Here is a 144,179-nt window from a genome sequence, read left to right on the forward strand (position 1 = left end):
TGATAAAAGTCTCGAATTGGCTTTGACTCGGTTAGGAAAGTTAGGTGCACCATCCTGGAAAGGTGTTGTAACCGGTGTCGCTCCACCCATTAAGTGAACAATAGTGGTAATCCTATGGCTTACGAGTTGAAGCGGGGATGTAGGCAGTATTGGTCGAACCCCGATAACATATCTAGTGTTCGTTTTAATTTTCGCAATTTACTTTCTGCACCTATATGATTTTGTTTATTGTTTGAATATTTGATTGAGTTTGTGATTACATAGAAGGACCCTAGGTTTGTGTAATACTGCTTGTGGAATCTGGTTTAACTTAGGAGGAATTTTAAATACCCAATTCACCCCCCTCTGGAGAATACACCAATTCCAACACATAACAATCTCCTTAGATTCTGAACACCCTAAATGGCCTATAAAAGCCTAGTTTACTCAACTTACCCTAGTTTTGGGATGGTGCCCCGGAGCTCCAATTCGAAAATCCACTTAAGTTATATTGAAGAGAATCCTCCCACGAACTCCGTGGTAACTTATAATTGTTGATTCAGGCTTAAATTGAGCCAAAATTAGACGAAAAAGGGTGGAGGAACCAAACTTGTGCGAAATAGGAGAGAGAGAGAGAGAGAGAGAGAGAGAGAGAGAGAGAGAGAGAGAATTCTGCGCAGAAAAATGAGCCGAATTCAATTTATAGGCTCAAATTCGTTGATGAGACACGCAATTCATTGATGAATCATAGAAGACGCTTCGTTGATGAAGAATAGTAGGTTCGTCAACAAATGCTAAATTCTCTGAATTTTTCCCAAACTCTCAGTTTTTTTTCGTCGACGAGAACAGATGGTTCGTCGACGACCCACTGAAGGATGTTCATCAACGAGGAATGTCCATTCGTTGATAAAGCCCTATTTTTCCTCCTTTTAAAATTCCTTTTCCTTTATTATTTATTACATTTAATTTCTTAGGTCTCTACACAGAAAGTTCATATCCTCAAAGAAGAAGCGACATGACTTCCTAGTGAAGTGGAAAGGCCATGGTGATGAAGAAATCAACTGGATTTATGCGGAAGATATTAAACCATTGGTGGGCAAACTTGAAGTGTGCTTACCGCCAAAGTCTACGAGGACGTCGACCGCATAAGTGGGGGAGTGTCACGAGCTAAGCTTGTTCAGGGCATTATGCTTGCCTATGACCGCTTGTCTCATGTGCTTGAGATGAATTTCCATCATGTAAATACTAGTGTAGGGTTATTTTCTACTAGTAGTTTCTTTGTATCCCAAATAACGTAGTAGGACTCCTTGGTCACTTTGATGTTTCCTAGTGTCAAGATGATATTTACATAAAAACCTCTTTAAGGGAGGGTGAGTGTTCATCAGTCTTGTAAAACTCATTAGCTATTGTTAAAGTGTTTGGCCTGCTTACCTCCCTCGCTAAACACACAATGTCAACGGAGGTTTTGTGAATGAATTGCATAGATTCGATATTTATTGCTTGCTTGCCACTGCTTTCATGATTACTTACTGTTTTCACTACCATTTGATTGAATATTTTGTGGATGAATGTTGGTAAATGATAGAGTGACTAGTTAAGTAAAAGTGCTTTAGTTAGCACCGCACAACCCTTTCACAGAGGTGTGAAAATAGTCGGTCCATGACAATGAGTCATGTCAATAATTTACATTAAATTGATTAGTGATTGACTTATATTATTAATTTTTTTAAAAAAATGTTAATCTACGTCAGTCAACCTTATTTGTTCTTCACTTTTTTAGTTGACAACTTTTTTTTTCCCTCTATCCATATATCAAACATGCGAACACATATTTTATTATCTTATGGGGCCTGGTCGTCAGATGATGTTATTTTCGGTTGACAAACTTTTTTTTCTCTGTCCACATGTCAAACATATGGACACACCTCTTATTGTCTTATGGGGCCCGATTGTCGGTCGGTGTTAGTGTCAGACCCACTATTTCGTTGGAGAATTGAAGATGCGGATGCATTATCTCTATGATTTTCTGGGGTTCACTCTCTTCCGCATCTTCAAGGTGCGAATAACCTTATTTTGGAATATTATTATTATTATTGTTATTATTATTATTATTATTATTTATAAGCCCTATTTTTGTTTTTTGTTTTTTTTTCATGACCCTTCTTTTGTGTAAAAAACCTTTAACATGTTTAATCTCGACTTTTTTTTCACATTAACAAATTATGAGCCCAATTTTTTTCATTAACCTAAATGTAATCTTATTCACATTCATTGACTCAAAACATAGTGATAGTAATCAAATCTCAACTAAAATTTTGAATTGCTCACATTAACATTTAAGAAAAAGAGTAATATCATGGACAAATCAATGAATCAATGATGATGGCAACAATTACTATGGTTTACATTCTTTGTGCATATAATGCATTGTAAATAGACAAAATTAGCCAAAAATTCCCCATTCCTCAACACATGGCAATGAAACCCAACTAAGAATTCACCATTGTTTCTCAATCAAATGGTATATAACAGTCTTAAAACTCTCATTTGGTGATTCCATTCAACCTCAATGTCCTCATTTTCATACTACTAGGAGCATACCCCTATGAAAAGAGAGGCACCATCCCATAACCTTGGTTTCTAAAACCCTACTTTCAGTAGCATGCCACTGAAGTACTCAACCCTTCCCACCCTCGCACATCCACAACTGAACCAAATCCATGCTCAACTCATCAAAACCCCTGATAAACCCCACATCCTGAACTCACTTCTGTCAATTCTCACGCACTCCTCCCCACACGATGCCATCCTCCTCTACCGCCATATGCTCCACCACCCCACCTCCCACAATCACTACACCTTCACTCACGCCCTCAAGGCGTGTTCCCTCGCCAAAGCCCTCCATAGGGGCCTAGCAATCCACGCCCGCGCCATTAAATCCGGCCATTACGCCGACATTTTCATCCAAAACTCATTGCTTCATTTCTACGTGGTTCAAGATGACTCCTTTTCTGCTCGCCGGATTTTCGACTCGATCCCGTCCCCGGACGTCGTCTCGTGGACGTCGATTGTCTCGGGGCTTTCTAAGTGCGGGTTCGAGGAGGAAGCCATTGGTAAGTTTTCGTCCATGGATGTGGAGCCCAATTGTACTACCATTGTTAGTGTTGTATCGGCTTGCTCCAATTTGGGGGCTCTTAAAATGGGAAAAGGTGTTCATGGGTATAGTTTGAAGAACTTGAGCGAAGATGATAACATAGTTTTGGACAATGCATTATTGGATTTCTACGCGAAACATGGGTCTTTGGCTAGTGCACGGTACCTGTTTGAGAATATGCGCAAGAGAGACGTGGTCTCTTGGACTACAATGATAGGTGGGTTAGCGCAAAGAGGGTGTTGTGAGGAGGCGGTCCAGGTTTTTCAGGAGATGGTGAGAGGCCATGAAACAGAGCCTAACGAGGCCACTCTAGTTAATGTATTAACGGCATGCTCTACTCTCGGCACACTGAGTTTGGGACAATCAGTTCATTTTTATATATGCAGACGGAATGATCTCACCGTGGATGGGAACTTGGGGAATGCCTTGATCAACATGTATGCGAAGTGCAGCCACATGGGCATGGCCATTGAGGTTTTTAATGCGCTCCCATGCAAGGACATGGTATCGTGGAGCACCATCGTAAGTGGAATGGCCATGAACGGGCATGCACTGCATGCTCTACAACTCTTCTCGCAAATGCTGGTTCATGGGGTTCCTCCTGACGATGTTACATTCATCAGTTTGTTATCTGCATGCAGCCATGGTGGGTTGGTTGATCAGGGCTTGATGTTCTTTGAAGCCATGAAGGGTGTTTATAAGATTACCCCCCAAATGCAGCACTATGCTTGTGTGGTTGATATGTATGGTCGGGCTGGGCTGTTGGAGGAAGCAGAGGCTTTCATTCGGGAAATGCCTGTGGAAGTCAATGGTCCAATTTGGGGAGCACTGCTTAGTGCTTGCAAAGTTCATGGGAATGAGGAGATGATTGAGCGGATTAGCCCATGCCTTAATGATGCTAGAGGAGTGAGTATTGGAACTTTTGCTTTGGTATCGAATGCCTTTGCAGGTTCTGATAGATGGGATGATGCTAATAAGGTTCGCGACAGAATGAGGAGTATGGGGTTGCAGAAGTTGGCAGGGTGCAGCTGGATTGAAGTTGATTCATTGATGCGGAGGCATACTGATCTGGGCATTAATAGTTTTGCATATGCAGCGAATTTAATAGAATGCACTTGACTCTTGTAATTTACAGAATCAAGGCCAAGAAGGCAGCATGTATATAGTCACAACAACTTGAAGATTCAATATTTGTTGGATTAGTAACTGAAAATAATATTTATTGTTGCATACTTCAATATGTTTCCCATTTCCTCTGGAGTGAATTATTGTACAAAGCATTTGAATATAATTTTTTTGCTTCTATTATCATCATTCATTTTTTCACACCCTCTTTAGCAGCTTAGCTACTCATTTGTTACCCTGAAGATGCATTTGGAAGAAGAATGTTAACTATGATCATACCCTGAAACAGCAAAACATCACTACCTCAGTAACTCTGAGTTATATGTGAAGTATGAACCCAATGTGTTACATGCCTTTTAAGCAAGAAAAATACCTAGAAATTTTTTTAATATATGTATGTAGAAGTTATATTTTGATTCAAAAATGTGCTCAAATAGCCAATATTGCCCCTATAATTTCTTTCTATGTTGTGGTGCTTTCTGATTAATTACTAACTTGTCACTAGGGGTGCTTAGTAACGATCCTTGTTTTCAATATCTCGTCAACCTAATCCCTCGGTTTCGTAATGACTGTACTATTAGTACAAACTTGTGTAAGGAAAATGCTTACAAACTTTTTATTTGCCTTTTCTTGTACAAGCGACACATCATGCCCCGTATCATTTACAATGTTCTGTTCCAGGTTATGCTCTTACACACAATGTAGCTTAATTAAAACTTGAGAAAGTTCTTCCAATTTGGCTGATGGGAGGTTCAAAAAATCCCACCTTGATTTGATTAGTTTTATATTTTAATTTTTAAATAGAAATATATTTAGATTTTCTTAGTCATTACAAAATTCTATTTGTCTAGTATGATCATTATACATTCTAAAATTTACATGATTATAATTCACTGCAAACTCTAGAAATTATTGAACTTGTTAGGTCATCAGATTTATCAAAATAAAATCACTCCAATGCAAAGATCATTAGAATTTGTAGATAAATTTCCTAATGAAGTCAGAGATAAAAATCAATTGCAAAGGTTTTTAGGATGTCTCAACTATGTTGCAGATTTCATTCTAAATATCAGGATTTTAGTCAAACCACTATTCAAAAGACTCAGGAAAAACCCTCCTGTATGGTCTGATGAGGGTACTCAAATTGTTATGAAGGTTAAAGCTTTAGTTAAAACCCTTCTCTGTCTTAGTCTCCCAAATCCCAAAGCTTTTATGATTGTTGAAACTGATGTATCTAATGTTGGATTCGAGGGTATTATTAAACAAAGAGGTGATTCAAAAGAAACTTTAGTAAGGTTTCATTCAGGAGCTTAGTTAGGATCTCAAGTCAATTATTCAACCATCAAAAAATAAATTTTATCAATAGTATTATGCATTCAAAAATTTCAAGATGATTTATTCAACAAAGAGTTTTTGCTAAGAATTGATTGTGCAAGTGCCAAAAACGTTATTGAAAAGGACGTTAAAAATTTGGTTTCAAAACAAATATTTGCAAGATGGCAAGCAATATTGTCTGTATTTGATTTTCAAATAGAATTTATCAAAGGGGTTTCAAATTCAATTCCAAACTTCCTTACAAGGGATTTTTTGACAGGGCAAAATGCCAAGAATCACAGCTAAAGACTTTTATTCAAAACGTCAATCTTCAAAAGACTCAAAAACCCAACCTTCGAAAGAAATTCCTATTCATAATAGGTTCAATCCCTTTTTAATTCCTCAAACTACTCAAGTTCCTTCTTTTAAAGATGTTATGGAGAATCAAGCTCAGTCCTATTTGGCCCAAACTCAAAAGGTATCCCTTACGAAAGGATATTTTTCAAAATGCTTCGAAGATCTTATTCCTATTGAACACAAATGGGATGATTCCACTCCCTTTGAAGTAATCAAGAACTATCTCTTCACTGGGTGCCATTTTGACACTCCCGGCCCATTGAAGAATAGGAAGTTTTACAAATTAATTATAGTAGAAACTAATTCGGTCGTAATTGATCATAATTATGATCTTTAGGATTCTACTAAAATTAACTTTTCAAAATTCAAAAATTTCAAAAATTTTCTCCCTCTGAGTGGGGATCTCATCCAGGAAATTCAAAACATTTTAAAGGGGTTTTTATTCCACAATCCTATGACTACAAAGATTACATTGACACTTGGTCAAATGTATTATTCTTACGCAATTATTCTCATTCTTGGTTGATGCATTTCGACCCAAAAATTTGCAAAACTTTCCCAACTTGGTTTCTCAAATGGTTTAAAAATTTTGGCCCTGAAAAAGAAATTTTCCCATAAACAATTAAAGATGATCATGATTTGTTTCAAAAGAATTCCATTTTCCCTCATGATCAATCTGACTCTTCTTTCAAGCTCTTACAATTTTATTCAAACTTTAGAATTACTTGGATTTTCTATTGGGACTACATTTTTGTTTCTCCAAAAGAAAGTACTTTGTGTTTTTCAAAAACTGTAAGAAGAATTTTCAAGGTTCGTTGGTGGGAAAAATTTACTTTATTTGAAGGACAAGTTCGTTCATGGCTCATCCAACAAATTAATCAATCTTCAGTTTCTCAAGGTTCTTTATTAAAATCAAGGGATAGATTAAAAGTCCTCGAAGACGATGGCACCACTTCAGTCTCCTCCTCAAGAAAATCAAAATCTTCAAAGTTAGGAAAAATGAAGGCTCAATTAATCAAAATGATCAAGCAGTTGGAAGAATTAGGGGACTCAGATTCTGCTAACAGTCAAGATTCAAATAGAATCGTTGATCTTGATCTCAATTCAGATTTTTATCAAATACTTCAAGATGATCCAAGAACTATCTCTTCAAAGGGAAAGGCAAAGAAAAAGAAATAATTCTTTGCCCTCAAGTCAAAAACTGCGGCTACTTCTTCAAAGGCTTCAACCACCCTTCAAGAACTGATAGGCCATCCCGTCTTTTATTCAAAAGCTTCAAACATTATTTACGATCCACCACTAGCCTCCTTCAAAATTTTTGTAGCTGGCAACCACTTGGCCCAACTTGTAATTTAATTATTGTACTACGAGTGATTGTGAGTTGAGTGTTTTTTCAGCTGTTCATCTTTTGACTAGCTTTGTAATTTTTACGTCGATATAACCTTTTCTTCATTTTGTCTTTTTGCGTCGGCTTGTCTGTCTGTAAGGATCCGTTTGTTGATTTTAGTGTTCGATAGGGCCCATTGTTTACCCGCACTAATTCCTCGGATTCCAAAATGTTTTAAGGTTGAGCCTTTTGTTGTATAAATAAGGGTTGTAAGCTTCATTGTAACTCACACCAATTCAGGGATTTCTCTTGGAGCAAACATCTCCCTCTTTTCTCCTTCTCTTCTATCTTAGGAATTCTGTCATATGTATTACAAGTAAGTTTTCAATAAAATTTAAAGCTTTGTGTTTAATTTTTTAACTATGCTCTATACTTGCAGTCTTTGACTGATCCTGTACATTAGAAATTTATGTTTATGTTTAAGAAATATTATATCGGATTCATGTTGTTTTAAACTTTCCTCTTCTAACAACGGTCTTGTGTGGAAAGGCTTGAGATACTTTTTCTTCCTAAGTCAATAAATTGTTTCGAAGATTGACCGAAACTTTTGTTTTTTGTTAATAGTGATTGAAAATTAATTTTAACATTTCCACTTTCGTCAAAAATGACTTTTGTAGCAACTGTCTTTTGAATATTTGGAATTGTTTTATGATAAGTTTCATTAAGATTATAAAATTCCCAATCTTATTTGAAAATAAAATACAGACAATATTGCTTGCCATCTTGCAAATATTTGTTTTGATACCAAAATTTTAACGTCAATTTTAATGATGTTTTTGGCAGTTGCACAATCAATTATTAGCAAAAACTTTTTGTTGAATAAATCATCTTAAAATTTTTGAATGCATAATGCTATTGGTAAAATTTATTTTTTGATGGTTGAATAATTGACTTGAGGTCCTGACCAAACTCCTGAATGAAAGTGGACACTGTTAATTCAATAATTAAATTTGTAATTAATAATAATAAATTAGTATTAAATGGAACATATTCTAGGAATATTATAATAAATTAATAATTTAATTGGTAATGGTGCTAGTAGATAACAATAAATTAATAATATAATTAATATCAAATGAAACATGTTCTATAACTAGATAATAATAAATTAATAATTTAATTGGTAATGGTCCTAATTGGTAATAATAAATTAATAATGTAATTAATATTAAATGGAACTAGAGATGTCTAGAGATTACACAATAGAATGAATAGACATTAGTAAATTAATAATTTAATTTGGAATAATGAGTAGCAATAAATTAATAATATGAAAACAGTAGATAGATAGTATAATATACAGAAAATAATATTTGTTATTGAATATAAAATAATGTAATATACAAAATATTAATATTATACTGTCATTCCATCATAGAGCATGGTCATTCAAAAATCAAATGGTCCTACTGATTCTACCATATCACCTAGATTGGGTCTCTTCCCTTTTTGGGCTTTAATGAGGAGGCCCAACACATGTTTTTATTGGCCCAAACTCCAAAGGCCCTAAAAGTTTACATTTCCAGTAGAAGATACATGTTTGGCCCAAGTCCTCCAAAACCAGGGCAGAATTAGCTTAGGCCCCCATACTTGGTCCTCTTTGAAGTTCAGCAGTCAGAACCTGATTCCTCTCACGTTCTTGGTGTTCGATCAGCACCTAGCATCTTTCTTCGGAGTTTGACAACCAGGCAGTCCTCCGCCTGGTGTTTGATCAGCAGCAGCCAACTGTAAGTTCGAAACACAGACCCTAGCTTCTCTCTTGGAGGTTCTACAACCAGAGGTTCTTGGTGTTTGATCAACAGCAGAGGTATGCTTCGAAACAGAGTGTTTTTGACCCTTTCTTCTTGAATCTAACAGAGATCAAAGCTTCTAATATGTTTTTGAATCTTGCTTCCTGAAGAGCTTTGAGAAAGATATTGATTTCTTCAAATTCTCATCCTTCTCTCGACTATCTTCTATTTTTTCTCTCTCTTTAAAACAAGAAAACCAGAGATCCAACTTTGACACTGTCACAGGCTCTCGCAGAGCTATTTGTGGCAAAGTCCAATTTTCTTTCTTAAGCATCCTGACACTATTAGGCTGTTAGCAATTAGTCGACTGATGAATTCTGTTCTTCTTCTTAGCACTTAGTACACTCATGAGCTCTTTTCTTTTCCTCCTACTCCTCCTTTTCTTGCTCTTCTTCTTCTTCTTTTTATTGTCTGAATTCTAAATTTTTATTCCCTGATGAGCGACGAGTCTAATGAAATCCCTCCCTTCCGGAAACTCCTTCAACCAAGTAATAAACATGGCCCTATAATATAATTCTCCTATCCTTTGCAATAGTCACGCAATGTACTTGAACTTCTTCTCAAAGTCTTCTGGTATCAACTCAATGAAGTGAGCTGCACAACGTGTCCCAAACAATTTTTTCCTTTCTCCATCAACATCTCACCGTCTAATTTGTAGTTTTGAATCTTTCTTTGTCATTGTTTTTACAACATTCTCTGCCAAAAACCTCTTTGGCCGTTCTGGATATTTCAAAAATTCCAATAGATGATAAAATGACAGTTCCCTTAGTGTTACTGTCCAAAAAATTACAAAGGGGCCTCCTTTTTTTATGAGACATAATAGTGCAACCACTTTTCTTCTGCTGTGACTTGCATTCTTCAATCAAATCCATAACCCTCATTACTTTGTTTTCGGGAAATTTCACCCTAAATTCATGATAAGAGGATGTTCAGTCCAAGACCATATTTCCCAACCATATCAAGCAACAACAACAACAACAAAAATAAGCAGCCTTAAGCCCGACCAGATGGGGTCTGCTTCATGAGTCCTCCGCCAATTCACCCATTCAAGGGCATTCCTCCACTAGCTTAATAGCTAATAAGTCTTTGCTCATCTCTTTCCAAGTTATTTTAGGTTTATCTCTATCCCTTTTAAATCCCAAAACAATAACTCACTCACTCCTCACAGGTGTGCTATTTGGTCTACACTTAAAGCCATTTTAACTTCATTGACTCTAATTTTACGAAAAAAATCTCCTATTTCTAGTCTTTTTTTTTCATTTGTCAATTCTCTTTCAATTTGGTTTTCATTAAACAACTTATTAAAGTAGCCCCACCACCTCTCTTTTATGCCTTCGTCATTAGTCAAGCTATTATAATTCTCAACCTTTATACATTTTATATTACCTAATATTTATAATATATATTTCTGAAAGATGTTTCAAATGATTTTCAATTTTTGTAGATTGATCAGCCATTGTTTGCAGTATTTGATTTGTATAATTATGTTGACTAATTATTTGATCGGCTTCTGTGTTTCCTTTCTTTACCTCTTTGTATGGTGATGCAATAATTTATGTTTCTTTATAATTAATTTTAAAAGAGTTTTCTGGAGGATGAGTCGATGAGACATAATTATTGTTAATTAATTTCCAATTTTTCTTGCAATTATGAATAACATTTACTGATTGTTTATTTTCGACAAATTTGAAAAATTGAATATTTCTTTCAATTTTTTGCATTTCTTTAAACCATTCGTTTTTTATCTTTTCTCTTTCTTCTTTATTGTAATTTTCAAAAAAATTATCTCTATTTTCTTTATTAAGTTTATGTTTGTAATCTTCTCTTAGAATTCCCATATTTGGTTCAAAAGTTTTACTTATAACCATAATATTCTTCCTTTGATGTTCTTTTTTTAGCAATTCTCTTTGATCTTCAGTCAAGATTTGGGATTCTATTGGGTAGGTTGATTCATATATTTTTTGACAATATCCTTGGAGTATCTCTGGACCAAAATCAATTCATTTTAATTTGAGATTTTTATTTGGTTCTGTAATGTATAAAGGCTTGAGATGTTTTTTCTTCCTAAGTCAATAGATTGTTTTGAAGATTGATTGAAACTTTTGCTTTTGTTAATAGTGATTGAAAATTAATTTTAACATTTCCACTTTCATCTTGAATGGCTTTTGTAGCAACTGTCTTTTGAATATTTGAAATTATTTCATGATTAGTTTCATTAAGATTATAAAATTCTCAATCTCCCCCAGCTTGAATCTCATGCCATAGAAGTTTATTGGGATGAGATACAAGTGATTGTCTATTATAATTTGCTTGAAACATGATTGTTTCACCTTTTTCACTAGTTTGAAGAGAGTTTGGAAGAATTGTTGAAGTTATAGCTTTGTAATAAACTCGATAAATCATTTCAAGATTTAAACTACTTGAATCCATATCATAACCTTTAGTTTGAAGTTGATTCAATGCAGAGGCATACTGATCTGGGCATTAATAGTTTTGCATATGCAGCGAATTTAATAGAATGCACTTGACTCTTGTAATTTACAGAATCAAGGCCAAGAAGGCAGCATGTATTTAGTCACAACAACTTGAAGATTCAATATTTGTTGGATTAGTAACTGAAAATAATATTTATTGTTGCATACTTCAATATGTTTCCCATTTCCTCTGGAGTGAATTATTGTATAAAGCATTTGAATATAACTTTTTTGCTTCTATTATCATCATTCATTTTTTCACACCCTCTTTAGCAGCTTAGCTACTCATTTGTTACCCTGAAAATGCACTTGGAAGACGAATGTTAACTATGATCATACCCTGAAACAGCAAAACATCACTACCTCAGTAACTCTGAGTTATATGTGAAGTATGAACCCAATGTGTTACATGCCTTTTAAGCAAGAAAAATACCTAGAATTTTTTTTAATATATGTATGTAAAAGGTATATTTTGATTCAAAAATGTGCTCAAATAGCCAATATTGCCCCTATAATTTCTTTCTATGTTGTGGTGCATTCTAATTAATTACTAACTTGTCACTAGGGGTGCTTAGTAACGATCCTTGTTATCAATATCTCGTCAACCTATTCCCTCGGTTTCGTAATGACTGTACTGTTAGTACAAACTTATTTAAGGAAAATGCTTACAAACTTTTTATTTGCCTTTTCTTGTACACACGACATTTCCAGGTTATGCTCTTACACACAATGTAGCTCAATTAAAACTTGAGAAAGTTTTTCCAATTTGGCTGATGGGAGGTTCAAAAAATCCCACCTTGATTTGATTAGTTTTATATTTTAAATTTTTAAATAGAAATATATTTAGATTTTCTTAGTCATTACAAAATTCTATTTGTCTAGTATGATCATTATACATTCTAAAATCTACATGATTATAATTCACTGCAAACTCTGGCAATTATTGAACTTGTTCGATGATTGAAATTATGACAATTTAATGCTTATTTGGTATCGTTGTTGTTTTTATTTTCTATTTCAGTTTCTTCACAGTGAAAAAATAGATTATAAAAATGTATTTGTTTCTATTATCAAGTTTCTGTTTCTTTTACTGGTTTTCAGCTATTTGTCAAAAAATCGAAAACCAAAATTTATGGTTCTTTGTTTTGACAACCAGTTCCAAAAAATTTTAATATCCAGAAATAGTTTTTTTGGATTAAATTCTTCAATTTGTATACATTTTTAAATTAAAATCAAAATTAAATGATCATATAAATTTAAATATAATTAAAAGAAAAGTATACATAAATTTTAAAAACTAATAATAAAGTTAATTACAAAATACTTTCACTATTTTTTAATTGTCATGTCCAATAAAATTCTTATTATAAAGTAAAATTTGAAAGTAGAATAATTAAGTAAAATAATTATAATAAAATTTATTTTATAGTAATTTTTTAATGTGTATTATTTGTAATTTTATTATTTTAATAATATTTTTATAATTTTTTAATTTAAAGATGAACATGAACATTTTTTAATTAAAATTTAAATTTATATTAGTTTTATAAATGTAAATAAAAAAGATTTTGGTTTTTAATTTTTATTTCTATTTTTGTTTGTTGATTTTTGTTTTTCTAATTTTTTTTGACAGAAATACCAAGCTGCCCGCTAGATAACTTTTACTGGCGACCGTTTTCGCCGCTGAAACTTGGGAACGTCGATAATAGATGCGCAGTACGATAGTCGGGGGCTGTCGCTACGGATTTGCAGCTACATTCTGCGAAGTGTCACAATGCTGAAACTATGGCCGACGTCCTCTCTCAGTCGCCTCAACTTGCTCTCTCTCCCAAATTCCACCACTCTAAGACCTTGCATTGTTCTCATCCCTCGCGGACCTCTCTTTCCCCCATTCTCAAACCCTAGGCGATTCACAAGACCTCTCTCCGCTCTTTCTGCAGACCCCCAAACCTATAATTCTCCGAAGACCTTCAATGCCGATCTTGAACCCTACCTGTCATGCTCCATGCCACATAAGTGCCTTAAAGTTGCAGTTCTTCTCAGCGGCGGTGTCGATAGCAGCGTCGCTCTTCGTCTCCTCCACGCTGCGGGCCATTCCTGCACCGCCTTCTACCTTAAGATATGGTTCCAAGTACGTTTTGATAGTACTGCTCTTGCTTTGAAAGCATTGTCTGTATTGATTTCGGCTTTTGAAATTTGGCAAAATTACTCCCACAATGCTAATTATGCAGTCCCTTAAAAGAAGTACTTATTTTGCCGTTGGGAATAAAAAAAAATGAGTGCGATTTGTGCTTGCAATAGTGAGAAAGCACTTTGAAATCGCAATTCTTGTAGTAATTGAATCCATTCCTTAGTTCTGTTTTAATGTTTGAACTTTGGCGTGTTCGGTTAGCGTTTTTCTTCTTCTTTGGTTCAGTTGCAGAGAAAATGAGGAAGAGAAGTAGAAAATAAAATTTGAAGCTAGTCTTTCTCAAATACGAGAAACTCACATCAACTGACTAAATTATGTTGTTAGGCTCAGTTCAAGAAGTAGTTTTTTTTTTTTTTTTTCAGATCCTATTATAAAGAACAAAGTTTCAAACTATTTTTCTTTCTTTCTTTCTTATGTGCTATTAATCTAGTAGATTTGTTATTGTCCTTGCATGGTTGCAAATCACTGAAAGTAACTGGAAATCTCTCTCTGTTTCTCTCTCTCTCTCTCTCTCTCTCCCACACACACACACACACACACACACACACACACACACACACACACTCACATGCACGCACTCACCCACACTTCTATTTGTTGTGTTATTTGTGTGTGCAAAATCCAATGGAAGGAAAATGAACTGATGTTATGCTTGTAAGTGTTAGTAGAAACAGTTGGAAGAATTATAAATATTATGTGAGATACGAAAGTCCAATTTCAAAATGTCCGGGGAAAAAGTGTGTTTTCATGTGGCTTTGAAGCACCCCTGTATTACTTGAGTGATTGTGGCTGATAGCTAGCTTATCACTTTTTCCTTTTAAAATGTATAATGTTCTAAGCTGATAAAAAATAAATAAATAATCTATAATCTTCTTGTGCATACAAATAAGTATTACTGAAATTTTAATTGCTTTTTCCAGTTTGGTGTTGTGGAGTTCAAGGAGTCATGAATCATCCATAAGTTCCTCATCGTCCAATGTATTCTGTGTGATTTGGATTTTTAGTGATCTAAATTAAGGACGTCGTTAGTACAGTTTACACAGCCCCTTCTAATGTAAATTGGTGTCTCTGTTTCTTTTTTTTTTTCATTTGGAATTGGAGAACCTATTGGCATGTTTTGATGCTTATTTTTGGGTAGGAAGACTTCGAAAACTTCTGGTCAGAGTGCCCGTGGGAAGAAGATTTGAAGTATGCCAAATCTGTGTGTGATCAGGTCACTCCTTTCGCCTGTATAATTATTTTATTGTGATTCAATCTGATAAACAGTTAGTCAATTTTGTATTTCTCTTATGGCAACCCACAGTTGATTATCCATTTTGTTTCGATAAAGGTTGATATAAATTGTTTACTCGCATTCTAATGGCTCAAACTTTTAGGTTTAGTAGTGATTCTATTTCAACTTGTATGCTTCATGGAAGAGTGTATGAGGTTGTGTGCCATATGTTAGAATTCCTAGGGTTTGATATGCATTGTTGGCTCAAAGTCTGGTTGTTAAGCTTTTAGGTCCAGTAGTCCCATGAAAGTTTCTTCTACTCTGTTTTTATTTGCATATTCATTTGTTCGCATGCATCACTTGTATAAGCATAACTCCCTTGAGAGATTTTCTTCATATCTGTGATCAACAAGGTACTTGTCTTGATTTTTCTTGGTGCTATGCAGATGAGAGACCTTCCAACTGAATTAGAATGGCATTTGTTTTCAGGTTGATGTACCATTAGAAGTTGTGCATTTGACAGATGAATATTGGAAGAATGTGGTATGCGTAGCCCCTCTTAGAGTAGCTTACTAGCTTCTTTGGATTTTATTCAATCACAAGTCATTTCTTAGGTTATGGTCAACTAAGAGTTCTATTACTTGTTAATTATTTTATTTTAGTTCAAGCAATTCACTGTTTCACTACTTGTATAAAATCATCTAAATATTATTCTTTTAGTATGTTTGTTTGTTTTTTTTTTTTTTTTAACTCCCCTAGTGATGCACTTAATGTTCTAATTTTTTTACACACAACTGGTCCGAAGCCCGGGTTAAGGAGGAGGGTTGCATTAGGTAGCTGACAGTCAGCGTAAAATTTGTCAGATCACTATGATATGAATCCTTACTGAATATTTGTTGGGACGTCCCTTACGAGTGACACGTTGCACTTAAACTACTTGAGTGTAGCGGAAAGTGGGCGAGGGTGGGCTAGGTCGTCGCCCCGAACAGATGCACCGTGTCGGCGCTTGGGTATGGTGTCAAATCTGCGAGGGTTCCTGCATCATTCTAGACATAGGCAGGTCAAGACGTTAGTTCAGGAAACTAGGATTAGATTAGCAATTTGGAATATAGGGATATTTATGGGTAAAAGCATGGAAATTGTGGATACAATGATTAGAAGAAGAATTAATATAATTGCCTTCAAGAAACTAAGTGGAATGGGGGAGAAAGCTAGAGAAATCGATAAATCAGGATTTAAACTTCGGTACACTGGAAAAGAAAAACATAAGAATGGAGTAGGCATTATTATAGACAAAAACTTAAAAGATAACGTTGTGGATGTAACTAGAGTAAGGGATAAAATTATAAAAATTAAGATGGTATTAGGACAAGAGATAATAAATATCATTCGTGCTTATGCTTCTCAAGTTGGCTTAGCAGAAAATCTTAAGAGACATTTTTGGGAAGATATGGATAGTATTATACAAGGCATACCAGGGACTGAGAAAATATTTATAGGAGGAGGTTTGAATGGACATGTTGGAAGAGATAATAAAAATTATGAGAGAATACATAAAGGATATGGATATGGAGACAAAAATGAGTCTAGGGAGATGATCTTAGACTTTGCTATGTCATATGATTTTAGTATAATGAATACTTGTTTTAAGAAGAGAGAAGAATACTTAATAACCTTTAAAAGTGAACAAAATAGAAGTCAAATAGATTTTTTTTTTAACTAGAAGGGTAGATTGTTTATCATGCAAGGATTGTAAAGTTATTCAAAGTGAAAGCCTAACCACACAACATAGAGTCTTAGTGTTAGATATGTGTATTAAAAAATGGAAGAAAAAGGATAAAATAAACCAATGTAGGAGAACGAGGTGGTGGAACCTAAAAGGAGAAAATATAATAAAATTTAAAGATAAAATGATCAAAGATGGGGATTGGATCATAGAGAATGGGATAGATACAAACACTCTTTGGAATAGATTAGTTAGCTCTATTAAAAAGATAGTAAAGGAGATTTTAGGTGAATCAAGGGGAAGATTCTCGAATAGCAAAGAGAGTTGGTGGTGGGATAAAGATGTACAAAAAATCATAACGACAAAAAGAATTTGGTATAAAACATGGCAAAAATGTAGAAACAAAAACAACTTTGAAAAATATAAGGAGACAAGAAAAGAGGCAAAAAGGGCCGTTAGTGAAGTTAAATATAGATCATTTAATAGTTTGTATAATAGATTAGGTATAAAAGAAAGGGAAAGAGATATATTTAAACTTGCTAAAGTTAGAGAAAGGAAGAGCAAGGACTTAGGAAATGTAAAATGTATAAAAAAGTGAGGATGATATTGTCTTGGTTAAGGATGAAGATATTAAAGAAAGATGATGAAGTTACTTTAGTAAGTTGTTTAACGAAAATCAAATAAAAGGCCTATACTTAGAATTGTCAAATGAGAAAAAGACTAAAAATATAAGATTTATTCGCAAAATTAGAATTAATAAAGTTAAGTTTGCACTAAAAAAGATGAAAAATGGGAAAGTTATGGAACCAGATGACATCCTAATTGAAGTTTGGAAATGCTTGGGTGATAACGGAATTATATGGTTAACTAATTTATTTAATACAATTGAAATGCCAGATGAATGGAGGAAAAACACTTTAATACCTATATACAAAAATAAAGGAGATATTCAAAATTGTAATAACTATCGTGGAATTAAACTTATAAGTCATACGATGAAACTATGGGAAAGGGTAGTTGAACAAAGATTAAGGTTAGAAACGAAGATCTTAGAAAATCAATTTGGTTTTATGCCTGAGAGATCTACCACAGAAGCTATTTATCTTTTAAGAAGATTAATGGAAAAGTTTAGGGAAAAGAAGAGGGACTTGCATATGATATTTATTGACTTTGAGAAAGCATATGATAGGATACCTAGGGAAGTTCTATGGTGGGTTTTAGAAAAAAATGGTGTATGTTGTAGGTATACCGATGTCATTAAGGATATGTATGATGGAGTAATGACTAGTGTAAGGACTATAGATGGAGAAACTAGAGAATTTCCAATTACCATAGGTGTACATCAAGGATCTGCTTTGAGTCATTATCTTTTTGCTTTAGTGATGGACCAATTGACTAAGAGTATTCAAAAGGAGGTTCCATGGTGTATGTTGTTTGTAGATGATATTGTATTAATTAACGAAACTAGGGACGAAGTAGAAGCTGAGTTAGAATTATGGAGAGAAGTTTTGGAATCTAGAGGCTTTAGGATAAGTAGAAATAAAACAGAATATATGAAATGTAATTTTAGTAATGATAGGAGGAATATTGGAGACAAAGTTAAACTTGATGATGAAGAAATAAATAGCACTTGTAGATTTCGATACCTTAGATCTATTATGCAAGCTGAAGGAGAAATTGAAGATGATGTAATGCATAGAGTTAAAACAGGTTGGGTAAAATGGAGATGTGCTTCAAGGGTGCTATGTGATCGTAGAATACCCTTAAAACTGAAAGGGAAGTTTTGTAGGACAGCTATAAGACCAGCTATGCTATATGGATCGGAATGTTGGGCGACGAAGAAACATAATATCCAAAAAGTAAAAGTTTCCGAGATAGTATACTTAGATGGATGAGTGATATAACATTAAAAGATAAATTAAGGAATGAACATATTCGTGGTAAGTTAGGTGTAGCTCCTATAGAAGATAAGATAAGGGAGGGACGACTCAGACGGTATGGACACTTGCAACGTAGGGCTTATAGTGCTCCTGTGAGGAAGAGTGACTTAATTACTGTAGGGGGCAGTATAAGGGGTAGAGGTAGACCTAAAATAACTTGGGAGGAGTTAGTGAGTAAGGATTTAATATCTTTGAATCTATCAAAAGAAATGGTCCATGATCGCATAAATTGATGGAAAATGATTCATATAGCCGACCCCACTTAGTGGGACTAAGGCTTGGTTTTGTTATTGTAGTATGTTTGCTTTTTGCTAGCGTTGTTCCTTGGTAGCCAAATGAAGTCACTAACCTACGGGTCCATTTCACAGGTTTCCTACATTATTGAGGAGTATCGATGTGGCCGTACTCCTAACCCAGATGTTCTCTGCAATACACGAATAAAGTTTGGTATGCTGTTCCACTAAATTTATGGAAGCTTTTTCTTTGGGCTATCATGCTATTGCTTTCATATTTCATTTTCTTTTTCTAAGGTATGCTATTTTAATTTACAGGAGCATTCATGGATGCTATCAGCACTATGGGATTTGACTATATTGCTTCTGGACATTATGCAAATGTTATTCACTCATTCACAACAGATGGGCCATCTGTTCTAGAACTGTCAAAGGACATGGTACCTGTTTGAGTTATGCATCTGCTGACTGCTGTTTTGTTCTCGTTGTTTTTGGCTTTATCCCTAGTTTTTCCATTCCCTGTTGTTCTTTACTTGTAAACTACAAGGTTCTTCATTTTCCCTATTCTTTTTCTGAAAGTGGGTTGGGTGCATAAGTATAGAGTTTCTGACTAAATTAACGCTTTTAAAAAAAAACTATATACCACTTTTGTTGGCTTTTGAAACCATTTTTGGTGAGCTTTTGACAACTCAGCATGAAGCTGGATGTCGAACATTGAAAATTTTCCCAATTGTGGACAAGATAGCCCAACCCCTTGATCATTATGAGAATTTTAACGCAAGACACTGAAAATATGTTGCATATTTTTTAAAATAAATAAAAAAACAAACAAAAAGCAACTAAAATGGGAGGTTGAACCTTTGATTTTATTCAAACCAAAATCAGAGGTTCTCCTTTCTTGCCCTCAATTTTTTACTACCTCTAGTATCTTATGAACAAATTTATTTAGCAGCCTTTCTTTTATTCTCTCCTTCTGTTGGCTACATTCGTTTTGTATATGTTGTTACTTGTTTTTCACTTGAAAGTTTGTATCATATGGGGCCTTGGCAATTTATAATCATAAGCTCCTTGTGCTCCATAAGAACTACTTTGCTCCATCCATACCAGTGTAATTATGTGGGTGGCACCCTTATGGAATCCTTCACCAGTGATTTTGTGCAATATAATTGTTAGATTATCACCTAGAAGTTGTGGGCCAGCAACATATATCAAGCTTTAAATTAATAGTCCCCTGCATGTGCAACCTGATGGCCATGGAGAGATAAACAAATGGTAAATTATACCCCTTCCAGGGAATAGGATAATTTTTAACCACCACAAAGCAAACACAGGCAACAGGACTAGAACCCTGGACCTTGTGGCAACCATAGCTCTGATGCCATGTCAAATTACCGCTTTGCGTAAAAGTTTAAGCTGTTAGGTTGTGGGCAACAATATACATCTAGCTTTGACAAATAACAATAATATAGGACCTCTTTCATAAATTATTGAAATGTTTATCCAATGTTGCTTCTTGGATGGTCTACCTTTCTAAAAAATCTTGGAGTTGTCAAAATGAGATTTTATTTCATGTTCTTAAAACTTGTATTTGGATTTTATTTTGATGTATTATGATGCCACATGCTGTTGGACCATCAAATAAACTTCTATTTTCATGTTCTTGAAACTGGAAGTAGTATATTATAGTTGTATTTGGTACTATGATGTTTGTGACTTGCTGGTGAGCACTTAAGTGAACCTCTTATTTGCTGATTGATTGTTCTTGATATGCGTAGCTTTGATCATTTTTACAGGTCAAAGATCAAACCTATTTCCTTTCGCATCTCTCCCAGGACCAGCTTAAACAACTTATTTTCCCTCTTGGATGCATCCCAAAGGTAGTTCTATTGCCTGGCAAACTTTACCCCCCAGAGTGTCCTTTTTTTTTTCCCTTTGAAGTGGGCATTATAACTTCTTTTGATGTTTAATTCTCTGATTGGTAGGAGGGAAAAAGGGAGGAAAGAAGGAGGGGCGAAGGAAAAGGGGGTGGAAGGTTCTTTTTCCTTTGTGTGGTGTGAGGGAAAACTGAGGAAGGGAAGTTCTCTCCTTCCCAAAATCAATCCCTCCAAAAGTGAGGAAAATGGATGGAAAGAAACTCATTCACCAAATTGAGTCCTCACCACTTTCCTTATTTTTCGTTTTAAAGGATGACACACTTACCTTCCTTCCCTTTTCCATCCCTTGTATTTTTTTCCTTTCCTTTCCTGCCCAACACAGCTTAAATTATAAAATTCATGAATTCAAGTATCTTGTTAAAGATGTTTAGGGGGAAGATTATGTTGTATATGATTAATTTAAGAAGCTCACTTTTTAACATTTTTGTATAATAATAAAAGAAGTTAGTATATATGGATTTATAGATCTTGTTACTCAATCATTTCTCCTGTGGTAATAGGTGCTAATTCATCATTGTACTTTTAACATTTAATAAATCGTCTTGTAATTGTAATTATTTTTCAGTGTTTGAAGCCAATTAAAAACTTCATATGTTGTTGTTTCTGTTGCAGTTTTTTTTCCCATAATCCCATTAATAAAGCTATTTGTAATGGATATGACCTCTTTTTGTTCTTCTTGTATAGAATTCTTTTTTTGAATAAAAATAAGAATTCTACAAATGAATTATTTTGTTTCTATAAAAAAAATTGTCTATATTCTTGTGTATTGTCTTTCCATCCTTAACTCTGTTTTCCTTCTGCTGCTAAATCATCAACAGGATGAAGTCCGCAAACTTGCTACAAAGTTTGAGCTGCCCAATAAAGACAGAAAGGATTCACAAGGAATATGCTTTCTAGGCAAGGTATATGTCTTTCCAACCGTTAATTTTGGTGCATGTTTCAAAACTTAGGATGATTTTTCCATATATTTTATTTCTAGTATTTGTATAGTCCAAAAATATATTATCTTTTTTTGAACATGGTTGTAGGAGCTGTGGATTTACGAAATCATCTATCATGGTAACTTGTTTGTACAGGAAACTATGTATTCTACGATTATTTCTAATTAATTGGTTTATGATTATGACTTTGTGCTCAGATTTTATGGTTCTGAATGGTCAACTGGGAAGTATGGAGAAAAAAGTTATTGATTTTCTTTATGACTTAGTTGCAAGTTTAACTGAACAAAAAAAAAAAAAAGGCATAAGGTGAAAAATTTTTTGGTAGCTTCAAAGGAATTTACGTTTTGGATTTTCAGTGGGATTGGTTGCCTTTGCAAGTTTCATCTTCTTGTTTGTATATTTTTTTCCCTTTCCTATTGCTTTCTTTTCGTCTGTTTTCTTCTGGGAGGATGCCTTATCCTCCTCCTTGTATTGCACTACTTCTATTTTCTTTTTTAATGCTGAAAAGGGTTTATATTCCCACCCCCCTTTTGGCTATTTATTTGGGTTCCCACAATTAGTTTTCTAGTATAAGGTTGCCAAGTGATTACATTCCTTGTTTAAACTGGCCTTCTGTTATAGATAAAGTTTAGTGAATTTGTTGCAAGACACATTGGGGAGATGGAAGGTGTCATGTTGGAAGCAGAGACAGGAGATTTCCTTGGAAAACACAGGGGATTTTGGTTCTACACAATTGGTCAACGCCAAGGTCTACGTCTCCCTGGAGGGCCCTGGTATGCTTCCTTGGTAATTAATATTTATTACTGGAAGCATTGCTTTCTTTATAATTCATAATATCATTTTTTGGTCATATCCAAGTGAAAAGTGGTCCTAGATATTTGTTACTTGTTTAATAATATTTTAGTTAAAAATATTTTTTTCCACAAGAACAATTGAAAATTGAAAGATATTGAAACAAAATAGGGAGTACTGGAATAATATTGAAGTACCATTACAAACAAGAATGTGAATGTTCCACAATGTAACACTCTGATATGTTGTCAAGTGGTAACTTATGATGTGAACGATAGCCTTCTGACAATACATTAAAATATCATCTTCCAATAATTATGCTGCTTTTCTACTGCTCTGGTTGAGATTTCTTCAGTAATTACCAAATTATAATGTAATCATCTTATGTAGGTATGTTGTTGAGAAGGATGTGAAGAACAATGTGGTGTTTGTGTCAAGAAACTATTTCTCATTAGACAAGAAAAGGCGCTTGTTCCGTGTTGGATCCTTGAAATGGCTTAGTGGGTTGCCTCTAAACCAGATAAATCAGCTCCAGTGCAAGGTAGCAGGTTTAATTTCTATTTTATCATCATTGATCTTTGCACAAAACTAGTTTTTGACAACAGTGCACTGTTACAGTGTCAAAGCAAACAATGATCCATCCTAGTACAATTGGACTGCAACCCACCCCCCCCCCTCCCCACGCGCGGGGGGTATTATTGTCAACATTTGACCTTGCACCATGAATATTCCATTCAACCACGAGCCTATATTGTGCAAAAATTTTGTTGGTTAGATGTTCTCTTTGATTTTGATACCATGCCTTAAGATAGAAAATGCCACAATGTCTTTACTCTTTACAGACTCTTAATAATATCTGATCGTGATAGGTTTTGGCCATTGCAGTCTCCTTAATTTGGTTCTTGTTCTAGATCTTGCACCACTTACACCTGTACCATGCCTACTCATGGTGGTGTTCCTTCAAAGTTCAGTGCTTTGAGCTCTTTGCTCATTTGTCCTTCCAAAACTTTTTAGGTTCGGCATGGTCCCAGTTTTTACAATTGCAATTTGACAATGGAACTCAGCAAAGATGGCTGTGAAGAAGTTGCAGTTGTCCAGTTATCTGAAGATGATCAGGGCCTGGCAGCTGGACAGTTTGCGGCCTTCTACCAGGGAAGAACCTGCATTGGCTCTGGTGTGATTCTGGAGTCTTGGGACGATCAGGGTTTCCCTGTTTGTGCAAAAGCTCTTGAACTTGCAAGAATGGAAGATAAATCAGGGCTTGGAAAACCAATTAAGATCAAGGTGAAATCAGAAAAGACATCCCTCAAGGAATCTGATTTGAAAGATGGCATTGAGATTGAAAGGAAATTGGCTCGTGTACAAATTCCTCTCACTAATGAAGGTAGACAGACATCTAAAGGGGAGCCAATCTCTATATTTAAGCTAACTTGGCTGCAGAAGATAAGAGAAAAGTGGTTAGAGATGTTCTAGTGTTTTCATGAATTCCATAGGGATGCATATTTTTCCCCCACTGTTTCCTCGTCTGTTTAGCAGCAATCTTTGATGTATTTCTCTTGTAATTTTAATAGGGTAAATTAACTGAATTTACGTATCTTAATAATATGGCATGGAATTTAGTTTTAAATGAGAGGTGCAGTCAATACCATAAGTATATTCATACATAATTACATAAACTTTTAATGAAATGATTTCATAGTTACATATTCATTTTTTAGCCAAATTAATTATGTTACATAAATAATTATGTAATTACGTGTGTATATATATATATATATATGAACCAAACTGTACACGGCGATATAATTGAACATAATTACATAAACTTTTAATGAAATGATTTCATAGTTACATATTCATTTTTTAGCCAAATTAATCATGTTACATAAATAATTATGTAATTATGTGTGTATATATATATATATGAACCAAACTGTGCACGGCTATATAATTGAGTAATGATGTTCGTAAATATTCTGATTATGATTGCAGTTACAAATAAGAGGTGCATTAATCATTGATCAATTATTATTACAACTTGACCATGAAGGAAAGTTAAATAGGTTGATAGGACAGAAGAGTATCCATTTTCATTCATTTAATTTCACGGTATGAATGAATCATTTACTTGTGACTTGTCTAATCATATGGTGTATCATAATTCATTTATTTATACTGGAGATCGATAGATTATAATTGTTGGCTCACTCACCTCTTTTTTATTTTTTTTCCCTTCTTGGTGATGATGTTTTTAGTATGGCATAGATTTGTGGATGCATTTGGAGGCAATGAATTCTCCAATTTAAGCATTGCTTGCAATTCCTTGGTGGTGTTTTAGATGAAAATAAATTATGTGTGTTGATGCAAAATCAAACATGTCGGGTGAAAGTAGCTGAGCTTTTTCCTTTTGTGCAGATTTTTAAGGCAAACATTGATGCAAATTCTAGCTACGACCTTAATCTATCTGCCGATGATAAAATGGGGTTTGGTTGTTTAAACATTTGTTGGCTAATTTCTCGCACCAAACGCCCTAAGTTGAGCGCATCACCCACAAAAGAATTGGTGTATATTGTGTTTTAAAATAAGTTTTATTGGTTTTACTTATTGGACTTCTATCTTTCAGTGGACATTTAAATGGTTAAAATTTGACAATTCTATATTTTTTGTTTTTAAAAGTTTTAAATTTTGTAACGCTTATAAAATTTTTTAAAATGTTAAGAGCTAGTTTTTTAGTAGTTGAAAAAGTTATTTGCCAAGCAAATTATGTGAACCTTCTTTCATGGTTGCCTCTAAAAAGATATAGAGCTTTCTAATGTTAAGTAAAATGACATTTTCTTATATTTAATTATAATGACACATATGTACTATTCATTAGTTAAATTTTAATGATGACATGATATTTTTGTCTTAATAATGAATTTGACCTCTTAAATGAAAAATAAAGAAAGCCCACCATCGAAAGGTGAGAAACATGATTGTTTAATATTCTAGACATGCAATCTTCTATTCAACTAAAAAACAAAACTTTGAGATTCAATCTATATTTTAACAATATTTAGATTTTTAGGCGTTTTATACTATTTTTTTTGTGGTGGGAGGAGGTTGCCATAGAATTGTAATGCAAACTTTTTTGTTCATTTTTTTTTTTTTATATGAGAAGACGGTTAAGTTACAACGCAATAAAACCAAGCTTTTAAGTCCTACTAGGTAGGGTGGGCTAAGAAGACTAGTTTAAGTTGTCTTAATATTATTTGAGTGGCAACAAAGAACACTTGTTTTTCCATTTATAAGTCACACCCTATTTCATATGTAGTATGCTTTGCATCCGCTGATTATCCATTTCTAATGTCTTTTTTTTTATCCAAATAAAGATGAACAAGAGCCCAATTTTCTCAAATAATATTAGCAGGCTCTAGTATAAACACTCATATGGAGTGGAAGCAATGTTAAAAAGATACATTATGACCATTAGAGGACCATATGATAAGAGATGATTGGTTAAAGTAAGTAGACTTGCACTACTTCAACCAATCATCTCTCGTCACATAATATCTTTTTATATTTTTGCATTAAAATGAGTGTAAGTCAAAATCTCTATACTGTGTATATGAGCTTGAGCATGTGACCGTGGATTAGACACACCAAAGAATCAAAATTAGAAATCTCATATTGTTGAGTTGGAAATTTTCGTAGAAAACGGTGAAGGGAAGGAAACTATTGGTGAAATATAAGAAATTAAGAAAAGAAAAATAAAGAGGCGATAAAGTTATTTATTTATTAATCACATGGATTCAGAGCTTCCATGTTTAGCAATTTTAGTGAAAGAGCAATTGTCTCGGGTGAAAAAGAAAAAAATAATTAAACTTTGCTAATTTGTAACTTAACTGTATAAAATTCAAGCCCCTGTGTTTTTGAATTGTCTTTAAAAAGAATTTCAACAGGATGGATAAAGATAAACCTCCTGAGGTTTCTGCAACTGGAGCTCGGTTTACTCACCATGTCAGTAGTTCAGAGTCTCAAGTGCGCATTTCCCGCTCTCGCTCTCGTCTCCCCCACCGTTTCGAGGGCTTCCCCACTCCCCTCCGCCTCTCTCCCTCCACCGCCACATCGCTCTACCCCCTCCTCTTCTATTTTCTTCTCACCTCTCAAGAATTCTTCGAACCTCAGATGGGGCCGCCGGCATGTTCCGGACCCAGCTCTCTGCTCTCCCGCCTCCGAATTCTCCGGCAATGCCGATGCCGGAGAAGAGCAAGAAGAATTAGAAGAAGGGCTTGTTGATTCTGATGGCATTGACTATGATGATGATGATGATGATGATGACCATGATGGCACTGGTGAAGATTATTCGATAGATGTTGAAGAGCTTGAAGAAGATGCAAAGGATGCTGTTCGACAGTATTCTTTGTCATTGTCTCGTCAATTGAGTGCCGGTGCGTTCCCTTTAGTCCACTGTAGATTGTTCTATATGAATCATTTGTTGAATCAAGACAACCTTTGCGGTTAAGGGTGTGCTTTTATTTCCGGGAAGGTGGGAACTTCTTTTATGTGTTCGTCATAGGAACCGTGAACTAATCAGAAATTTACTGGTCCCTCTCTTAAGTTGCTGCTTTGTTATGAAGTTTTCCTTGGCTTAGTAGTCCAAGCGGCCCAGCCTACTGCTTCTGCTGATTTGATTTGAGTCATTTGACTGTGTGTGTATATATTTATTATCTCATTATTACAGGAGAAGAGACAAGTGATCAAAAGGATGCTGGCAGAAAGAAAAAGAGGCATAGAAGCACATTTAACAATGTTAGTTCCTGCGCTGCCTTGGGTTATTGATTGTCTTTTTACCTCTTTGTTATTGTAAGCATCACCCTCCACACCTCCATTTTGATTGGCAATAGCAAGTAAAAAACAGAAGTTTGCATACGTTGGGGACAATTTTCTAGCAAAAAGAAATATATGGATGCAGGAGCATTAAAATATAGTGATATTTTATGTAACAGCTGATATCTGTAAATATTTTTTATTTAATTGATAAATGTTAGATTCTGCACTCCAGAAGGCCAGGGTAATTAAGAAAGTGGGATTTTATCTTCTCTCAATGCCCTTTAACTCAAAACATTATTACTTTCTGTTTTATGATTAAACAGCATAATCAAATAAGTGGAGGGTGCTTTAAGAATGATAGTGTTATGATGGTAGATGGGGATCGGAACTTTGCTGCATAAAACAAAAAGGAATACACAGGGAAGAGAGCACAAGCAATTTCGAAGAAAAATGATAAGCTTGCAAAAGGTTATGGTTGGGTGTGTATTTAGCTGTTTTGACTAAAATTGCAGTGGCAAGCGACTCTCTGATCCACTTAGAATCATTCAAGTCTTCTATTGCCAACTACTGTCACGAGCTCCTAATTGGTTTTTTGATCAGTAAAGTCAGATTTTATTAACAGGGCATCAAGGGGGTGCCACCCATGTACAAGCAAAGGAAAAAGAAAGAAACAAAAATTGTTGAATTTGAGTCAACTGTGCAATAGGCTATCCAAGAAATCAAGGATCGTATGTGTTTCCTGTATGTACAGCCCACTAAACCAACTTGTGAGAGTTGTTAGCCATCTATCCCTAGGATTGTGGGAGAAGTAGTTGGTCCTTCAAAAGCTCTATTATTTCTCCCTTGCTACACTAAACGAAAAATAGTGAGTGGGAGACAGGACAAGGCTTTTCTTTTGGATTTCCTTTTCCACATTTCAGCAGTGACCCTCTGCTGACCCGTAAGAGCAGTAGCTAGATTAAAAAAAAAACTGGTCCAGGGGCAGTGGTCCAGTGGAGCAGTAATGGTCCAGTTTCGGCATCTTCTTTACATGTATAGAAAGCATCTATTGACCGAAGTGAAACCCCTTTTCCAAAGGTTTTTTAATGTTTAGAGTGAGGATCTTCCCCAAAGTTGTCTCCTGAGCCAAAAAAAAAAACCTTTGGTCAGTGCAGAAATTTTCCAATAGCTTTCTAGGGAATTTAAGCCTGGCCTCAAAGGAGTTATCTGGCTAATTGTAAAAAGAACCAACTCTGAAGTAGCCATTTTTTTGTTGAGCTTCCGTACAGGCACATTCAATTGGCCCAATCAAGGAGATTACTGAATAAGCAGGTCCAATCAGCAAAAGAATCAAGCTCCCAATCATGGGCATTTCTCATGAATGAGATGTTCAAAACTGTTTAATTGACAGGGGTTGGCATACATACCCAAGCAAAGCATCTTTGCTGCAAGTAACAAGAATTTGGGAACTAAGAGGGGACGAACCACACGAGCTGTAATGTCAGAAGAAAATGTTGCCCCCTTTTCCAGCACGGAAGTGGAAGAGAGTGAAGAAATCATCCCTTCCTTTTCTGATCCACTTCCAAACTTATGTTCTGCTTTGGCTTTTACACCACCAAAATTGATTATGTTTATTACATTAACAGTTACGTGATTCATTATTTTCCTATTTAGTAAGGCATTCAGATACAAGTTTGTTGATTTTGAGTGTAGTGGCATGTTCGAGGCAAGGAGTTCTACAGTTTTGGAAGCTATGTTTTCTTATTTGAGTAAAGTGGAAGAACTTTTGGAAGCATGTCAAATTTCCTGATTTTACAAAACTAAAAGCATACTTTTATCAGTTTTTTAAAAATAAATTTTGAGGAATAATGAAACTGTCATATTCTTTTAGCATTTCATGTGTGTTAAGCAACCACTTTACTTATAATCTTACGCTGTTGGGTTGTGGGCAACAATGCAACCCTGCATGTGGTATTTGATTGCATGTGGAGAGATAAACTAAAGATAAATAACGATTTGAGGGAACATGATAATTTTGAACCACTGTACAATATGTGCGGGCAACAAGACTAGAACCCTGATAACAATGTACGTCAAGCCCTAACAATGTGCTTAATGTAAGATTATTGCAGGGGAGTGGAAATGTTCTAAAAGACATTCTGTCGGAGTTACTGATTTAATATTGAAAACCGATTTCCATCCTAATGCTGATTCGGATGACACAGTGCTTTGGTCCCTTGCTTCATTGGGAGTTTCAGTTCAGCCTCAGCTTGGATTTTCGAATTACATCATAATGTCCCTAGACATGAGATATCGAAATGGAACAGCTCTTTTTCTTTTAGTCCTTCCCATGTTTTATTCAAATTATATATCGAAAGCAGAAGCCATCTCTTCTTCACTTGTGATGTGACTTCACCAAAAAGGTATCTAGCAATGTTCTTAGTGCCCTAAAATTTAAAAGAAATTTCTCTGAATGGAGTGAGAATCTTGCTTGGCAGTCATCTCTTGGTAATTCCAGCAATCCAGTCATTATTAAGCTGGCATGGGTTGCCTTAGTTTATCACATCTGGAAGCTAAGAAATGCTATGATTTTTGACGATGCTTCTCCAAATATGGACTCTGTTTTGTCCTGTATTCTCCATGATATCAAAACTAGATGATATGGTTTAGAAAAGAGGCTTACAGTGGCGAATAGGTGCTTTCTCTGTATGGCTGACGCAGAATCAGTCAACCAAATTCTTCTCCACAGCCCCTGGACAAGGAACTTGTGGAAGGTGGCCCTTTCCTTGGCTGGGCAGCAATGGGTTATCGAAAATTCAGTTGGAGGGGAGATTTGGGCTTGGCAAGGCATTAGAGCTGCAAAGGAGAAGTGAAAGTCTTTGAAGCTCATCCCTCTTGGCATCATTTGGTGTGTTTGGAAAGAAAGAAATAAGAAAGCCTTCAAAGATTTAACTATTTCGCTTTAGACTTGCAAAGACCAATGGATTGCTGCTAGGGGTGAGCAAAAATCGGTGAAAACCGAATTACCTGAATTAACTGACCCAATTCGGTCAGTTTGGTTTTGTTAAAAAAAAGTTCAGTTCAGTTCGGTTTGGTTTTGATTTTAGGGGAAATTTGATTTTTGGTTCGGTTTGGTGTGATTTTGTTTACCGAATTATATATGTATGTAAAACTCTAACCGGGGCAGGTGGAATCGGCCATTGGGGGATTTCATTAGGGTTTCAACTTCCACTCTCCACTCCGGCCTCCTTGAGTTCCGTTGGACTTGGATCTGCCAATTTGGACGAGTCGCACCTCGCACTCTTGCACGCCACGTTGCCTCGCCCTCGCCGTGACCTCGCCCTCTCCCTCGCCGTGGCCTTCCAACTCTAGTACTCCACTCTCCACTCTCCAGCCTCCTCGAGCGGTGCTAGATCTACTGATAAGGACTACTCGCACCTCGGCAAGCTGCATTGCCTCGCCTTCACCGTTGTCAAAAATTCCAATATGGTTTGGTTAAATTCGGTTAATCGAATATTCGGTTCGGTTGGGTAATGGTTGGTTAACAAGATCAATTTGGTCGGTTCGGTTATGAAAAATTGTTAATTGAATTTTTTTTTGTTAATTCGGTTAATTGACCGAATTGGCCGAACAAACCTAATGCTCACCCCTAATTGCTGCTGTTTCCAGCTGGCTTAGTGGGAAAATTGTTAATGATCATGTAATGCTTGATGTTTGTGACACTCTTTAGAGTGGTTGATGTTTTGTACCACGGGTTGGCATCCCCCTGATGCCTTGCTAATATATTTTCTCCTTGCTGATAGAAAAAAATATATATAGCAATCTGAATGCCCTTGGAGGTTTACTTATTTTAATTATGAAAATGGGACCTTTCTTCTTTCCAATGAGCTTAGTGTTGAGTGCGCTTTTTGTGTGACTCTGAAATTCACATTGTAAATAGGAGCTGTTACCTTGTAGTGTTTTAGTTGTAGTGGGCCTTTCTACATGTTGTTTTGATTTTTGATTCTGTTGGCTGCTGTTTTTTTTACTTTGAGAGTACAACTTCCTTTCTTTACTGATCATCGAACTATGGAGAAACTGATTCTTTTCCTGCACCAATCTATTCTGTTAGCAATCCTTGCTGCTGTTTCTGCAATTGTAGACTTGTAGTTAGGTTGAACAACATCACCCATGATATATCAATTATCAACTGGACATAAAGGGCAGCCTGGTGCACAAAGCTCCGGTGTATGCTGTTGTGCCGGGCACCCTACTCGTGCCAAACACAAATACTACAACTATTGCTATTGAATATATAAGAAATTAAAGTAATGCAGAAATTAATAATAAAACAGTAAAAAGAACAAGACAAGAAATTAACGAGGTTCGGTACAGAATTACCTACGTCCTCGGGCGCCGATGATCAATCCACTACTTCTTGACAAAGTACAACTTTGAGGTGTGTTTTACAAATGAAGAGTTGAGCTCTTTATATAGCTTTAACCTCAAGTCCAAAAAAACACTTTTCTCCAATGTGGGACAAATAATATAAAAAATTCAAAACAACCTTTTATACTAATATGAAACTATTCTACCAATGTGGGACAAAAAACAAAAAATCTCCACCTTGACGATTAATTCAAAATTTTTTTCAATCACCAACATTTTCTGGAGTTCCACATTATTGGCGCTTCCAAAAATATTCAGACTTGCAGGATATTGATCAAGTCCAAACAATGTTTGAACTTTATTGTTGTCACAATCTTGGTCAACATATCTGCAGGATTTTCAGTTGTAGCAATCTTCTGAAGAAGTATTTTGCCTTCATCAATAATATCCCGCATAAAATGAAACCGAACGTCGATGTGCTTCGTTCGTGCATGGTAGACTTGGTTCTTTGCCAAATGAATAGCACTCTAGCTATCACAGAACACAACAATGTGCTTCTGAACAACTCCCAAATTTTCAAGTAAATCCTGCAACCAAATAGCTTCCGTAACAGCCTCTGAAGCTGCCATGTACTCTGCTTCTGTTGTAGACAAGTCAATGGTAGACTGTAAGGTAGACCTCTAACTCACTGGACCATTGGCAAATGTAAAAACATATCTAGTAAATGATCGACGTTTATCCATATCACCTGTAAAATCAGAATCCACATATCCAACAACACGTTGATCAATAGTATTATTTTTCTCAAATACTATACCAACATCAATCGTATTCATAATATATCTCAAAATCCATTTCACAGCTTGCCAATGTCCTTTACCCGGATCATGCATATACCTGCTCACCATACTAACAGCTTGTGAAATATCCGGTCTAGTACAAACCATTGCATACATCAGACTACCAACATCACTTGCATAAGGAACCTGTGACATATACTTACGTTCCTCATTTGATTTAGGAGATAAAGCCGTACTAAGTTTGAAATGAGGAGTAAGAGGAGTGCTTACTGGTTTTGACTGCTCAGACATGCCAAAACTCTGTACTACCTTCTTCAAATACTGCTTTTGAGACAAACTAACTCTTCCTTTCATTCCGTCTCTGCGAATCTCCATGCCAAGTATCTTCTTTGCTTCACCAAGATCTTTCATCTCAGACTCTTGATTTAACCGACTTTTCAACTTGTTGAATACTTCCCTATTCTTTGAAGCTATCAACATATCATCAACATACAAGAGTAAATATATAAAAGATCCATTTTATAGTCTGCGAAAATACACACAATGATCATGTTTATTTTTGATGTACTTCTGACCCATCATAAACTGATGAAATCGTTTGTACCACTGTCTTGGAGATTGTTTTAAATCATACAACGATTTATACAGTTTACATACCCAATTTTTTTTTCCAGCAACCTGAATTCCATTTGGCTGAGTCATATAGATTTCCTTTTCCAAATCACCTTGTAAAAATGCGGTTTTTACATCGAGTTGAACTAGTTCAAGATCAAATTGTGCTACCAAAGCCAACAAAATTCGAATGGAAGAATGTTTAACAACTAGAGAAAATACCTCATTATAATCAATGCCTTCCTTCTATGCGTAGCCCTTAGCTACCAATCTAGCTTTGAAGCGAACATTATTTGCATATGAAAATCCTTCTTTCTTTACATAAACTCATTTGCAACCAATTGCTTTCTTACCTTTGGCCAGTTGGGCTAGCTCCCAAGTTTGATTCTGATGAAGAGACTGCATTTCTTCATCCATTGCTCTTTTCCACTTGTCTAATCCAGAGTTCCTCATTGCTTCTTTGAAAGTGTAAGGAACATTATCATCCACAGCTGGAAGTGCATAGGCCACCATATCAGTATACCGAGCAGGTTTTCGAATTTCTCGTCTTGGCCTTTGAGAAACAATTGATTCATGTTGCTATGAAGATTCTCAAATTGAAATCTTCTCTTCTTGTGCACTATTCCCCACCGTAACTGGAAAGTTACCTAATGTAGTCTCATTTCTCACTGGGTTTCCCAAAATTGTCTTAACCTCCACCTGTTGTTGAGTACCACTGGTTTTCTCTTCAACTCGTGACTCCTTGCATATTGTTTTCTTCATCATCGCAAGTTCATCAAAAGTCACATCCCTGCTTAAAATCATTTTTTTCGTCTCTAGACACCAAAGACGATATCCTTTGACTCCTGCACTTATCCCCAAGAATATTGCTTTCTTGGCTTTTGGATCCAACTTAGATTCTTTAACATGATAATGAGCTATAATACCAAATACATCTAAAGAATCATAATCACTAGAAGGCTTTCCAGACCATACCTCATAGGGTGTTTTTCCTATTGCAGATGATGGTAGACGATTGATGAGATGACACACATATCTAACAGCTTCAGCTCAAAACCTTTTGTCTAACCCAGCATTAGACAACATACATCGAACTTTCTCCAGCAAAGTCCGATTCATGCGCCCTGCCAACCCATTCTACTGTGGTGTCTTTCGAACTGTGAAGTGTCGAGCAATACTTTCATCCTGACATACCTTCATAAACGGGTCACTCGTGTATTCACCACCATTATCTGATCTAAGTCGTTTAATCTTTTTGCCAGTTTGAGTTTCAACTAATTTTTTCCACTTAAGGAAAATATCACACACTTCATTTTTATGCTTCATAGAATACACTCAAACTCTTCTGAAAAAATCATCAACAAAAGTGACAAAATAATGCATACCACCCAACGAAGCCGTTTTTGTGGGCCTCCATACATCTGTATGGATGTAGTCTAAAATACCTTCAGTCTGATGGATTGCTGTGCCAAATTTCACTCTAGTTTGTTTTCCCAGAATGCAATCCTCACAAAATTCAAGTTTGCACACCTTTTTGTTGCAAAGATTTTTCTCTTGTATGTGCTAATCGCATATGCCATAACCTGGTTGTATCTGAACCTCCATCTTTCTCAGAAACAACAGCTTTTGAGCCAATAACTGTACTACCTTGTAAATAATACAAGTTATTTTTCCTTATTCCTTTCATCACCACCGGCGCACCTGATTTAATCTTTAAGGTTCTATCTTTCAAAGTGATAGTGAACCCTTTAGATTCTAAGGCACCCAATGAAATCAGATTCTTCTTTAGGCTTGGAACATACCTAACACCAGTCAAGGTCTTAATAGTTCCATCTTGACATTTCAACTGTATTGATCCTATTCCAGTTGTTTTACAAATATTATCATTTCCCATAAAAACAACCCCACTATCTAATTCTTCAAAATTAGAAAACCATTCCCTATTGGGACACATGTGATAGGAACAACCAGAATCCAAAATCCACTCACCAAAATAATGTGACGAAGATGTTCCAACAAGAGAAAAATCTGACTCACTTCCATCATCATTGGCTATATTGGCATTGGAATGTGCTTTGCCCTTATTCTTCTGCTGTAATTTAGGGCAATCTTTCTTCCAATGCCCTCTCTCACGACAAAAGGCGCATTCATCTTTAGCAGGTCTCCCACGAGATTTACTCCCCCCATGAGATTTACTCTTCTTTCTAGGCATACGACTCTGAGAACGTCCCCTTATTGTTAGTGCTTCTGCTGTTTTCTTATGACCTCTAATCCTTCTTTCTGCATTCAGTACTAATCAATGCAGTACAAACAACATCATAAGTAACTTTATCTTTTCCATACAATAAAGTGGTGGTCAAATGTTCGTACTCATCAGGGAGAGAATTCAGTAACAATATGACTTTATCCTCATCTTTCACCTTTTCATCCAAATTTAACAAATCGACCAAAATTTTATTGAAAGCTTTATGTGGTCATTAATCGAAGTACCTGGTTGATACTTTGAGCGAAACAATTTCTTTTTCAAATAGAGCCGATTTTCCAAACTCTTAGTCGTAAATGTATCTTCCAATGTCTTCCACAATTTCTTTGCAGGTGTCTCCCTCATAACACAATATTTTTGATTTTTGGCGAGACACAGACAAATTGTACCACATGCCTGACAATTGATCTTTTCCCAATCTCTATCACCCATATCTATTGGTTTATCATCCAGAGCAATATCTAGTTCTTGCTGATACAAGATGTCCATCACCTCACATTGCCACATACCAAAATTATTGGTACCATCAAATTTCTCCACCTCAAACCGAGCATTAGCTATCGTCTTCGATGATGATGTCGAAGCCGAAGGGGTTGGAGTTCATGTGGACAGAGTTTCTTATACTGTTGCACTAGTTTCTGCCATCTTCTATATATTCAATAGCAACCAACAAAGCAAAAGGCCTAGGATGAATAGTACGTACCAACTGTGTCTACTCTATTTTATCCTATGAAATTCCACTTTGACAGGGCGACCTCCAGGGAGCGATTGAGCCACAATGGTCTCTGAGCACTCGCTTAGATAAGGTCTTTCTTAGGCATCAAACGTGGAATCAATGATTCTAATAGAGGAACACCTCCGTATCAACACTATTCAACCTGGCTCTGATACCAATTGTTGTGCTAGACACCCTACTTGTGCCAAACACCAATACTACAACTATTGCTATTGAATATATAAGAAATTAAAGTAATGCAGAAACTAATAAAAAAACAGTAAAAAGAACAAGACAAGAAATTAACGAGGTTCGGTACAGAATTACCTACGTCCTCAGGTGCTGATGATCAATTCACTACTTCTTGACAAAGTACAACTTTGAGGTGTGTTTTATAAATGAAGAGTTGAGCTCTTAATATAGCTTCAACCTCAAGTCCAAAAAACACTTCTCTCTAATGTGGGACAAATAATATAAAAAATTTAAAACAACCTTTTATACTAATGTGGAACTATTCTACCAATGTGGGACAAAAAACAACATATGCGGGGTCTGGGGAAGGGGGGGACTACAATGGGTCTATAGTAGGGGCAAAAATGTTAGCAAGGATCATGGCTGTCTAACTTGTGCTCCAGTTGTCAAACTCTATTTGAATCGGTCATGTTAAGTTGTTTTGCACCAGTATCACCACAATGAAATTGTTGCCAGTTAGTATATGTTTCTTGGTTGTCTTTTGGTTCTTCAATGGTTCTGTAAAGGTAGATAGATCCAAATCTATTTTCTGTCTTTCATGTAGATAACATTACAATTCAAAGCTTTGGAAGGCAAAGGACATAGAAACTTGACATTGGAACTTTGAAAGAACGAAGTTCAAGAATATTGTATCTTATCTGATCTGTCTTCAGGATTTTCTACTCTGGAAACACGTGAATAAATTTAAAATAGTTCTGGATTCATGTCTATGTTCAACTTTTGTTTATTTCATTTTTCATTTTCCTGAAGTGTAGCATTTTTTATGTAAAAAAAATTTATCTTTCGCAGTGAAACAAACTTTCTTTCTTTATTATTATTATTTTTTATCATGCAACTAAAACTGTTAGTACTTATTACTTGATATTGAGTTCAGTACTCTTCAATTTTTCTAAGAAAATACCCCTTCTCGTTTGTGTAAGTTCAACGTTCAAATTTTATTTGCAGGTCCCTGATCATCTTCTTCCAAAGGTTGCTATCGTTGGAAGGCCAAATGTTGGTAAATCAGCATTATTTAATCGTCTTGTTGGGGTATTCAGCCATCAATTCTGGTGTTTTATTTTTCAAGACTATTTTTATGTCCTGACTTTCCAATAATCTGAGCAGAATTTGGAACTTCCAACTTTTTTCAGCATTTGTATTTTACATTGTCAACTTTGTTTGGTGATTTTTATAGGGTAACAAAGCAATTGTGGTGGATGAGCCAGGGGTTACTAGGGATCGCTTGTATAGTAGATCCTTCTGGGGTGACTATGAATTCATGGTGGTAGACACTGGAGGTGTTCTCACAATTTCAAAATCACAGGCTAATGTCCTGGAAGAATTGGCAATTACAACCACCATTGGCATGGAGGGGATTCCACGTGCCTCCAGGGAGGCAGCTGTTGCCAAGATGCCTTCAATGATTGAAAGACAAGCTACTGCAGCTGTGGAAGAATCATCAGTCATTATATTTCTTGTTGATGGTCAGGTGTGGTCCATTGCGTAAGTTGTTTGTGTTGGATAGATGCTCTTTCTTCTTGATTGGTTATTCATCACCAAATCATCAACTCCTTCACTTATTTGCTTCCGTTGCATCTTTACATTTTTTTAGAGCATCCAAAATAGCATAACAGGAAACACCGTAGGTGGTCAGGTGTGGTTCATTATTTAAGTTGTTTGTGTCGGATAGATGCTCTTTCTTCTTGATTGGTTATTCAGCACTAAATTATTAACTACTTCATTTATTCGCTTCCGTCGCATCTTTACATTTTTTTAGAGCAACCATAGATTTAAAGCATAACAGGAATCACCTTAGGAAAGTCAATATATTGTCTTACAAAAATTTAAGATAATTTTGCACACCTGCATTCAAGACCATCGCCAGCATTTCTTTAAGGCCATGTGATAATTCGTCATGGGAGTTATTTGTCCACCTTAGATGGTCTTCTGAAATGATATTTGAATATTTGAAGGCTTTTTGTAGAGATGATTGACTCACTAGATTTGTTATTGGGTGCCAACATTTGGCCATGTATGTTGTGTTGATGAATTTGGAGCCAGCCTCTTCTCTCTATCTTGTATCGCCTGAGTTGATCAGAGTTGAGTATGGGACTTGGGCACTCCTGGACAGGCCAAAAAACATGCATCTGCTCCCAACATGCATGCTCGAGTTTGAGCTGCATGGGAGCTAGCTTTACAATGCCCAAAGATACACTGATGAATGAAACTGTTTGTGGGAAGTGGGAACCAATTATGGCTTGATGTTGAGGGTTTTGGATAATTAAATTAAACACAATATACGATGAACATGCACTAACATCCATGGAGTTTTTGGTGAGTATGGAATTTGCTGCTGGTGCCATTGGGACAAACATGTTGATGCAGCATTAAGAGGAAACAAAATGTGGATGTTATGATCTTTTCAGTATCAAAAATTATTTCCAATGAGATGGCTGCAGAGGAACTGTGAATGGATCAGGCTTCTGGATGGGTGGTCGAATTCATCAAGGTTTGTTTGGCTTGAGGAATGTCTATTCCTAGGAATAGAATGGTTATAATAGAAGAATTTGATAGTTTACACAAAAAAAAAGTGTTATTACCATAAAGCAGGTGACAATCCAAAAACTTTTATGAATCCATAATAACGAATATGCAAATAATAGCTGTTCCCAAATTTCACCATGGGAATGTCTATTCATTTCATCATGGGAATGCCTATTCCTTTCCTATTCCATGTTAGACGGAAGAACATAAACTTTTACACAAGTGACTTCTTTGTAATTACATCCCTATACAATTTTCATTACATTCTTGTTTTGTTCCATCGTATTCCTGAGGAATAGGTATTCTGCAAACTAAATGTACCCTAAGTGCTTCAAGGTGAACTCTATTAAGGATTTGGATTAGGGACAATGACTGCCTATACTAGTGTGATTAACTGATGCTTTGGAATACACATGAAAATCCTGCTTATTTGCACCCTGGGACGTGAAAATTTCCTATGCATTACTAATAAAGTAGAACACAGGCAAGTTTGGACTAATGGCGGTTTAAATATGTGAAGCAGGTTGCATAAGCATGCAGGGTGATAGAACTTATACACTTTTAATGTATTTTATCTTACAGCTAATGGCCTGAATGAATTTTTTACAATAAAGTTTTAAGCAAACTGTACATTTTTCTTAGGAATCTGTTGGCTAATATATAAGAATTACTGAACAGGCAGGTTTGACAGCAGCTGATGAAGAAATAGCTGACTGGTTACGCAAGAACTACTCAAAAAAGCACATCATTCTTGCAGTGAATAAGTGTGAATCTCCACGTAAAGGTGTTATGCAGGCTTCCGAATTTTGGTCCTTGGGGTGAGCTATTGCCCTTTCTCACTTTCCTCCTTCAAATCTATTATCCATCTAAAATTTTATGTACATCAGTAACTTCTTTGAGTTACTGGATTATATATACAGATTCAATAAATGTTTGTCCACACAAATTATTAGAATATTTTTGTACGACTTGAATGCAACATTTTTAAATATGATGTTTACCTCATTTTTCTGCTGGGATAAATATTATGGTTATGCGAACCAAATGCAGATACGCATGATCATTCTTGTTATTATGTCATAATATTCTTCTAGTAGCACATACTGTATTATGGTTTATGAGTTTCTGTCAATGCTTGATCAACTTGGTACAAGCAAATGATACGGAATGGTGACTTCAACTTCTGTTATTGGTTTATAGGCAGAAAGAAACTGGTATACTGAGTGCAAAAATGTGCTTATTGAGTGATATGGTTAACATTTCTTCAATGGTATTAAAAGGTATTTTTTTAGTTGGTATAATTTTGATTAATGTGCCTCTCTGGAACCTACTGTTCTGATTATAGCATTTTGGTAAGCTTATTTGGGACATTTTAATGCAACTCTGGATAGAAAATCAGGATAAAATATTCCGCAGTATGTTGGAAAATCATTAGCTGGTAATCATAAATGGAACAAAGCACAAAAAGCCCCTGAATTTTTCAAATGTGCGGTTGAGCCCCTGTGTTGCCACTTTCTACTGTGTTTGATTGAGTCACTGAGCCCTCCAACTCTTATTTGCATGACAAATTGGACCAATAGAAAACCACTGATCCCACCACCACCAAGATCACCATCAAACTCACCACCTTGCACTGTTTCTGAGACCTCCTCCATTTTTGGATGGACATGGCTTCATCTCCATCAAATTTAGTTATTTTAGATTCTTATTATAAAGCACATGTATTATTTGTTGGGAGAAAGTGAATGCTATTGCTGGGGTTTTGTCCTTCTGTCCATGTCATTATTGATAGCTCAAAAAAAAAATTGACCTTCCTTGAAGTTTGACAAAAGGATGTGGACCTTCCTTTAGGTTTCAAAAATTCACGGAGCTCCCATGAGGTTTGGTAAAGGACACAGGCTTCGCTTGAGATTTCAAAAATCCCACTTACCTTCCTTGACATTTGATTTTTGGGATACCTATACCCCTCCTTGGCTTGCATATTTTCCAAATACTGGGAGAGTTTTGCGTCTTTTTGCCAAACCTTATGGAGGTTCTTGAGATTTTTGAAATCTTAAGGAGGTCCGTGTCTTTTTGCCAAATCTCAAGCAAGTTTTGTGGAATTTTTGAAACCTTAGGAGAGGTCCATATCTTTTTGCTAAACCTCAGTTAGTGTTTTTTGACCTTATTGATATGAGCTTCTGTTGGCCATAGAAGATTGATAGCTAAACTATTTTTGGATACATGTGGAATATAATAGAAAAATAGGGTTAATAAGAGTAGATTTATGCAAGCAAAACCAGCTTTTCTCTTGCGAAACCATCTTTTTTCTCTCACTTTGTATTTTTTTTTTTTTAAAGAAGGGTGACACCTCCATTTATTTATTGATAAACCCTCACTTTTGGCGGAGGAATACCATGGTTACAAGACAATCAATGGGAGAAACAAAAGACAAAACTATAAAGGCCTCCCAATAAAACAACACCAACAACTAGCCAAAACAGGATTACAAGTCCAAGCAAAACAAAACAAAAAGAAGGACCTAGAAAACAAATCTCATGCAACAAAACAAACAAAAGATAAACGACATAAAACATAAACCAAAACCAATAGGAAAATCAGCTAAACATACCTCATATAAGGCGTACCCATCTTCTCCAGTTTATACAACCCATTGATAACTCTAGGGAGTTGACTACTATTTGTAAACAAACTATTCCTCCCCATAGTACCTTGACGAGCCAAGGCATCTGCCACTTTGTTCCCTTCTCTATACCAATGCTTTATCGAAAAGTCTACTCCCTCCAGTAGACCAATCGGCTGCTCCCAAAAATCCTACAAATACCACAAGGAGCACATACTGGATCTTATCCAATTTACAACAATATTCGAATCACATTCAATATCAATACTAGTATGGCCCAAATGTTTGCAAATCTTTATTCCCTTCAACACAACTCTCAATTCAGCTTTATTATTTGAACAAGTACCAAAATATTTTGAAAAACCAAAGACAAAAGAACCTATATGGTCTCTAAAGATGCCACCACCACTCGCCGGCCCTGGGTTCTCCAAGCTGCTCCCGTCCAAATTTAGTTTCAACTTCCCTTGCCCCGGTTTTAGCCATCTTACACATTGCATAGTTTTAATTCTTTTATTCACAATTTGCACTTCCAGATTCTGCAATATCCGAAAATCAGCATCCTTTAATTGAGTCATTCCTGTCATGTTCCTGCTCAAAACCCCCGCCCAATACTTAATGGACAGCCACACATCTGTAGTACTCTCTAATTTCCCCTCCATTTGAGCCGCACATCTCCTTCTCCACAGCCTCCAAACTACTAAACAAGGAATCAAACCCATCAATGATCCCAATTGAGAAAATCTGGAAGCCCTATTAAACCACATTTGGACTATTTCTTTCCAACTTTGTTGTCTAAGGAAAGGAACGCCTACCTCCATCGAAACCTTCCTTCAAACCTCAGTAGTAAGGTCTCCCTTATTTGACACATGCTCCATATCTTCTGGTTGCCTCATCTCACAACAATTACACGCCGAAGCCAGCGAAACCCTCACCCTTTTCACCTTTTCATCAATACTTAAATACTCAAAAGCGGCCTTCCACATGCAGATAGTAATTTTCTTCGGTAACCATTTATTCCAAACCCACTTTGCCCAATTAAATTTTGGAGCTCTAACTCTGATAACATCCCATGCAGACTTTGTATTAAAGCAACCATCATTTTCCGGGAGTCATAGCAGTAGGTCCGAAGAGTTTCTAAGATTTCCCACCTTTTCCATCACTTCTTCCACTTTATTATACCCCAGAATTCTCTGCAAGTTTTCCATATCCCACGCATTATTGATAACCAAATCTTTTAATTTGATATGTGAATGTGCACCATCTGGACGCTCTGCAAACAAAGGTCCTGAATCTAAAAACTTATCATACCACATTTTTATATCTCCTTCTCTAACATTCCACTTAGATTTACTTAATAGATCAGGCATACCCTGCAGAACTTTCCTCCAAAAGGAAGAATCCGATCCATGAGGTCTGCAAAGAGCAATATGTCCTCCTTTCACATATTTAGCTTTAAAAAATCTATCCCATAAATAATTTTGAGTTAATAAATGCCAACCAAACTTCATGAACAAAGACCGTTGTACTTCTAAAATGTCCCTTACTCCTATGCCCCCCCTTTTTCCACAGGAACACACAATTTCTTCCAAGCCCTCCATTTCATTTTTTCTTTTCCATCCTTATATCCCCAGAAAAAAGAAGCAAACATACCTTGTATTTTTTTTATCACCAGTTTCGGGACATTTAGAACAACTAACAGATGCAATGACATACTCGAAAGCACATGTCTCAACAAAACTAGATGACTTCCTTAAGACAACAGTCTACTTTTCCAGCCTTCAACTCTCCTACTTATTTTTTGAATGAAAGGGTCAAAATGACAGCCTTTCAATTTACCATCCACTATCGGCACACCTAAATACGTAAAAGGAAATTTACCTTCACTAAAACCAGTTTCTTGAAGAATTTCTCCCTTCCTCTAAACACCCAACTTCTTTGAGAAAAAAATAGCTGATTTATCTTTATTCACCCTTTGGCCAGTCCAGTTTTCATACTCCTTAATCACCTCCTTTAGCTATCTAACATATTTTTTTTCAGCATTAGCAAATATAACAACATTATCCGCGTACATTAAATGCGATATAATAGGTGCACCACATGGATGTGCAAACGGTAAAATCCGCTTCTCGGATAGCTTTTTTTGAATTAACTTAGAAAGAACTTCTTCCATGATGATGAAAATTTACGGCGACAACGGATCCTCATGCCTCAAGCCCCTTTTTGACTTGAAGAAACCTCTATAAGTGCCATGCATCATGACAGAAAACCAAGAAGTAGAAATACAATTCTGAATCAACTTACGAAACAAATATGGAAAACCAAGAGCACAGAAAATCCGATCTACCACCTGCCACTCCACTCGATCATATGCTTTGCTCATATCAAGTTCTAGCATTATATTACCTACTCTCACCCGCCTATGTAATAATTTTGTCATCTCTTGAGCAAGCATTATATTTTCAAAAATACTCATCCCTTTTACAAAAGCACCTTGTTATAAAGATATTAAATCACCCATCACCAACGAAAGCATACTAACAAAGATTTTGAAGAAAATTTTATAGATTACATTACAAAGGCTTATCGGCCGAAATTTATCAAAAGACTGAGGATCCTTTACTTTAGGAATAAGCACTATGTAAGAGGAACAAAAATACCGTGGCACCATATCACCACTGAAGAATTCTCTCTCTCTTACTTTGTATTTGCGCTACGGAATTGTTAGTAAATGATAGTAGATTTATGCAAGTGCTCGACTCAAATTGAAGGAAATACCTTCGATCTGAGGTTATACAAAGTAGTGGAGAAGCTGTATATGTTCGTGCTCGAACTCAATCAGAATCGCAACAGGTGGGTGAGGTTTATTTCAGATGCCGTGAAATGGTTTTCTGATGGGTTGTCTATTCTCAATTGGCTGGAAGAGGATTTACTATGGTGCGTTTGGGCAGCATATGATATTGGTTTAAGATTCATCTAACAAATTGGGGAAATTTTTGGAGTTAAGTTGGGGGTGGAAAGAGAAGAGGTATTCGGTTTTTGTTCTTGGCGGATCTAAAGGTGTAGGGTTTCAAAGTTTTGAAAATGAATTCTGTGAGGTAGTTAGGAGTCTGCATCAGGAGGCAGGGGATGTGGTCAATCGTGGGTCAGGTTGTGGCAGCGGTGAATAATGTTGAAGATGAAGGATGTAAAAGCTCCGATTTGCCTTCGAGAGGGAATTGTTGCAGAGAAAGGACAGATCTGCTCTCGTGGTGGAGTTGAGATGCAATCAAAATAATCTGCTTTGGAAGCCAGTAGTTTTCGTTCAGTGATGGTGACTGCTAGGGTTACAGCTGGAGTTGCGAAGGTGGTTGAGGCTGCTAGGGTTTCTCTTGGGTACGATGAATCATTGCAGATTTGGGCTGGGGAGCTTATTGATCATTTTAGATTTGAGCGAATTATGAGAAATGTGGAGTCCCTTTATTTTTGAAGATGGGCCAAGCCTTTGAACAGGCCTATTGTTTTAAAGAGACGGGCATCGACAGATCTTTGAGAAAAAAAGATGGCTCTTCCTTTTTTAAGATGGGCCACTTAATGACCAGGTCCATTGCTTTGAAGAGGCGGACTTCAACAGTTCTCTGAAAAAAAAAGGAGGATTCTTCATTTTCTAAAATGGGTCACTCTAATGACCAGGCCCATATTTTAAATGATGTTGCTTGAGCCCAGGAGGGTGATCAGGATTATAATGAAGGCCAAGGGGTTTCTTTTAGGGGCAATTTAAGTAGTAGAGGAACCCAAGAAGATTTGGGGATAAATTTGAGGACAGTGGGATTGTTGCTTTGAGAAGGAGAATCTTGCTGAAAATTTTAAGGGTTGAATCTCTCGAGTGGAGCAGGAAATTCAATCAGCCAGATAGCAGATTGTGGAGAATCTTATTGATGGTTCAGGTCAAGAGGTGAGTACTTCTGGGAATTTACAGAATGGAAATGAATGTAAGTTGGCTGTGGTTATGAAGGTTAACAAGCGCCAATCAGCAAGGAAAGAGGGGAAAGATGAGAAAAATCTGCTTGTAAACAATTCTATGAATTGAAACTTGTGGGGAGGCAAATTTTTAAAAATTGATGATGATGGGAGTTTTTATGTTGAGGAATCTAAAAAATGTGGAGGAATTATTGTCTATTTTCTTTGAGGGGTTTGGTAGAAGGAAGGAGAGGATGACAGTATGGAAGTGTGGTATTTTTGCAGTATTCTGGGGATTACAGTTGGTGCGTAATGCACATGTTTTTTCAGGAAGAAAATTGAATTGGCAGCTGGTTTGGGAGAAGATTCATTACCTGACTTCTTTACGGTGTATTGAGTTTGGCTGCTTTAAGGGTGTTTGTTTTTCGGATATTCTGATAGATTGGAGGAATCTTCCACTTTGAATTTTATGTTTTTATTCAAGTTTTTGTTTTATTAGTTTGTTTTGGAAATTCTGCAAGACTGGAGGAATCTTCTGCTCTGAATTTTATGATTTTTTCTATTTTTTGCTATATTAGTTTGTTTTTTTTCTGTGTTTCTCCAGAATTTTAATGCGGGGAGTCTTTTTCTTCTTTTTGTAAATTCTTCTCTTATCAATGAAATCTCTTCTTTTGCTATTAAAAAAAATGTTCTATGGTTGATATGGATGAATAAAATTCAGAGGGGGAAAAAACGGGAGGTTGTCTCAGATGAGGATAGTGATTTTGAAAGTGATTTTGCTTGTGATGGTGGTTTTATTGTTGGATGAGATACCCAAAAGTCTAGATTATGGGTCCGATTCATTGGATGTGTTTGGGCCCGGTGTTCCCTCGTTCGCTTGAAGATTTAGAGGATGTTTCTATCTTTGAGGAGGGGGAGCTGGATGAGAATTTTTGGTTGCGAGTAATCAGAGTAAGGATGAGGCACTACCTATTCCCTTGGAGAATAGTGAGCAGAATGTTGCTGTGGATAATCAGCATAAGGATGGGATACTACTTACTCCTGTGGGGAAGATCAGTGAACAAGATGTTGCTGTTCAGAATCTTTTGGATAGAATGGGATTGTGGATGACTGATCATGGAGGGAATGAAGTTCAGTTGGATGGAGCTAAAAGTTAATCTGATAAAGTTCAGCAGGAATTGCTAAATTAGCAAGGCTTTAAAGGTCTGTCAAATATCAATTACGAAGGAAAGGTTTTAAGAGGGGTTTTCTTAAATAGGATTTGTTTTGATTTTTTGTTTCTGAGTTTTTTTTTTTTTTACTTTTATTTTTATTCTTTGTTTTATGGGTTTTGAGGATCTCTTGTCCTCATCTAGCTTTCTAACTTTCTCTATTCTCATTCCTAATATAATTCTTTTGCTATCAAATAATAATAATAATGATAGAAACATAGGGGCTCAATTGCGCTTGTAAACTTTAGTGATAAATCTGTTGCTATTCTTTAAGAAAAATGCAGTGATCACTGTTATGTATGTGTATTATGCTTGTTAAGAGTTGTTGTTCATTGTTTGTTTTTAGTTTCTACACATGCAATCTGGCTGCATGTGCGAGTGAGAGTTTGAGCCTTCATGTAGATTGTTGGCCTGAAACCTCATAGCTTAAACTTTTAGATCAAATGGTGTTCTAACAAGTAAGAGCTGATGGCTGGGAAAGTAAGATGATGAGATAGTGTGGAAGTCCATGAATTTTCTGATTTCATGGTTGAGTGCATGGTTTCTTGAAGGACTTTGTTCAAGGTGGAGTTGTGCAGCACATCAGCAACCTCAGAATGCTGAGAAGACTTCTTTTGTTGTTATATTGGCTGCAAAGTATGATGCTGATGATGGTTTGAAGCAATGAAATTATGCCACATTTGGACATTGAGTTTATTGTGACCCTAGCTTGGAGCAGGAGTAGCTGAGTACTAAAGGTAAGAAATTTTTACTTGATGGTTTGAACTTTGAAGGTAGAAGATCTTTTGTGCAAGCTTTTGGCATTATAGCTTGTACTTATTTGGGTTGAATTTTTTCCTTCACAGGCATGGCTATAAAAGGAAGTATGAACATGATTTGAAGACTTTGTTGGTGATGATGAGCATTAAGGTGGAGAGCTTTGTGCGCTATTGCTTGAAAGAATTTGATCTAAGGTGGAGATTTGTTGGGGTTCATCTCAACTTCATTTTAATAATTTTTTTTTTCCCCTTTTGTTGGACATACTTGGCAGGTAAATTTCCTGTTCTTTGTGGGAACAAGATGCTTAAAGAGCAAGGTAAGGTTTATGTATTCCTTGTGAGGATAGGATACTTGGTGAGCAAGGATTTGAAGCCTATAAATTGAAGCTTGCTTAAAGAGATTCATTGGTTGCTCAAAGTGAAAAGGGGTTTTGTACTTTTGTCATAAGTTGGAAGGGAGAATGAAGAACATCCAGCATGATGTAAAATTGCATGATGGTAGGGTCCCATTTGGGTGATGTTCAACTTGATGTTAAATGGGTGTAGTAGGACGTGGGAGTAGTGGATGTTATATAACGGCAGTGGGGGTAATGGCCATGAATTTTTTTCAAGCATACACAACCTTATGTATGTTGGTAAATTTGCATGTTTTAAGCTCTTAACTCTTCTTAAAAAGAGTTTATTGTATTTTGAATCATTTAGTTCAACCTACTAACATTGTTTAGAAAAGGGAACAAATTTTTCATTTGCTTTAAACTGCTATTGATAGAAAAATTATATATATACTTTTTCACTTTTTCACTAATCACATGCTTGATAAATTAATTAATAAAAAAAAATTCATTATACAGTCCACTAGTCTATTAGGCACACAAGACATACAAATAATACAATAAATGTAATATATATATATATATATATATATTTTTGTTTGTTAAAAAAATCTAATAATTTTGGACTAACAAGTTATATTGTAACTGTAACCTAGGCTTTAACACTATGGCATAGAAACGTAAAATTTATCATTAAATAAATTATGTACTAACATGCTACAACTTAAACTAGGTAAAAACTAGGAAAGAAAGAAGCTTGAAGTTGAAAAATATAGAAAAGAAAAATAACATTATTAACAAAATAAATATTTTCAAAAAAATAATGTCCATTCAAATTGTTAATTAATGCATCTCTTCTGAATATTAAAAAAATAATTTTTGTATCATTATTATCCTCATTATAACCCCGTCCACATTTCTTATTGAGAATAATGAATGAAAAGGGAAAAAATAAAATTGAGAAGAAAAAGTAAAAAATAATAAAAAATAAAATTAAAAAAAAACATTTTTTGTAACAGTCCTATAGTGGTTGCGTAATGGCCGTAGCGGCCCTTACGTAACGGTAGCAGTTTGTAATAGCCGTTACAGGTGTGATTTTTCTTCCCACTGATTTAGCAGGGTCTAACGGTATTGGGGCCCAAAAAAACTGTTACATAGTAGCATTATGTATCGGTCACGGATGCTATTTTAATTCACCTTTATTCATGAGATATACAGGTATGTGAGATTTGGTTTGAGTGTTTTAGATTGATTTTACGCCATTTCTTTCATCATAGTGGATTTTTTTGTAAGGAATGAGGACCTAGTTAAATAAAAGGACCTTGTTAAATTCATGTTTGCCTATTTTGTTTGCTTTATTTTTCCAACAAGTTGCTGTCAGAGCCATGGTTGCCAAGGGGTTCAATACTTGTTGCCTGTGTTTATCATTTGTTTGGTAAGTTACTACTCCTAATAATGGGTTTTGCTCAATCATTGGGTACTTCTCCATGTAAAATCTGGCTGCACAGCAGGGAATGTTGAAGCTTGATATACATTGTTGTCCGACAACATGATAATTGAGTTTTTTAGGTCAAGTGGTAATCTAACATGAGTAATCTCAAGCTTTGTATAACCCTCCCATCTCGATAATATTCTTTCTTATGAATATCAAGCAGGAGTTTCTGAATTTTCTCCTTTTCATTTGAATGACTAATCTCCCATTTCACTAATGAAATTTCATTTCAACACCAAATGGGTTTTTGATCAATAACACTGTGTCAACACCATGAAATAGCCTGAAATAACAATCAAAATCAATAAAAAAAGGCTTTTTAGATTTTAACTATTGATGAGTCTTGTTAAGTCAGACCATCATAGCATAAATAATGGCTAGAAAACCAATTAGAGGGCATGAAAGAGGGATTGAGAGGGGGAGCGAGGGGTTTGTGGTGTCTCATCTTCAGTTTGCGGACAAATGACACTATTTTTTCTTAGAGGATTATATGGAGTTTTTTTAAATGTGCTCACCATATGATCTTATGAGAACATGACCTTTTTGGTTCATCATAGTATTTGGAAGGCCAAAAGTCCCTCTAAAATGAAGACTTCTATTTGTTTGGTTGTTCTTAATAGAGTTCACGCCAAAATTTTGTTGCAGACTAGGAGGCCTTTTGAGCCTCTATCACTAGATGTGTGCGTTCTTTGCTTTGATAGTTCTGAATCTGTCTCTCATTTGTTCTTGGATTGTCCTTGTGGAGGATATGATAATGGAGCAAGATATATGTGGTATTTTTGAGGATACTGGGCTTTGGTGAAGGTGTTGGCCATTTCTTTCACCGGATTTGGTACGGGTGTTCGAAATGTGGGAACAGAATGCTTGATTTTTTATGGTTTTTAGAAGATTCTGTGGTATTTGCTATAGGATAGGATTCAGCATAGGGCTTCTTATGGCTTTTTGCAGCAGATTGTTTTAAGGGGATGTGCTTTGCAGATTTACAGTGTGACCGGTTCACTGTGTTATTTTGAGTGTAATTTTCTTCTTTTCCATTCTTTCATCTTCTTACGAGAATTCCTCAATTCTCATTTTTTTATATCCTTTCTTCTTTAATGAGATCTTTTTTTTTTTTTTTTTCTAACAAAAAATAATAATAGTGAACAAGAATTCCGTTCAAGAGCCCAATGAATTGTATGGTATTTTTTGTTCCACCAAGTTGGATTCCTAGGGAAACCAAGACGACCTAAAGAAATGGTGGGGTTTGAATGCCCATGTTTGAGAGGCAACTTGCATTCCCACTTAATTCAAGATGCTTGTCATGTAGGATTCTAATAGGTTCTGAAAAGTGGGCATCTAACATTCCAGAGATCACATTCCTAGCTACTGCAGTGTTCATGTTCCCTAGGGAAGAGGAGAAAAAAGGACTGGCCCTGAAACGGCTATTGATCTTAATGGTGATTCTGGTTTCTTAATATGATTACAACTATTATTTGCAGAGGCATGACATTGAATCTGTGGGACAGCAGAAATGAACCTTGGAATAAGAAACAGCAGGAATTAGAACTGTAGGATAAGTGGTTCTTTTCAAGGTGTGTGCGTGAAAGTTTTTGGTGGAATCTTATCATAGATTCATAGGTGCGTCATATTTGTCTTTCAAGAAAGATGTCGAAGCCAATGCTTCTTGTAAATGTGCAGACATACATGTATTGTGCATCTGTCTGTAGATTAATGCATTTATATTTTGTTATTAGCTCAGTGACTGGGTAATGGTTGACCAGCCTGACAGACCAGACTTTTCTGAAACTGTAATTATGAGGTGCACCCAATTCGGCAGAAGTCATATCTGGAATGCTGTACTGGTTTGATTATGGAACTTGGATGCCTTTTTTCTTAATTGCTTTACAAAAAAAAAATTGTAAAATAATCTTTGTGATTATATGGTGGTTTGCAATTGCCTATTATTTTGCATTTCTCTTTCAGATAAACAGTGAATGAACTTTTCATTTAATTGTTTAGGTTTTCACCACTTCCTTTATCTGCTATAACTGGGACTGGAACTGGAGAGCTTCTTGATCTTGTTTGTTCAGGAATAAAAAAAGTTCAGGTATTTGATCAATAAGTTGTTATGTTCTGGATGTGTCTGCTATCTCTAAATTTTGATGTACATAACTGCTATAATCTTATCATTTTGGGATTGAATGAACTTTTATGTACCATAGATTGGTGGTTAAGGTATTATACTGATTGAAACTACTTTATGAGACGCTGCCGTTTGTTCATATACGAAATCATAATTTAACAAATTGTCCCTTTTTTGTTGAATAAGCAATCCTTCAGCTTCTGCTTTGGGTATGAGTGGATTTAAAAATTATTTAGCTATAGTAAAGCTATAAAATTGGTTTTCACTGTTTGGTAAGATATGGAATTTGAGGTACTTTGTAAATGCCTTTTTTTAGTTGCTCCTTTGTTCTTTGAGACCCATTATCCTATAGATCAGCATCCCTCATTATAGTTTCATAGTTACAATTAAGAGTTGGAGGGCAGAGAAAGAGAGAGCTCTAGAGAAGTGAGAGAGGAAGAGAGATAAGAATGGTTGTTGGTTAATCACACAGATAGATACTTGTTACCACGATAATTTGGGATAATTAGGCTGTAAATAATTTAGTTGAAATATTTTAGTTTATATTAGATTGTATATAGCAGAAAATTAGGCTGTAAATAATGCTGAAAATCTGGCAGCATTTAGGCGCTGAAAATGTGCTGAAAATTAGGCAACAACTATGTAAATTTCTTCTATATATAACGAAAGCAAACTTGATGGCAATTAACATGGTATCAGAGCCCCTCTTCTGATTGTGTCGTTTTGGTCTTAATCACTTGGTGTGATTCTCACCGCAGTTTTTTTTTTTAATTTCTCTCGGTTTCAGCAAGTTTTTTCTTGCTTTTCGTGGGCGTCAGCCTTCTCTGTGGTGTCCACTTTGGTGGTTTTTGAGTTTTGTTGGGGGCTGCCGGATTTTTTTTAGTTTCTGTGGTGGTCAGCAGCTTTGAATTATCCTGGTGTGATCGATGAAGGTGCTGTGTTTCTTCCTCTGCTGTGCTGGTTTTCACACAGGGCAGGTATTTCGAGATAGGCTTCTGTGTTTGATCTGGGTTTTTTATTTCTGCTGGGCTTTTGTAATCTAGTTGTGTCTGTGGACCTCTTATTTTTTGAATTTGGACCTGATTTGAGTTAGGCTTGCCGTCTATTTGGTTGACTACTTGGGTTTTTTTTTTTTTTTTTCAGTGCCTTTCTTCATGTCTGTTGAAAAGACTATTGTTCGATTTATTGGACAGAATTTCCCTACATGGGAATTCCAATTTAAAATGTTCTTGAAAGGGAACAAATTATCAAATCATATTGATAGTTCTGCCCAAGTTCCCATTGATGAAAAGGAATTTGCACAATGGAAGGTCAAGGATGCTAAGGTGATCTCTTGGCTGTTGGGGACGATTGAGTCTTACCTTTTGACCAATCTTCGCTGTTTTACTACGGCTCAGGCTATGTGGGATTATCTACTCCGTATTTACCACCAAGATCACAGTGTTCAGAAGTTTCAATTGGAGTTGGAAATTAGTAATTACAGTCGACATAATTTACCTATTGAACAATTTTATTCTGGTTTTATTAATCTTTGGAGCGAATATTCTGCTATTGTTCATGCTAAGGTTTCCCCTACGGCGCTTGTGGCTGTTCAAGTGGTTCATGCTGAGAGTCAACACAATCAGTTTTTGATGAAACTTTGACCTGAATTTGAGCCAGTTCGAGCCAGTTTATTGAGCCATAATCCGGTTCCTTCTTTGGATATTTGTTTGGGAGATTTATTGCGTGAAGAACAATGGTTATCCACTCAAATGGGTATGACTTCTGAGAAGTTATATTCTGAGGCTGCGAATGTAGCATATGCAGCACAAGGGAGAGGGAGGAACAAGTTGCAGTGTTTCAGTTGCAAGGAGTTTGGTCATATTACTCGCAACTGTCCTAAGAAAGTTTGTAACTACTGCAAGAAAGAAGGTCATATCATCAAAGACTGTTGAGTGCGGCCTCAAAATCGCCAATCCCAAGCTTTTCAGGCTGCTGTTTAGTCCTCTTCTTCTTCTTCTACGCCACCCACTGTAAGCTTTGATTCGTCTGTTATCACGCTAGCAATGGTCCAATAGATGATTGTGTTTGCTTTTACGGCCTTAGGCCTGCAAGGTAGGACTACTAACTCAACTTCTTGGATTGTTGATTCAGGCCCTTCTAATCATATGATTGGTAATATAACGTGTCTCCACGGTGTTCGTAAGTATAGAGGCACGCAAAATATTCAGATTGTTGATGGCAGCACTCTTCCAATAATTGCTTTTGGTAATTTGGGCTCTTCATTTCGCGCTATTTTTGTCTCTCTTGGATTGTCTACCAATTTGATTTTTGTTGGACAATTGGTAGATAATAATTGTGATGTTCATTTTTCTCGTGGTGGTTGTCTTGTGTAGGATCAGGTGTTGGGGACAATGATCACGAAGGGGCCTTAAGTGGGATGTTTATTTCCTTTACAGTTTTCTATTCCTAATGTTGTTTCTCTTGCTTGCACGACTACTGCCAATAATAATGAAGTCTGACATAAGAAATTGGGGTCATCCTAATTCTATTTTCTTGGCTCGTCTTATGAAACATGGTTTTTTGGGCAATGAAGATTCCTTTTCTTCTTCTCATGTATCTTTTGATTGTGCTACTTGTCATCTTGGTAAAACTAAAACTTTACCTTTTCCTGCACATGGTAGTCGTTCTTCTAATTGCTTTGAGATTGTGCATATTGATGTTTGGGGTGTGAGTCTTGTTATTTCTCATGGTTAGTATCGTTTTTTGTGACGTTTGTTGATGATTATAGTTGATTCAATTGGATATATTTTCTCCGCTCTAAAGTTGAGGTGTTTTATGTCTTTCAAAAATTTGTTGCGTTTGTCAAGACATAGTTTAGTACTTGTATCAAAACTTTACGCTCCGACTCAGGGGGGGGAGTACATGTCTCATTCTTTTCAGACTTTTCTTTAGAAAAAGGGGATCATTTCCTAGCGTTCTTGTCCTTATACCCCTCAACAAAATGGAGTCGCTGAGCGTAAGAATCGTCATCTCTTAGATGCCGATCGTACTTTGTTGATTGATTCTACTATACCTTCCAAGTTTTGGGTAGAATTTTTATCTACTGCTGTCTATTTGATCAATCGTTTGCCTATGGCCACTCTAAATTATGATTATCCCTATTTTCGATTATTTGGCATATCTCCTGAGTATCAATCCTTTCATACTTTTGTGTGTTTGTTTTGTTCATCAACCACCTGTTGAGCGTCACAAGCTTGCTACCCAGTCTGTCACGTGTGCCTTTATGGGATATAGTCATACTCAGAAAGGATTTGTTTGTTATGATGCTCATGCAAACAAATTCTGGATCTCTCAGAATGTGATTTTCTTCAAAAATCAATATTTCTTTCAGTCTCAGGTTATTTTTGATACTCTTAGTACTCTTCTTCCCACTTTTGATGATGTGTCTTCTTCTATTGAGCGATTTAAACCAGGTGTGGTGTATCATCGACGTTCTCCACCTTCTTCAAAGCCCCTTCGAGACGTTGATTCGTCATCTAATTCTGCGGTTCCTCAACGCTCCACCCAGGTTACACATCCACCGGATAGGTATGGTTTTCCTCATACCTCATTTATTGCTACACTCGACACTGTTTCTGTTCTTCACTCATATACCCGGGCAGCCACTCGAGCATGTTGGCAGCAGGCTATGCAAGAAGAAATCCAAGCTCTTCAAGATAATCACACTTGGGATTTTGTGACTTGTCCCTCTGGTGTCAAACCTATTGGTTGTAAATGGGTGTACTCAGTCAAGCGTCGGTTTGATGGATCATTGGACAGATATAAGGCCCATCTCTTGGCTCTTGCGAACCAGCAGAAGTATGGTATTGATTATGAAGAGACCTTTACACTTGTTGCCAAAATGACTACTGTGCGGACTATCTTGGCACTTGCTGCGTTGCAGGGGTGGTCTCTCCGGAAGATGGATGTGAAGAATGCTTTTCTACATGGGGATTTGAAGGATGAAATCTATATGTGTCACCTCCCAGCATGTTTGCTACACCTTCCTCAGAGGATTGTCGGCTATGCCGATCCTTGTATGGACTGAAACAGGCTCCGCATGCATGGTTTGATAAATTTCACTCTACCTTGCTTGCTTTTCATTTTACTCAAAGTCAGTTTGATTCCTTTCTTTTTCTTCACAAGACTTCTAGAGGAATTGTATTGCTTCTAGTATATATTGATGACATTGTGATTACTGGCTCTAATACTGAGTTAATTAAGCAATTACAATAGCATCTCAAGGCCTCTTTTCACATGAAAGATCTTGGTTCCCTGCAGTACTTTCTTAGCTTTGAGGTGCAGCTTACTCCGACTGGTATGTTGTTACACCAGCATAAATACATGCAGGAAGTGATTTCATTGGCTGGTCTCCAATCGGGTAGCTCAGTTCTTACTCCCTTGGAGGTAAATCTTAAGCTTTGTGAGGAGGAAGGCGAGCTTCTGTTAGATCCATCATTGTATCGGCAGCTTGTTGGGAGTTTGAACTACTTTACGATTATTCGTCTTGATATTTCTTTTGCTGTACAGCAAGTTAGTCAATTTATGTAGGCTCCCCGACATCTTCATTTGGGCGCTATCTGGCGCATTATCCGATATCTGAAGGGCACCTCTACACACAGGTTGTTCTTTCCTAAGGAATCTTCCTTACAGTTGGTGGGGTATAGTGATGCTGATTGGGCCGGATGTGCGGATACTCATCGCCCTGTTACTAGCTGGTGCATGTTCTTAGGAATGCGCTCATTTCTTGGAAGAGTAAGAAGCAAGACAGAGTTTCCAAGTACTCCAAGTCCTCCACTGAGTTTGAGTATCGTGCTATGTCTTCCGCATGCTCTAAGGTCACATGGCTTCGTGGGTTATTGGGGGAACTTGGTTTTTCTCAGCTTCATTCCACTCCTCTTCATGCTGATAATACCAGTGCTATTCAGATTGCCGCTAATCCTATCTTCCATGAGCATACGAAACATATTGAAGTTGATTGCCATTCCATACGTTAATCCTTTGACAAACAAGTGATTACTCTTGCTCACATTTCCACTGAACGTCAAACTGCAGACATATTCACTAAAGCTCTTTCTTAGCATCGACATCAGTTCTTGGTTGACAAATTGATGCTTCTTGATCTACCAACATCAATTTGAGGGGGGATGTTACGGAGATAATTTTGGATAATTAGGCTGTAAATAATTTAGTTGAAATATTTTAGTTTATATTTAGATTGTATATAGCAGAAAATTAGGCTGTAAATAATGCTGAAAATCTGGCAGCATTTAGGCGCTGAAAATGTGCTGAAAATTAGGCAACAACTATGTAAATTTCTTCTATATATAATGAAAGCAAACTAGATGGAAAGGGGATTTAGACCAAAATTAACAATACTTACATTTGTATCCTTAAAGGACAACTGTACTAGTTCCCCAATTACGATTTCCTTCTCAGTGCTATCATACAGCCATCAATGCTCACCCCTTAAGACGGGGCACAAATGTCTCTTATTCTCACCCTACTGATAACTGAGTGAAAGAGAACCCTACTTCAGCTATTTGATCATCTTATTTTACAAAGGAACAAATAGAAGTCATCCATTTTGAAACATTTAACTTCAAGAAAGGGGGAGGGTAATAATGGACATGGTCTAATGAGCTGGAAATCACCATTGATTCAGGTTAGTGACCTCTGTATGTGATTGAAATTATTGCAATGTTTATGGTGTTTTCATCGTACTCTCAAAGCCGAGTGGAAGGTGTTTAACCTAGATCAATTGGATAATGCATTTCAGAATTCATTGGGAAGGCGCATGTTGATAGTATTGTTGATGAATGATGAATTTTAGTGGGTTTTAGGGAAGATGGTCTTGCTTTGGTCTATACAAGGTGGGTTTGATAAGGATTCAGGAGGCCAGATCTCAGGGAAGCCAAGGAGCCATTAGTTTGAAACTTTGTCAAATGGAAGAGGTCGATTCTTGTGTTTGGAGAAATTTTAAGATAAAAGGATGACGCCATTTAGCTTGTTTCCCTGAGGTGGTGAATGCCTCAGGGCGATAGTTGTTCCTTCAAGCTTTGAAAGATCTAGCAACTCTCAAAATAGGAATGGTATGAATATGATTGATGACTCTGATTTGCATCGCCGATTGTGGTTTGGTAAACATTAGGAGAGTCGATGTTAACCCAAGGAGAGGGCCGTGCCTTTCAGAGGCTTTCACTGGGTGCCTTGTAGTGCTCAGGGTGAAGGAGTTGAGCAAACATGGAAAGATCTTCATCTGAAACTAAAGCCATTTGAGGTATATTTGTCCAAAAATGGTTCCTTCTTCTACGTGATATGGAAGGAGAAGATATCCTAATTTGAATATAAACAAATTAGGGTTATCAAATGTGGGCTTTGGTTAATGGGCAGAGAAGAAGCATGCTGTTTTGGATGGGTTGAGAAGAAAGGCAAGAAGCCCAATGAGGGCATAATTAGAAGATGGCCTGGTTTTGGACAAGTCCAATGTCTGGGTTTGGCCAAGCTTACTATGCAGTTATTAAAGTAGGTGATGCCCATCAGGAACAAAAGGGAGCTGGTATTATGGCTGAAGGGCCAATGGCAAAACTAGATGTACAGAAGGATATGAAGCTTTTGCAGCTGGGAGTTCAGTCTCCACAAAAGGGAAGTTAATTGCAAGGAAAGAGTGAAACAACCAATGACAGTATGCTAGAACCAAGTATTCCTGTTCAACAGGCTCTATCTTCCCTATTTGACTGCTATTAAGGGGTTCGTTGCAATCTTGTGAATATACTGGGATAGATGGAAGTTCGTATTTTGAATAAGAAGATGAAACGTGTAAGCAAATTTGAAAAGGGATTGTATTAGATTATCTGTTGCAGAAATTGGTTTCGAAAGTGGGGATAATATGCCTATAAATCCAAGTAAATTATGTTATTAGAAATGATTCAAGTAATCAACTTTGCTTGGAAGATATTTCTTGGCTTAAACAGCAGGAAGGCAGGGAAGGTAGTCTTAAGAAGCTCTCTGAAGAAGCACGAGTTGGTGTTCACCATTTTAAGAATACCACGACTTCTAAGTAAAAGACTTGAAGGGGAAGGGATCTTTGGCCATCTACCCTAAACTTCTTATTCTTGATAATAATACCATTGACGTCTTGGGTGATGCAATGTCTGTTTTTATTTTTATTTTTTATTTTTTTTGGGGGGGGGGGGGGGTAGATGCGTGGTGGTGGTGGTTGATTATGTGAAAGAACTTCCATGAGAGGATGAGGGCATTTCTAATTCTCAACAAGGTATTATTCGCACCCCTAATTGGTCTAAATTTTATGCCTTATGCCAAAAGGAGGATTCTAACAAGGTCTGAGTCATGGCTATTAGTCTTAAGCCCCCTGGGGGGGGGGGGGGTTGTTTGGAAGACAATAGAGACACAAAAACTCCTAGAAGAGATGGGCTTAAAGCTTTTGAGTCTCTTAAAAGGAGGTTAGTCCTAAAACCTATGAGTGAAAAAGAAAGAATGTTCAAAAAAACTTAAGAAGCTAGTCTCTTATTTTTATTTTTTTTATCTTTTATTTTTCATTGTTCTGGGGGTGGGGCGATAGTTAAAATATGAGGATCATAAGTTGGAATGTTAGGGGTTTAGGGGCTACTAGGAAGAGGGGCTTGTATAGGGAAGTTTTGGTTTGACATTGTCTTGAAATTGTGTTACATTAGAAAACTAAACTAGAGTAGCTTTTTTTTTTTTGGGGGGGGGGGGGGGGGGGAGGTGGATAGTGAGGAGTATTTGAGAGGGTAGGTGCAAGGAGTAGGAGTATCTATCTTCTCAAGGGACAGGTGGGGGCATTCTTATTGTTTGGGATACTTATTCCATTTCTAGAATTGATAGCCTTGTTGGGTTATTCTCCCTCTTGGTTTTGTTAGATGTGAAAAGTAGGGTCATGTCAGATTTGCTCGATGACCCTCAATCGAGTGGTCCTTTTCTTATATAGAAGTCATTTTCCCTAATTACAATATATCCCTTAATTATAGTATCTCCTAATTACAACAATGGTATATATCTCTTAATTACAATATCTCCTAATTATAGCATCTCCTAACATTAAGCATTGACCCCTAATTCAAGAAAGATATTTACAGATCTGTTTCCTAAATAATTGTAGAACAATTTATGGTAAGTTTGTTGTCTATCCTATTAACATGCCCCCTTAAATTGATGCTGGTGGATCAATAAGCATCAATTTGCCAACAAGAAACTGATGATGTAGTCGTGTCGTAGCTTTGGTGAAGATGTCTGCTATCTGAAGGTCGCTTGAGACATGTGGAAGAGAGATAACCCGAGTATCAACAACTTCCCGAATAGAATGGCAGTCCACCTCAATATGTTTGGTACGCTCATGATAGACGGGATTTGTAGCGATCTGAATAACACTCGTATTATCAGCATGAAGAGGAGTGGTAGTAGACTGAGGAAAACCTATTTCAGTAAGTAAGCCACGGAATCACACAATCTTCGAGCAGGCTGCTGACATGGCATAGTACTTTGATTCGGTCAAAGATTTGGAAACAAGATCCTGTTTCTTACTTTTCCAAGAGATAAGGGAATCACCAAGAAACATACACCACCCCGTGATAGACCGGTGAGTATCAGGACATCTTGTCTAGTCAACATCACTAAAAGCCGCAAGGCGAAGAGTACTAGTAGAAAAGAATAAGCCACAGTGAGAAGAACCTTGGAGAGATCGAATAATTCAGCAAACCATTGCAAGATGAAGGTGACGAGGAGACTGCATAAATTGACTGACTTGTTGGACAATAAAGGAGATGTCAAGCCGTGTAAAAGTGAAATAATTGAGACTACCAACTAACTGTCGAAACACTGTGGGATCAGGAAGGAGATCCCCCTCCTCACGTCGATATTTGACATTCACTTCCAAAGGGGTATCCATTGAAGAGGAAACCTGCAAATCAGACAAGGAAATCAAGTCCTCCGTGTAATTATGCTAATGTAGGAAAACCCTAGTTGAATCAGACTGAAATTCCAAACCGAGGAAATATCGGAGAGGACCAAGATCCTTCATATGGAAGGAATCATTAAGATGCTGCTTGAGTTGATCAATGAGAGCAGAATTAGTCCCAATGATGACAATGTTGTCGACATAAACTAGAAGAAGAACGATGCCGATAGAAGTCGTACGAAGAAACAACGAGGATTCATACTGGCTTTGGATGAAAGAAAACTAAAGTAAGGTAGCTTGGAACTTATCAAGCTAGACCCAGGGAGCCTATTTCAAACCATATAGAGAGCGCTTCAGCTTACACATATTCGACGTCGACGACAAGCAGAGGCTAGGAGGAGGTGTCATGTAAACATCTTCTTGGTAAATCACCGTGAAGAAATGGGTTTTTCACATCCATGTGGCAAAGGGACCATCCTTGAGAGGCTGCAATGGTAATAATAGTATGTATAGTGGTCATTTTAGCGATAGGAGCAAAGGTCTTCTTATAGTCAACCCCATACTCCTGGCGGTTACCAAGGGCAACCAAACAAGCCTTATAATGTTCCACATACTCATCATGCCGAAGGTTCACAGAAAAAACCCACTTACACCCAATTAGCTTGATATGAGAAGGACAAGGGACCATGTCCCAAGTTCAATTTTCTTAAAGAGCTTGAAGTTCTTCCTGCATAGCCTTTCTCCAACACTCATGTTTATCAACTTGTGGGTAGGAATTAGGTATCGACACAGTTGATAAGGTAGCCGTGAGGGAGGTATGAGGGAAACCATACCTTTCCAGTGGATGAGAAGCATTGCTAGATCGTCGAGGAAACCAAGCTTGAAGTGTTCAGGTTGGCATATCAAATCATCAAAGTGAGGAGGAACAGAAATTGCAGGAGATGATGTAAGAGAACTAGGAAAGAAACATTGATGCTCAAAGAAAACGACATTACGAGATATATGAAATTTATTGGAGGAAGCATCGTAGCACACAAACCCTTTTTGAGATAAGTTATATCCCATAAAGGCATATTTCACAAATTGTGCAGAGAGTTGTGACGTTGATGCGGAGGTAGATGTACGAAACAGACAGCCAAAAGTGTGTAAGTCAAGAAAGCTAGGGAGCTGTTTATGCAGACGATAGATAGTATGGAGGGTCGAAATTTAGCACTTTAGAAGGCATCCTATTAATCAAATATGCTGTTGTAGTTAAAGCTTCAACCCAATATTTAGGAGGAACAGAAGATGCAAGTAACAAGGTCCTAGCAACACCTAACAAATGTTGATTTTTGCACTCAGCCACGCCATTCTGTTGAGGCGTATAAGGACACGAGCGGTGAGAAACAATTCCTTTGTGACGAAGAAACTCAAGAAATTCATGAGACATATATTCTCCATCAGAATCAGATCGTAAAGTCTTAATGCTAGTGGTAAATTGATTCTCTTCATATGCTAGAAATGATTTGAAAACAGAAAAGACTTCAGGCTTATAGCGCAGAAAATATACCCAAGTATATGACTATAGTCATCTATGAATGTCACAAAATATTTATAATGAGCATGAGAAATGACAGGAGTAATGCCCCATACATCACTATGAACTAGGTCAAAACAATTCTTTGCCCTACTCCCGGAAGAAGGGAAGGGAAGACTTACTTTTTCTGATTTTACATGTAGAACAGTTAAAAGACAAAGCATGAGGCAAAGAAGAATTTTTTTTTTACCCAACAAACCAGAATTCAGCAAATGAGATAAAACAACATTGTTTGGATGGCCTAACGTTTGTGCCATACTTCACAATTATTGGACACAGTAGTACAAGCCAAAGAATACTAGAAATGGAAAAGTATAATGGAAACAGTCTCCCAACTTTAGGCCCCTTCGCTATTGTCCTCCTTGACGCCGGATCCTGCGCATGACAACCATCACGAGAAAACTGAACATTATAATTATCATCCACTAATTGCCCAACCGAGATAAGACTCATAGAAAGCCCAGGTGATACAAAAATATTAGCAAGTGATGGTGCAATATCACCAACCCCAGTAATTGGTAAAAGATGGCCATTAGCAACTTGAATATTAGAAGAACCAGTGTACTTACGAACATTGCTAAGCATATCAGGAGAATTGGTCATGTGATTGGATGCAGCGGAATCAACAAGCCAAGATTGAGAGGGTATAGTATCCTTGCCTTGCAGCCCTAAAGTGGAAAATGCCGATACAATTATTTGCTGCATCATTTCTGGTGTAAGGGCAGGTGTAGCAGCAGTGGAAGGTGACACTGGAGTGAGATTTTGAGTGTTGGTTACTCCATCCGAAGTGTGGCCAGTAGCAGTAGCATGATAAGCATTCATGGGTTGGTTTTGAGGATGTGTTGGGCATTCTTTGATTATGTGCCCCTTCTGTTTAAAGTAGCTGCAGAACTTTTTAGCACAATGGGCAACAATATGCCCATAATCTTTGCAACTGTAGCACTGAACCGTACGCATGTCTAGACTCCTCCCCTTGCCTTGAGCAGCGTATGCAACAGCATTCTCTTGCGGAAGCAAAGATTGAATAAGAAGACGTTGTCCCTCTCGAAGAAGTGCTCCGAAACACATGTCAAGAGATGGTGAAGGATCCCTGTGCCTCAGGTTGGAGCGAATAGACTTGAATTCTGGCCTTAGTCTCATTAGAAACTGGTCTCTTTTGCTAGCTTCATGGACTGCTTGAACAATAGAGAGAGACTCGGCCGACACGTTGGCATACACAATGTTGGAAAATTCAGCCCAAAGATTCTGAAAACCACAAAATTATTCCTGAACAGAGAGTGTACCTTGGGAATAGGCAGCAAGATCAGTTTCCAACTGAAATCACCAGGCGGAGTGATCTTGATGATAGACCTTTTTCAAGTACTCCCAGATCGATTTAGCCGTCTTGTAAGGCCTTAAATTGAGTATAAGCAGTGGATCAACAGACCCAAGAATCCAAGTCATCATGCGAGCATCTTTCACCTTCCATTGAACCAACTTCATACGATCAGTAGGTGCTGGATCACTCCCATCAACATGACTCCACAACTCCTTTCCCATGACAAAATGTTGAAACTAAAACTCCCAGGCAGTTTAATTCTTCCCTGTAAACCAACTTTGAAAGACTTCTGAGTTGGTTTTTTTAGCCATAACTAGAATCTCTCGAAATTCACCAAAAAACTGCAAACTAGAACCTGCACGCAAGAAACCAGAAAACCAGAGCCTAGAACCACTAAAATTGGACCAAAGACAAGGTTGATTCAGAGAGTGGCTCTGATACCATGTCAGATTTGCTTGATGACCCTCAATCGAGTGGTCCTTTTCTTATATAGAATTCATTTTCCCTAATTACAATATATCCCTTAATTACAGTATCTCCTAATTACAGCAATGATATATATCCCTTAATTACAATATCTCCTAATTACAGCATCTCCTAACAGCTAACATTAAGCATCCTAATTACAGCATCTCCTAACATTAAGCATTGACCCCTAATTCAGGAAAAATATTTACAGATCTGTTTCCTAATTAACTGTAGAACAATTTATGGTAATTTTGTTGTCTAGCCTATTAACAGGTCAGTGGCGGTTCACTTCTGTGTATGGTTCTTCTAGATCTGCTTTTGGTCCTATTTTTTTGGATGAGTTATATGTTGCTTATGGCTTTTGTTCCCCCTAGGTGGATTGTAGGTGTTTGTTTTAATGTTGTAAGGTTTCCAAGGGAGAAAAAAGAGAAAGGGGGGGGGGGGGGGGCTAACTTCGAGTATGTAAAATTTTGATTGGTTTATTAAGGAATGTGGTTTGAAGGATCTTCCTTTCTCTGCTTCTCTTTCGATCAGTTGGTGGTGAGAAGGTGGTTGCTAGTCGTTTAGACAACTTTTTGTTTTGTAGATATTGGGAGGATAAGTTTTTTAATCTTCCTCAAACTATTTTGTCTAGACTTGTGTTTGATTATTTTCTTGTTTTGTTGGAATCTAGCAAAGATTAAGTGGGATCCATCTTGTTCAAAGAGCATCGACTCTATTTCTCCAGAAGCTTCTAGAAAGTTCTCTCTCTGCAAAATTCTTTCTCTTATTGTCCAGAATGTTCATCCCTCTCCTTACTAGAAACTTCTCCTTCTCTCTCTTTCCAGGAAACTTCTCCATTCTTCAGATAATTCTCTGCCCCTCCCTAGAACTTTCTTCTCTTGAATTCTGTCTACTTCTATCTAGAAACGCCAATTGGAACTGCCTAGAAATTTCTACTTAGCTGGCACCCACTTTCAGTGCCTATATAAGGAGCTTAAGTATCCAATGTTGGACAAGCAGCAGAAATTGTGTGCGCGGTATGTACAAGAAAGAATTGTGTATGTGCACTGTGTATGGGCTGCAAGGAAGTGCTCTGTAAGTGAGAGTGCTAAGAGTGCTGAGTGTCATCTCGTAATTGTGGGTTATATTAGAGTGTGCAAAGGTGTTTGTTGTTTGGTGTGTTTGTCTCATTGTCGGTCCAAGCGTAAGGTGTTGGGCACCTATTTCACTTCCTCAAATCAATATGAGCTAGTCTTTTGTTGTGGTCCACCACCCCCACTTCCCAACACATCTCTTTTTCAGTTTGAAGATATTTGATTTGATCATGATTCTTTTTCCTCTTTCGTTATGGATCCTTGGAGTTAAGATTTCAAGAGGGGTTGGAAAGGGTTTAGGATCATGAGGAAGCTTAAGCGTCTTGAAGAGACTTTGAAAAAGTGGATGTGGAGGTCTCTAGGGTTATTAGGATTGAGAAGGCTAGAATTTTGGATGTGTTAGATTATCTAGATAGAAAAGAGGAAGGTGAAAGTCTTTTGGAGAGTGAGGAAGTTAAGCGGATTTCATTGAAGAATGAGTTGGAGACGTGTGAGGTCTTGGGGGGAGGAGTCCCAAGTTTACCGCCTGGGGAAAGGGGGGGGGGGGGGGGAGCGTTTTAAACTGATGAGAAAGTTGAAATATGTTAAGACAGTGAAACAAAGAGGTGGGCTTGGACAGGCTGGAGGATTACGGCATGTTAGATGAGGTGGGCAAGGCTAGAATGGCTACATTTTCCATTGATTTAGAGGTTTTGTTATTAAGGAAAGATATGGGTTGGCATAAAAAACCTTGGGTGAAATGGGTGAGGAGGGGGGCTATAATTCTAGTTTATTTTTTTTCACAAGGTGGTAATGGTAGGAGGAGGAAAAGCCTTATAAATAATTGGAACTTGATTTAGATGTCTTGTATAGACAGATTGGATATGAGATCGCTAGCTTGTACAAGCACCTATATACAGAAGAGTTCCCTAGAGATTGATGCTAGAGGTTATAAATTGGAGTTTTATTGAGATAATTTTAGCTTATAGCTCGAGAGGCCCTTTGAAAATGAAGGAATTAAGAAAAACTGTGTTTTGAGACTAGCGCAGAAAGCTTATGGTCTCTATGGCTTGACAATGACCTTCTTTTATGATAATTGGGAGCTAATTAAAAGGACATCCTGAGATTTTTTTTTTTTTTTAAGGAATTTAATCTTAATGGGGTTGTGGATACAATGATTAGAAGGAAAATTGAGTTAATCTGCCTTCAGGAGATGAAAGGGACGGAGGAGAAAGCTAGAGAAATTGAGAAATCAAGATTTAAACTTTGGTACATTGGAAAAGAAAATCATAAAAACAGGGTGGGAATCATTGTAGACAAAGACTTAAAAGATAATGTAGTAGATATCAAAAGAAAAGGAGATAGTATCATAAAAATCAAGATAGCTCTAGGCTTAGAGATAGTTAATGTCATTAGTGCATATGCCCTCCAAATAGGCTTAGTAAAAAACCTTAAAAGACAATGTTGGGAAGATATAGATAGTATTATACAAGGGATGCCAACGCCTAGAAATATATTTTATAGGCATTCACTTGAATGGACACATTGGAAAGGAAAATAAAGGTTATTAGAGGATACATGGAGGTCATGGATATGGGGATAAAAATGAGGCTGGTGATACAATTTTAGATTTTGCCATGTCCTACGATTTGGTTATATTCAATACCAGCGTTATAAAAATAGAAGAACATTTAATAACTTTCAAAAGTGGGCAACATAAAAGTCAAATTGATTCTTTCTTAACTAGGAATGGGATAGTCTATCTTGTAAAGATTGTAAGGTTATCTTGATGAAAGCTTGAGTACACAACGTAGAGTCCTAGTATTAGTTATTAACTAAAAAATGGAAAAGGAAGTGCTACATAAATCAATGCAAGAGGATTTGGTGGTGGAGCTTGAAGGGATAAAATATAGTGAAATTTAAAGATAAAATGATTGAAGAGAGTGATCGGATAATAGGGGATAAGGTAAATGCGAACAATATGGAGAACAAAGTGGCTAACTCTGTCATAAAGATAGTGAAAGAGGTTTTAGGTGAATCTAAAGGAAGATACTTGGGTAGTAAAGAAAGTTGAAATGCAAAGATTTAGGTAATATAAAATGTACAAAGAATGAGAATGACAATGTCTTAATTAAAGAAAAAGATATAAAAGAGAGGTGGTGAAGATACTTTAATAAGTTGTTTGATGAAGATTAAATTGAAAGCTTGAGATTAGAAGTGACAGATGAGAAAAAGACTCAAAATAGGATATTTATTCGCAAAAGTAGAGTCATTGAAGTTAAGATGGGTTTAAAAAATATGAAAAGTGGGAAATCTATAGGACCAAATAACATACCAATTGAAGTTTGGAAATGTTTATGGAATAAAGGAAGTAAATGGTTAACTAATCTATTCAATGCTTTATAAAAATTAAGAAAATGCGGGAGGAATGGAGGAAGAACATGTTAATACCTTTATACAAAAATAAAGGTGATATTAAAAAAAAAAAAAAAGGGCAGCCCAATGCACAAACCTCTTGTGTATGTGGGGTCCAAGGAAGGGGCGTACCACAATGGGTCTATAGTACGCAGCCTTACCTTGCATTTTTGCAAGAGGCTGTTTCTAAATTGTAATAACTACTGCAGAGTTAAGATTATGAGTCATACGATAAAATTATGGGAAAGGTAAATTGAACAAAGAATATGACTAGAAATGAGAGTTTTAGAGAATGAATTTGGTTTTGACAACATATGCTATTTATCTTGAAAGAAGGTTAATGGAAAATTTAGGGAAATGAAGAGGGACTTGCATATGGTTTTTATTGACTTGATAAAGCCCATGATAGAATTCCTACGGAAGTTCATTGGTGGGTTTTAGAAAAGAAGGGAGTTTCTAGTAGATATACTGAGGTCATAAAGGATACGTATAATAGAGTAATGACTAGCGTTAGGACTATAGGATGGGAATGTAGAGAATTTTCAATCACAATATGTGTATATCAAGGTTGTACTATTTTAGCGATTGATGAACACACTAGGAACATCCGAAACGAGATCCCTTGGTGTATTTTGTTTGCAAATGATATTGTCTTGATTGATGAAAGTTAGAGTGGTGTGGAATCTATGTTAGAACTTTGGAGAACCGTTTTAGAGTCTAAAGGCAATAGGACAAATAGGAATAAGACATAATATATGACATGCAATTTCAGTAACGTAAGGGGGAGTATTGGAGAGAAGATGAAACTTGATAATCAAGAAATTAATAGGACTAGTAGATTTCGATATCTTGGATCTATTATGCTAGTAGAAGGGGAAATTGAAGAGGATGTAATACATAAGCAAGTTGGGTAAAATGGAGGAGTGCGTTAGGTGTGTTGTGTGATTGTAGAATTCTTTTTAAATTAAACGGAAATTTCTATAAGACAATTATAAGGCTTGCCATGCTTTTTGGATTAGAATGTTGACCAACTAAGAAACAACATGTACAAAAAGTAAAATTTTCCACAATGCGAACGTTATGATGGATGAGTGGTATAACATTAAAAGATACATTAAGAAATAAACATATATGCAATAAACTAGGCATAGCACCTGTTGAAGACAAGATAAGGGAGGGGCGACTTAGATAATTTGAGCATTTGAAATGTAGGCTTAGTAGCGACCTATAAGGAGGGGTGAGTTAGTTATTGTTTCTGATATTAAAAGGAGTAGGGGAAGATCTAAAATAACCTAGAGTAGTGAGGAAGGATTTAATAGCTCTTAAATTAGATGAGGAAAATGCTCTTGATCTGGGGAACTAGCGGAAAAGGATTCATGTTGCCAACCCCACATTGTGGGACTTAAGGCTTGTTATTGTTGTTGTTGTGGGGTTGTGAGACTAGTGTGAAATCAACTCTCTTGTCCCTCATTCCTAAAAGGAGGGATAAATGAGGGTAAGTGGTTATAGGCGTATTAGTTTGGTCCTTAGCCTCTATAATATTCTTTCAATGTCATATACAAATTGAGAGAGGTTTTAAGAGATACTGTGACCATGGCCTAGTTTGCTTTCATTACAGATAGACAAATTATTGACGCAATGCTAGTTACTAATAAGGTGGTTGAGGATGTGAGGAGGGGTACAAGGGGTTTAATCTTTAAGTTTGGCTTTGAGAAAGCTTATGATAGGGTGAGTTGGGATTTTCTAGATAAAGTGATGGTGAGGAAAGTGGAAGAAGTGGATCAAGGGATGCTAGGGTTCAACCCTTTTCTTGGTCATGTTAATGGTCAATTTAGAGTTAGGGCCTCTGGGGGGTTTAGACAAGGGGATCCATTGTCTCTGTTTTCATTTGCTATAGGTGTGGATGTCTTGGGTAGGAATGGTTATGATCTATAGCAAATGAATCTATAACTTAAGGACTAGTAAGAGCAATACCCGACGACATGCAAGCTGTGGGGTTACATGTTTAAGAGATGCAATGGGAATAGAAGCTTGCTAGGATGCCTCATATTGTAGGAACTTTGAATACTCTTCCTTTAAAACATATTCAGTACTAAACTGTGAAGAATGGGATTGGTGGTGGTTATGTTGGCAATATGTGTGGATTTACCATGAAGATCCCAACTCAATCTTATGACCTCCTTGTCAACAATGAGTACACCTGCACGGGGGCCTCTACCATGTCCATCCCTTTTGCCATGACTACTTGAACCACCTAGGAGCTTTTGTAACTACTTGGTGGAAAACCAGAACCACCTTGTGTATCAAAAGCAATCTTCTCAAAGCTAGAGGTCAAAATGCAGAAACTAAGGACGAAAGAATGGGTGCTGAAGGAAGCTTGAACATGAGAATAAACATCAACAATGGGTGGCAACTTTGCACTGCCAAGAACTTGGGACCTGCTTCGGACTCAGGTTTCAAACCCGCTATGATTCCCTTGTACTTTTTCATCTCTGCAAAGTACTTTGTAACACTTTTGTCTCCTGTCGGCCGTCTAAACTGAAAGTACTCAAGGAAGAGATCTTACATATGAGTGAAACTAGAATATAAGGATATGTGTGGTTCAGAATGCCTATTCCTAGGAATAGATTAATTATAATAAGTTAGTTACAATTAGTTATATAACAAATTATGTTGTTATCATAAAGAAAATAACAAAGTCAAAATTTTTATGAATCCATACCAAGGAATAGGTAAGGAATAACTATTCTCAAATTTCACCATGGGAATGTATTGCATGTTGGATGAAATAATAAGAAATATACAAGGAATAGCTATCCCCCCCTCTGCTTCCAAAATGTTCATTGTAACCTAAGAGTTTGACTAAATCTCAAATCTCCTTCGGACATGTACATTCGTGCAATCCGGGGTTCCATCAAGTTTTATAATAGGGAGCTAATCAATGCATCTTTTCCTAAGTCCATACTTTTTTCATTTTGTTTTTACTAGGCACGAATCGAAACGTGTGTTTAGATTTGCCTAAGATTGTCAAGTAGATCTTGACAAGAGCCTTAGATCACTGCACATAATTTTTCCTGTCCAACTTGGTTTTTATCTGCAGCAATGATGAAGGAACATACTTTTGGGTTTCAGACTCCATCTCAGCACTACAAACAAGGTACTAGGAACAAGAGCAAGGAACAAGGTCAAAACAACCAAGAGCAAGGTGAATAACTGAAACAACTATGAACCACTTGCAATCAAATCAGCATAATGTCCACAGCTCTGAGGAGCTCAACTACCACTTACAATGGTAAGGGTACCAAACAACTACTAACAAAGGGCCGTGAGTGAACAGCCAAAAAAGGTGCAATCTTTGAACAAGAAACGTAACCTAGAACTTGATATTGTGGATTACAGAGGGATTAAAGATATGTGGGAATAGAACAGGTTCAAAACAAGGCTTAATGAAGCCTCATGCCCTGGCATGTGGCGTTGGAGCAGTCAGCCTTTGACCAGTGCATGAGGGTGCGTGGATGGTCCTTGGGTGAGGAAACTTCAAGAGGCTGCAGAGCAGCAATATCTGTGGGTAACTGAGATTGGTTTTGTGACTCTAAAGTGATTCTTATGGTTTTAAACTGGAGTTGCATCCAGGATTTTTGCTGTGACTGCTGTGTTTCCCTGTGACTGTTGGAGTTGGGCCTTTGGTGGCGTGTTACAACCCCCCTATAGTGGTAGACATGCATAGGCTATGAAGTTTAGGGCTTGTTTTTGCAGTTGTTGCGATATATTAAAGAAAAGGATAAGGAGTTACATTGAAAGGAGGATAAGAAATCCTTCTAAATAAAGCAAAAAGGCACAATAGATATGAAAATTACACCAGAGCCTATCTCCAATCTGATAAAAGCATCCCTTGAAAGAACCCAAAGAGTGAGCCCAAAAAGAAGCCCTAAAAGCAACTCTAGTCCGAAGGAAATGCATAGAATTTAATTTGCTATTGAAGATCCTTGCATTCCTTTCAATCCACAAAGTCCAGAAAATGCCAAGCACTGCACATCTCCACAAAATTTTTCTTTTCTTACTCCTCCCAAGGTCATTGTACTGTACCAATCCTAGTGGTAAGTCCCCTTCTCTATTTATAATATATTCCAAGTACATCACAATGACCATAATACCCTCATTAACTGCTAGTTATTAACATATATAATAATACCCTCACTAACTGCTAGTTTATTTGAAGCTTTTTTTAATTTCTTGTTAAAATTAATAGAATTTCATTTTTTTTTTTTGTAGAACTTGTGTTTGTACAAAATATAAACTTTTTCATGCAACTGAGCATATTCATGTGTTTTTCCCTATTTGTATTGGAGTTTTCTGTTTACGTAAGTAAACCCTTGATGAAATTTTTGATATTATTATGTAGGGTTCAGAGAATCTTGATGAGGAAGAAAGTTATGTTCCTGCACTTGCAATTGTTGGTCGACCAAATGTTGGTAAAAGTAGCATTTTGAACGCATTAGTTGGGGAGGACAGAACAATTGTTAGCCCAATCAGTGGTACTACTCGTGATGCTATTGATACTGAATTTGCTGGGCTGGATGGCCAGGTCTGTATAGTTATGGAATATGGCAGACCACTATTTCAGATTTTTGTTTTGTCAGTTCAACTGTTGTGTGATTTATTTTATGAAAAAATTTGATCAAGTTTGATAATCTAAGAGGTTCAGATATGCATGCCAAAAAAAAAAGTGCAAACTTGATTCAGAATTTTAATTTTTTTGTGGCATCATTGTTTTGTGCACAAACATGAATTGTAACTTTCTGTTTCATGTTTCATGGGATTTATCGTGTTCATTTGCTTTCTAATCAGTTTATGCTTAAAATATTTATGCAGAAGGTTTAGAATTCCTTCTTCTTCTTCTTCTTTTTTCCCCTTTAAATTCTTTTTTTCCCTTCTAATTTTCAACTTGTATGTCATGTTTTTGTGCCTAGATGGTTAAAAATTTTGAAATATTCATGGTTCAGGGCAGTCTATACCATGGGCCTCTTAAGGGGAAAAACGACCAGCTGGAAGCTACGTAAATTTAATTCCTCCTTTGTAGTTCTATCTATGGCTATTTCTTTGGTTTAGGGGCTGGTCATGATTTTTTACATGCAACACTTAACTTTTTTTTTTTTTCTTTCCCCTTGGCCTTCCTCTTGCTGTTGTAGGCTTATATCACTTTTGTATTGAGCCTTTGCTTGTGATAGTGTGCTCAAGTAGAGATCTTAAATTACCTTATGGAAAAGAGTTGTTATTAGTAATTAGTTTGCTAAGTTAATAATAGTACATGGCCAGGTTCTATTTTAGATTTTTCTTTTGTTTCTTTTGACTTGTCATGGGATACCTTGTTTTCCATGCGATATTTACTTTATTTTGTTGTGTTTCTTCCTTCTCTCTTTAATTCAATTCTTCATTTATCCTAAAAAATAAAAGAAATGTATTGAGAGAGGAAAAAAAAGGAATTTAAAATTTAAGAGAGGACAAGATGTCCTCAGGGAACAAAAAAAGACCAACAAAAAATAGATACAAAGAATAAAATCTTACAAAATACATAATAATAATACCCCTTTTAAACCCTTTCCATTCTAGTTAATTGAATGTTTTAAAATTTTGACCTATTTTTTTCACGTTGTTCTTACCACAACCCAAGTGAACTTCTTGGCCCCAGGATCAGCCAGGCTCAAGCCCATCTTGTCCATAAGTTGTTGAGCTTCAAGGTCCTTCCCATTAGTTTGCACCAAAGTAGAGACAGGTAGGCAAGATACCATCCCTAATCTTTACCCTACCATCATCCCTGAAATAGGAATGTACTCTAAAGCATCAAGTGAAGCTGCTGGCACGTAATAAATGTTACTAAATCAGGGAAATCTGAAAGTACCTATTTTTCTCTCATCTGATAATAAACCATCGTTATATGCAAATTTGCTATCAATTCAATCTTATTCATCAAAGTCATTGCCCCATTCTTTTTTTCCTTAAGATGACCTCCCTTATTAACTTTCTCTTCTGATTCAACCTTCAATGCATTTGAAGTTTCTCAAAGCTAAAACTACCATCAGTATTTCTTCTTATGAAAAATTTACTCGCCCACACATCAGAATTAATTTGATCGTCTTCAAGAGAACTCATTTCTAACCCCGTCTTTATCACCACCCAAAGAGTATATTCTTTAGTAGACTCAGCCCTATCTGAATCATCCCCGCCATTATTTCCTACAATACAAATCCCTGTTCTCTGCTTTACACTTGCATTTGTTCCCTTAAAATCTCCTACACAAGTCGTCACTAGATTCTGAATCTGATCCTAATTCCTAAAGTAAATTCCCACCACCACCAACGCTGCTAGATGATTTCTGGACCCCTCAACAACATGGCCACTTCTTTCTCCAGATTGTGACTCAGGATTGTTAGCTAAAGCAAAAAGTTATCAGATCTGACAGTCTTGAAAGTTTGCTGGCCTCCTAAAGATTGCTGGGCTCCCTCTCCACTTCAACCTTCTGAATGACTTTTGAGAGATCCTTTGGAGAAATAGCTGCTGCCTGAGGAGAAGCAGCAATTGAAGCCTCAAAAGCCCCTGTTCTCGACGTGCGTAGCAGCCCTATTGGCAAGACACAATGACCGCTCTGCTCTGGAATGTAATACACGTACTTTCTCTGGGAAGAAAGTATCATATTTTATGGTTTGGGATAATATTTATTACTTGGATTCTCTTTATTATGTGGGTCAAGGGAACATTAAGGGGTGAGCTTTTCAGTTATTCAGCATGATTGGCATTTTTGTTGAATTGTTAGCATACACTGGTTTTCTGACTTGTTTTCTTTGTTTTGGTCAGGATCATCCTGGATTTTGTTAAGGAGTTGCTTATACTCCTGTTTGTATATTCTTAATCTATCAATGAATTTCCTTTTGTTATCCAAAAAAAACTGATCACTTTGCTTCTGGTCCTTTTTCTTGGGCCTGCCCTTTAATTAATTAATTAATTTATTTTTGGCTAGCAAAAGAAGAAATTTATTAGAAGGAGAAGAATTTCTAAATAGGAGAATAAGACATCTCCCATCAAAATTCTGTAAACATCCATAAAAAATAGAAGAAACTAAAAACACACACAAAAAAAGAAACTTTGAAATATCAAATCAAAAAATTCCTCCAATCTCACTGAATTTCTTAAAAGCTTGCTCCCTTAAAACAACTGAGCCAATGCACCATAGAGAAGCCAAATAATGAATCTTCTCCCAAACCAGCTGCCTGCTCAATTTTATCCATGAAAAAAAATCCATGCATTTTGCTCCAACCATAAACCCCACAGCACTGCAAATAGAGCAGTCCATCTTTCTTCCTTCCGAAGCCCTCAAAAGAGATGGCCAACATTCCGTCCATCGTCGCTGGACAAACTTAAGCTTCTCCCAACACGCCAAATGAATTATTGCAGATGCTCCAACAAACTCAGTGAAAGAACAAATGAGAAGCCGAATCAGAATTCAAATAACAAAGCACACAAACATCTGGAGATAAGGCCTTCAAAGGTCTCCTAATTTGCATTGCAGCAGATTATATTAGTATTGATTCTATTAAGCAGAGTCAGCCAAATGAAAGCCTTAATCTTTGGGGGAGCTTTGGCCTTCCAAATACAAGAAAATAGAGGAAAATAAGAGTTGGAATGGATCAAAAACTCGAAAAAAAATTTACATGAATAAACCCTTGAAAGATCCAAAGCCCAAGACCAAGTATCCCTACTTGAAGAAAGATGACAATCATCCAATAATGACAACAACGAGGAAAGTTCGATTGGCTCTCTATAATTTAGAGATATTCTGAAATGAAAGTTCCTAGAGGCTAGAGGGCTATCTGAGTCAACCACAAAAATTGAAATCATACTATCTTGCCCTGAGCTCAATTGGAAGAGGCGAGGAAAAGATATGGATAGAGCATCAATCTCCAACCACAGATCTTTCCAAAAACGAACCTGAGAACCCGTCCCCTCAACAAAATTAATGTATGGAGTGAACAAGGGATAAATGTGAGAAATAGATTTCCATGGACTCTCTGAAGAACATTGTAAACTAAGATTGGTATCCCACCCATTCACATCCAACCCATGCTTACTTTTAGCCACTTTATGCCAAAGGGAATGATCTTCTAAGGGAAAACGCCATAACCATTTAACTAGGTGAGTGATGTTTTTAGACACCAAATTACTGAGACCCAGCCCTCACTCCCTCCTTTTTAGCCCGACAAACCTCCTTCCACCTTACTACATGGTCCAGAAACCCCCAACTCCTGACCATAAGAAATCTCTCATTGTTTTCTCAATCTTATCTGCAATCCCCACTGGAATTTTAAAAATTGAAAAATAATACAAGGGAATGCTAGATAAACAAGCCTGAATAATGGTAATTCTGTCCTCAAGGGAAAAAAGTGCCCCCTTCCAACCGTGGGCCACCTCTGTACTTGTACTAGGGTGTGAAAAGTGTTCTCTTGCTTTTCTGAAGTACTGAAAAGAAAATCTCCTGCCCAGTTTTGTCTTCCTTTTCCAGTTTTGTTTATTAGTAAGATAGTCTGATATTGCTGTTTGCTGGAATACTCAATGTCTTGTCTGTTATATTCTCTCAAAAGGATGGGGCCAGATTATTTATAAGCTATAATTTTCCTGTCAATATCTTAAACCAGTACTCAGATTAAAATGAGGAAATATTTGTGTTTGGTTTTATTTTGTTTGCCTTTGCATTTGCTGTATACCTCAGGAAAAATACAGTTAGTTAGTTGTTTTGCAGAAGTACCGGCTTATTGATACTGCTGGAATCAGACGAAGGGCAGCCGTAGCTTCATCAGGCAGCACAACAGAGGCTTTGTCAGTAAATCGAGCGTTTCGTGCCGTTCGTCGTTCTGATATTGTGGCTCTTGTGATTGAGGCAATGGCATGTATCACAGAGCAGGTACCGTATGGTTATGATGGATTCACAATGTGAATAATATTTGTTTATGGAGACACTTGGACATGTGTGCTTTCTTGTGTGCAGATAGGGCTGTCGGTTGGCTGGTCTGACCTTGGTCTGGAGATTTTTTTTCCCCATTCCATGGTCATCAGCATTCTTTATCTTCTGATCAAACTTGATCTATTGAGTTGGATGAGCTTCTGAACCCTAAGATTTACTTTGACAAATATTAAATGTGAAGCAAAAAAAAAAAAGTCCAATTTGAATCAGTCAGACACTAAACTACCTAATGGTGCATGTCCTCTCAAGCTTTATGATACAAAAATTTTACTGATCTAGACATGATACATGACATGACTACGGGTGAGCAAACCCAGATGTATGTATACTTTTAGTTTGATTTGGACCTGATAGGCTTTGGGCTAAACTAGCTGTTGTCTGAGACTCTGAGCTCTACCTGAATTTGTTTTTGGCCTGAAATACCAACCATGCTTAGCTAATAACCCCTAATTTTGGCTTAGCCTGAAATTTTCTGGCCAAACATTTGTGTATTAGTCTAGTTTAGCCCAACTGATAGTTGTGTCCAGCACATGACTTTAAATAAAAAATGGATTCCTCATGATTAAGCCTATAAATATTCCCTTATAATTAAGCAGTAGCTGCGTAGTTGTTGTTCTTGTTCTGATAAAATCTTCTTATGCTTATCTATTTAAAAAAAATTATTTAAAAGATGTATCATGGATACTTCTTTGAGGCCTTGAGATTGTTATTTGGCATATTGTCAAATATAGGTGACAAAAAGGCTTTGGTGTCCATGCATAATGGAACCAAATCCTTTTCTGCTCTGAAAATTACAATGGTTTGAGACAGATACTCAAGATTGTGGCATCAAATTTGTATTGTTTTCATTGTGTGTATACTACTGTAATTATGCTGGTAAGGTGATCCATGCCAATTGCCAAATATCAATGTGATAAAATATTTTGATACTGTGTCCTATGCAATCAACTATTCCTGCCTAGGCTGTTTTGATATTATGTACAAAAATATCATGTCAGTAACTATGGATTTGTAGTATTTGAATTTCTAGGATTTACAGTAGTTCTTTTCATAGTGTGGGTTCTTGAGATTTCCCTTGCAGTTTGCCATTGCAAAGGAAGAAAGAGGAAGAGACAAGCAAATACTGTGACCAAATTGTTAAATTTAGTTAGAACCTCATTTCTGGTTACTTTCTTTTGTAAATTGAATTTGTCTATGCCTTTTTATTTATGTTAAGCAATCATTTCACCTAAAAGCTGGAGGTCTAGGGATGATTTAACATGTTATCAGAGTGATGTTTGGCAGGAGGTCATGGGTACTATTCTTGTTGCCTGCATTTCCTGTCTATTTGTTAAATTATATTATTCTCCTTAATGGGCCTTGACACTCTTTGTTTGGGAGAGTGTTAAGGCTTTGACATACATTGTTCGCCCACAATCTAAAGCGTAACCTGTTTGGTCTGAGTTTGATGCTGCAAACTTTTTAGATCTTTTGTTTCCTAATCAATCCAAGACACTGCATAACTAAGACACAGCTCATTGGAGGTGAATGTCATCTACAAGTTTTGGTACACTTACAGGTCAACTTTTTGATACAGACAAGCTCCAATCTAACATCAAGGGTGATTTAGAACTATATTGCTAAATTTTCTGAAACAAAGCATTGTTTTGTCTTTGCCTGTTACTTAGATGATTTCCCAGTTTTCCTTTCTCCTGTTGGAAACATGTTCCTTGTTTGTTCTTCCATCAGTAGTATAACTGATTCAATTTTATTTTCATGGCCTTGGATGTCCTAGGACTACAAGATAGCTGAGAGGATAGAAAAAGAAGGCAAAGGTTGCCTGATTGTTGTAAACAAATGGGACACCATACCAAACAAGAACCAGCAGACAGCAATGTACTATGAGCAAGATGTTAGAGAAAAGCTTCGTATTCTTCATTGGGCACCTATTGTTTATTCAACTGCAATATCTGGTCAGAGTGTTGAAAAGTATTTTACCATCTCCTGGCCTCACTGTACTGTTTGTTTCATGGTATTGTTTGCAGCTCAGTTTCTCCATTAACCAATTTTTTGGTTATAATGAAGTCATTATTCTCTAGTAACATATTGCTTAGTTAGAAAAAAAACGAGAACCAATTATCAAAATGAAAATATTATTCTGAACTCTGAGCATTCATGGAATATACATCTGCTTGAATTTACAGCATATTTAGGACGTATAGATGTTAAGCTTTTGTCATTTAAAAGAATTATTTTTTATTTAATTTATGCTTCAGTGGTCCTATGCATAATTCTTTTTCCTTAACCCAAAAATGCAGATAAATCATGATAAAGCCATTTTGGAGTCACGAGATGTTTATTTATTGTTAGGGAGGCTGTATTGTGTGTGAACACTAGGGAAAAAATTTTAGCAAGCCTTATTCTTCTAATTTCCTCTTCTCATTCTTTTCTTGTTAATCGTTTGTGTAAGGCCAAGATTCCCTTAAAGGTTTAGGTTTTGTGTGGGTGGCCATCCTTAATGGAGTTAAAGCCAACAACCTGTTTCAAATTAGAAAACCTTATATGGCTCTGTTTCCTAATGTGTGTGTGATGTGTTATGCCAGCGGTGGGAATCATGCACATCTTTTCTTTATTTCTATGAAGCCTGGAGTTTATGGAACAAGCTTCTTGGCTTGTTCGGAGAGTGTTGGGTGAGCCCTAGTTCCTTGCATGCTTTTTTGCTGATCACTTTAGAGGGTTTTTGAGGATATGAGTATTTTGTGGTCATGTACAATTTTTTTTTTTCTTTTGTTTTTTAGCTGCTTTTTCTGGAGATGAATGCTCATAATTTTCTAGACTGCACTTTATATATTGATTTGATTTGGGACAGGATTCTATCTTTTGCTTCGTCGTGGGTTTTCTCATCAGGCTGTTTCGACAGAGTGGGCATCTCTGATCTTCAGAGTGATTGGATACCTTTGTTAGACTGGTTTTTGTGTCTTTTTTTTTTTTTTTTATGTATTTATTTTCTTATTTCTTTTTGCTTTTTGTTGTTTGTTTTAGAGTATTCGTCATCCTCCTTGTATGCTCTTTCTTCTCTTGACGAAGTTTCTTATATATATATATATATATGAAGATTAATAAGGTATAGAGACCTAGAAGGTGTTAATGGTTATTTTGTCTTTTAGCATTAATATTGTTATGTGTTAAGAGTTTTATTAGTAATAAGTGTGAGTTAGTAAGGGTATTATGGTCATTCCTATTTTACTTGCATATATTATAAAGAGAGAGAGATCTATCATTAAGTTTAGGACTTCCATTTTACCCAATTACTCAACATGATATCAGAGCATGATCCAAACTAAACCCTACTCTCCTCAGCCCTACTCTCTTCAACCTTCGCTGGAAAACACCGTCCCTGTGGCTGTCCTTCCTAGATTCACCTCCATCCCGTATTATTTCACAAAACCAACAAACCAACCAAACACCCATAAACAGAACCCCCCCCTGGGGGGACGACTCACCCCTCAAAACCCCATCACTAGAGGAACCCCCACGTGCTGGAAAAATGCCAGCAGGGCCGACCCCATGTGTCGGCGCGTGAATGAATTTCCAGCCGCCTTTTTTTTGTTTTTCCCCCTCTGCCATGCTCTGATTCCTTCTTTAGACTATATTATCGAGCTGTTAGGTCAGTTTTTGCTAAAAAATTCAACCTTTTCCGACTATGCACTCATGGCATTCCATTAATGTCTGTTCAAGGTTTGTGAAGGCTTCTTTGTGAGTTTTTTTGTAGCCGTGGCAGCATTCATATGTTCAGTTGTGAGGCTGTGGCAGTGCTATATCCGTCGGTGAGTTGTTCACCTTGTCCGTGGCAGTGCGGCACCCAAGGAATGGTTGTTTGATGCTTCGTGAAGCTGTATCAATTGTTAATGAGTTTATTGGATCTGAAACAGTGGGATTTGCTGTGTTTTTTTGATTCACTATTCTAATTCCTTCCATAAACCAAAATATCAAGCTGTTAGGCATGTGTTTTTGCTGCAAGATCCAATCTTTGTTGTGACAATGCACTTATAGTAATTCATTAGTTGTTGTTCGGTGTTAGTAACGGTCATTGGTGACCTTCTTGGGGCAGTGGCAGTGCTCATAAGCATTTTTTTTTTCGTGTGTGGGGATGTGGAGTGTTGCTTTCTTGGGGGCTGCATCTGAGGTTGTTGGTGATTTGTTCATGGTAGTTTTGGTGGTTCACCTCTCCAATTGTTCCAGTGCTGAGTGTTGCTTTCTTGAGGCCGCGTGTGAGTTTCTTGGTGGTATGGCAGCCTTGTAATGATTTATCTGTGGCTTGTTCATGGTGGGTCGCCTTGTTCATGGTTGTTCCAATTGTTCCAACAATTAATCTTATGATCATTGGTTTGAGTTTGTGAATGTTGGGATGGCATTTGCAAATCCCAAAAGTATGATACCTTCGTTAGTCACTTGTTTGAGTGAACTGAATAATGTGACTATATCACAGGAGGAGTATTCAAGGTTTCTACAGTATCAATTGTGTCAAAAAGCATCTTATCACATTGCTTCTTTTGCCCAGAAAGGTAGTCCAACAGTCTGCATGTCATCTCGTATCCTTCCTACTAGTCCTTGGATTATTGATTCTGTTGCCACTGACCATATAATAGGTATAACCAAATTTTTTTTTTCCTAATCTCCAATATCCTAAAAATCTCCCTCAAGTTCCCTTGCTGATGGGTTCACTATCGTTGTTAAGGGGATAGGAACAGTAAATCCTACTCCTTCTATCTCTCTTTCTTCTGCTTTATACATCCCTAAATATCCTTTCAATCTTATGTCAGTTAGTAAGCTTACAAAGTCACTAAATTGTTCTATCACTTTCCTTCCTGATTTTGTGGTTATTCATGATCTGAAGATGGGATTTACAATTGGCATAGGACTTGAGGCTCATGGACTTTACAACTTTGAGTCGCCTTCTCCACCCTTTGTCCGCATAGTCGCAGCTACATCACTTCAAATACATTGTTGCATTGGTCATCCGTCCTTGGACAAGTTGTGTTCCTACATTGAGTTCTGTGTCTAATCTTGAGTGTGAGTCTTGTCAATTGAGCAAGCATCATCGTGTTCCCTTTGCTTCCCAGGTCGACAAATGGGTGGTTAGTCCTTTCATGCTTGTCCATTCTAATATTTGGGGTCCTATTCGTGTGACATCAAAGTTGAGGTTTCAGTACTTTGTTACATTTGTTGATGACACAAAGTTGGGGTTTCAGTACTTTGTTACATTTGTTGATGACTACTCTAGAATGACTTGGTTATATTTAATGAAAGATCGTTACAAGTTGTTTGATATCTTTGGTGCTTTCTGTTCCCAAATAAAGACTCAATTTGACATGCCATTCAGGATACTTCGTAGTGATAATGCTAAGGAGTACTTTAATACCGAATTCAGTACTTATATGACTAACTTTGTTATGATCCATTAGTCCTCTTGTGCCCACAATCCACAACACAATGGAGTTGTAGAGCGGAAAAATAGATATATTCTTGAAGTCACTCGTACCCTATTGTATCAAATGAACACCCCTAAAGTCTTTTGGAGTGATGTTGTGCTCATAGCTTGCTCCCTCATCAATAAAATGTCACCTTTTGTCCTTGGTGGTAAAATCCCATATTCAGTTATCTTACCTAAAGCTCCTTTGTTCTCCCTTCCTCGTATATTTGGTTGTGTCCTTTGTCCATCAGTTATCTCTAGGAATGGATAAGTTGGATCCTTGTGCTATCAAATGCATTTTTCTAGGCTATTCTTATACTCAAAAGGGGTTATCGATGTTATAGTTACTTTACATCGATTCTTTGTCTTTGTTGATGTCTCATTTTTTGAGTCTACACCATACTACTCTGATTCCTTGAGTTCTGTTGACCTTGATAAGTCCCTTCCTCTGCCTTGCCTTCCATATCCAAACCTAGCATTTGTGCCCAAACCTCTTACATCTTCATCTAGTTTGAGTCCTTCTCGTCGCTCGAGTCATCCCAATTTGCGGGTATACACACTGCGACTCAAGGGCGGAGTGCCTCCTCCAACTTCTACCACTGTGCCTCTAGTTCCCTCGTTGGATGATCTTATTTCTCGTGATGTTGATCCTCCAATATTTGTTCAAAAAGGTAAATGCATTTGTAACCAACATCCGATCTCTAATTTTGTTTGTTATCATTCCTTGTCTCCCTTTTGTTACTGCTTTGTTAGTACTCTGTCTTTTGTTGCTTTTCCAAGATCTATTTCTGAAGCCCTATCCCATTCTGGGTGGAGGACGAAATGGTTGAAGAGATGTGTGCACTACATGATAATGATACTTAGGATTTGGTACCTCTTCCTCTTTGATAAGTCGGTGGTTTGTTGTCGCTGGGTGTACAATGTGAAAGTCAATCTTGATGGTTCTATGGCTAGTCTGAAGGCCCGCCTTGTTGCTAAAGAGTATACTTAAGTGTATGGTTTGGATTATTTAGACACATTATCCTTGGTTGCTAAATTTGCCCCAGTATGTTGGTTCGTTTCTTTAGTCACCACTTGTCATTAGATGTGAAGAATGCTTTCCTACGTGGTGATCTTCATGAGGAGACATATATGGAGCAACCCCCTGGGTTTGTTAATCAAGGGGAGTCAGACTTAGCATGTCGGATCAAGAAGTCATTGTATAGATTGAAACAATCTCCAAGAGCATGGTTTAGCCATTTTAGTGTTGTAGTACTTGAGTTTGGCCTTCATCAGTGTGTAGTAGATCACTCTATATTTTATCGTCCTTCTCCATCGGGTAGTATTTTGCTTATTGTATATGTGGATGACATTGTGATAAATGGTGATGATAATCGTGGCATCTAGGACCTAAAGCTTTTTCTACAGAGCAAGTTTCAGACCAAAGACTTAGGACCGTTGAAGTACTTCTTGGGTATAGAAGTATTGAGATCTCGTATAGGAACTGTCTTGTCATAGAGGAAGTATGCTCTTGATCTTTTAGATGAGATGGGATTGTTGTGATCCAAACCTGTTGATACTCCCATGGATCCCAATAGTAAATTAATACCATATATAGGTGTTTTTTTGCCTAACCCAGGTTGGTACAGGATATTTGTTGAATGAATTATCTCACAGTCACTCAACCATATATATCCTTCGCAACAAGTGTTGTGAGTCAGTTTCTCGATGCCCCGAGAAAAAGTCACTAGGATGTAGTAATTCGCATTTTGAGATATCTGAAAGGTGCACCCGGGATAGGTCTCTTATATCAGGATTAGGGTGCACTCATATTTAGGGATATACAGATGTAGATTGGGCCGGATCAACTTCCTATCGAAGATCCACAACTGGGTATTGTATCTTTGTTAGTGGTAATTTGGTGTCTTGGAAAAGTAAGAAATAAAATGTGGTTGCTAGGTCGAGTGCTGAGTAAGAGTATAGGGCTATGACACACACTACATGTGGACTTGTTTCGTTGAAGAACGTGTTGAAAGAACTAGGTTTTCCACATTCTCAGCCTATGGAGTTGATGTGTGATAATTGAGCCGCTATTCATATTGCCTCCAACCCCGTCTTCCATGAGCGGACAAAGCACATTGAACTTAATTGCCACTTTATTCAAGAGAAACTTGTACAAAAGCTTATTATGACCACTCATGTGAAGTTTGAGTTTCAGCTTGCTTATTTGTTCACTAAAGTCTTGGGAGGTGCTTGTGTGAAATTCATTTGTAACAAGCTAGGAGCATATGATATATATGCTCCAACTTTTGGGGGGGGGGGGGGGGGGAGTGTTAATGGTGGTTATTTCGTCTTTTAGAATTATTATTATGTGTTAAGAGTTTTGTTAATAATAAGTGTGAGTTAGTAAGGGTATTAAGATCATTCCTATTGTACTCAACATATATTATAAATAGAGGGAGAGACCTATCATTGAGTTTAGGTCTTCCAATTTACCCAATTACTCAATAGAAGGCAACATGTGGGGATACTAATCCAAGTAGGCTGATATCATAACAGGGAAAGAAAATAAAATAAGAACCTTATGCTGTCAAATATTAACAACGCTGACTAGCACTAGTTTAATCACTATTTTCTAATGGTAATAAAATAGTGTCAACCTGTCATTGTATCATGGTGCCTGAGTCTGACATTGCATCCACTAGAGCGCTATGATAGACAATTTCTTTTACAAACAACAACAACAATAGTGTGTACATTTGAAGGAGAAAAAAAGACAGATGAGTTGATTGAATAAAGAAAATGTCCATTTAAATATACTTAAAGTTGATTGGTTAGTTTGCTAATTATCCAAAGTTGTTCTGTCGTACTTTAGCTCAAGGATGAATATCAAATACACAAGGGAGAATATTTAAATATGGAAGAAAAATTTTAAAATGTGAGAATGATTTAGAGTGTTGCACATTCAAAATATGCTTGTCAAGCTGAAAGGGAACTCGTAACAATGCCACAAGACCTGCCATGTGGTACAATGTTGAGCGGTTTAGCAATGTGTTCATCAAATGAGCAGAGCTAACCTTAAAATGTTGAGATGTGTGGTTTGATGATATGCAGTGTGAGATGGTGGACTTGCAAAGAGTTGCATTATTGGGGTTGAAGTTGTTGCATTGAAGCATCTTCTTTCCTCTAAATGAATGTAATGGGATTATATGAATTTATAGCAAAATATATAAATAGTATGAAAAATTTACAAACTGATTCATAAAATGGGAACAATTATAGTGAGATTAGGATTGGGTTGATCTTAAATTTGTCTCATTCTGTTTTGGCATTTGTGATGTTGAAACCTAGCATCCTTCTGAAAGCATATGTGCTCTAAAGTTGTGAAACGACCCAGTTTGATTTATTTGGATTTTCCAGGTTGCATGGTTGACTTCAACTCCTTTATGTTCGCTCAATCTAACTGGCTTTTTATGCACAGTAACAGTAATAGATGTATTACATGTGCTTTACAAAATTAGTGATATGTTTTCAGGAGCAAAGAATTCATCAAACCAAGGTCAAGTGGCAAAAAGTGTAACAAATGTGAGAATTGGAGGTTTGAGATTATTGAAAAATAATTGAACTGAAGTGAAAAAGAAACTATGGGAGGTCACTGTGTATATGGTTGCTGGGCATGTGACCTCCCAATGTTGATCTCAGGGAAGGTCCATGAAGCCAGCAGTCATAACATCACTGCTCTATTAAAATTTTTTGAAAAGTGACATCGTGTATGGTGAATGAGGTGAAACCGTGAAAGTATTTATCTCTGTTGGTTGCTTTCACTAGAAAGGAATGCTAGAGTTTTCAAAGATCAGCAGACTTCTTCAAGATTCCTTTGGGAGAAAGTTGTTTTTCTTGCTTCTTTTTGAGCTCATTCTTTTGGGGGTTTTGGGGGGTCTTTTGCTTCCAATATTCAGAAGGATTGGAAGGCAGCTTTGATGTAATTTGTTAGTTTCCTTTATTTTTTTGTGCTTTTTTCTTGGAGGATTTCTTATACTCATTTCATTGTAATTAAGTTTTCTTTTTAACAGACTTGTTTTATTATCTTAAAAAAAAGTAGCTGTGTTAATGTTCCTGTACATTATACGTCCATGGAAGGAAACAATTAATGTGCTATTAGAATGGTATGCCCCTATTGTGAATTATTACTAATTTGGGTTTTGTGTCAGAATCATTGTTGCTGCTGCTATGGTTGAAAAAGAGAGATCAAGAAGACTAGGTACTTCCATATTAAATCAAGTGGTACGGGAAGCGCTTGCTTTTAAGCCACCTCCAAGGACACGAAGTGGAAAGAGAGGGCGTGTCTATTACTGCACTCAGGTACCTTTGTTTCTGTGTTTATGACTTCTGGTGCACATTTTCTTACAGTTTTTGGGATTGATTGGCTGCATGTCTCCATGGGGCATTACTATAAGAGATAAAATGCCTTGTTAAATGTGTCTATATGAAATGCATCTGTTTTGGATACTTTTGAGTACAAAGAAATCATAAGCTGATTACTTTTGTAACTGGTGTTGCCTTGAGAAATTAATTTATAAATAGATTATTTTTCATCAAATATATTTATTATTATTGTTATGTCCAGTTGTCCACTTGTCGCACGTATTATATATTTTATTTTTAATCTTCTAGTTCTTAATTCTTTCTGGACAGCTGGTCCCAAGACTTGGTAAAGGAGGAGGATTGTGTGAGATAGCTGATAGGCAGTTTAAAACCTGTCAAGAGGTTTTAAGAAAAAGTTGAAATAATGCAATTCTAGTCATCGTAGGTGAAATGCTGAAGGAAAGATTAAACTTTAGCGGCACTAATAAATTTGGATTTGTTATGCAAGTTGAAGGTGAAATTGAAGAAGATGAAATGCATACAGCATATGCATAGAGGTAAAGCAGGTTGAATAAAATGGACGAGAGCCTCGAGCGTGTTGCGTGATTTTAGAATACACATAAAATTAAAAGAAGGTGCCATAGGATGGCTGTAAGGCTAACTATGCTATATGTATCATCATGTTGGACAACTAAGAAGCAATATATCCAAAAGGTAAAAGTTGCCTAAACGAGAATGCTAAGGTGTACAAGAGGTATAACCCTAAAAAATAAATTGAGGAATGGACAAATTCACAGTAGGTTAGGCATAGTGACACCGACAGTAGAAGGGAGGGATGGACCTAGAATAACTTGGAATGTGATAGTCCATTTGTCACAGGATACTGTTTAAGATTGTACAAATTGGTGGGAAAGGATTCATGTAGCCAACCTGATCTTGTGGGACTTGAGGCTTTGTTGATTTTGGTGGTGTTGTTTGTTAAAATTTATTGTTATTTTCTTTACATATAGGTATATTGTAGCCTTTCAACACTCAGTCATGTGTAGGGGTGTGCACTATTCAATTTAAACCATAAACCAACCAAATCAAACTGCATTTTTAGTTTGGTTTGGTTTGAAACACTATTCAATTTGTTTCAATTTATTAGAAAGATTCAGTTTGATTACTAGAAAATTGAAACAAACCCCAATAAATATTATGTATTCATGTTGTATTTTTAATTAATGTGAAGTGCTTGAATAATATTTTTGTCGAAGTGAACCAAATCATAATGTTTTAGCTTAGTTTCTTTATAACTTCGGCTTGGTTTAGTTTGACATATAAGCGTGAAAGACTAGACCAAACCGAATTGTGTGCTCCCCTAACAATATAAAGTTATAAAAAACATTTAATATTAAACATTTATTATATACTTAATATGTATGACCTTAAATGACATTTAATGTAAAATATGTACCTGCGTGTGCACACAGTTCGTACTCCCATTTGGTGTTTGACTCATCACGCACACAATAAAAATTTTAACCTATCACTAGAAACATACACATTCCAAAGAGATGACACATAATGCTTTGTTTTATTCCAAGTATAGTTATTTGTGCTGTACCGTAAACGGTTGAATAGCTCTTTAGAAATGGTTCTGTGTTTGGCATGAATTCCATCAGCTCCATTTTTCATTTTGACTCATAAAATGTAGTAACTATTTAATGCATTGCCCCGACACCAAGTAATTTTTTGGTGTCTTTTCCATACTTGATGTATTGGACTTTTGTTTTGTTATATGAAATTGTAATAACATGTACCCATTCTCCACTTGGTTTCCTTTGCCAGGCAGCTATAAGGCCGCCCACATTTGTGTTCTTTGTTAATGATGCAAAACTTTTCCCTGAAACATATCGGCGGTATATGGAAAAGCAATTGCGGTCAGATGCAGGGTTCTCTGGTTCACCAATTCGGCTTCTATGGCGCAGCAGAAGAAAGATGGGAAAAGATGAAGGTAAGTGACATATGCTTGTCTTGTTCAATGTTAATCAAGGGTTAGTGTGTTGGTTGTGATTGTTGTGTTCATGCATCGTACCTAGGCATATCCTTCAAAATTTAACTAGATAACTCTGATGAATACAAGGAGAGGAATAATCCTCCTTCAATCTATCTAGAGAACTCTGTTTGATGAATATAAAGAGAGGAATAAACCACCTGTTAAGATCTACTTGCCTGCACATTATGCACTCATACACATTATGATTGTCATTTTTCTCTTCTTATGCGCATTATGCACTCATACAATCATTTCATTATGATTGTCATTTTTATTTATCTCATGTCTGCACATTGTGCACTCATTCATTATGCTTTGTGAATGTGCGCACAAGCACACATGCAGAGAGAGAGATGATCAATCCATTTTTTAAATCAGATTTATTAGTTTTTCTTAGCCTTACATAGCATTCAAAAGAGTTAGCGTGAACTTGTAGCATCATGTTTATCATTTATGTTAACAGAAACTGGATCCTGCTGATCATTAATTGCTAAAGTTGCCTCGTCCTATTCAAATGGTAGAGACTTTTTGTACATCTTATTTGTGGTTTTTGTTGGGTGGCAGGGGTGGGCTGGGAGGGGTCAAAGCATTATATCTTTTGAAATGAGAATTGGGTATTTTGGTATCTGTCATTAGGCTACAGATGCAGCTGTCCGACTCCCAACACAATGACAACCAAAATAATTGGGCAATGTTTGGCTTATTTTTTTACCATACCTCTCTCCCTCCCTCCCGGGAGAGAGAGAGACACAGCCATTTTGTTTTTCTTTCAACTAATGAGAACAATATCTGATATATTTTAAACCAATTTGAATGGCTTCCATTGATATATTTTCAGCCAGGGCAGCAACAACATCAACAGCGACACAATCAAATTTTGCGGCATGAAACAGATATTTGGCTGTAGCTGCATGAATTATTTTGATGTTTTGTCATCTCGGGACCAGCCTGGTTTTAGATTATGGACCAGACATTCACGGGATAATTTTCATGTTAGTTTCCAAATCAACCTACCAAACAGGTGTTCCAGCCAGGTAAGGTGCAATAAGCATGGAGCTTCCTTCTGTAAAATTCAGTTCTCTCTCCTTGGTTGGCATTGCTACAAGTTCAGATCTCAAGCAACCATTGTTAGGAGGGAACTCAATACTGTTTGTACGTATTGATTGGTTGGGAACATGTAAATTCTGAACGTGGCTTTCATTGCTCAACTTGTTATTACTGTCATTTGTCAAGTTCAGAGGAGCTCTGTTTGTATGGACAGCTTTCCTTCTTATTAATGTTTCTTTAATTGTATGGGCCCTTGCTTCGGTCGGTGGAATGGTTGTGCAGTAAGCTTATACATTAATGCTTTACCTTTTAGGGTAGTTGGGTGATTATTGCAATGACCCAGAATGGGTCCTCAACTCCATATTTTCTAGATTCCCTAATTCAACAAACGTACAATTTGTTTCTACCCCTGCCCAAAACTCTTAATTTTTTTTTTTATTCTTTTGGGCTTGAAGTAATGTTGAACGACGAATCAGATGTTCAATTGGTTTATGGGTTGATCGATTAACCATTGGACAAAATCCAATGGTTATTTGGGAGAATTGTTTTGTAATTTGAACTTAAGAGTTTGGATGAACACCTGTATCATGAGCCGAACAAGAGCACTAGTGGTAGTAATATTACTTAAATTAAAGTAATAAAATAGTGTTTGAAAGTATAGATTTTGATGCTTAAATTTTATTTTTATCAATTTTAAAGAAATTTTATAGTTATATATTATATTTTGTTCAAATCTTTACAAATTGATCCAAATTTCATGTCAGTGGTAAAAAGATTACATCAGCTCAACTAGTAGAAGGGTCCGAAGGAACTTTTAAGAAGATTTACTTCCCCTTCTTCCTACTTCCTAATTCCTACTTCCTACGGTTGTGTCTTGAGGTTGGGGTTCACACGGTGAAATTTAATTGTAACTACTTCATCACTCAAAAGAGAAGGCAACAGTCAATGCACATGGCATTGGCATATGGCAGGGGAGCTTTAATGAACCTCTCAACCTCTCTCTCTCTCTCTCTCTCTCTCTCTCTCTCTCTCTCTCTCTCTCTCTCTCTTATATATATATATATATATATATATATATATATATAGATATGTATATATGTTTACATATATAGCGTTTGAGATTCCCAAAGAGGGTTCATTAAGCGAGGAGCATTATGGAGGGTTTGGAAGCTGAGATAGAGGAAGTGAGGGAGAGCTTTGGGAGTGGGAAGACAAGAGATGCATCTTGGAGGAGGTCACAGCTCAAAGGCCTTCTCACTTTCCTTCAAGAAAAGGAAGAGGACATCTTTGAAGCCCTTAAGAAAGATTTGGGAAAACACTATGTGGAGACCTATAGAGATGAGGCATGACCCTTTTTCTATTTCCTTTTATTTTCCTGTTTAAAAAATTTTATTTCTACTAGAATGAAGTAGCTACTTATAGCCCATACTTGTATTGTGAAAGCAAACTGAAATGAGGTGTAAGTGTTTTGTAAGTCAAAATAAAAATGATGTTGATATATTACAATTATAACAAAAATGTGATTATGACCTGTTCTCGGTCTCTCGCTTTTTGAGTTGAAAAATAAGCAAACGCTACCGTTTTAGGTATCATTAATTTTTATTTAATTTTACGTTGAATTTTGTAGAGTTTGAGTGCTTGGATTAAAGGGCTTGTAGTTCACTATTAAGAATTTTCTCAAAGAATAACCACTCGTTAGCAAGAATGATTACTTCTTTTAAAATTTTATAAAGGGGAGGACATTAGACTATAGACATATAAATAGCCATTTGTAGCAAGTAAACATTCTCTTTACCAATAATTATTTGACACGCTCTAGTAAGGGCATTTTCTTTTAAAATTATATTCCTTCTTGCTATTACCCTATGACTTGGCTTATGTAGTAAGAAGCATAATATATACTTCTGCCTCCCAAAATGATACTAACATGCATGATCTTCTTATTTTAATTCCCACCTCTCTCTCTCTCTCTCTCTCATTCCTTTTCTAATAGAGGATCCATCCCATTTTACTTTCCTCACATAAGAATTTGACCTCCTTTTTTATTTTTAATTTGAAAAAACATATTTTTGTCCAAATTCTTTCGATTCTCTATATTTAGTCCCTAAAATTATCTTGAAATGATTAATTAACTTCAAATGACCATCTCATTTCAAGTTAGTTTAACTCTATCTTAACTCCTTTTACAGTAACTAACTCACTCCTCAACGGTACTCTACTCGACTTATGCTGCAAATTCGGACCCATTTGAGCTGCCCCTCCTTGTTTTATCTTGTACAAGAGTTATAGCTAACCTATTACAAATATATACATTCATTAATTTATCTCTCAACATTATACCACTCATCTACAACACAATTCTCATTTTAGAAAAAAAAAAAAAAAATCTCCTTTCAACAACTTTTACTTTTTTGTATGTCGTTTCTTAATTTCTATCATTCTTATTTATATTGTATACATGATCTTATAAGTTATAGTTGTCATATAAAATTTTTCTTTTAATTTTAAATGTATTCTATAATCACTCAACATGCATGAAGAACTTTTTTTATTTTACTCAATCTCGGTTCATATCTTTAATGATGTCAATATATTTAATCGAATGTTATATTTTTCCATGATTCATTTTAAAAATATATATACTTTATGTACGCAATCTCAAAGACATAAAACAAAGTAGTTGTCTGGGTTATGTGACGTCGTGTTTTCAAACGGTATCACAAAGAACACGTTCTGGGATTTTGCTTCGCGACGTTGATCGACTAGAACGATTATCAAGAAGATGATGGTGCTGGTGGTCGCGGGCAGTAGCTATGATCGGAGCTCGGGGCTGGCGAAGGCGGAATCCTGCGATTGATGGGTCCCGTCATGATTGCCACTACCCGAGTGGCGTGCACAGTCCTGAATTTTCCAGTGTCGATGTTCCTTTCCAGTGTCGTCGGTCATATAGCCTCAATGGGTATGGCTATGACTCAAACCTAGGGTTTATAGGCAGTTTACCATGGCCAAGGCTGTTGGCAGTAGCTGTGATGCCAAATATTCCTGCTCATTGAAACTCCTAGAGATGTTCTAAAGCCTCCATTGTTGTGATTTCTTGGCGATTTCAGCCTCTGTTCTTCGGTAATCCTTGAACTTCTCGTAACCACGTTGCTGTCCTTCTTATTGTTCTTCTTCTTCTTTTAAGAACAGTTCCATACTTCCAGAAATTTATATACTATCTCTTTACTCATGTGCTAAGCAATATGGTAATTTGTCAAGAGTCGCTAAACACCCACTTCTGTGGAGCACGAAAACTTTGGGAAATTTATGCAAGAATGGGACTGTTCAGCTTTTGAAAATATTTTTTTTTTAGTTTTTTAAATAATTACAAAAAAAAAATCACTTTATTTTTTTAAATTTTTTATAAGAACGATGAAAAATAATAAAAATATATTTTCTCACTTATTTGTTTCTGAGTCATACTTTTGGATTCTTTTTTTAATTGCAGAGTTTAATCACGATATTATTTGATGCGTGCGTACCAAAGCAAGAAATAAACTCTTGCAACTGACATAAAATTTGATAACAATTTTACTGAACTGAAAAACAAAATGAAAAGAAGAATCGAGTATGTAATATTAAGAAAATGGAGAATGGTCCAGGGATGGGCTCGTTAAAGTTTCATGCCTTCTCCATGGGGATGGAGAAGGCTTACTGTCATGGGTCGAATACTTCACACTTTGTGAAGTGCCTCATGCCAATAGCTAAAACACTCTTGCTTAACTAATCAACATAACATATATTGCGGTTTCTCATAAGAACACATTCACAATCATCAAACACTAAGTAAGTGGAAGCAATAAGCAATTATGTAAGCAAATGAGAATCGCGAGGTAAATTGAAAAGATTCGCAATTCATTACTAATGCCTCTGTAGGCAATCGTGTTTAGTAAGGGAGGCAAGTAGGCTAAACATGTTTACAAATGCTAGTGAGTTTTACATTGACTAATGAGCACTTATCCTCCGGTAAAGAGGTTTCTATGCTATTCAAACTCTAGCACTAGAAAACATAACATTGACCGAGGAGTCGTACTCTCTTTTCACACAAAGGCATTGACACATTCAATGAATAAAACCTATACTACTATTTACATGATGATTATCCATCCCATGCATACAAGACAAGTGGTCACAGGCAAGCATAATGTACTAAACGAGCTTGCTTGTGACACATGCCCCTAAAGAGAGAGAAAAAGGAGTTGAAATAAAAATTATAATCCCATTGTTAAATTATCATTGGTTTAGGAATGCAAGCAGTAAGAACAATAAAAAAGAAATTTATATTATTTATGAAAAAAAATATTTTTTTATAAACAAAGAAGTTTATTAGAGAGAGAGAGTATAACAAGAAAAGAGAAGGAAACAGAGATAATATATCCTCCCAAAACAAAAGAAAATGATCAAAATAAAACCCGTAGAAAACAAAGATTATCAGCTCTACTTGAGCCAAGCCATTGAGTCCCGCTGTAAGTCTGCTAAAGGTGGATGCTGAAAGAAACTATCTGCCGAAACCCATAGTAATGCAAGAAACACCACTCTGCTCTAAAGCGAGTAAAGAGAAGAATCCAAGTTCTTAAAAATTTTGGTATTTCTCTCCAACCAAGTACACCAAAAGATAGCCATAATCAAACATCGCCGCAATCATTTCTCTTCTTCTCCTTGCCTGTGCCTTAAACATTAAAGTGCAAAATACCTCCAAGGAGGAAGGGCTTACCCAATTCTCTCCAAAAATACAAAACAACTTACTTCAAAGGGTCCAAGAGATTTGTCAATATCAAAACAAGTGTGAACAAGTCTCTCCACTCTTAGAACAAAGGCACACACATCAAATGATAAATACTTGTTAGGTCTAGCAAGTCATTCGTATTTATTTTTTCTAAGATTCTATCCATAAAAAGGCCTTAACATTGGAAGGGACTTTATCTTTAAATCAAGGAGTAAGTGGCAAAAGGAGTAACATTAGGAACATGAGTCAAATGAGAAAAGAAAGATTTACAGCTCTTTTGTCACTCCCTAATGGAGCTGAAAAAATTGAAGCACATTGATCAGAAGGGCAAGCTTTGGAAAGCTTGTTCTCTCTCTCTCTCTCTCTCTCTCACACATTAAGGTTCCTCAAAAAATGAAAATTCCAAGAATGCCAACTCTTTTGCAAGGAAAAGAAATCAAAGGGTTGGGGAATCATTCAAAGATCATCGATACAGACAAGGATATTTGATAGCCAAAGGAGCTTCTCTAATCCTACAATTCTCCCATAATTGGATTCTCTCCTTGTTACAAATACTGTACCCAATACAAGGGAAAAGAAATGATAGATATGCGGCACAAATTTCTGATGATTCAATAAGTAATATTAACTCCAACTTTAGCTTCCCATCCATTTTGAAGGATCCCAAGTTTACTATGGATTATTCTTTGCCAAAGAGAGTTAGGTTCTAAAGAGAAGTGCCACAACCACTTCCCCCAAGGAAATGTTTTTGGACACAGGTTACCTAGATCCAAAACTCCCTCCCGTTTTACCGAATTACAGTTGTGCAACTAACATGATAGTCTTTATCATGCTCATGTACTCCTAACCACAAGAAAATCCTCATCAATTTCTCTAATCTATTAGCCACTATTTTAGGACTTTTGACAATGGGCAGGTAATATAGGAGGATAGAAAACAAACAAGCAGGAGTAAGAGTAGCGTGACTTGCAAGAGTGAAAAAACTTTCTTTCCACCCATCTGACCCCTTGTGAACTCTTTCAAAAACCAAGTCCCAAAAACAAGGGCTATACCAAATGGGAGACCTGAATAAGTGATAGACCAACTCAAAACACTACAACTAGCTAACCTAGCAAAAAGACATGAGTTCATCCCACTACCCATAATCCTACTCTTAGAGAAGTTATCCTAATACCAACACTTTTTCAAGCAAACGTCTCAAAGAAGATAATGGTGTCATTTGCAAATTCCAAATGCTATGGGTAAGTTCTTATCGCCGATCTTAATCTCTTCCACCAAGCCTCTATTAACCCTTCTATGAATCATTCTACTCAAAGCACCAGCCACAATCGTGACAAGGAAAGGGGAAAGAGGTTCTTCCTGCTCTAGACCTCTAGAAGCTCTAAACCAGGTTTAGCCTCCCATTCACCAGAATAGAAAAATGGATGGACAAAAGGCATCCCCTAATCTGATGCCTCCATCTAGCTCCAAAACCTTTTGTGTCATCACTCTGTCTGAGAAACCTAGCTAATGCAGTCATAATTTTTTTAAAAATCCATTTTCAACTTATTTCTTTTGAGTTTTGACAACATCTTCGACAGCCCATTTCCTACCAGAGCTGCATCTATAATCTGTCTATTACCAATCAACATGCCAACTGTGGGAAATAGTATCCACCAAGACACTTGACAGTCTCTTAGAAAAGTAAGATAACACTTGACCTAGGATCTTATACACAAATATCAAACTAATTGGCCTGAAATCTTTGACTATAGCAACAATATCCTTTTTGGGCACCAGGGCAATAAGTATGGAATTAATGCACCTATCACAATCCCATTATGAAAAAAATCATGAAAAACTTTGAGAGGATCATCCAAAAAATTTCCAATCATCCTGAAAGAAAGCCATTGCGAACCTATCTGGCCCAAGAGCAATCTCTCTATCCAAATTGGACACAACACTTCTAATCCCATCCTTCTCAAAGACCTCTCTATTCACTCTACTTTCTCAATGGGAATGGAACACCAATCCAACCCGTATATCTCCTCCTCCCTCCTCCCTCTCTTTCCTTCTTTCCATCTTCTCTCAATTTTGTTCTCTCTCTCTCTCTCTCTCTCTCTCTCTCTCTCTCTCTCTCTCTCTGTACCAACTCCTTACTGCTCTTATGCATCAAGGAAAAAACAGAGGAAAAAAAATAAAATTGGAACATGGTGAAAAATGAAAGCTTGCTTACCTTTTTTTTTCTTTTTCTTTTACTTTATGTGTAGATTCATTATAAAGACCTTGCATAAATGTATTTCAAACTACCATTGATAACCATGATGGAGAAGGAACTCTTGGGGGGAGGGAATAAATTGTTTTGCTACTTTGTGCATAGATTCATTTTAAACACAACGCATAAATACATTTCAAACTACCATGATATTGATTGACAACCATGATGGAGAAGGATCTCTTGCGATTAATACAAATTGAAGGGAATCCTTCAAACTACCATGATATTGGTTAGCCGTGACAAAGAAGGATCTGTTGCAATTAGTACAAATTGAAGGGAAATCCTTCAATTTGAAAATAGAGAGTACAAGGGTAGGAGTTTTTTTGGTTCTGGTCGAGAACAAACAAGAAACCGATCGTTGAGGACTATGGTGTTGGCGATACAATGTATTTTGCAGAGTTTGAACTCAGTGTGGTCTTGTTGAGCAGGTTTTTGAGAGAGGAAAAAAAAAATTGGTCTTCTTGATTGTTGTGGCAATTAGGCCGACCTGGATTGGCAGATTTCTTGAGTTGGGAGTCCAGGAGTCTCTGATTTTTGTTCCTGAGGGTTTGAAAGAAGGAAGCTGGAGAAGTTTCGTGCAAGGGTTGCAAGATTTGGGTAGAAGAAATGTATCAAATGAATTTAATCTCGAGAGAGTTGGTATCAAAGAGGCAAAAAAGGTTAAGACTGGGGAGCAAGGTCCTTAATGGAGAATCTCCTTTGGAGTTTTATGTGCATGGGTGGAGGTGTGCGAGTTGTGGGAATAAAGAAAGCTTCTTTATGAAGGTGTCTGGCAACTGTAGCTTAGTGTATCGAAGAGAAACCCCCTACGAACCGACGATAGTAACCTGCCAGTCCCAGAAAACTCCGAACCTCCTGCACATTCTTCGGCCTTCCCAGTCGACCACAACTTCAATCTTGCTAGGATCAACTGATATACCATCCCCAGTAACCACATGACCTAAGAACGCAATCTGACTCAACCAAAATTTACACTTCTTCAGCTTAGCATACAACTTCTTCTCCCGCAGAATCTGTAACACTAACCTCAAATGTTTCACGTGTTCTTCCGTACTCCTTGAGTATACCAGAATGTCGTCAATGAATACCACTACGAATAAATCTAGTTACTCATGGAAAACCCTATTCATCTGATCCATTAACACCGCCGGAGCATTCGTCAACCCAAACGGCATGACTCAGAACTCGTAGTGGCCATATTTGGTTAAAAAAGCAGTCTTCGCTACATCCTCCACTCTAACCCTCACCTAATGATATCCTGACTGCAAGTCGATCTTCGAAAAGACCCGCGTTCCCTGCAACTGGTAAAAAAGATCATCTATACGAGATAAAGGATAGCGATTTTTCACAGTTACTTTATTAATCTCACGGTAATCAATGCACATCCGCATCGACCCGTCCTTCTTCTTCACAAACAATACTGGAGCTCCCCAGGGCGAAACACTAGATCGAATGAAACCCCTGTCCAGTAATTCCTGTAACTGCTCCTTCAACTCCCGCAGTTCCACTGGAGCCATCCGATACCGAACTTTAGAGATCGGTGCCTTACCAGGCAGCAACTCTATTGCAAACTCCACCTCACGATCCGGAGGTAAATCGGGTAAATCATCTGGAAACACATTTGGGAACTCGCTGACTACCCGAATGTCCTCGAGTCTCAACTCATCGCGCGGCGGTTCCTTCATACAAGTTAGGTACCCCTGACATCCGTCCAAGAGTAGTCTCCTCGCCTGTAGTGCCGACAGACTCTATGGCGTTGGACGCACACACGATCCCACGAATTCGTATGCCTGCTCCCCAAGAGGTCTGAAAACTACCACCTTCCTACGACAGTCGATCACAGCATAACTGGAGAACAGCCAATCCATCCCCGGAATGGCATCAAACCCCGACATGTCATATACAACAAGATTTACCGGTAGCAACTTTCACTGAATTTCCACTAGGCAGTTTACCAACATCTTCCTCGATTCCTGATCTGCCTCATCCTCTTGGATACCGGTCTCAATCACCGTGGCTTTATCCACCAACATCGAGAACTCACGGATCTGAAGCATACCCACCAGTCTGCGGATATCCTTCCTCAAGCCCTTCTCGAACCTCCGAGTCTTCTTATACTCGCTCGAGATCATACATGGTGCAAAGCGGGACAACTCTATGTATCGAGCCGCATAACCCTGCATCGTCAAATCCTCCTACGTCAGCGCAGAAAACTCATCTGCCCTCGCATCACGTACAGAAGTCGGAATGTATCTATCAAAGAACACCTCCTTGAAACAGCTCCACGTCATCTCTTTAGGACCGGCTCTCTGCTTTTCTAGCAGACTCACCGTAGTCCACCACCGACCCGCCTCCCCAGATAGCTGGAAGGTGGCATAAAGAACTCGCGGCCTATCCGTGCAGTGCAGGACCTCCAAGATCCTCTCAGTCTTCTCCACCCAATCCTTTGCTATCATCGGGTCAGCTCCTCCAGAGAACGTCGGAGGATGCATGCGTGTGAACTTCTCAATGGTCCACCCCGCAGCAGTAGGAGAGCGCTCGCGTCTCCTCACACTCCGACCGATCTCCCGTAACACCTGCCTCACCTGCCTCATCAAACCTCGAGGCATAGAAGGAGACTCATCACTCGCAGTCTCCTCGGAGCCACTTCCTAGGTTATTATCCTTGGGTTCCATTCTGCAGTACAAGAGGAATCTATCAGTATCCCTACAACAAATACAATTAACACAATGATCTACCCTAATCGTGTTAACTACTCCCTGCCAGGTCTAGTTCTGTCCTATCACATCGACACGAAAGTCATCAATGATTTGCCCTACTTTTATTGGAATCGTCATCCCAGGAAAAACATGGAATACGGTCGACAAATCCCGGTCTAGCAACCGAACAACCCTCAACCAATTCTACCCATATCCACATCCTATACTCTGGTATGTACTCACAACTAAGCCTAACCAAGTCTACAAGATCTAGTAACTTGGTTAGCTCTGATACCAAGTTGTCACGTCCTGAACCCCGAAATGGGACCTAGGGGTGAAAATGTAACCTAACCTGTCCGTATATCATACAAATCATCACAGATACAGTACAAAAGATGAGGGTCCGACCCCGTGGGGTTCCCAGGCACCCTAAACACATCCAAACACAATCATATACACAGCGGAAAAACCATACATACATATGCAGTACCATACCAGAGTCTATGCAAGAGCAGACACAATGCTCTATCAAAATGTACAAACGGGTGCCTAACACATCCCAAAATGGCAACCCACCAAAATTACAATCCTAACACTTACCTAGCGCTAAACGCAGTACACCGGCCACTACGCTCCCTACACCAAGACGCTAGTTCCAGTTACTCGAAGAACCTGTAAAAATGTACGTACAGTAGGGGTGAGACACCTCTCAATAAGGAAGAACACAGGTTATATCGGTGTGTGACATTTGAGTGTTATCATGATGTAACATACACGCAGTTGAATGCAATCTAGTACTAGTTCACACAGTGCATACACGCACACACACACATGATCAGCAAACCCGGTGTCATCACACCCATCGGCCCGAAGCCGGTCTGCGACAATCTGGTGTTGGCTCGGCCAACCCGTGAAGCACGGCGCCACCGGCACATGGCTAGTCCTCGACTCCCATGGCATTGCACCGGCGCTAACTGGTGGATCTGTGCCCTTCGGCTGGAATAGGCTCACGCCCTCGGATATAGAGCCGGACACTCTTAGTACCTGGAACAATTTCGGAACCTAGTTCCTACTAGCATTTCAACATATCACACACACATGCATGCTCATATAACCAAACAAACCACACTCATTTGGTAATCTAAATCATGGTTTTCCAAACAAATACGGTTTAAACAAGTCAAGGCACGACCATCCCAATATCACAGTATAAATCACACATATACTCGGTTTTCAACAAAATCAGGGATGCAGCCCGTTGCCCACTTTTCCCAAAACTGGAATAATGAAAAACTCATAATTTTCCCTGTTAGATCCCCCCAAATGAGTAGTCAAAACACACACAGGAACGTGGACCACAGTTCCACTGCGTCCGATTTAAAAAATAACCAATATAAACATAATTCCCCTTACCTTTTCCCCGAATAGCCAATCCCGAACTCCAAGGCCCCTAAACAGTGAACCGAGTTCCAAAACTTACAAATCACAGTACATAATATACTCACAAGATAGTTACCTACAAAACTACCGGATCAGAAATAAAAACCGGGCCTTGCCTCGATTTTTCGCCAAAACCCGAAAATCTCCGCAATAAGATTCCGATCTATAGAAGTTGTAGAGAATCCTTCCACGATCCTCGTGGTAACTTTAGATTTCTGATTCCATCAATGATCGGCAAAGAAATCTAGAGAGAGAGAGAGAGAGAGTAGGGAGAGTTTAGAGAGAGAGAGATATATATTTGAAGTTACTTAGTGAGGAAGTAAAGGAAATTCCTATTTATAGCCCTTTGACCCGGCCCAATTCGTTGACGAAATGGTGCCTTCGTTGACGAATCTTCCACTATCTTCGTCGACGAATCTGAGATCACCGGTTTTTCCGAGACTCCTAGGCTTCTCCTTGTCGATGAGTCTCTGAATTTCGTTGACGAGAAGAACAAAGGCTTCGTCGACGAAATTTGGTTTCGTCGGCGAAATATGCCGAATTTCCAATTTGCCCCTCTCTTATTTATTTAACCCATTTATCACGGTTCGGGTTCTTACAAGTGTGCAGGATGTTAGTACCCAAAACATTTTCGGATGATATGTGTAAGTGGTTAGCTGATCCTAGAGGGAATGAGAGTTCGATTGGATAAGTCTAAAAGAAAATCAACTAAATTTCAGAAAGAACTAGCAAGATTACAGAGTTCTATCAATTATGAAAGGAAGGGCTCGGAGGGGGGTTTTCTAAATTGAGGTTTGTTAGTTTTTATTTTATTTTTACCTATTTCTTTTGTTTTATTTTGTTTTTCTGCAATGAGGACCCCTTGTCCTCTCTTAGTCCTAGTTCTCTCTTTTCTCATTCTTAATATATTTCTTTTGTGAGAAAAAAGAAGTGAAAAAAGTAATAGTAAATATGTTTCGAACTATGAAATTTGTTTACTGGTTCTTAGGGTCCTCTCTAATGGTTTGCAAGTCCGAAAACCGATTTTAACAAGGAAGAACAGAGCTACCAGGTTTACAGCATAACAGAAAATAGAAAAGAATGAGAGAGGAAGGGCAAGGCTCACTGCAATAATATGTTTTGCTCCTCTCTACACTGCTCTCAATAACAGTACAACCTTTTCTGCTCCAAAATTAATTTAAAAGTAACTACACTCAAGTGGCAAACATATTTAACACTAGTTAAATAAACTGGACCAAAGTAAAGACCGTAAAAGTAAAAGTTATAGCTCGAAGTTATTACAAGTAAGTCTGGCTTGCAGGGTAATGGTTGGAATGCTAATTTGGTGCTGAGATGTTCTCTTGAGAATCCTTGGAAGTTTATTTCACAGATTCATCATCTTTTTATTCCTATACTGAATTTATTATGGTAATAGGTACCACATTTGGTTTTGGGAAGACATTGGGTGGGTGATTCTGCTCTTTTGCGCTTCATTTCCTTGTTTGTATAGGCTGTCCTCTTTGCATAATTCTCATATTTCTTCTTTATTTCTAATGGAGATGAATTCTCTTCGAGTTTTCATTTTTGTAGTCCTCTTAATGATAGCGAACTGTTGGAGCTCACCTTTTATTATGTTTGTTGGAGGGTAGTCTTCCTTTCTCTAGGACGGACTATTGGTCTTGGGTCCTTGATTCCTCAGTGGAGTACTCATGCAATTATTATTATTATTATTATTATTTTAGTATTGACCCATACAAACATGTCTTTTCTGGTCCATTGTACTATGTGGAAGGCCAAATTCCCCTCTAAGATCAAGGCTTTAATTTGGATGGTTGTTCTTAATAGAGTTGACACTAACAATCTGTTGCAGTGTAGGAGATATTTTTAAGGCTTTATCTCTGGATTTGTTTCTTCATTGTTCCTTTTCATGGAGGGTGTGGAATAATTTATTTGGGCTATTTGGAGAGAATTGTGTGTGTCTGGAGTCGGTGGAGGATCTATTGGCTACCTCATCTTCAGATCTTGGGAGGAGTAAAGATGGTTCAACATTGTGGAGGTGTGGGTTTTTTGCTGTTTTGGGGCCGGGGGGGGGGGGGGGGGGGGGGGGGCGCGGTGGGTTCGGTTGGAGAGCACGCCATATGTTCACACAAAAGATGTCTTTGCCTATCCTTTTGTATTGGATTCAGTATTTGGCCTTGTTGTAGGCTTTTGCAGCTGGTTGTTTAAGAGGATTGCCTTTTTTGGACTTAACAGTCGGATTGGAGGGCAGTTTTGATATTGTTCTCTTGTTGATATATTTTCAGAGGATTTTTTATGCGTTTTGTTACTTTCTCTTCTCAATAAAATTTCTTCTTTTTCTATTAAAAAAAGGAAGTTAAAGTTAAAAGAATTTCATGTCATCAACAGTCACCTAATCATTATTACTATAACCAATTAATTCTGGCTCATATTTCTTCTCAGATCTGATTCCAAAATTCATTGTGCCTTTAAATATCCCGATACCCTTTTTGCCTGTCCAAGATAAATGTGGCCTAGGTTCTGGCATTCTGCATGAACCTAGAGAGCAAACTTGCGGAAAACATCATATCCAGTCTTGTGGCTGTGGTATAGAGCCAATTCCAACCAAGCTTCTGTAGTAGGATGCATCTACCATCTTTCCTTCATCATCTTTCATTGACTTTTCATTCGCAACTAGTGGAGTAGTAACGGTTTGCCATCCACTCTGTTAAAATTCTTCAGAATTTTTTCTCATATTTTGTTTGGCGAATAAAAAAACCATCTTCATCTTGATAAATCTCGTGGCAAGAAAATCTTACAGCAAACCCAAGTGTCACAGGCTGAATATTTCACACCTTGTAAAGGGCCCTGCGGCACTAGGCAAAGCACTATTGCTTAACTAGTCAGCCAAAGATTACGGCAGTTTACCACAAGTGCACATTCACAACAGTTGAATGAAAAGTAAGAAGAAGCAGTGAACTATTCATGAAAGCAAATGGCAAGCAAGTTGTAAACATTGAAGCAACGTAGTTCATTAACAATACCTCTGTAAGGGACATGTGTTTAGTGAGGGAAGCAAGTAGGCTAAATATGTTTAACAAATGCTAGTGAGTTTTACAAGAGTGATGAAGACTCACCCTCCCCTAAGCAGCTTTATAACATGACCAAGTGTGCCCCATACTCAATCTCATAGATACCCAAAAGCATTATTCCTGAGCCGGACGATGGAAAGGTACGAGAAAGACAGGACCTTGCTGTGTGCTTCCTTGCCTCACTTTTTCCCCTCTTGCAGTATCTTTTTCCCCTCTGACACTAGGAAACATCAAAATGTCCAAGGAATCATACTCCCATCCTACACTAAAGCTTACATAAACTCAAAGCATAAAACCTATACTATTATTTATACGATGGTAACCCATCCCATGCACACAAGGCAAGTGGTCACAGGCAAGCATAATACCCTGAACAAGCTATGCTCGTAACACCAAAGGCACTTTTCTCATGGCTTTCATAATTTCTTCCTTGAATTTTAAAATCTGCATTTCATTATTTCCAGTGAATATCAATGTTTTTTTTTATCAGCAAAAAAAAATTCATTAAAGGGCATCAAAGGATGCTACCCAAGTACAATATACAAAAGGAAATCACCCACACTGCAGGGTGTCAAAGAAGTCGATAAATACGTAAGTGTCAATCAAAAACAACCCACTGTGCCAACAAGTACAAGTAGCAATCCATCAGTTTTTGATAACATATAATGGTGTAGCTGATCGTTCTCTCCTATTTCTTTCCCTCCGCCCAAACCAAAAGGTGATAAGGAGAATGAGGGTCAAAGCTTTCCTCCATTCCTTGCTTGAGTGGATACCTTTCCAAGCCCATAACTCAAGTTCCACTGTCTGGACTCTGGCAGTTACCCCTGAATCGTCAACAAAAAATGCAACAATATAAATATCCTTCAAACCTTGCTTTTTCACAGACAAGGTTGGCTCCTCATGCTTCTTTCGAAGGCCTTTTCCCATGAAATACCCATCTATTTGACCAGATGCCCAAGTTCTTGGTGCTTGCCTCAGCCATATAATGCCTTTTTCAACATATGCACCTTGTCAGCTTGGCCTTCAACCATGAAACTTTGAGGTTCTTTTGCATACACCTCTTTTTAAATTCACCATTCAAGAAATCTAATTTTACATGAAGTTGGTTCAATAACAGACCCTCTTGAGCTGCCAAGGCAATGAGAGCTTGTATAGTGGTGATTCTGTAGTGAAGTTGCTATGTCAACTCCAATATGCTGTGAATATCCTTCTGACTGTATCTCACATTGCTCCTTTGCACCATGCTGTCCAGATTACAACCATGGCCTTAAATTTCCACAAAATTGTCAAAATCTCCATTGAAATTTCCAATTTCGGTCACCCTCGAAATTGAAATGACAGTTGATTTTCGTCTTACATAATTTCCATTGAAATTTCAACAAATCATTGGAAATTTTTCGAAATCTCAAAATTTTAGCGAAACTTGTTTAAATTTTAACTATAGAATGAAATTGCCTCGGAATTCAAATGAAAGATTTAGGAGTGAATGGAAATTTCTCTCTTAATTTTTTTTTATTGAAACAAAATATTATTATGAAGCTTTTGAAATTATATGAAGAAATAAACTTAAAATAACATTTTATTTAGTCATTCATGTCTAAATTATCATTATTTTTATAATAAATAATATCTAAATGATTTATGAATGTCATTTGTATTAACTAAATAATTTAATGCACATTATCTTACAAATATATACGTTTGATACACATGTTATATTACAACTTTTCTGCCTCGTACACAACATAGATGTATTTAACTTGTAATATATTAGTCCTAAAACTTACATTATTATGTCTATTAACCATTTCAAAAGTTTCATAAAGAATTCCATACTTTACTACTTATTTTTGTTATTTTTTCAAATTGAAATTGAAATTGACATTGAAATCGAAATTTCCATACATTTGGAGCTTCGCAATTTGAGTCGAAATCGAAATTTAAGACCTTGATTACACTTCACCTCATAGACTTCACAACAACTTCTCTATTCTTTTGGCTTTTCCATCAATTCTAAAGTTTCATTCTTCTTAATCAAATTGATATTTTCTCCCACTGCCCTTCTCCTGGTTTCATCCTTTACTGTTTCTTCAAAGTTTTCTGGTTCCACAATATAAAGGTTGACATCTTGCTTAAACTTCTCTCTAACTCCTTATTTACCTTGAAGCTGAGCTTTGTGATGACGAACTTGAACGTGGTGAGAGACTGAGGGCAGCGAGTTTGATGTAGATGGTAGTGAACCTGTCCTTGGAGAGTTGATTCTTCTATATTTTCAGCTTTTTGAATTTATTTTTTGGATTTTTTGCCACATAACAGTAACCTGAACAGGTTTATGTTCCAGCTTGCTTTGCTCCCATTTCACCATAATACACAAATGCAAACTTCTCACTTTTTTCATTGAGCTTTTTCTTCCTTTCTTTTAGAACCTGACCATAGCATGCGCAACCAAAGACCTTCAGGTCATTAACAGATGGTTTCCCCTCACTCCAAGCGTCAATTGGTGTCTTGTTCGATATGGACTTTGATGGACATCTATTAATTTAAAAAACAGCTGTATTTACACTGCCCAGAAAGTTTTATGAAGTCCCTTCTCAAGCTACATGACTTGGATATTTCTGCCACTGTTTGATTCTCTCTCAGATGGTGCATTTTGTTGTCATGTATAACCAGCTTTAAGCTGCCTTTCCATTCCCTCTTCTTCACAAAGCTTTTCAAATTCTTTTGAAGTGTATCCCCTGTCACTTTTCAGCACTAATATGATGATCACTTTGCTTTTCAACAAGTTCTTTAAATTCTTGAAGATAGTAAAAACTTTAGACCTGTGTCTCATAAATGACATCCATGTTCATACATGAATAATCATCAATAAACAAGATGAAATACTTAGCATGCAAGAATGTTCTCATAGGTCCACAGATGTTGGTATGCACCATTCCAGCACCTTGTTAAACTCTCCAAGAAACTTCTTGTGAAGTGGCTACCGGCGCATGCACCATATTTTTCTATTGAAGCAGTTTGAGGTTGCCAAAGTTAAGTGCCTTAGCCTCCTCTCCCATGAATCATCACCTATTCCATTCAGGGCAATTTTTTTTCATAAATCAAAATGTAGTGAAAAGCATCTGTTTTGCATCTTCACTAGAGCCAGAATCTGTTGTCCCTTTTGTCAAGTATAGTATAGTGCTACAGCTTGCCCCACAGTAAATTCCTGTTTGGCATTCTGATTGCTGTTGCAATTAGCAGTTGCTGCTGTTGTTTCCATTGGGTTGTTGTTGCAACATGCAGTGACTGTTGGTTCAAGGTTGTGATTGAAAAAAAGCTACTGTTAGGAGCTTTTGTCTTCTTCTTGAGAATTTTACTGGTTTTTGGCCACTGCCAGCCACAAAAGTTAGGCCATTACCACACACTTGGAAAAATTACAGTTTTTCTTTTGCTAACTGCTAAGAGCCTAAGAAATGCTTAAAACTGCTATAATGTTGACTGCTGCCTCCAAAGGCATTTCAAGCTACTAAACCACAAACGCATAGCATGTTTGATCCACATTGGCTAAAAATCATAGCTTAATGAATCAATTCTGGATCCGTCTTTTTTTGAACTCCAATGGCATCTGTGCCATCCACCTTCTTGTATTCTCCATTTCCAATCTTCACCTTCGAGGGAAAGTTTGTCTCCAAGTCATCTAAGAGGCTTTATCTGCGGTCGTGCAGTTGCTACAAGCACTGTCAAAATACTGGTGATTGTTTTCTGCTTCTGCGCACTTTGACATGCACAAAACTGCCTTCCACTTTCTTTTCTTTTGAAAAGCTTGCTTGGTGCTTTGTTTTTGCATGTGCTCAAGCTTCTTGCAATTGAAATATTGAGGTTGGTGAGCTGGTCCTTTTACCAGCAATCTTTCTCGTGATTATTTTTCTTGCAAACAAGAAACTTGTATGAAGAACTTCCGTCACATGATTTTCTGTTATATTTTCCTCTACTTATTACTCTAGCATTCTAGCTCTTTCCCTTCCATGCCTTCCTCCACTAAATGATTCTCCTTTGTTTTGATTATGAGATGATGCTTTTCCTTTCACTGCTTTTACTGTGCAAGTACAATTGGATTGGAAAGTTTTGTCAAATAACCTGTGGGAGTGGCTCTCCAACCTTTTCTCAAATGATTTAAGGGATCCAACCTCTTGGATGCTCATTTTGGAGAGGTTTTTACTTCTTTCATGGTGGCTACCACAAAATTAAATTTTAGTGGCAATTTTGTAAAGATTTTGTCAATCCCTGTTTTATCTTTTATTCGTTTACCCAAATTTCTCATTTGGTTCACAAGCTCAGCAACATCAGAAGAGGAATCTTTAAAAGGTTCATTCTTGTTCATCTTTACAATTTCAAATTGCTTTCTGAATGTTTGAAGATTGATAGCCCTTACATTTATGTCTTCTTGAAACTCTTGTGGTAGAATCTCCCATGCCCTCTTCCTTTGCACTTTTGCTCTTATAATCCTTAGAAGGATTGGAGCCTGCTTCTCCCTTTTCAATCATAGAGAGTGCACCAGCATCCTTGCTTTTCTTCTCCTTCAAATCTTGTCGCTGAACTTCTGATCTACTTGAAATTGCTGTAATGCCTGGAACTTGTGCCAGCCGTACCTTCTATTTGTTGCTTTTCTCCTTCTCGATGCCAGCTTTATTGCAAGCACCAGGTTCTGATACCAGTTTTTTAACATATTTTAAATTTTTAACGGGGAAGATTGGAGCTGCAAGATTTACAGTGCAACAGAAAGTAACAGAGAATGACAGAGGGAAAGGTTCACTGCAATGACCTCTGCAGTGACATGACAACCTTTTATACTCCCAAAATACATGATAACTGGAGTTTACAAGTGGCTACAGTCAAGACCAAACATTTTAACACTAATAAAGACTGTAAAAGTTGTTACAACATATTAGCCTCAACATAGTTTAAAATGTAGCAGGCGAAAAGCTCATTTTGCAAGGTTCATCGTCACCACCACCATGATGTTTATTTACTTTTATTTGAATAGTTATTTGTGACCTCTTTTATGTTACATATTTTTTGCAGGTAGGAACTGTGATCAAATCCATAAATTTTGCATTGGCAGGATTGAAAGAATGGATGTCAAGCAAAAAGGCATGATCTTTCCCTTCCTTATATTTGATAGGACAGCATATGTACATCTACCCAATGGCCTATTAAGTTTATAGTGCTTGTGTTATTTATTTATTTATTTATTTTTTAACCATCATATTTACACAAGTCAACATATTTTTTTTATTTTTAATAAACAAAGGATTATATTAGAAGAGACAACAAGAAGACACAAAAGGGAAAACGAATCATCCTCCTGGAACAAAGAAAAGAAAAAGAACAAGAACAAAAAAGTGCATATTCTGGAAAGCTAATGAAATTGCCACTCTCCAGTCCCTTTGCGATTTAGTTAAGAAAAATGCCCCTAAACAAACCGTTCACTATAATAAAAGATGATGCAAAAATTCCACCCTACACCATGATGATCAACAAAAAACCCCAGAAAATTCTAGCATTACATTTCATCCACGTGTACCAAGTCACTATGAACAAACTGTTTCTCCATAACACCTTCCTTTCCTTCCCCGACCAAAACCCCTAAAAGAAATAGAAAACATTTACTCCCCAGAGATGGAGGACAGACCCATTGGAGCCCAAAAACATCAACCAAATTATTCCAAACGTACCAAGAAACATAGAAAATGCAAAAACAAATGAGAGGCATTCTCACGCCTATGATAACAAAGCAAAGACGAGACAAAACTTTGTTAAGCATTCTCCTCTGAAGGAGATTGTTTGTATTAATTCTCTTAAAGGGCTTGATTTTGGTGAGAATCTTAGATTTCCCACAAAAAACTTGATTTGAAAGGGAATTTAGATCTCCATATGAAGGAATGTAAGTGAAAGGAGCAACATTAGTAACACGTGTTAGATGAATGAAAATGGATGCGAGGCAATAGGGTTAAGAAGAATACCTTTATATCTACAACAAATAGAAGATGCACCTACAACTATTTATTGTGACAATATGCCAATGAATGTGATGACAAAAAATCTAGTGATTTACAATAGGACCAAGCATACTGAATTACAACATTACTTTACCAAATAACTCATACAGAAAAAGAAATTCAGTTTAATTTGTCAACAACAAAGAGCATCTCAACTTATGTACGCATTATAAGTTATGTTAAAAATAAAAATTAAGAGAGGGTGTTAAAAATGTTATTTTGTAATTTTATATTATTATTAGTGTAAAAGTTTGTAGAACTTCTGAAGGTTTATGGCAACAAGTTGGAAGCCTTGTCTTTACCGTCATGTGGAGGAATGTGGAGGAAAGTCAGTTGGGAGAATGCCGGCCCAACTTGTTGGCTTGCAAACTGGCAATAGAAGTAGGCAAACCCCTCTACCAAGATAATTCCGTGCAATTGCAAAATTGAAGTCCTTTGGTTTTTAAAGCTTCCCCTGCCTTCACGTTTAACCACTAAATAGTACCTGCATGCTTCTCTAATTCCTTCTCGTATTTTTATGTATTTCCATTTGCATCCACAGGGGGAAATTCGTTCGAAGCTGCTTCATTTTGGGAATTATTTCATCAAAATAATATCATTTTTGGGGGAAAAAAAAAAACCTCCACACAAACTCAACCAACTTATAATGACAATAAGAAACAAATCATTTGCTCCATCATGTGACAATACTTCTTATTCTTAGTGTTATTTGTTTTAGGTATACGTATCTATGTATATTTGTATTCTATTATATGTATATTCTATTAAGTAAAAATATGAAAGGATTTCTACCATAAATTATCAGCAGTTAGGTGATAAAATTATTATCCAGTTTGGAATTAAGTTGGTGAGTCAAAAATTTGCAAACTATCAGGAGATGCTGATTTGTTAGATTATTAATTATTAGGGATTGACTTTAGTGGACTTTCTTTTCTGCTTTGTAGATGCAAACATGCTATGACTGAATTTTGTTAGGTTTTGCATTGTAAGCTGCCTGTGGTTGAGTACAACTGCACCATGCAAAACTTAGCCAAAGCTTCATCATGAACTTTATTCATTTAATTACTGAATAATTTTTTTAATGAGCCAGCTCAGGCCAATCACAAACAGCATACTCTTTAAAATTCTCTTCTGCAAGTTATTCAATCCAAGGCATGCAATACTCAGTACAAGGCTCTTGTGCCATGTCAAGGGTCAAAGCGCAACTAATGAAGAGATTGCAATAATTATGTTCTCGAAATCATGTACTTATTCACCACTCATTGGTTAATCATACAACCAAAATTGTTACAAAGAACTTCACCAGAAAGTTTTTTTTTTTTTTAAATAAAAGAATGGATTACCTAGAACTAGAACCGGTGAAAGTTAATTAAATTTGAGATTGTTACTCAGTCAAGGATTTGCTAACTTTCTTATTTGCTATTGGTTGATAGGTTAAATTGCCATTAGGTGCATTTCCCACAACAGGAGAAATAGTTTGCGAGCCTCTTGGTCTGGTCCTTATTATCTCATCTTGGAATTTTCCTATTGGTGAGTACCTAGTGTAAAATAAAATAGAATGAAGGAACATCTAATCTTATTTGTACATTTTTCTTATTTTATCTTGCATAATTTTTTAGGTCAAATATCCACTTGAATTGAAAAACATTTTCCTGATTGGATATTTGATTTATTCCTCTTTGGTATCGTTCAATTGTCAAAATGTGTGATGTAAAGCAAGATAACGTTAACTTATATTGACTTAAAAGTCAAACAACCCAAGTTAGCAGCAATTTTGTGCATGAGATCTGCAAATTGATTGGTGATGTTGATTTTATGAGAGAACTGGGCATGAACGTTATTCAAAATTTCAAAAGGGGGGAAATGCTGAGTAAAAAAGTTAAACATTGAGGACATGGAATGGCCTAGTGGTAATGGGCTCATCCTGGCCTGGGGAATATTGGTGTTTGCAGAACCATTTGAAAGTATTTTCAATCCAAGTCCTGCTAACTTGTGCTATGTAGTCATGCTGTAAATATTGGTAGCCCATAGTGACAGTGGTATCCTAGGTTGTTTATGGAAACTATTTTTTAAAGCTCTCTCTCTCTCTCTCTCTCTATATATATATATATGTCATGTTGATTTTATGAGAGAATAGAGCAGCAACATTATTTGAATTTTCAAAAAGGGGGAAATGCTGAATAATTAAGCAAACATTGAGGACATGGGATGGCCTAGTGGTACTGGCTCATCCTTGCCAGGGGAACATTGGTGTTTGCAAAACCATTTGAAAATATTTTCATTTAGTCCAGCTAACTTGTGCTATGTAGTCATGCTCTCTCTCTCTCTCTCTCCCCACAAAGAGGCATGTTAATATTATGAAAAAGTAAAAAATCAATAAATAGTTGTCAAATTTGATGTTCATTTTTCAATTTTTTGTACTGTTTATTGTATCAGAATGCGTATGTAATATATATTTATATATATATATATATATATATTGTATAGCAATTTTTTATCTGGGTAGAAAATTTAGTTCTAAGTGTATATACAGTTAAAAAAAGAAAAATGTATAGCATTACAATGAAGAATAGTGTTACAAATAAACCATTTTATGGATGCCATTAAAGAGTTAAATGCATGATAGGACTGTGGAAGTGTTTATTTTCAGCACCGCATAGCATTTCATTTCTAAGTCATGTACTGGTTTGTTTAGTTTCTATATACTGAACGAAAACAGCTATTTCAAACCAATTGTTTCACTTGGGGGCCATTTGGTATCTAAGTCAAAAATTAGAGAAAACAAAAATAAAAAATCAGAAACAAAAACTAAAAAGTAGAAATCAGTAACCTGTTTGGTTAACATTTATAAAACTAAAACAAATTAAAAACTTAATTATAAAATGCTCATTTACATCTTTAAATCAAAAAATATTATAAAAATATGATTAAAATAATAAAATTACAAATAATACATATTAAAAAAACTATAATAAAAATAAAATTTATTTTTAATTATTTTACTTTCAGAATTTACTTTACAGAAAAAATTTATTGGACTTGACAATTGAAAAATAGTAAAAGTATTTTGTAATTGGATTTATTATTATTTTTAAAAATTTATATATATATTTATTCTAATTATATTTAAATTCATATGATCATTTAATTTTGATTTTAATTTAAAAGAGTATAAAATGAATAATTTAATACAAAAAAAATTATTATATTAAAATTTCTGACAATAGGTTGCCAAAACAACTGAAAACTGTAAAATCTGGTTTTCACTTTTTTCGTAAATAGCTAAAACCCGGCTACATAAACAAAAAATTGACAACATAAGGGGTCATTTAGTATCACTATCAAAAATTAGAGAAATGAAAACTAAAAACCAGAAGGAGAAATTAAAAACTAGAAACTAGCAACCTATTTGGTCAACATTTATAAAACTAATATAAATTAAAATTTTAATTAAAAATGCTCATTTTGATCCTTAATCAAATAATATTATAAAAATATGATTAAAATAATAAAATTACAAATAATGCACATTAAAAAATTACTATAATTATTAATTAAAATAAAATTTATTATAATTATTTTACTTAATCGTTCTACTTTCAAATTTTACTTTACAATACAAATTTTATTGGACATGACAATTGAAAAAAGTAAAAGTATTTTATAATTGGCCTTATTGTTATTTTTTGAAATGTATGTATATTTTTATTTTAATTATATTTAAATTTATATGATATTTTTATTTTGATTTTAATTTAAAAATTTATAAAATGAATAATTTAATCCAAAAAAATCATTTTTGGATATTAAAATTTCTAATAGGTTGTTTGGGATCTAGAAGCAACAATCGCACCACTAACAAAAATAAACAAACAAAAGAACGCCAAGATTTCACGTGGTTCAGTCCAAGCTGACCTACATCCACGGAGCACACCAACCTTCACTAAAACTGGGAGAAAAATACAGGAGGTGGAGGAGGCAACTGCACTCCACTCAACTCAACTCACACACCTCGTTCTCACCTTCAACTCAATTACTATCACATTCACTCACATAATTTCACGCTCACACATCTCCATTCATATAGATGGATGGGGTCCTGGGGATGGACATAAATGGAAGATGGCAATGAAGTTTAATGGGGTGATTAAATGAGACAAGCTGGGATTAGCACCGACACTCCAGCGCATCAAATCTGGCACTCCACAGCTCATCAAGGTTGTTTATCTCTACAGCTCATCAGGGGCTCATCAAGACTCGGTTTCCATTTCAGCTCAATAGTTGTCAAAACAATTGAAAACCATAAAATTTAGTTTTCAATTTTTTGGTAAATAATTGAAAACTGACAACAAAAATAGAAAACTGATAACATAAACAAACACGTTTTTATAATCTGTTTCTTCATTATGGAGAAACAGACACAGAAAATAGAAAACAACAATACCAAACAGACCCAAAACAAATGTGTTTTGATAATTTGTTTCTTCACTACAACGATACCAAACAGACCCTTAGACGTCCATTTTCTTGCATCATTATGTGTATATTCCATGGTCACCATAAAGGGGGAAGATGTGACTGTAGAAGTGATTATTTTCATGGCAAATCATGCACTGACTTGTCTGATTATTCGAAATATCAAAAGAAAGCAGCTATTTCAAAAACATGTATAAATGGAACTTGCTTTTATACTAATAGAAACAGAAATTAAATGTATTAGTTATTTGTAAAAAAGAAACTTATTCTATGTGAGACTGAAAAAACGTTGCCCTAAAGTCAGCATATACCAATGATAGCCTTAATATCCAATAACGTGTATCTTTAAGGTCTCAAGGTAGTTTTTTAAAATTCATTCCTTACAAAATAAATAGATAAATGAAATGGAAAAAAGGGTTTGAAGTCCAAGTTTCTTAATTGTGAGTGTATCATGAATGTCTGAATTATAAAATACCCAAGTTTTTGCCAATGAAGATATGCTTCGTGATACATATTGATTTCCTATAGTCTGTATATTGTGCAGAGCAATTTATCATGTATACTGTGATTCTTTTTTTTTCTTCTCCCATTTTTTTTGGGGACAGAGAGAGAGAGAAAGAGGAGGTTGTTGAAGGGAGCCACAACTGTTAATTGTGATGTTTGGCTTGGCAAAAATGAATTAGGAAGTCCATTTAATCATCAGCAGGTTCCGCACCCTCTTTTGTAATGACTAAATTACCAATCTTATATGTGCAGGACTGTCTTTGGAACCACTGATAGGGGCAGTGGCAGCAGGAAACACAGCAGTTTTAAAGCCTTCAGAACTGGCTCCTGCTTGTGCTGCTCTTCTTGCAAATACCATTCCCAACTATTTGGACAACAAAGCTATCAAGGTCATCGAAGGGGGGGCCAGTGTTGGAGAACAACTCCTGCAGCAGAAGTGGGACAAAATTTTCTTTACTGGTATAAATTATTTTTAGAAAATATTATGTTGTCCTATCATCCATTTTCAATTCTTTAATAGATAATCTGATATGTCGGGCCTTTTATTATTTTTCATTTTTGTTTTTCAAAATACCTAGGAAGCACCCGAGTGGGACGTATTGTTATGTCTGCGGCTGCAAAGCATTTGACTCCTGTTGCATTAGAGTTGGGTGGAAAATGCCCTGCTGTTGTTGACACCCTCTCTAGTTCTTGGGACAAAAAGGTAAATGTATGACATATCTTGCTATTTCACACAATGGATAGTTGAGAAATGGATAGAGCATTTTCTTATCATGAAATTGGCACAAGTTCAGTTCCTTTGCTGTCTATTTTCTGGGGTTTAATGTCTAATATGTGTATAATCATTTGTATATCTGATTAAATTTATTGTGTTACTGAATCATAAGATGACCGTAAAACGACTGGTTACGGGGAAATTTGGGGTCTGTGGTGGACAAGCATGCGTTGGAGTTGATTATATCCTCGTAGAAAAGCAGTTTGCATCCACTTTGGTATGAATATTATTGGGGATTTTCTCCTTTTTACAAATTTTCAATTTGTTATCTGATTCTCACAGCAGCTAGATTTTGAATATTCACGGTTCCTTTGCTTCAGGTGGAGTTATTGAAAGACATGATCAACAGATTGCATGGGGAAAACCCCAAAGAATTGAGCAGTATTGCAAGGATAGTTAATGAGCAGCATTTCTCTAGACTGAAAAATATTCTAAATGACCCTACAGTTAAACCTTCTATTGTCCATGGCGGTTCACTAGATGAAGACAACCTGTAAATTTTATATCTTCTCTTCTTTTCCAACCGTTTTTTTTTTTTTTTTTTAAATGAACTTTCTTGTGCACAAAAAAAAAAATAAATGAATAAATAGTAATCTGGAAACACTGGACAATTTAATATATTTGGCAGAAGATATCATAATCAGCAGTTCTTTATTTTTGTCTTAAATTTTTAGTTAATTTGATTATTTTTATTAGGTGTGGGAAAATGATATATGATTTACTCTACATAGATTTGAAATGGGTCAGTTCTGTTTCTATAACACATAAAAAGTTAACGATGGTTGACAATAAGAATACCTAGATTTCAATGACTGCATTCTATTTCATACAGGGCCGTTGCTTTTTTTAAAAAATGGAACCAACATGCTCCATTTTCATTGATTCCAGCATCATTGGCCTCCTTTTGCAGGTTCATTGAGCCCACAATTTTAGTAGATCCCCCACTCAATTCGGCAATCATGACCGAGGAAATCTTTGGCCCTTTGCTTCCAATAATTACTGTGAGAACTATATCTGTAGCTATATCATACATTTCTAAACATGCCTTGTCTGAGATCTTCATGACAACCAAATAATCCCAACTGGTTGATTGTTATGCACTTTATATATGTTTATATTCTTCGGTGCAAACCGTAATTAACAAAAAAGAGCCTTTTTTTGTTTGGCAGTTGATGAAAATTGAAGATAGTATTCAATTCATAAACTCCAGACCGAAGGCACTTGCTCTTTATGTCTTCACTAAAAATGAAGCATTCAAGAGAAGAATAATAGCAGAGACATCATCAGGAAGCGTGACACTTAATGACAATATTATTCAAGTATGTCGTGAATAACTCAACTATATTCTTCATTTTTCTTTTTGAAGATCATAAGAAGAAAAGAATGATCCGCGAAGAATAAATGTTTGTTGAACAGCGAATTAGATAATCTGTGTGTATTCTGATAATAGAGCATGTATGGGAGCCGGACTAAAGTCATTTACCTTGTTTAGTCATAATGGTCATTGAATGTGGTTCAATTTAAAGAAATGGCTTGTTTTTGGTGCTGGGTGCAGTATGCAGCGGATACCCTGCCATTTGGTGGGGTTGGTGACTCTGGCTTCGGCAAGTATCATGGGAAATTCTCGTTCGATTTGTTCACCCACCAGAAGGCAGTCCTGAGAAGGAGCTTCCTCACTGAGTTTTGGTTTGGATACCCTCCATGGAATGCTAACAAACTCAGACTCCTGAGGTTAGCTTACAACTATGATTATATGGGAATTCTTCTTACCATACTGGGTTTGAAGAGATCTTGACCAGGCTGAACCAGATTTATCTGTTCTTTTAGTGAGAGAGAGATGAAGCAGAGAACACTTTAGGAGACTACTTGGTTTTTTTTATCAATATGCATCAATCTGAATAAGCTTGTTAGGCTGCGTTGAGCAACTTATGCTCAGTAGTCGGATGAACCATCATTCTTCAGGAAATTGAAGTGACGGCATATTCCATTGCAAATCACATTTTAGAACAGTTTGGGGACCTATTATATTTTTTTTTCAAGATGTAAATAAATTCTATGTAGGAGTGAAATACTGAAATCAGGGGTGGACAATCAACATATATGGTATGTACAAGAAATAAAGTGGCTTTTGCTCCCCTAGCCATTTAATTTGTGTTTGTTAGTTTGATATTTGTAGGAAGTGTTTTGTTACTTCTAAAATAATATAAACTTAAAATTCTTATAACATTTCTCAATTTCCTTTGCTGTATGATCGGTCCACCATTTTTCGTATTTGTTTTTCTTATGTTTTTCGAAAGTCCAAGCAATTTTTCATGTTTGTTTTGTAATTTTAATTAAATTTCATGCAATATTTCTCACATTTCTCTCTCTTGGTAGTAAAGAGACAATTTATCTATCTTACAGTGCTGAAAATTTTCTCTATGGTATTAAGTGTAGTTTTTAGTACAATTAGGTAGTAAATCATACTAGAGTTTGAAAATTATAATGAACTTAGAATTTGTGCTTGCTAGCCTTCTAATTCTAGGAATCTTTTTCAAAAAAACAACAATAACGAACCTCAAGTCTTACTAGGTGTAGTTGGTTACATGAATCTTTTTTCACTGATTCATCCGACGTAGAGCATTTTCCTCCTTTAACTTAGGAGTTAGTTAATCCTTCTTCACGACCTCATTTCAAGATATTTTATGTTTACCTCTACTCTTTTTAATATTAGAAACAAGAACTCACATTTTCGCATTGGTGTGCTACTAGGTCTGTTGTGCCAGGCACCCCACTTGTGCCAAACACCAATACTATAATTATTGCTATTGAATATAAAAAAAATTAAAACAATGCAGAAACTAATAATAAAGCAATAAAAAGAACAAGACAAGAAATTTATGAGGTTCGGTATAGAATTACCTACGTCCTCGGGCACCGATGATCAATCCACTATTTCTTGACAAAGTACAACTTTGAAGTGTGTTTTACAAATGAAGAGTTGAGCTCTTTACATAACTTCAACCTTAAGTCTAAAAAAACACTTCTCTTCAATGTGGGACAAATAATATAAAAAATTCAAAACCACCTTTTATACTATGGTGGAAGTATTCTACCAATGTGGGACAAAAAAACAACAAATCTCCATCTTGACGATAAATTCAACAAAATTTTCAGTCACCAACATTTTCTGGAGTTCCACATCATCGGCATCTTCCAAAAATTCTCAAATTTGTAGGATATTGATCAAGTCCAAACAATGTTTGAACTTGATTGTTGTCACAATCTTGGTCAACATATCTGCGGGATTTTCAGTTGTAGTAATCTTCTGAAGAAGTATCTTGCCTCCATCAATAATATCCTGCGTAAAATGAAACCGAACGTCGATATGCTTCGTTCGTGCATGGTAGACTTGGTTCTTTGCCAAATGAATAGCACTTTGACTATCACAAAACACAACAATATGCTTCTGTACAACTCTCAAATTTTCAAGTAAACCCTGCAACCAAATAGCTTCCTTAATAGCCTCTAAAGCTGCCATGTACTTTGCTTCTGTTGTAGACAAGGCAATGGTAGACTGTAAGGTAGACCTCCGACTCACTGGACCATTAACAAATGTAAAAATATATCCAGTCGTTGATCGACGTTTATCCAAATCAAATGCAAAATCCGAATCCATATATCCAACAACATGTTGTTCAATAGTATTATTTTTCTCAAATACTATACCAATATCAATCGTATTCATAATATATCTCAAAATCCATTTCACAGCTTGCCAATATCCTTTACCCGGATCATGCATATACCTGCTTACCATACTAACAGCTTGTGAAATATCAGGTCTAGTACAAACCATTGCATACATCAGACTACCAACAGCACTTGCATAAGGAACCTATGACATATACTTACGTTCCTCATCTGATTTAGGAGGTAAAGCAACACTAAGTTTGAAATGAGGAGCAAGAGGAGTGCTTACTGGTTTTGACTGCTCAGACATGCCAAAACTCTGTACTACCTTCTTCAAATACTGTTTCTGAGACAAACTAACTCTTCTTCTCATTCTGTCTCTGCGAATCTCCATGCCAAGTATCTTCTTTGCTTCACCAAGATCTTTTATCTCAAACTCTTGATTTAACTGACTCTTCAATTTGTTGATTTCTTCCCTATTCTTTGAAGCTATCAACATATCATCAACATACAAGAGTAAATATATAAAAGATCCGCTTTGTAGTCTGTGAAAATAAAAACAATAATCATGTTTATTTCTTATGTGCTTCTGACCCATCATAAACTGATGAAATCGTTTGTACCACTGTCTTGGAGACTGTTTCAAACCATACAACGATTTACCCAGTTTACATACCCAATTTTCTTTTTCAGCAACTTGAAATCCATCTGACTGAGTCATATAGATTTCCTCTTCCAAATCACCATGTAAAAATACAGTTTTTACATCAAGTTGAACTAGTTCAAGATCAAATTGTGCTACCAAAGCCAACAAAATTCGAATGGAAGAATGTTTAACAACTGGAGAAAATACCTCATTATAATCAATGCCTTCCTTCTGTGCGTAGCCCATAGCTACCAATCTAGCTTTGAAGCGAACATTATTTGCATCTGAAAATCCTTCTTTCTTTACATAAACCCATTTACAACCAATTGTTTTCTTACCCTTAGGCAGCTGGGCTAGCTCCCAAGTCTGATTCTGATGAAGAGACTGCATTTCTTCATCCATTGCTTTTTTCCACTTATCTGATTCAGAGTTCCTCATTGCTTCTTTGAAAGTGTAAGGAACATTATCATCCACAATTGGAAGTGCATAGGCCACCATATCAGTATACCGAGCAGGTTTTCGAATTTCTCGTCTTGGCCTTTGAGAAACAATTGATTCTTGTTGCTGTAAAGATTCTCGAATTGAAATCTCCTCTTCTTGTACACTATTCCCCACCGTAACTGGAGAATTACCTTGTGTAGTCTCATTTCTCACTGGGTTTCCCAAAATTGTCTCAACCTCCACCTGTTGTTGAGTACCAATGGTTTTCTCTTCAACTCGTGACTCCTTGCATATTGTTTTCTTCATCATCGCAAGTTCATCAAAAGTTACATCTCTACTTAAAATCATTTTTTTTCGTCTCTAGACACCAAAAACGGTATCCTTTGACTCCTGCACTTATCCCTAAGAATATTGCTTTCTTGGCTCTTGGGTCCAACTTAGATTCTTTAACATGATAATAAGCCAGAGTACCAAATACATGTAAAGGATCATAATCACTAGCAGGCTTTCTAGACCATATCTCATAGGGTGTTTTTCCCCTTATTGCAGATGATGGTAGACGATTGATGAGATGACACGCATATTTAACAGCCTCAGCCCAAAACCTTTTGTCTAACCTAGCATTAGACAACATACATCGAATTTTCTCCAGCAAAGTCCGATTCATACGCTCTGCCACCCCATTCCGTTGTGGTGTATTTCGAACTGTGAAGTGTCGAGCAATACCTTCATCCTGACATATCTTCATAAACGGGTCACTCGTGTATTCACCACCATTATCTGATCTGAGCCGTTTAATCTTTTTGCCAGTTTGAGTTTCAACTAATTTTTTCTACTAAAGGAAAATATCACACACTTCATTTTTATGCTTCATAGAATACACCCAAACTCTTCTAGAAAAATCATCAACAAAAGTGATAAAATAATGCTTACCATCCAACGAAGACGTTTTTGTGGGCCCCTATACATCTGTATGAATGTAGTCTAAAATACTTTCAGTCTGGTGGATTGCTGTGCCAAATTTCACTCTAGTTTGCTTTCCCAGAATGCAAGCTCACAAAATTCAAGTTTGCATACCTTTGCACCTTTTAACAAACCTCGCTTAGCTAATTGTTGCAAAGATTTTTTTCCTGCATGTGCTAATCGCATATGCCATAACTTGGTTGTATCTGAACCTGCATCTTTCTCAGAAACAATAGTTGCTGAGCCAATAACTGTACTACCTTGTAAATAATACAAGTTATTTTTCCTTATTCCTTTCATCACCACCAGCGCACCTGATTTAATCTTTAAGGTTCCATCTTTCAAAGTGATAGTGAACCCTTTAGATTCTAAGGCACCCAATGAAATCAGATTCTTCTTTAGGCTTGGAACATACCTAACATCAGTCAAGGTCTTAATAGTTCCATCTTGACATTTCAACTGTATTGATCCTATTCCAGTTGTTTTACAAGTATTATCATTTCCCATAAAAACAACCCCACCATCTAATTCTTCAAAATTAGAAAACCATTCTCTATTGGGACACATGTGATAGGAACAATCAGAATCCAAAATCCACTCACCAATATAATGTGACGAAGATGTTCCAACAAGAGAAAAATCTGACTCACTTCCATCTTCATTGGCTATATTGGCATTAGAATGTGCTTTGCCCTTATTCTTCTACTGTAATTTAGGGCAATCTTTCTTTCAATGCTTTCTCTCACAACAAAAGGCGCATTCATTTTTAGCAAGTCTCCCACGAGATTTACTCCTCCTATGAGATTTACTTTTCCTTCCAGGCATATGACTCTGAGAATGTCCCCTTATTGTTAGTGCTTCTGCTGTTTCCTTATGGACCCTTTGATCCTTCTTTCTGCATTCAGTATTAATCAATGCAGTACAAACAGCATCATAAGTAACTTTATCTTTCCCATACAATAAAGTGGTGGTCAAATGTTCATACTCATCAGAGAGAGAATTCAGTAACAATATGGCTTTATCCTCATCTTTCACCTTTTCATCCAAATTTAACAAATCGGCCAAAATTTTATGAAAAGCATTTATGTGGTCATTAATCGAAATACCTGGTTGATATTGGAAGTAAAACAATTTCTTTTTCAAATAGAGTCGATTTTCCAGACTCTTGGGCATAAATGTATCTTCCAATGTCTTCCACAATTTCTTTGCAGATGTTTCCCTCATAACACAATATTTCTAATTTTTGGCGAGACACAGACGAAGCGTACCACATGCCTGACGATTGATCTTTTCCCAATCTCTGTCACCCATATCTACCGGTTTATCATCCAAAGCAATATCTAGTTCTTGTTGATACAAGATGTCCATCACCTTACATTGCCACATACCAAAATTATTGGTATTATCAAATTTCTCCACCTCAAACCTAGCATTAGCTATCGTCTTCGATGATGATGTTGAAACCGAAAGGGGTTGGAGTTCATGTGGACAAAGTTTCTTCTACTGCTGCACTAGTTTCTGCCATCTTCTATATATTCAATAGCAACCAACAAAGCAAAAGGCCTAGGATGAATAGTACGTACCAACTGTGTCTACTCTGTTTTATGCTATGAAATTCCACTTTGACCAGGTCGACCTCTAGGGAGCAACTGAGCCGCAATGGTCTCTAAGCACTCGCTTAGACAAGGTCTTCCTTAGGCATCAAACGTGGAATCAAGGATCCTAACAGAGGAACACCTCCGTATCAATACTATTCAACCTAGCTCTGATACCAATTGTTGTGCCGGGCACCCCACTTGTGCCAAACACCAATACTACAACTATTGCTATTGAATATAAAAGAAATTAAAGCAATGCAGAAACTAATAATAAAGCAATAAAAAGAACAAGATAAGAAATTTACGAGATTCGGTATAGAATTACCTACGTCCTCGGACGCCGATGATCAATCTACTACTTCTTGACAAAGTACAACTTTGAGGTGTGTTTTATAAATGAAGAGTTGAGCTCTTTATATAACTTCAACTTCAAGTCTAAAAAAATACTTCTCTCCAATGTATAATTAAAAATATAAAAAATTCAAAACCACCTTTTATACTATGGTGGAAGTATTCTACCAATGTGGGACAAAAAAACAACAAGGTCTACATTTCAAATGCCCAAATCATGTATAGTTTATTGCTTTTATATGTTTGTTTCTTAATTTATCTTTTAATATTATACCACTAATCCGCCTCAACATTTCATTTTGACAACTTTCACTTTTTTGTGCACACTTAATTATTCAACATTATAATTCATAAAGTATGGCTAATTTTATGATCATCTTGTAGAATTTTCCTTTTAATTTTAAGGGTATTCTATGATCACACAATGCACTTGAAGCACTCCTCCATTTTACTCAACTTGCTTTAACTTTATGTATTACATCCTCCTCAATTTCTTCTTCCTCTTGCATTATAGATCCATGATGTTGAAATCTAGTAGTGCTATTAATTTCTTGATTATCAAGTTTAATCTTCTCTCCAATACTTCCTTTTACTTTACTAAAATTATATTTCATATATTATGTCTTAGTCCTACTTATCCTAAAACCTATAGACTCTAAAATGGTTTTCCAAAGTTCTAATTGAAATTCTATACTACTACTTTCATAAATCAAAACAATATCATCTGCAAAAACATACACTAAGGGATTTCTTTTTGAATATTCCTAGTAACTTTATCAAACTGTGGCAAAAAAAAATGAGGACTCAAGGTAGAACCTTAATGTACATCTATTCTGATTATAAATTCTATAGATTTACCTCCTACAGTCCTAGTACTAGTTGTTACTCTATCATTCATATCCTTAATGATATTGGTATATCTACAGTAGATTCTCTTTCTTTTTTTTTCCCTTAAACTAACCAAAAAATTTTCCTTGGTACTTTATCATAGTCTTTTTCTAGGTCAATAAAAATCATATGTAAGTTCCCATTCTTTTTCTTAAATGTTTTCCGTTCTTCTTAACAAAAAAATAGTTTATGTTGTCAATCTCCCAAATATAAAATCAAATTGATTTTTTGAAACTCTTGTTTCTAGTCTTATTTTTTATTCAATTATTCTTTCTCATAATTTCACTGTATGACTTATAATTTTAATTCCACAATAGTTATTATAATTTTGAATATCACCATTGTTTTTGTATAAAGGTATTAATGTATTTTTCCTCCATTCTTCTAGCATTTTCTTGGTTTCTATAATAATGTTGAATAGAATAGTTAACCATATACTTCCTTTATCTCCTAAACATCTTCAAACTTCAATTGGTATGTTATACAGTCCTATAAATTTTCCACTTTTCATATTTTTTAAAGTCATCTTAACTTTAAGGGTTAGTTTGGTTTTCATTATACAACTTATTACAATATCTCCATGACTTCTCTTTTATGTCTTCTTCTTTGATTAGAATATTATCATTCTCATCCTTTATGCATTTTATATTACTTAAATTGTTGCATTTTCTTTATATAACTCTGGCAAGCCTATAAATGTCTCTTTCTACTTCTTTTATATCTAATCTAGCACATAAAGTATTATAAACTAAATGTTTAGTTTCACTAATAACCTTTTTTACATTTTTTTCCTTACCTTTTATAGTTTTCAAAATTTTCTATATTTATACAACTTTGCCATGTTTTATACTGGTTTTCTTTTGTTTTTAACATCTTGATCCCACTACTAACTTTTTTTACTATCTTAAGAATGTTCATCTAGATTCACCTAAGCCTCTTTTTTTTTTTATAATAGAGTTAGTTATTCTATTCCATAGAGTGTTCACATCTACCTTTATCTTCTATTGTCCAATCACTCTCTTTAATCATTTTATCTTTGAATTTTACTATATTTTCTCCCTTTAAGTTTCACTTTTTCTTGCATTGATTTATGTTGTTCTTTTTTTTTTTTTTTTTTTTCCCAGTATGTATATCTAATGGTAGGACTTTATGTCGTGTGAATTGAAAATATTTGATGCCCATATTTGGTTCTTTCTGAAAATCTTTCTGAAAATCTAACATGGCAAATATTTATAATTTTTTTGAATCTATTATCCTCATAAAACATTTTCTATTTTGTCTGGAAAAGAAAAAGAAAGAAAAATAGGGAAAAAAAATTATTTCCTGTAGCATTTTTCTCTGTCTCGAATACTATTAAAAATAACAACTTGTTCTAATATCATAAAAATTTGAAAAAGATCAAACATTCATGATGTGTAAAATTAGTTTTTGGTACATTGATTTGGTATAATCTCGAGTCACAATTTTTCTCTTGTTCTATACATTTGTTAGCACACTCATGGGCTCTAGCCTGTGAGGGGACCAATATAAAATGAGCTCATTTATTTTGCATGATTTTTACAACTTATCACTTTTTCTATCTCATGTTTATCCTTATCTATTCCCAATATTTCATCCAAAAAAAATAAAAAATAAAAACAAAAAAGTCAATGATATTCTATCTCTTTCACACACTAAAATGATATTATTTGTCTATCTTTTTCCTTACATAAAATTTTATGATGTGTTGACACATATGTCATGAGTATATGATAGTCATTTATGTGGTCATCAAAGCATATGAGATAGACTGAATGGTGGTAATGTGTTTAGTACAATTATACAAATATGCTGAAAAAAAAATTCAGTTACAAAGTGAAAATTTGTTATTTATGTCATTTTTGGTTCGCGAATGAAATGAGAGTAGAGAAAAAATAGAAAAAAAATTTAAATGAGAAATATCATGAAATCAAATAATCAAATAATAAATTTGATTTAACCCCTTTCGATCGCATTCCATTTCCACGCAACAAACATGTAGTTAATACACTATCGTATTCCCATGAGAAGCAGGGTATTGAAATTTCAAGGCTTATGAGTGAGAATCAATCATTTAATATATTGTCCTATTCCTATTAGGGATAGGGGCATTAACTAATTAATTTCAATGATTGCATCCATCATTATAGAAAAGTTTACAAAGACTCTCAAGAAAGTCATTTGAACTATCTAAACTTCAACCCTTCATACATACAATATAACGGCCCTCTCCCCCCTCCAATGTGGATCGAGACCGAACCACTAGTAGCCACATAAGAGAAAAAATCTATAGATTACCACTTTACCTAAAAACGTAAACTGTTAGGTTGTGGGTCAATTGCAGAGACCTAAATCAGAAAAATAAGGAAATTAAATAAGAAAAGTAAAAAAAGGGATTTCAACAGGCTTCGCCGACGAAATCCATGTACTCGTCAGCGAAGGCTCTTATGCGGTTCGTCTCCGAAATTCAGAGCATCGTTGACGAAGAGATCCAAAGCGATAGAAAATATCAAGCTTAGGATTCGTCGACGAAGCCGACCGAGTCAAGGGTCTATAAATAGATTTTCAATTGCTTCTTCATTAAGAAATGGAAATCTCTCTCTCTCTCTCTCTCTCTCTCTCTCTAACCAGCACCCACACTCTCTCTCTCTTCAATCTTTCGCTGATCGTTGGCCGTTTCGACGATCAGAAGTTACCACCAGGATCAGGGAGCGAATATTTACAAGTCTAGCAGAGTGGATTCTTGATCTCGGGAAAAAGCTAGGGTTCTGTTTTCGAGCGTCTCAGCTCTTTTTTCAGGAAATAGGTAAGGAGATTATATTATGTCAGTTATGCTTATGAATTCTAACAGAATGAAATGTTAAAACAATGTTTAGATAAACAGTTACGACTTTTCTAGGATTTCCGGGCTTAGGGTTCGGTTAACCAACTTTATTTTCAAAACCAACTTTTTTAAATTTAAGTATGATATTTTTAAAGTATAGTATTGGACTTTATAAACGTTTTCACTAGTTGGAAATGTAACGCCCCGAACCCTTAAACCCGGGTTTGGCGCGTTATACCTGATAAAATCCCTGATAATCCATAATAAAGATATACGCAGCGGAAAACATAAATATAATCTCTATACTTATAATACCATAATACCATAATACCAGAGTTTACTAATTCCTATCTATAATCTATAGTAATCATCTATCACATGCATTTCCATAAATCTACATAACTCCCAAAACATTTCAGTATTTTCACAATCATTCCTTATTCAACAACCTTAAAATATAAAGACATAAAATATAAATACTTACATTTCCCAAAGTATTATCAGCATATACCCTTTCTTTTAATACTTCTCAAAAAGTCTAAAAACCCTCGAGCTCTTTAAGCCCGACCTCGAGGATGTCCTGAAAAAGAAAGACATTTACATTCGGGTGAGACACATCTCAGTAAGGGAAGAAACAATATATTAAAATAATGTGCGACTAACATGAGTTTATATATAACATGTTATTTAACATTTGAAAATCGTGAACATCATTTCTGAAATCATTCTCTGAACCTAATCAATCACATACAGAGATTTAACCTACGAGATTACCCAAAGATAGGGGTGATTACCCGCCCATACAAGTACCACCCCTCTGCTCTAATATTAGGCAACCCAAAGGTCACAGCTAAAGCATACCAGTGCATTCACCTTACTCAGTAAGTGGTCAAGTGATAAATTGATCTCGTACGCACACAGTTTATACAAAAGTTTTCTAGTAAAGGCTCCCAAGAATAGGGAAATATACCAGCCCATACAAGTAGTTTCCCTCTGCCTTAGCATGTTATGCAGCCTACTGCTACACCTGATACAACCAAGGCACTCGCCTTTCTCAGCAAGCCCTCGGGCAAAGAGTTTGCCTTGCCCAAACGTAACATGCTCTACTAGCATAAATACTGCTAATATCATAAAACATTATTTTATTTGCCATTATTCTGCATCTCTCAACTGTTCATGTTTTCATCTTTTACTTTTCATTTCATTTCACTTTACGTGACTCTTTACCATTTTACATTGTTCACATTTCACATTTCATTTCTATTCTATTCATTTCCATTTCCATTTCATTTCATTTCATACCCAACATCTTTCAGTTATATTTACCCAACATCTTTCAACTTTTTACCCAGCATATTTCAACTATTTACATAATTGCATTAACACACACAAGCAGCATAGTTCATATCATATTTCATTTTCACAACATTCCTATTTACTCATGCCACACAATTTAGAAATAAAATTCATACACTACCTATAAAATAAGTCAACCAACATTTAATATTTATATACTAAAAATACCTTTCATTCCTTACATAATTATTTTAAAAATATTTTTTTCACTTTCATTAGTTCATTTTCGCACATACGTACCTACTAAACAGCCCTAAACTCGAAAAAATATAATCTAAACAGTTGACATTTTAAACTCATACCGAAACATATGCACGTACATATAACACAATTTATTTTTTGACTAAATTCATAAAAATTCTTATTTAATATATTTTTTTTTCCTTACCTGGTTTTTTGAATTATGCCAACAGGGACCTCGAAAAATACCTGCGGCGCTCACTCGGACCTTGAATCAAAAATCCTAATTCCATTAAATTAATCCTAAATAAAATACTATTTTAATATTTCCTAGACTCTTAAATTCTAAATAAATAATTATACCCTTAAATATAGTCAAATTACCAAATTTCTCAAATCTCACTCTTGCTTTGGAGTAGGGCCTGAAAAACTCCAATTGAAAATTTACTTATGTTAAAATGATGATGATCACGACTAGGACCCCGTGGTGGTACCTGATCGTCAATTTAACAACAGATTTAACGAGAAATTGAGAAATTAGGGGAAAGTTGTCTTACCCAAGGAATGATGCCTACGCCGCTCTCACGAAAAATCTGCTCCAGTATAAATGTTGGTGGCGGAGTTAGGAATCCAACGACACCTTTCGTTTCTCGATCAGCGCTCGTTAGGCCAACAAAGTTGAGGAGAGAGAGAGAGAGAGAGAGAGAGAGAGAGAGAGAGAGAGAGAGAGAGAGAGAGAGAGAGAGAGGTGGAGATGGAGAGAGAAAATGAGTATGAGAGAGGTGCAGGAGACGGCTGAGGATGAAGATGAGGGATTGGGTTTCAAATTGAAATCCAATCCATCTTATTACATTTAATATATATTATTTTAATATTATATTATATATATAATATTATATTATATATATATATTTACTTTAACTTATATTATACAATAATCTTATATATATATATATATATATATCTTTATTTTAATTTTTTTACTATTTCTTTTTATTTATTTATTTATTTATTTCAATAATATTTAATTAATTAATTAATAATTAGTTTTAATTTTTTTCATACTATTTCTTTTTATTTGTTTATTTAATATATTAATTTAATAATATTTAACTAATTAATTGATTAATAATTTTAATTAATTATTTATTTTTTTAAATTTTCTTTGTTATTACATTCTTCCCTCCTTTAAAGAATTTCGTCCTCGAAATTTTTATGCTGATCCACCTCTACCTAGAGGTACTTGCTGGTTTCCCCCGATACCATAACCTCATACCACACATTTCCATATACTCAAATTGAAATATCAAACACCCAAATTGACCACAAACCATTAAATCACATCATTTAAATTTTTTTCTTTCAAAAATTTTCCTCTACAAATTAATCAACCTAACCTTCGAGTTCAAATTCAAAGTTTTTATTTCTCTACTCGAAAACATCACCATCGATGGATTTACCATGATTTTCTAAAGTTAGCTACTTCTTCAAAAAACACAAAAGACCTTCAAGGGATTTTTGCCCCCAAACTTAGGAAACACGACTCAGAATTCCTATCGGTATCTTAATCTACCCATTCCTATCCTTATTGCAACTCAATCCTATACTCTGGTATAAATCCTTCATAACCTAATACTCCAACATTTCCATATCCAAGCGATCTGAAATTAATCACACTTCCGGCTGGACATTGCTCTGATACCATATTGTAACGCCCCGAACCCTTAAACTCGTGTCCGACGCGTTATACCTGATAAAACCTCTGATAATCCATAATTAAGATATAACCAGCGGAAAACATAAATATAATCTCCATACTTATCATACCATAATATCATGATACCAGAGTTTACTAATTCTTATCTATAATCCATAGTAATCATTTATCACCTGCATTTCCATAAATCTACATAACTCCCAAAACATTTCAGTATTTTCACAATCATTCCTTATTCAATAGCCTTAAAACACAAAGACATAAAATATAAATATTTACATTCCCCAAAGTATTATCAGTATATACCATTTCTTTTAATACTTCTCAAAAAGTCTAAAAACCCTCGAGCTCTTTAAGCCTGACCTCGAGGGTGTCCTAAAAAAGAAATACAGTTATATTCGGGTGAGACACATATCAATAAGAGAAGAGACAATATATTAAAACAATGTGTGGCTAACATGAGTTTATATATAACATATTATTTAACATTTGAAAATCGTAAACATCATTTCTGAAATCATTCTCTGAACCTAATCAATCACATGTAGAGATTTAACCCACGAGATTACCTAAGGATATGAGTGATTACCCGCCCATACAAGTACCACCCCTATGCTCTGATACCTAGGCAACCCAAAGGTCATAGCCAAAGCATACCGGAGCACTCACCTCACTCAGTAAGCCCTCAAAAGATAAATTGATTTCATACTCATACAATTCATACAAAAGTTCACAGGTGAAGGCTCCAAAGAATAGGGAAATCTATCCGCCCATACAAGTAGTTTCCCTCTGCCCTAATACATTATGCAACCTACTGCTATACTTGATACAACCAGGGCACTCGCCTTTCTCAGCAAGCCCTCGGGCGAAGAGTTTGCCTCGTCCAAACGTAACATGTTCTACTAGCATAAATACTACTAATATCATAATACATTATTTTGTTTGCCATTATTCTGCATCTCTTAACTGTTCATGTTTTCATCTTTTACTTTTCATTTAATTTCACTTTACGTGGCTCTTTACCATTTTACATTGTTCACATTTCACATTTCATTTTCATTTCATTCATTTTCATTTTCATTTTCATTTCATTTCATTTCATACCCAGCATCTTTCATTTGTTTTACCCAACATCTTTAAGTTGTTTTACCCAATATTTTTCAGTTGTTATACATTTACCCAGCATATTTCAGCTATTTTACCCAGTATTTTTCAGCTGTCATACATTTACCCAGCATCTTTCAGCTGTTTTATCCAGCATATTTCAGCTGTTTATATGGTTACATTAATACACACAAGCAGCATAATTCATATCATATTTCATTCTCAATGTATTACTTACTTAACATACATCTCATACATTTAACATATATTTCCACACAACATTCCTATTTACTCATGCCACACAATTTAGCAATAAAATTCATACACTGCCTGTAAAATAAGTCAACTAACATTTAATGTTTATATACTAAAAATACCTTTCATTCCATACATAATTACCTTGAAAATATTTTTTTACTTTCATCAGTTCATTTTCATATATACATACCTAATAAACAGCCCTAAACTTGAAAAAACATAATTTAAACAGTTGGCATTTTAAACTAATATCGAAACATATACACGTACATATAACACAATTTATTTTTCATTAAATTTATAAAAATTCTTATTTAATATATATATTTTTTCCCTTACCTGATTTCTTGAATTATACCAACAGGGACCCCGAAAAATACCTGCGGTGCTCAGCTAGACCCTGAATCAAAAATTTTAATTCCATTAAATTAATCTTAAATAAAATACTATTTTAATATTTCCTAGGCTCTTTCTAAATAAATAATTATACCCTTAAATATAGTCAAATTACCAAATTTCTCGAATCCCACTCTTGCTTTTGGAGTAGGGCCTAGAAAACTTCAATCGAAAGTTTACTCATGTCAAAATGATGACGATCACGACTAGGACCCTGTGATTGTGTCTGATCGTCAATTTAACAGCAGATTTAACGAGAAATTGAGAAATTAGGATGATCACGACTAGGACCCCTTTCGTTTCTCGATCGGCACTCGTTAGGCCGACAAAGTTGAGGAGAGAGAGAGAGAGAGAGAGAGATGGAGACGGAGAGAGAAAATGAGTCTGAGAGAGGCGCAGAAGATGACTGAGGATGAAGATGATGGATTGGATTTCAAATTGAAATCCAATCCATCTTATTACATTTAATATATATTATTTTAATATTATATATATATTTTAAATTTTTTACTATTCCTTTTATTTATTTATTTATTTAATTCAATAATATTTGATTAATTAATTAATAATTAGTTTTAATTTTTTTCATATTATTTCTTTTTACTTGTTTATTTAATACATTAATTTAATAATGTTTAACTTATTAATTGATTAATAATTTTAATTAATTAATTTTTTTAAAAAAAAATTTCGAGTTATTACAGGAAAGTTATTATTTCAAACTATAGGCCAGTTTTAAACCAACCAAAGACAATAGGGTTGATTGTCTCTATTTTGCCCGTAATTAGTTACATATCTATATTGAGTAAAATAACAACCTGAAGATATTCATACCCTAGTTTTAGCAGCAGTATTTACTTTCTCAAGCAGATGATTTATTTATGAGTAACTAGATGAAAATTGTGTTGTATGAGTATAGTTTTTAATTAGCATTAATTGAACAGGTTTTGTGTAATACTAAAATGTAACAGCTATATGCCGAGATATGAGATATGATAGCTATATGTCGAGAGATGAGATGTGACGGCTACATGCCGAGTTTATGAAATGCCAATTTTTACCGAGTTAGTATCTGAAAGATATTTTACAGAGATACGTACAGATTGTGTGGTATATAGTTTTATGAAATGAATTATGTTTCAGTTTTATTATGATGTAAATTGTCATATATGCTTTTAGAGCCTTGTGTATATCAGAGATATGTTATAAGCACTGTACCGGGGCCATAATGTGGAGAGAGGTGCGACCACATGTTTTAGTTAGAGTGTGGATATGGAAAGGTGATTGGTGACCTAGGTAAAGTACTCCCTGATGTAGTAATTTAGGGGCTCCATCCGATGCAGTAATCCTAGATGACTTTACTCGGGTAGCATCTCCGAGTAAGGGTAGGCACCATCGTATTACTTCAGAGATTGACTTAGCTATAGTCAGCTGGCTATATGCTAGGTCCCGCCTTCGGGCCGCACAACCCTTCATGAAGGGAAGCATGTCAGAGTAAAGACACTAGTTCTACAGACCAGGTTGTATCTTCTAGGCTTATATGAGCATATTTACTATAGAGATGGCTATATTGAGCCAGTAGTATGTTAATATGAAAGTATGTATTTTTTAGATATACATTCTAGTACAGTTTTAAAATGCCAGTTAAATGATAAATGTTAGTAGAATATGTACACACAAAATCTCATGCTAGCAACACACTAGTGATAATATAATCCATCTTACTAAGAGGTGTCTCGCCCTAGCATACAAATGTTGTTTCAAGTCTTCCAAGGGATTGAGCCTAGCGTTCTGCCGAACTGAGTTTATACGATAGACAGTCCTTACCAAAGCTGGTGAGATATTAGACAGTGTCTGTCTCTTTTGGGGATTGTAATAGCATATTATGTTTTCAATTATATATGGATGTACATGGGAAACAATTAGAAACTCTTGTAAATATTAGATGATGTATGTATTTTCGTTATGTTTATACAGATCAGTATTGAACACCCGTTTTTCCCTTGTTTGGGCGGGTTGTATATGTATTGTAACGCCCCGAACCCTTAAACCCGGGTCCGGTGCATTATACCTGATAAAATTCCTGATAATCCATAATTAACATATACGCAGTGGAAAACACAAATATAATCTCCCAATTATAATACTAGAGTTTTCTAAAATTTATCTATAATCCATAATAAATTATCCATCACCTGCATTTCCATAAATACATAATTTCCAAAACAATTCAGTATTTTTACAATCATTCCTTGCTCAATAGTCTTAAAACATAAAGACATAAAATATAAATATTTAAATTCCCCAAAATTAATATAGAAATATACCATTTTCTTTTTCTATTTCCCAATAATACTATAAAAACCTTGAGCTCTCAAAGCTCGACCATGAGGATGTCCTGAAAAAGAAATACATTTATATTCGGGTGAGACACATCTCAGTAAGGGAAGAAACAATATATTAAAATAATGTGTGGCCAACATGAGTTTATATATGACATATTATTTAATATTTGAAAATCATTAACATAACTTCTGAAATCATTCCCTAAACCTAATCAAACACATGCAAGTGTTTAACCCACGAGATTACCCGAGGATATGGGTGATTACCCGCCCATACAAGTAGTACCCCTCTACTCTGATATTTAGGCAACTCAAAATTCGCAGCTCAAGCATATCAGGACACTCACCTTACTCAGTAAGCCCTCAGGTGATAAATTGATCTCGTACTCACACAGTTCATACAAAAGTTTATTGGCGAAAGCCCTAAGGATGGGGAAATCTACCCGCCAATACAAGTAGGTTCCCTCTGCCCTAGTACGTTATGCGGATACTACCACATTTGAAGCTACTAGTACACTCACCTTACTCAGCAAGCCCTCATGCGAACAGTGCGCCTCGCCCAAACATAACATGTTTTACGTACATACATACTTCTAATATCATAATACATCATTCTTTCTATCATTATTCAATCATACACATCTGTTCATATTCATGGCTTAACATTGCATTGCATTTCACTTTAAGTGACTTTTTCCCATTTTACATTGTTCACATTTCACATTTCACATTTCATTTCCATTTCATTCATTTCCCTTTTTCATTTCATACTCAGCATCTTTCAGCTGTTTTACCCAACATATTTCAGCTGTCATACATTTACCCAATCACTTTCAACTGTTTTACCCAACATTTTTCAGCTGTTACACATTTACCCAGCCACTTTCAGCTGTTTTACCCAATATATTTCAGCTGTCATACATTTTACCCAGCCACTTTCAGCTGTTTTACCCAGCATATTTCAGCTGTTTCATACTCAGTTCATTCCCTGTATATCATGCATCTCATACATATAACATATTTCGACACAGTATTCCTATTTACTCATGTCACACAATTTAGCAGTAAAATTCATACATTACCTAACAATAAGTCAACCCACAATTAACATTCATATACTAGAAAAATACTTTTAATTTCTTGTATAATTATTCTGAAAAAAATATTTCATTTTCATCAGTTCAATTTCACATATACATATCTAATAAACAGTCATAAATTCAGAAAAACATAATTTAAATGGTTGACATTTTAAACCCATACTGAAAAATTTACACGTACATATAATACAATTTATTTTTCATTAAATTCATAAAAATTTTGATTTAATATATATTTTTCCCCTTACTTGATTTTTTGAACTACGCTAACAGGGATTCTGAAAAATACCTGCGGCGCTTACCTAGATCCTGAATAAAAAATTCTAGTTCCATGTAATTAATCCTGAATAAAATATTATTTTAATATTTCTTAAACCCATAAATTCTAAACAAATAAATGTACCCTTAAATATAGCCAAATTACCAAAATTTTCAAATCTCACTCTCACTTTGGAGTGGAACCTAGAAAACCCAAATTGAAAATTTATCCACATCGAAATGACGGCAATCGCGACTAGAACCACCTGGTAGTGCCCGATCGTCGATTTAATAGCATATTTAAAGAGAAATTAGAAAAATGAAAAAAAATTACCTTTCCCTAACAGTAGTGTCTAAGCCGTTCCCACGACAAATCTGCTCCAGTAGAAATATCGGTGGCGGAGTTAGGAATCCAACGGCACCTTCCGTTTGCCAATTTGACGCAACTCGTCGAGAAATTGAGAGAAAGACAGAGACGGAGATTGAGGTGGCTAGACGCTGGAAATTTTCACAGAGGGGGGGGGGGGTGGACGACCTTCTGACTTCTTCTTCTTTCTTCTTCAGTTTGCTTTATATATATATATGATAAGTATAAGTTAAAGTTTAATATATATATATATATATATATATATAATTTTTTTTTTATATTTATATATTATAACAACTTACCCATATATGTGTGTATGTATATATATATATATATATATATATATATATATATATATTTCTCTTATTTCAATTAGTTTTTTTTTTTAAAATCCAATGTAATAATGTTTAATTTAATAACTAATTATTTAATTATTTAATTTATCTTAATTTAATTTAATTTCTTTAATTTTATTTTTTTCTTCTTTTTCTCATGCCATTTCTTTTATTTATTTATTTGTTATTTCATTTATTATTTATATATATATATATATATTATTTCAATCATTTTAATTTTTCAAGTCTTTACATTCTCCACTTCTTAAGAAATTTTGTCCTCGAAATTTGTTACCCGGTCTTTCATTACCATAATTTTACGATTTCACCATATCCCACATCATAATCCTAACCACAATTATATATTTTAAATCTAATACACATCCAAGTTCTCCATATAAGGACTAGTCTCACAATTAAAAAATATCACCATTGATGAATTTGTCGTGGTTTTCTGAAACTGTCGACTGAATCAGAAAATCACAGAAGTCCGCCAAGAGATTTCTGCCTTCAAGCTATAAGAAAAAATCCTATACTTCCCTAAACCATACCTACTTCTCAACACCTAATCTAACATATCCATCTAACATCTTTATCCTAACTTTTCCTATACTCTGATATAAATCATCTCTAATCTATTACTCTAACATTTCCATATCCAGATGATGTGAAATTAATCACACTTCCGGCTGGACATTACTCTGATACCATCTGTAATGCCCTGAACCCTTAAACCCGGGTCCGACACGTTATACCTGATAAAATCCCCGATAATTCATAATTAACATATACGCAGCGGAAAACATAAATATAATCTCTCAATTATAATATTAGAGTTTTCTAAAATTTATCTATAATTCATAATAAATTATCTATCACCTGCATTTCCATAAATACATAACTCCCAAAACAATTCAGTATTTTTTACAATCATTCCTTTAAAACATAAATATTTACATTCTCCAAAATTAACATAGAAATATACCATTTTCTTTTTCTATTTCCCAATAATGTTATAAAAATCTCGAGTTCTCAAAGCTCGACCACGAGGATATCTTGAAAAAGAAATACATTTATTTTCGGGTCAGACACATCTCAGTAAGGGAAGAAATAATATATTAAAATAGTGTGTGACCAGCATGAGTTTATATATGACTTATTATTTAATATTTGAAAATCATTAACATAATTTCTGAAATCATTCCCTGAACCTAATCAAATACATGCAAATGTTTAACCCACGAGATTATTCGAGGATAGGGGTGATTACCCGCCCATACAAGTAGTACCCCTCTGCTATGATATTTAGGCAACTCAAAAGTCGTAACTCAAGCATACTAGGGCACTCACCTTATTCAGTAAGCTCTCAAGTGATAAATTGATCTCGTACTCACATAGTTCATACAAAAGTTTATCGGCCCCTAAGGATGGGGAAATCTACTCGCTTATATAAGTAGGTTCCCTCTGCCCTAGTACGTTATGCGGCTATTGTCACATCTGAAGCCACTAGTGCACTCGCCTTACTCAGCAAGCCCTCACGCGAACAGTGCGCCCCGCCCAAACGTAACATGTTCTATATACATACATACTTCTAATATCATAATACATCATTCTTTCTATCATTATTTAATCATACATATTTGTTCATATTCATGACTTAACATTGCATTGCATTTCACTTTAAGTGACTCTTTCCCATTTTACATTGTTCACATTTCACATTTCATTTCCATTTCATTCATTTCTTTTTTTCATTTCATTTCATTTCATACCCAGCATCTTTCAGCTGTTTTATCCAGTATATTTCAGCTGTCATACATTTACTCAGCCACTTTCAACTATTTTACCCAACATTTTTCAACTGTTACACATTTACCCATCCACTTTCAGCTATTTTACTTAGCATATTTCAGTTGTCATATATTTACCCAGCCACTTTCAGTTGTTTTACCCAGCATATTTCAGCTATTTACCCAAAATATTTCAGCAATTTACATGATTGCATTAACACACACAAGTAGCATATTTCATTTAACATTTTCATACTCAGTTCATTTCCTGTATATCATGCATCTCATACATATAACATATTTCCACACAGCATTCTTATTTACTCATGCCACACAATTTAGTAGTAAAATTCATACATTGCCTAAAAATAAGTCAACCCACAATTAACATTCATATACTAGAAAAATACTTTTTAATTTCTTACATAATTATTCTGAAAAAAATATTTCACTTTCATTAGCTCAATTTCACATATACATATCTAATAAACAGTCATAAATTCAGAAAAACATAATTTAAACGGTTGACATTTTAAACTCATACTAAAAAATTTACATGTACATATAATACAATTTATTTTTCATTAAATTTATAAAAATTCTGATTTAATATATATTTTTTCCCTTACTTGATTTCTTGAACTACGCTAACAGGGATTCTGAAAAATACTTGCGGCGCTCACCTAGACCTTAAATAAAAAATTCTAGTTCCATGTAATTAATCCTGAATAAAATATATTTTTAATATTTTTTAAACCCATAAATTCTAAACAAATAAATATAGCTAAATTACTAAAATTTTCAAATCTCACTCTCGCTTTGGAGTGGGGCCTAGAAAATCCTAATTGAAAATTTATCCACGTCAAAACGACAGCAATCGCGACTAGAACCATATGGTGTTGTCCGATCGTTGATTTAACAACATATTTAAAGAGAAATTAGAAAAATGAGAAAAAAAATACCATTCCCCAGGAGCAGTGCCTAAGCCATTCGTACGACAAATCTGCTCCAATAGAAATGTCGGTGGCGGAATTAGGAATCTAATGACACCTTCTGTTTCCCGATCCGATGCAAACTCGTCGAGAAATTGAGAGAAGGAGAGAGACGGAGATTAAGGTGGCTGGATGCTGGAAATTTTCACTCGGGGGGGGGGGGTGTGGACGGCCTTCTGACTTCTTCTTCTTTCTTCTTCAATTTACTTTATATATATATATTTATATATTATAATAACTTACCTATATATATATATATATATTTCTCTTATTTTAATTAATTTTTTTTAAAATCCAATATAATAATGTTTAATTTAATAATTAATTATTTAATTATTTAATTTATCTTAATTTTATTTAATTTCTTTAATTTTAATTTTTTTTTCTTTTTCCCACGTCATTTCTTTTATTTATTTATTTTTTATTTTATCTATTATATATATATATATATATATATATATTTTATTTCAATCATTTTACTTTTTCGGGTCTTTACATGTATGATATCAGATAAATGTATGTTATATATGTTTAATAGTACTTCGGGCCCACCTAGAGGGTCGAGGCGCTACATCAATAATGTATATCAAGTTTTAATATTCCTTCGCATGTGCAGTCTGACAATACATGGAGAGGTAAAACTTACGATAAATAACACTCATTATAAGGAATACAATAATTTTTTTTTAATACCGCAGAATAAATGCGAACGATAAAACTAGAATCCAAGATCTCTTGGAAACCGACTCTGATACCATCTTAGATTACCATTTTACTAAAAAGCTTAAGTTATCAGGTAATGGACCAACAATGTATATCAAGCTTTAATACTCCCCTATGCAGTTTGACAATACGTGGAGAGATAAACACAGAATAAATAACACTCATTATAAGGAATATAATAATTTTTTTAAAATACCATCGAATAAATGCAGACGACAAGACTAGAACTTAGGACCTCCTGAAAATCAACTTTGATACCATTTTAGATTACCACTTTACCTAAAAGTTTAAGCTATTAGATTGTGACCAAACAATAAATATCAAGTTTTAACACTTCCCCTGTAGCCTGACAGCACGTGGAGAGATAAACACACGGTAAATAACACTTATACCACTTTACCTAAAAGTTTTAAACTGTTAAGTTGTGAGCCAACAATATATATTAAGTTTTAACACTCCTCGCACACGATAAATAATACTCATTATAGGAAACACAATAATTTTTTTTAAATACCACAAAATAAATGTGGGCAAGAAGACTAGAAGTCAGAGCCTCTTGGAAACCAACTCTGATAACATGTTAGATTACCACTTTACCTAAAAGTTTAAATTGACTTTAATGTTGTGTTTGAAGAGATTTTAAATTTAAATTTATATTAAATTAAAATAAAATACAATATAAAATTATATTAAAATTTATTTAAATTCATTCCAATCTAAATTTAAGTTCCAAATCTACTATCCACCAACCAAAAGGATATCATGTTTTAATGTGTAAGACTTATGCCACTCAATATCTATATTAGAATATATATTTTTTTACTTATATAAATTTAAATATTAATATAATATTTTATAATTAATGGGTTAAATTTCTAGAATCCCCAATAAATCTATGGTTATATTTGTCTCATAAATGCTTATTTGTCTCAACGCACTAGCGGTTGCATTGGACTTGCTGGAGATGATAAGATCAATCAAGCATGAATTTAATGGTGGTTTATTTTTTTTTATTTGTGTGGCTATGGAAAAGTGGGAATGCCTATGACAATTAATGATCCATGGTAATGGTGTACTTTGAGGGATTGTTTAATTTATTTTTTCTCAATACAATAAAAAATAAATTATGACAAATATTTTTGTTTTTAAAGATTAGTTCTTTTTTTCTTTCCAGAGGTTCAATTATTTTTTAGAAAATTCAGATCAGACATTATAATTTTTAACTATTTTAGCAACTTATTATAGTGCTTTAACATGTAAAATTAATTTTGTAGATCAAACTATTTATTTTTTTACGTAATTTTTAATTAAATTTAAAATTAGATGACCATATGAATTTAAATATAATTAAAATAAAAATATTTATATTTTTTTAAAATTTTGAAAAACAAATTAAACAGAGTTAAAAATGTTTAATCTACTTTTTGATTTTCTTGTGCAATAATATTGTTGTAGTAGCACTAAAAAATGAATTCTGAAATGTAATAATTAAGTAAAATAATTTAATTAATTTATCTTTTTATCATAATATTTTAAAATTTTTAACCATTATATGATCCATTTATAAAAATGAACTTCTGTAATTAGAAATATTAACTAAATAGGTAGCTGGTTTTTAATTTTTACTTTTTTGGGTATTTTAGTTTTATTTTTATTTTATAGTTTTTAATAATGGTATAGATTGGCTAATGAGTATAAGTGTTTAATAAAAATAAATATTAAGTGTCAAATGCTAAAATATAATTCTAAATTTGTAAATTGAATTTAATATATGAATGCAATAATCTCTAAAACTAAATTCTTGGTTTTCTGTTTTTCGTTTGATAACTAACCATAATATACATGAGCAAAATAAGATTTGAGAGGTAAACAAAAGTTTATATTATTTTTATCTAAATTTGGGCTCAAATTTTTGACTTATATGAATTTGTATGAAACTCAATATAAATTTGTACTAACTTCGTTTAAATTCACATAAATCTAAATTCAAATCACAAATCCTATATTCTTGAATGAGTTGAAGTATGAATTTTGAGTTTTAAATTTGAATTTGTATGAAATTTAGTGTAATTTTATATTATATTTTATACATATTCATACAAATTCAAATTCAAGATTCAAATTGGATCTGTTTGGCATCATTACTATTTTTTATTTCTATTTCTCCATAGTAAAAAAAAAAAAAATTATAAACTGCGCTTGTTTCTTTTGTCAGTTTTGTGTTTCTATTGTTGATTTTCAGTTGTTTATCAAAAAACAGAAAATTAGATTTTGTGGTTTTCAATTGTTTTGGCAACCTGTTATCAGAAATTTTAATATCTAAAAATAGTTTTTTGATTAAATTATTCATTTTGTACACTTTTAAATTAAAATTAGAATTAAATGATCATATAAATTTAAATATAATTAAAATTAAATATACATAAATTTTAAAAAGGAATAATAAAGTCAAGTACAAAATATTTTTACTATTTTTCAATTTTCATGTCTAATAAAATTCTTATTTTAAAGTAAAATTAAAAAATAGAACAATAGAGTAAAATAATTATAATAAATTTTTATTTTTATTATAGTAATTTTTAATGTGTATTATTTGTAATTTTATTATTTTAGTCATAATTTTATAATATTTTGATTTAAAGATGAAAATGAGCATTTTTTAATTAAGTTTTAAACTTGCATTAGGTTTATAAATATTAACCAAACAAATTGTCAGTTTCTAATTTTTAATTTCTATTTCTGATTTTGGTTTTCATTTCTCTAATTTTTAACAGTAACATCAAACAGCTCCTAAGTTTCCAAATACAAATATATAAAAAAAATTGTGTTCTAGTTTTCATTGACATTATTTTCTAAGCATCTTCACATTATTTTCACCCATGTTAAAGAAAAACAAGCACTCAATGATTATAAATCAACTTTTTATTCATAAATTAGCAAGCATTCATCGATTATGAATACAATCATCAGTCATAAACTAGGATCACCATTGCAAATTTGTAATGAATGTATAAGTGTACTCAATATAATGTTTAGAGGGAAAATTAATGTGCACATATAAATAGAATTACGTACCATGTAATAATTAACTCATTTTTAAAAAAAATTGACAACAAAATATATTAAAATCTCAAGCAATCTCTTGAATGATCGCTAAAAACCCTAATCCCAAACTGTCATTCTAAGTGATAAGAAAAAAAAAAGAGTAAGCATTCAAGAACTTAGTAAACGTGTTTTTAATTCTATATTACTTGATGTCGGAGATGGTTTTGATAGCTTATTTGTAAATCTCATGTGTCTTGTTTGTAACTACAGTATTCCTCTGCCATAAGTGAGGGTTATCTATGAAATTGAGATTTTCGTAAAATAAAAATAAAAAAATAACAAGAGAAAAGAAGCTTATAAATTAGAGACGGAGGGAAAATCAAGTTTAAAAAAAATAATTATTATATGTTAAAATGAGTTTCGTAAAATTTTAAATAAAACTCATTTTTCGAAAAGTCAATCCACAATTTACTTATTTGCAAGTGCTCCCCACCTGCCAAGGACCCCAGTGTGCAAAACATTAATGTCGTGATATTAATTGTCAAAAGCTTAAGCATGTAAAATGTTACGATCCCACATTGAAAATGTATTTAAGAGATTTTACTTATACAAAAAATGATATATATATATATATATATATATATAATTAACCATTATATTTTGATCGAATTGGTAGTCATCAAAGTAGCCAAATAATATGATTCCAATATGATAAGAGGGAACTAAAGATTTCAATTTCATAGTAAGTACTCATAATCAGACGTATTGTGTCCAACCTTTGATTTAATGAAGTTATGATCATTGTTGGAGAGTTACAGATGAAAACGAAAACACCGAGATTTAGAACTCCTCGTAAAGTAGTCTGGAAAAAGCCTCCAGTAGGTTGGTTGAAGCTAAATATTGATGGCTCTTGTAAAGAAAATCTGGGTTCTTGTGGTGGTGGTGGTATCATCCGCAACTCATCTACTAATATTAAGGCTGCTTTCTTTGAAAAAATTTGAGTTAGGTACTAACAATGGAGCAGAGTTGTGGGTTCTTACTAATAGTGTTCGGCTTTGTAAAAAGTTGGGATATCAGAATATTTGTATTGAAAGCGACTCGGAATTGGTGGTGGGATGGCTCACTTTTGGATTTTTTGTTCCTCCTAGTACTTATGGGACTTTTGGGAATTATTAGAGGAGGAGTTGCAAGGTCTTATTTTCTCTATAAAGCACCAATTTAGAGAAAGTAATTAAGTGACTGATTTTTTGGCTCGGCTCGTCAAGGTGAGAGAGGCAACATGAGGAGATATTTTGCAGGTGATGTGCTGCCAAGTAAAATGAGAGGTCTTGTTTGTATGGATAAGCTGAGTATTACAAGCCTTTGTCTTTAATTGACATCATTTGGTTTTCCTCTGGTTTTCTTTTGGTTTTTGCTTTTGTTTGATTTGCTTGGTTTTTATTTCATATAGGCATGTTTAGATTTTGGTTTATTTGGATTATTGTTTTGGTATTTGTTTTTGGATTTTGATGCATGGGATGGTTTCTTTTTGTTTATTTGTAAATCCTATGTGTCCTACTTGTTACCTCGGTTTTCCTCTGTCATAAGCGAATGCTATCAATAAAATTGGGGTTCCATTAAAAAAAATGTTGTTGGAGAACCCAACAAATTTTCCCTTTCTTCCCTTTCCCCTTATTTTTTAGAAAATGAACAAATTTTCATTATGTTAGTTTTTTTTTTAGACATGGATTTCTGTCTTAATGTTGGTGAACTTCAAGAAC

General features: G+C 35.6%; 4 protein-coding genes across 8 annotated transcripts; all 4 read left to right on the forward strand.

Annotated features, from left to right (window-relative positions):
- The first annotated feature begins 2,484 nt into the window (after positions 1 to 2,484).
- On the forward strand, positions 2,485 to 4,447 carry LOC131147858 (pentatricopeptide repeat-containing protein At1g08070, chloroplastic-like). Its single transcript, XM_058097477.1, has one exon. The coding sequence runs from the start codon at positions 2,642 to 2,644 to the stop codon at positions 4,250 to 4,252; it is 1,611 nt and encodes a 536-aa protein (XP_057953460.1). The 5' UTR covers positions 2,485 to 2,641; the 3' UTR covers positions 4,253 to 4,447.
- A 4,455-nt stretch (positions 4,448 to 8,902) lies between these two features.
- On the forward strand, positions 8,903 to 24,177 carry LOC131147859 (uncharacterized). 2 transcript variants are annotated; one of them, XM_058097478.1, is made up of 11 exons: positions 8,903 to 9,123; positions 13,214 to 13,711; positions 14,910 to 14,984; positions 15,474 to 15,527; positions 19,019 to 19,097; positions 19,202 to 19,323; positions 20,677 to 20,760; positions 21,636 to 21,719; positions 22,380 to 22,531; positions 22,941 to 23,091; positions 23,565 to 24,177. In XM_058097478.1, exons 2-11 carry the CDS (start codon positions 13,355 to 13,357, stop codon positions 24,021 to 24,023), a joined length of 1,617 nt encoding a protein of 538 aa, XP_057953461.1. In that variant the 5' UTR covers positions 8,903 to 9,123; positions 13,214 to 13,354; the 3' UTR covers positions 24,024 to 24,177. The 2 variants fall into 2 exon arrangements, with proteins under 2 accessions (XP_057953461.1, XP_057953462.1); XM_058097479.1 differs by lacking the exon at positions 15,474 to 15,527.
- Positions 24,178 to 26,495: 2,318 nt separating this feature from the next.
- LOC131147860 (uncharacterized) lies at positions 26,496 to 89,276 on the forward strand. Of its 2 annotated transcripts, XM_058097480.1 has the most exons (12): positions 26,496 to 26,980; positions 27,274 to 27,341; positions 37,297 to 37,380; positions 37,526 to 37,819; positions 39,553 to 39,692; positions 51,225 to 51,312; positions 71,539 to 71,721; positions 75,928 to 76,089; positions 77,924 to 78,117; positions 85,792 to 85,942; positions 87,776 to 87,941; positions 88,822 to 89,276. In XM_058097480.1, exons 1-12 carry the CDS (start codon positions 26,548 to 26,550, stop codon positions 88,869 to 88,871), a joined length of 2,013 nt encoding a protein of 670 aa, XP_057953463.1. In that variant the 5' UTR covers positions 26,496 to 26,547; the 3' UTR covers positions 88,872 to 89,276. The 2 variants fall into 2 exon arrangements, with proteins under 2 accessions (XP_057953463.1, XP_057953464.1); XM_058097481.1 differs by lacking the exons at positions 87,776 to 87,941; positions 88,822 to 89,276 and having other exon boundaries at positions 77,924 to 78,160; positions 85,792 to 85,822.
- An 826-nt stretch (positions 89,277 to 90,102) lies between these two features.
- Positions 90,103 to 117,300, forward strand: LOC131147861 (aldehyde dehydrogenase family 3 member F1-like). 3 transcript variants are annotated; one of them, XM_058097482.1, is made up of 10 exons: positions 90,103 to 90,373; positions 108,321 to 108,389; positions 110,731 to 110,827; positions 114,530 to 114,736; positions 114,856 to 114,980; positions 115,165 to 115,269; positions 115,373 to 115,545; positions 115,963 to 116,053; positions 116,222 to 116,371; positions 116,608 to 117,300. In XM_058097482.1, exons 1-10 carry the CDS (start codon positions 90,185 to 90,187, stop codon positions 116,845 to 116,847), a joined length of 1,446 nt encoding a protein of 481 aa, XP_057953465.1. In that variant the 5' UTR covers positions 90,103 to 90,184; the 3' UTR covers positions 116,848 to 117,300. The 3 variants fall into 3 exon arrangements, with proteins under 3 accessions (XP_057953465.1, XP_057953467.1, XP_057953466.1); XM_058097484.1 differs by lacking the exon at positions 90,103 to 90,373 and adding an exon at positions 91,690 to 92,150; XM_058097483.1 differs by lacking the exon at positions 90,103 to 90,373 and adding an exon at positions 105,427 to 105,491.
- Positions 117,301 to 144,179: the final 26,879 nt, after the last annotated feature.

Source organism: Malania oleifera, chromosome 2, assembly GCF_029873635.1.
Source record: "Malania oleifera isolate guangnan ecotype guangnan chromosome 2, ASM2987363v1, whole genome shotgun sequence".
NCBI classification, from domain to species: domain Eukaryota; kingdom Viridiplantae; phylum Streptophyta; class Magnoliopsida; order Santalales; family Ximeniaceae; genus Malania; species Malania oleifera.

Bases quoted from the DNA above. Each gene is read 5' to 3' on its own strand.
- LOC131147861 (XM_058097482.1), top strand. From the start codon at position 90,185: ATGGAGGGTTTGGAAGCTGAGATAGAGGAAGTGAGGGAGAGCTTTGGG. The intron at 108,390-110,730 runs GCATGATCTTTC...ATTGGTTGATAG, and splicing joins AATGGATGTCAAGCAAAAAG to GTTAAATTGCCATTAGGTGC. The intron at 115,546-115,962 runs GTAAATTTTATA...CTCCTTTTGCAG, and splicing joins TCACTAGATGAAGACAACCT to GTTCATTGAGCCCACAATTT.
- LOC131147860 (XM_058097480.1), top strand. From the start codon at position 26,548: ATGTCAGTAGTTCAGAGTCTCAAGTGCGCATTTCCCGCTCTCGCTCTC. The intron at 27,342-37,296 runs GTTAGTTCCTGC...TTTTATTTGCAG, and splicing joins ATAGAAGCACATTTAACAAT to GTCCCTGATCATCTTCTTCC. The intron at 37,381-37,525 runs GTATTCAGCCAT...TGATTTTTATAG, and splicing joins TATTTAATCGTCTTGTTGGG to GGTAACAAAGCAATTGTGGT.
- LOC131147858 (XM_058097477.1), top strand. From the start codon at position 2,642: ATGCCACTGAAGTACTCAACCCTTCCCACCCTCGCACATCCACAACTG.
- LOC131147859 (XM_058097478.1), top strand. From the start codon at position 13,355: ATGCTGAAACTATGGCCGACGTCCTCTCTCAGTCGCCTCAACTTGCTC. The intron at 19,098-19,201 runs GTATGCTGTTCC...TTTAATTTACAG, and splicing joins CAATACACGAATAAAGTTTG to GAGCATTCATGGATGCTATC. The intron at 20,761-21,635 runs GTAGTTCTATTG...AATCATCAACAG, and splicing joins CTCTTGGATGCATCCCAAAG to GATGAAGTCCGCAAACTTGC.